Here is a 144179-nt window from a genome sequence, read left to right as displayed (position 1 = left end):
TTCACTGTAAATGAGCTAAGTATAGAGAGACATTTCATTGTATAGACAGCTAAACAAAAACAATATATATATATATATATATATATATATATATATATATATATATATATATATATATATTTAAAGGTATCTTGACTTCAAAATTTAAGTCTAAGGATATGCAGCATTGGAAAAGAAGTTCTGCTTTTGTTTCCACATAGGATGAGAACGTGTGAATTACTTTCAGACTATTGTGGTTTGATGTACCAAGATCCCTTCAAAAGTCTCTGTGAATCACGAAATTCTTCACCCAACAAAAAGTAGAAAACAGTTTGGAGAGAACTATGCCCAAATTACAAAATATTGTTTATAAATGTTTGTTTACATGTTCATTTGCATTTAAAGAGGAATATGATATAGAGATGAATAATTTGCATTGTTATGAATCTTGGTTTATTGATACAAATTTAAGGTCAATTTTATTATGTGTATATTTCTGCTTTTGATTAAGGTATTGTGTTTGTGCAGTTCGTCTAAAAATGTAAAGCATGTTTAAGAAATACAGGTTAATAGATCTATAGTAGTCAAGCTTGTAGTCCTTTAGTTCGGTTTCTAGATGTAGAGAGATATATTTCTGATGGATAAGTATTCTTCAAACCTTTCAAAGGCATTTTAAATGTTTTAAGAACTTAAGACTTTTCATGACCTTGAGACACATCTGCTCCTGGAAGCAACAATCTACTTCAAGAGGATGATGGGCATCCAATAATCTTTTATGAAATTGGTTAGCTATTTGGGCAAAAAAAAAAAAACTGCTCTTGTGTATACTGCTTGATGGTATCCTTTATGAACTGGACTTACAGGACCCATAGAAAAATGACTGCAGAAGTTGCCTAAAGAAGGTGAAACAATCCTTCAGGGTTTCTGTTTTATGAAAGAATCTGTCAGACATTCTGTAGGACACAGAAGAAAGTGACTGAAAACGTGCCAATATAGGCAGAACTGAAATTTTCTGCTTCATGGAAAAGTCTGCAGAGACTATGGGCCAGTACGTTAAAGATGGATTCTCCAATGTTACAGAAGAACTTTGGGTGACTGTCTGGGCAGTGAGATGTCTCTGTCAATTTTAGAGTTTTGGAAGTTTCTTGCAATGCAGTTCCTTTTTTAAATGTATTTATTAAAAATTTCCACTTGCTCCCATCCTCCCATTTCTCTCCTACTGCCCCCACTCCCCCTCCCACTCCCACTCCTCCCACTCCCCTTCCCCCTCCCTCTCCAGTCCTAAGAGAAGTCAGGGTGCCCTGCCCTGTGGGAAGTCCAAGGCCCTCTCCCCTTCATCCAGGTCTGGGAAGCTGAGCATCCAAACAGGCTAGCCCCCCCAAAACCAGTATGTGAAGTAGGATCAAAACCCGGGATCATTATCTTTGGCTTCTCAGTCCGCCCTTATTGTCAGCCACATTCAGAAAGTCCAGTCTGATCATTCTCGTTCAGTCCCAGTCCAGCTGGCCTTGGTGAGCTCCCATTAGATCAGTCCCATCGTCTCCGTGGGTGGATGCACCCCTCATGGTCCTGACTTCCTTGCTCATATTCTCCCTCCTTCTGCCCTTCATCTGGGCCTTGGGAGCTCAGTCCAATGTTCCAATGTGGGTCTCTGTCTCTATCTCTATCCATCGTCAGATGAAGGTTCTATGGTGATATGCAAATATTCATCAGTGTGGCTATGGGGTAAGGCCAGTTCAGGCACCCTCTCCTCAGCTGCCCAAGGACCTAGCTGGGGAAATCCCCTTGGACACCTGGGAACCCCTCTAGAGCCAAGTCTCTTGCCAACCCTAAAATTGTTCCCCTAGTTAAGATATCTTCTTCCCTGCTCCCATATCCACATTTCCTCTATCTCAACCATCCCATTCCCCCAAGCTCTCCTCAATCCTCCCCTTCTCCCTTCTCTCTCCCCACCTCCCCTTCCTCCCACCCCACCTCCACCCCCGTGCTCCCAATTTTTGCCTGGCAATGTTGTCTACTTCCAATATCCAGGTGGATAAATTTATGTTTTTCTTTGGGTTTACCTTCTTATTTAGCTTCTCTAAGATCATGAATTATAGGCTCAATGTCCTTTGTATGGCTAGAATGCATTTCCTTTCAACTTAAATAATAGTATATCCTTCTGGGGTCTTGAAGGACATGAAGAATAGATAATTATAGTTTTTCTTAGTTCTGATAAAAGATAAAATAGATATAAATATTATAACTCTAATTCTTGCTTGATACCTATTTTGTTATATGTAATCTGGCTATGTTAAAGTTAAAACCTTTCTTTTTATATAAATAGAAAAGATAAGGCTATATGGGATTTCTCTCTATATACTGTAAATATTATTGGTTAATAATGAAACTGCTTTGGGCCTATGGTGGGGCAAAAAAGGGCAAGGCAGGAAATCCAAACAGACAGAGGAGGAGCGAGTAGGCAGAGTCAAAGAGACACCATGTAGCTGCCAAAGGAAACAGATGCTGTACAGCCACATGGTGGTACACAGATAAATGCGCTAATTTAAGGTATGAGTTAGCCAGGAATATGCGTAAGCTGATTGGCCAAGCTGTGTTTTAATTAATTCATCTTTCATGTGAATATTTCTGGTCTGGGCAGCCAGAAAATAAACAAAGAACTTCTGGCAACAAGATGTATATGCCAGAAAATAATAAAATTAGGGGTTGAAATCAATAAATATAAATAAGGAGAACAAAATAATGACTCAATGAAACAAAGAGATGGTTCTTTGAGAAAGTCAACAAGATAGACAAACCCTTACCCAAACTAACAAAAGGGAAAGCGTGACTATCTAAATTAACAAAATCAGAAATAAAAAGGGAGATATAACCACAGACACTATGGAAATTCAGGCAATCTTCAGTTTATATTTCATAAACTTATCCTCACAAAATTGGTAAATTTAATAAAAATGGACAACTTTCTTGATATTTTACATATACCAAAATTAAATCAAGACCAGATGAACAATTTAAATAGACCTATAACCCTTAAGGCAATAGAAAGCAGTGATTAAAATTGTGGCAACCAAAAGAAAAAGAAAAAGCCCAAAGACTGATGGTTTCAATGCAGAATTCTACCAGAAATCAAAGAACAGCTAGTTCCAATTCTTCTAAAATTGTTCCACAGAATAAACAAGAAGGAAAATTGACAAATTCTTTTTATGAGGCTACATTTACCCTTACACAAATATGTAAAAAAGAACTACAGAACAATCTCCCTTATAAACATTAATGCTGAAATACTAAATAGAATACTGTCAAACGAAATCCAAGAACACTTTTAAAAAATCATTCAACATGAGAAAGAGATGCAGGGGATTCATCCCTGAGATGCAGGGATTGTTGAACATATGATAATTTGTCAATGTAATACAAATACTCTGAAAGAAAAAAAATCACATGATCTTCTCATTAGATGCCAAAAAAGCCTTTGACAAAAATCTAAAACCCCTTCATATTAAATTCTTGGAGAAATTAGGGATAAAAGGAACATATCTAAACATGATTTAAAAATACAACTTACAACAAGCCAACAACCAGCATAACATTAAATGGAGAGGAACTCAAAGTGATTCCACTAAAATAAACAAAAAAGCTGTCCATCTTTTCAATATAGTACTTTAAGTTCTAGATCAAGCAATAAGATAGCAAAAGGATATCAAGGTGAAACAAGTTGTAAAGGAAGAAGTCAAGCTATTGCTCTTTGCAGATAGTATACATAAGTGACCCTAAAAATTCAACCAGGGAACTCCTACCACTTATAAACACCTTCAGTAATGTGGTAGGATACAAGATTACCTAAAATAAATCAGTATCCCTACTGTATACAAATGATAAATGTACAAGAAAGAAATCATAGAAACATCAACTCTTACAATAGCCACATTTATCTTGGAATATCACTAACCAAACAAATGAAAGGCCAATATAACTAGAACTTTAAGTCTTGCAAGAAAGAAACTGGAATAGATTTTAGACAATAAAAAGAACTTCCATGCTCATAGATAGGTAGAATCAACCTAATAAAAAATACAATCTTGCCAAAAGCAATCTATAAATTCAGTGCAATCCACATTAAAATCCACATTAAAATTGCAACACTATTCTTCACAGAGCTTGAAAGAACAATATTAATTTCATATGGAAAATAATAAACCAGAATAGCTAAAACAATCTTGTTCAATAAAGGAATTTCTGTAGGCATCATCATCTCTGACTTCAAACTCTACTATGGAGCTATAGTTTAAAAAAAATTGTATTGACATAAAAATAGACACATGGACTAATGAAATCAAATCACAGACCCAGACATTAATCTTCACATCATGAACACCTTATTTTTGAGAAAGAAGCCAAAGTTCCAAAATAGAAAAAGGAAAACATCTTTAATCAGTGGTGCTGGTGTAACTGGATGTCAACATGCAGAAGATTGCAAACATATCTGTATCTATTGCCATGCACAAAACTGAAGTCCACATAGCTCAAGGACCGCAATATAAATCCAGTTACATTGAACCTGATAAAAGAAAAACAGCAAAACAACATTGTAAACATTGGTAGATGAGATGGCTTCCTAAATAAAACACTAGTAGCATGGACACTGAGAGAAAGAATCAGTAAATGGGACTCCCTGAAACTGAAAAGCTTCTGTAAGGCAAAGATGTAGTGTGGAGCTGCGGGCCGGCTTTTCGTCATGCCTGAATCCCACATGGTTAGCTTATGCCCCAAAATAACAACACACAAATTGTATTCTTTTAAACACTGCCTGGCCCTTAGTTTCAGCCTCTTACTCACATCTTGACTAACCCATATCTAATAATCTGTGTAGCACCACAAAGTGGTGCCTTACCAGGTAGATTCTAGCGTGCGTCCATCTTGGGCTGGAGCTTCATCGCATCTGGCATCTCTCTGAGGAGAGGCACGGTGGTCTGCCTAACTTAAGAGAGGCGTGGCATCTGACTGAGCCATCTACCTCACTTCCTTCTTCCTGTTCTGTCTACTCCACCTACCTAAGGGCCGGTCTATCAGATGGGCCAGGCAGTTTCTTTATTAATTATCCAATGAAATCATCGGATAGATAGAAGACACACCTACATCACAAAGATATAGGAAATAAGACAAAATGACAGCCTAAAGAGTGGGAAAAGATCTTCACAAACCACACATCTGATAGAGGGCTGATTTCCAAAATATATAAAGAACTCAAAAACCTAGATATTAAAATACAAAATAATACAAGTAAAAACAGGGATAAAGAGCTAAACAATAAGTTCTCAGCAGAAGAATCCCAAATGGTTGAAAGGTATTTAAGGAACTGCTCAGCAATCTTAATTATTGGGAAAACACAACTCAAAGCAAATCTGAGATGCCATCTTTCACCTGTCAGTATGGCTAATATCAAAAATATTGAGGACTCCTTATGTTGGAGAAGATGTGGAATTCAGGAGAACACTCCTCCTCTGCTAGTAAGAGTGCAAATTTTTACAGTCAATTTGAAAATTAGTGTGGCAGTTTTTCAGAAAATTTTGAATCAGTCTACCTCATGACACAGCAATGCCATGTCTGGTCATATGTCTGAAGGATACTCAATTATACCACAAAAATATTTGCTCAAGAATGTTCACAAAAGCATTATTCATAATAGCCAGAACCTGGAAACAACCTTGAGGCCACTCAACTGAAGAATGGATAAAGAAAATGTGGTACATTTATACAATGAAATATTACTCAGCAGTAAAAGGCAATGACATAATGAAATTTTCAGGCAAATGGGTGGAACTAGAAAAAATCCTCAGTGAGGTAACACAACTCATAAAAACCAGTATGGTATGTACTTACTCATATGTATTTATTAACATAAAGCAAATAATAACCAGACTACAATCCACAGCTCCAGAGAATGTAGGTAGCAATGAGGACCCTAAGAGGGACACATGGATCTCCCTGGATAGAGGATTAGATTAGATCTCTTGGGTAAACTGAGGGTGATTGTGGCAGTAAATGGGATGGGATGGGAGATCAGAACATGAGGGAATGAGATGGTAGAGGAAGGGGATGGGAAGATTGGGTTAGCAATGAAAGAGAGATCTTAATAGAGAAGCCCCTATAGGTTTAGGCAGGAACTTAGTGCTTGGGCAACACTGAAGAATCCACAAGGATAACTCCATCTAAGACTGCCAACAATAATGGAGAGGGTGCCTGAATGGCCTTGCACAATAGTCATATTGGTGAATACACCAACTCTCATTATAGCATAAAACCTTCATTCAATAACTGATGGACCTGGATGCAGAGATTCACAACCAAGCTCTAGGCCAAGTTCTGGGAATCCAATAAACTAGAGGGAGGAGGAAATATTTGTGCAAGGGATGTCAAGATCATGGTGGAGAGATTACAGAGACAGCTGAACCAAGCTCATGGAAACTCATGAACTCAAGACCAAAAGCTGTGAATCCTCCAAAGGACTGATCTATGACTTCAATATTTGGGAGAGAGTAATGAAGACTGGGCTATCTGAAAGGCCACTGCCAATAGGACCAGAATCTATCACTAGGGTGGGAAGTCCTTCTGTATATTTGTTGCTTTTATTGGTTAATGAATAAAGATGTTTCAGCCAGTGGCTTAGCAGAATAGAGCTATGCAGTAAAGCTAAGCTGAATGTTGGGAGAAAGAAGACAGAGACAAAGAGAAGCCATGGAGCTGCTGCTGTAGACAGACATGCTGGATGGAACCTTGATGGTAGACTGCGAGCCTCGTGGCAAAATATAAAATAATGGAAATGAGTTAATTTAGATAAAAGCGCAAGCTAACAATACACTAAAGCTCTTGGCCAAACAGTATTACAAATAATGTATTTTCTGAGTGATTATTTTGTGGTCTGGGTAGCTGGGAATGAATAGGCAGCCTCCAACAACAATTGGTAGACAGGCATGGGGCAAGAAAAAAAGGTTTCTAGACCCACAAAATATGGGATCCAAGCACAGCTTATTGGCAACAACATTTTTTCAGATAGGCTCTGTTTACAAGGGAGGTTCAGTAAAAAACTGTGTGGCTTCTTTAAAAAATGGTGACTTCCTGGTTCACCAGGATAAACAGCTCTGACTCTTTTGGGAGGTCTGGCTACAGAACATTTAAATATGGTCTGTGCATAGTATAGCGTGTTAAAATTGCTTAATGGTGAAACTGACCCATTTTGACCTGAAATCTGGGGTGGAATGAAAGGCTGTCAGCAGAAGCAAACATGGCTCTGCCATGTAGGACTGGGAAGAGAAAGCAGACTGGACTGCAGAATTAGTCACACCTGGTTAGCATTTAAAGAAAAAAAGTGGTTCTGGTCATAGAAGGATTACAGATACACAACAAAGATAGATTCAGATGAAAAAGACCTCTAAATGAATAACACTGTTAGATAAATGTATGTAGCTTTGAGAGAGAGAGAAGAAAAAGAATAAAAATAAATGGTTTTTAAAAATTAAAATAAAGTCTTTAAAGAGACAGAGTACAGGCAATCATAGATTAATACAGTAAAAACAGACCACATAAAGTTGGAACATACACAGAGAGTATACATTATGTATGTTATTGTATTTTCTTTAAATTTTTACTGTGAAGGAGCTAAGAACAGAAAGACATTTCATTGTATGGGCTGCTAAGCTAAATCAACACACACACACACACACACACACACATATATATATATACATATATATATATACATATTAAATGTATCTTGATTTCAAAATTTGGGTCTAAGGATTAGTTGCTTTGGAAAAGAGGTTCTTCTTTTGCTTCCACATAGATGGGAACCTGTAGATTCCTTTCAGACTAATGTGGTTTGATAAACCAACAGTCCCCTGAAATATCAACATAACACCCCCCAAAATAACTTCACTCAGTAAACAGCAGGAAGCAGTTTGGAGAGAACTATGCCTTAATTCTAAAATATTGTTTATAAATGTTTGTTTACATTTAAATGGTGATATGCTATAGATATGAATAATTTGCATTGGTACAGATCTTGTTTTATTGATACAAATTTAAGGTCAATTTTGTTATATGTATAATTCTGCTCTTGATTAAGGCATTATGTTTGTACAACTCATCTATAAATGTAAACCATGGTTAAGAAATGCAGATTATAATCATCTATAATAGTCAAGCTTCTAGTCAAACTAGTTAGGTTTTCAATATGTACAGATATATTTCAGATGGACACTTATTCTTCTAACCTTTCAAAGAGTAACAGAATATGGCATTTAAAATGTGTTGAGAACTTAGGACTTTTCATGACAATGAGACACATCTACTTCTGTCAGCATCAGTCTATTTCAAGAGGATAATGGGCATCAAAGAGGCTCCTCATGGAGTTTGTTAGCCTTTTGGATCAGAAACTGCTCTTGTGTGAACTGTTTGACTGGACACATTTTCACAGAAAAATCACTGCTGAATTTGCTTAAAGAAGGTAAGACAGTTCTTCATGGTTCCTGCTTCATGAAAAAGACTGACAGATGTTTTGACAATGAAAGCAATTGATGAACTTTGTAATTTTAAGGCATGAGAGGTCTTCAGATTTCCTGCTTCATGAAATGACAGATACTATGGAACTGTAGGCTAAATATGGTTGCAGCAATGTTACAGAAGAACTGTGGGTGACTGTTCAGGTAGCAAGGTGTCTCTCTCAATTCTAGAGGATTGGAAGTTGCTTACAATGAACTTCCTATTTACTTAGGTAATATCTTTCTGGAGTCTTCGATGAAGTTGAAAAATGGATAGTTATAGTTTTCCTTAGTTATGATAAAAAATAAAGTAGATATAAATATTGTAACTGTAACTCTTGCTTGATACCTGTTTTATTATATGAAATTTTACTATGTTAAAGTTAAAACCTTCCTTTTATTTAAACAGAAAAGTTGAAATGTTGTTGGAAATACCTCTGTATATGTGATGCTTTTATTGGTTAATGAATAAAACTGTTTCAGCCAGTGGCATAGCAGAATAGAGCTAGGCATAAAAAGTAAACTAAATGCTGGAAGAAAAAAGGTGAAGTTGAAGAGAAGCTGTGTAGCCACTGCCAGAGACAAATGTACTGGAACCCTGTTGGTAGGCCTTGAGCCTCATGGTAAAATATAAAATAATGGAAGTTGGTTAATTTAAGATATAAGAGCTAGCTAGCAATACATTTAAGCTATTGGCCAAACAGTATTGCAAATAACATATTTTCTGAGTGACTATTTCATAGTCTGGATACCTGGGAACCAACAATAAGCCTCCAACAACATGAGCTACCCTGTTGGAGTTCATACTCAGTCTTATTCTAGAGGGAAGGGGCTTGGTCCTAACCTAACATAATATGCCAGACAATTTTCACACACAATGGAAGACTTCACCCATTGGATAGTGTTAGTCTGTGTAGAAGATGTATGGGAACAGAAATGTGGATGAGAAAAAGACTGTGGTTAAAATGTAAAATAAAATTTAAAAAATAAAAAAATTAAAACATTAAAAAAACAAAAAGTATACTCAGAAATCTAAACACTTATCCCACCATTCCTATACTATATTCCCCCTTTTACTTTCAGAAAGATATCCCTGAATTTGATCTCCTTTGTTTATATTTTTGTCAGACCATGAACAATAACAATTTGTAGCCAATTCCCATATATAAATGATAAACATCTATTTAATGATGAAAAGTTATCCACTATGCCTCTTGGGGATGTTGGTGTCATGTTTTCTAATGTACTTCCTGTTTAGGAGGACAGTGACATCCTTAGGGAACCGTGAGTAAAGTAAGATAACAGACAAGTCATGGCGGTGCTAGCTATTGCCCACTCTGGGTGCGACAAGATAATTCAAGGCTTCTCTGATGTTTAGTCTGTGAGACTAAACCATCTTAGCACAAGTGAACTTAAAGCTGTTCTGGATGAAGAACTCTGAAGAAAATGGAACAGAGGCACTTTGAGGGGCTGGATCATGTGGGTGGGCCAACCATTTTCACTGGTCCCCTTGCTCTGAAAATACACAAACATTTAAAAGTAGGGGACATATGCATATTAACAGAAGTATGGAATGCATGGTGTACACAAGTCAGTTAAAGATGAATTTTTGGTTCTAAGTTTGAGTAGGTTAAAGAGATATGTTAACTTTATAAGTTTGATTGGACTGTATAAACAAACTATAATATAAATCTCTATCCATGCCATATCAAAGTGTCACACATAATAATAAGTCATGAGGACTCTGTAGCCAACAAGATTTATCATCTTTCATCTCTAAGATTTTCCCATGGAGAGGGATCAGCTTACACATCACCTCTACTGTAGTCTTTCTTGGCTTTCTCTCTCACGTCTGTAGCCAAGATCTTCAGGGGGTCAAATAGGATCTCTATTAACCCAGAAGGAATCTACAATCTTTGGCTTTCTTCAAAAAACAAATGTATAACCTTTTCCCTACTCCACTTTTAAACTTCCATCTTAAAGTTACGATATTCCTAAATTAAAAAGGTTGGTTTAATTCAGTAGTCTCTTCCATAGTTCAACATCTTTCAGCAGTTGTCTGCTCATGAGCATACAAAAATTCAGAATTAACAAAGCACCATATAAGATCACAACCCCCTTTGTTGTATTACTTCCCTTCCTTTTATGGCTTACTTTTTTAGTTACTTCTCTCTTTAAATACTTTAATATTATTAAACTATTTTTATGTTTAATATATTAAATTTAATCTCTGTCTGAAAGTATCATATCCCATTTCTTTTTTTTAAATTTCTGACTCCTCCCCACCTCCCATTTACCTCTCCCTCCCCACCTCTACTCCCCCTCCCTCTCTGGTCCAAAGAGCAGTAAGTGTTCCTTGCCAAGGTCCTCCCCGCTCCATCCAGGTCTAGGAAGGTGATCATGAAAACAGGCTAGGCCTCCCCAAAGCCAGTATATGTAGTAGGATCAAAATCCAGTGCCATTGTCCTTGGCTTCTCAGCTGCCCTCAATGTCCGCCATGTTCAGGGAGTCTGGTTTTATCCTGTGCTTTTTCTTTTTAACTGTTTGCACCCTTTCGTCTTGTTTTCTTAATCCTTTGCACGTTGTTAAATACATGATATCCTGCTTAGAGTTTTTTTCCACTCTGAACATTCTTTTTTTTCACCCTGAACATTCTTTATTGACTATCTGCCACTTTTTCTGGCTGCATGAACAAAACCTTAAACCACCTCCCTGTTTACTTTATGGGCACTTCAAGCCTGCAGGCAGTGACCAAGAGACATATTTCTATACCACACCCTACGTGAGAGACTGTGGTACTAGGAAGCCATGTTTGGTTTTGTTTATCTGTGTTTGGAACCTTTTTTAATGCCTTTTCAAGTCTCGTGTTCAAATACATGTCTCCATGTTGGATATCATTTGTTTTTGGACATTTTGGTCAAAGTCATTAGCTTACCAATAATGACATGAAAATATTAATTATAAAATCTCAGCTAATAGTTCACCTTTATTTTTCACTAGGTCTTATAACTTAAATTAATACATTTCTATTAATTTACTTTCTGCTTCATGACTTTATTGTCTCATCTCCATAGTGTCCATCCTGCTTGCTATGCATCCCATGACATCTCCCCTTCTTCTTTCCAGTATCCTCTCTGCCTGGAAATTCTGCCCAGTTATTGGCTAGACAGCTTCTTAATTAAACAATTAGAGTGACACATTTTGACAATATCCAAAAGATTAATCCATAACAACTCTATATATCCATAACCAGCTTCTGTTCCTTCAAATAAGGGAAGATAACCTGAAATGCATGTTACTTATATAATGATTCTATGAGGCAAAGAGGTCTTGTCTCCTTTATAATGGTGGTTTGAACCTCTATTTTTTTTCCTTGGGATCTTTTAAAAATGTATCCTAGATAACTAGACTATGCCAAACAGGACATCAATCTCTAACCTACATAACATTAAACAGAGAACATAATACTAGCCATCTAAGTAACTCAGAATGTAGTAGAAATGAAAGAAAGAGTATCGAGGTTGGTGGGACATAAACAAAGGCAGACCACAAGAACAAAGCAAAGGACTGGAGATTCAGTAGCAAAAACATGAATCCTTTTTACTCCAGTATGTTTTTCTGTGTCTTTTAATTGGAGAATGAAACATTATTCAAGCACATATGCTTAATTTTTGTCTTTTGTTAATCTCAGGGCATTTCCTTTTTTCTTTCTATTTTTTGTTTATTTTTTTGTTTTTGTTTTGTTTTGTTTTTGTTTTTAGTTTTTTGAGAAAGTGTTTCTTTGACCGGGCTGACCTCAAACTTACAAAGACCCATAGGCCTCTGACTCCCAAGTCCTGGAATTAAAAGTATGAATCACCACCACTCATCATAAGTTATTTTCTTAGACCTCTTTTATTCATCTGCTCTGATATTAGTAATTACTTATTTGTGGCAATTTATTTAGGTATGTTTATGCTTCTCTTCACACATAGAATGTGAAAACACATTCTTTTAATCTGTTTGTATCATGAAATGTTCTTATTTATTTTTCAATTTTGATACATATATTATTTTTGTGTAATTTGAGTTGAAAGTACAACCTTTCAGAACTTTGAATATATCTTTAAAGGCCCTTCTGGCTTTAATTTTTTTCTGTTGGGGGAGTCAGAAGTTATTCTCATGAAACTACCTTTATAGGTGGCTTAATCTTTTCCTCTTGCAGTTTTAAGTACCATTCCTTTATTCTGTGTTTTTATATTTTAAATTTAGTATGCGCTTGGACTTTAAAAGAAGTGTAATCTACAAGATTGCTTTCATGAATAAAAACCATTCCCTTATATATTTAATGGCACAGCAATTATTACAGTGAGAAGTAATGAAGAATTTCTATCTTAATCAGTCTTTTACTGGAGTCTCATATACAAGAAAATTGTTTTACTGGCCCTCCTTCTCAGAACAGCATATGAAGCCACAATAAATATATAACCAAAGATTTATTTTTATTTTGTGACAAGATTGCTAATTTCAAAGCCTTGGTATTGCCAGTAAATGGTTTTAGATATCCTTACCACATTTCACAGACAAATAAATTGTACTTTGTCAGGTGCATGAGTTACAAGGAAACAAAAGAGATATTGTACAATCAAAGTAGTGCATTAATGTTGAGTCAGTAGTAACTAAATGAATTGGAAGTTCAAAGCATAATGGGATGGCATAAAATATTCCTCTAAAGGTCAGCTAACTCTGAACAAGTTATAGATACCATATATACGCAGAATGAGAGCACAGTATAAATGTTATCAAAACACCCTATTAACTTGCTTACAGGTTTTATAAAACTTTGATTTGTAAAGGAAAATTTTAAACATTTCTCAAAAATCTAATTCCTATAATCTGCTTTGTCATTCTTCCTTGATACCCTAATTTCTATATAATCCATTCTACTGGTGAAGCTTTCCATACATAGAAACTTTGCAGTGTGTTGTATATTAACTTCTTTATATGAATCAGCTATTTATTCTCTTTGAGTATATTTATATCTTCTTGAGTGGTTTGAATTAGTTATTAATCACTTTTTAATTATTTGGAAGTCCTTCATGGTGAATTTTAATATAAAACATTCTTATCAGATTTGTAATTTTGTAAGGGACATGGTGGCTTGGATTTTCATGTTGTTTCTGATTTTGCAATGGAACTTATTTATCTCAGGTTAGTTAGCTAAATAGGAATGTGGACCTGAGGCTGGTGATCTGATATTTGCTCTTCTGTCAGTACATCAGCTGTAATAATTGAGGAAGTGTGGGCTGGAATTCTTAACTGTTGATATAAGTAGATAAGAAGATAGGATAAGCTTGTGGCACATTGCACATGTTGGGGCCTGGGCACCCCTTTCTGTTTTACTGAGAGTTGGACAGAGGGCTGGAGTTAGGCTGAATTTTGGGACCCAGAGACTCCTTACCTTTCAGCATAAGAAGCTTGGTGAGTAGAGAAATTTTGGGATCAAAGAGTTCTTAAATTCTTAACTAGAATAATAAGAGAAGAGGACATCAAAGTGATGTCAGTAGTACAGAAAGAAGTCAGATTATCTCTATTTCCCTGACATAGTGCTCTACTTAGAAGGTTCTGGAGAAGTCACCAGAAAATGATAATTAACAAGACACAAATCAACACTCCAAAGCCATTATCATTTATATACATCAAAATGAACTCACCAGAAAAGAAATCAAGGTGGAGGTGGGAAATTCTAGTACTAATGGCTTAAAAACATAATTTGGAGTAAACATAACAAAGTGCATGAAAGAATTCTACAATTAAATTTTAAGAGACTTGAATAAAGAGATTAAAAATTCAGAAAGTAGATATATGTGCAACTTAGAAGGATTAATATAATCAATACTAGAAAAATGCCTGCATTTCTGAAAGAAATCTACTAATTCAATATAATGCTCATTACCAAACCCAGTCTATGCATAACTGAAAAACAAAATAAAACTGAAATTCATATAGAAGTGCAGAAGCCTACAAATACAAAAATGAGTTTAATAGAAAAAAAAACAATGCTAAATACATTTTTGTAATATCCGATGTCAAAAGATATTACAAAGTAATAGTAATCTGGAATAGGTCTTTAAATTTGTCAGTGCTACCTTCATTGGAGCTTCTCCTGGAAGGTTGGAAAGTATTGAAAGCCAATGGTATAAACTATATGGAATACTTAAAATGAGAACTTCATTTCGTTATACTTATTCAATAGTTCTAAGCAGCAAATGATTTGGTGAACATGCATATAAAAATTTTTAGTTTGAGAGAAAATAAGGCAAATGATGTTTTTCATAGTATCTCTGAAGTAATCTACAAAGGATAGGCATAAGCTCCATGATTAAAATTGACTAAGTTCTAGCATCTGAGTACATAGTGAACAACACAACATTATTTAGTGAATAAAAAATCTAAAGGTTTCTAAATGTGCCCTGGGAAAGATTGCTCTTCCCAGTGTCTACAGATCTCAAGTTGCAGAAAATCAGACTGAAACCCTAGTTATAATGTTGACTGAATTATAGCAAAAGTCTAAGTCATTGCCTGAGAGAGTGTTTGAAGGGGAAGCCTAGCCAATTACCTTGTTTGTAAGGCGTGTCCCCCTTAGGCTAATATTTACTTATAAAATTTTGTGGTCATGCAGCCCGCCTTCTCTTTGTGTTCCTGCGCTCCTTGCTGGAACCTTGGATTTGTAAGTTCCCTTTTCTTTCCTTTATTAAAGCTGAATATTATATATTAAAGCTAGTCTGGTTAATCATAACTGCCGATCAACTACACCCCTTCATTTTGGCGTCAAACTCGGGGCATTTGGGAGACTTTAGCTCCTGTTCTCAGGCTGTGCTGCTTGGCAGGGATTCGGCCTTGGGCTCTTGATTGCTTCAGCGGGTTGCCTCACGCTTAATTTTGTGCCTCAGCCACCTGCGCGCTCCTGCACTCAATCTCAGCGCAGTTTCCCAGACTAGCCCATCCCAGCCCTGCTTGTACAAAGCACAGGACATGCGCACATGACTCAGCCCAAGCACACTAACCCCTCAGGCAGCGCCAGTCCCTGCTGAGTTGGGCCTTGGCCCTGACCTGCCGGAGACAAGCAGTTACTGCCTCCATCCCGGTGTTCGAGCTTGTGCAGCTGCCACTGAATGAGCTCTACACTGCTGCCATTACAGCACATGCCCAACCGGCTTCCCGGCTTCTTCCCTGGTACTGCAGACTCAGTTTGGCACTCCCGCTGAGTGGTTACCGCCCGCGCCACCATAGCGGAAGTAAGGCATGAGCAACCAAGCCTGCAAACTGACAGCAGGGCATGTGACTCGACCCGAGCGCACTCCCATGGCCACTCTATCCCTTCAGGGGGTGCCCTCCCCCGCCCAGCTATAACCCACACAGTACATGGTAGGTGAGTTTCTATTTTTTAAAATTTCCTTTCCGGTTCTGACTTTTTCGGCCACGTGTTCCAGGTGCACCCTGCCACCTACTGGCAGGCAACAGTCATTACAGGTAAAATTTCTTTCGATTAAAAAAAAAAGTCTAACCATATCACCATTGAAGGCTTCTGCAGCCTATTTAATTATACTATAGTAGAGATATTGCAGGATACATATGATATTCCCATAACATGGATATTTATAGGGCTTGCAATTTTTCTCGTACTTGGTTTCTTCCTTACATGGTTTGATAATAGAGAAATGATAAATAGAGAATGAAACCAGGATTCTTAGGGCAGAGGATGAATGCTTAAGAGCAGAGGTTGAATGATTAAGAAAGGGCACAACTGTTTTGAGTGACAACTTTAAGCTGGTTGAAGTATTTGCAAAAACAATTCAGACTGACACCAACCTCCTCAAGACAGAGTTTGAAGTTCTCAAGGAAGGGAATAGGTCTATGTCTGATATGACTCTGTCAAATGAGCAAAATTTAGAAAAGGTACAATCTAATATTAATGAGAGATTCATTGCTGTAGAGGAGGGAACAGCTGATTTGTATCATAAACTTCAGTCCCTCTCTGTAGGAACTGAAACATTATCAGAGAGAATTAAAACTGCTGAATGTGACAATTGGACTTTGTCTAAAGGATATGACAGATTGGCTGACAGATTGTCAATACAAGAAGGCACAATTCATGCCGTGAAAATTCTATCCAAGGATGAGATATTAACTCTACTGGAAAAACTTCATACTTTAGAATCCTCCATGAAGGCCTTGGAGCATAATTCTGGACAGGAGATTCAGAAACTACAGAAAGTAATGATAAGCAGATTTGAAAAGTTTGAGGAAATTATAGACTCTGATGAACAGGAGCAAACGGTAGAAAGGTGAAATTTAACTCCGTCAATGAGTAAAACTCTCCGGGATAATTTCCATAAAGTTCTACCTGCCTTTCCAATAATAACATCAAAAAAGGTGACTGGTTCCAAAAACCCTAGGGTCATCAAGGAATATACATGGGAACCCGCCTATATGAATGATCTCAAAGAAATTAAACAAGCCGTTATGAATTTTGGGCTACATTCATCCTTTGTTAGACAGATGCTCAAAACTTGGTCTATAAGCAACAAGGAATGCCCCACGATTGCATACAATTAGTATCAGCTGTTCTAGAGAGCAGATCACAATTAAATTGGAAATGCATGTTCAGACAATAAGCTAGACTTATAGAACAGCAGGAAAAAGCGAAGGGAATTGAGATTTCCCTAGATCAAATTCTAGGTAAAGGACTTTTCTCCGATCCACTAGAACAAGCTAATTACGATGAACACACCTTATCCATATGTACTACAGCAGCCCTAATAGCTTGGGACAAGGTTTAAGACCCAGGGCAGAGAATGGAATCATATATCAGAGTGAAACAGGGTCAGAGAGAACCCTTTAGTGACTTTTTACAAAGACTAACTAAAGCTGTACAAATAGGGATATCTGACCCAGAAGCAAGACCTATAATAATTGAGTCTTTGGCTTATGAGAATGCCACTGTGGAGTACAAAAGGATCCTGGGGCCTTTAAAGATCAGGTCAGGGCTCTTGGACGAATGGGTCTTTCATTCAATGAATGTTGATACATTTGACTATGGCACTGAAGCATGGGTAGAAGAAGCAATTTCTAATGCTGAAAGAAGGCATCAAGTTACAAAATGTTTTAATTGTGGCAAAATGGGACATATGAAAAGGAATTGCAGACAACAGACTTCCAGAAATAATAATAATAATAATAATAATAATAATAATAATAATAATAATAATAATAATAATATAATGCCTCTTCTAGAAATAACAGACGTAGGAGGACTCAGCCTTCAGGTTTATGTAGGAGATGTGGAAAAGGCAGACACTGGAAGAATGAGTGCAGGTCAACAAGAGATAGACAAAGCAACCCGTTGCCATTGGGAAACGCAACGGGTGTCTCTCGCATGCCCCCATGGTGAATGTGGTCCAGTCATTTCTGGTTACTACAGAGAATATGCCTCGTCAGGAAAATTAGAAAGCCCCATGCCTGCTGTTAAAGGCAAAAACAGCCTGAAAGATGAGTTACGTGTATTTTGGCAGACTTCTATAAATGAACAAAGACCAAAGTTAAGAGTATTTGTAAATGGCATTTTTATTACTGGTCTACTGGACACAGGTACAGATGTAAGTATCATTACTCCAATATCCTGGCATCCATATTGGCCTCTTCAGGACGTAAATGTTCAGTTCCTGGGAATTGGAACCCTATCTCGAGTAAGGCAAAGCATGAGATGGGTTGAATGCATAGGGACAGAAGGACAAATAGGAAAATTAAGGTCATATGTAGCCAATATTGCAGTGAATTTATGGGGCCATGACCGATTGCAGCAATGGAATACCCAAATTAACATTCCTGCTGCTTCTAGACCCTATATTACTGAGGAAAATATTAAAAGATAATATTACAGAAGGTGGAAACTGGCCGTTTGGGCTGTACAAGAATGCAAAGCAATTGATGGCCCTTCAGAGATACGAACAGCACTGCCTCTAAAATGGTTGACTGAGAAACCAATATGGACAAAGCAATGGCCTTTAGCTGAGGAAAAGTTGCAGGCTTTAGAACAGCTGGTAGAAGAGCAATTGGATGCTCAACATATAGAAGAATCTACCAGCCCTTAGATTTCTCCTGTATTTGTGGTTAATAAAAAATCTGGTAAATGGAGAATGGTGGCAGATCTCAGGGCTATCAACAAGGTTATTCAATGGGCTCTCTGCAATCTGGAATTCCTCTGCCCTCTATATTACCAAAAGGATGGCCTCTCATAGTTATTGATTTAAAGGATTGTTTCTTCACTATACCTTTACAAGAAAAAGACAGAGAAAAGTTTGTCTTCACAGTGCCTACTTATAATAACTTTCAACCTACAAGGAGATACCAGTGGACCATTCTCCCACAGGGCATGTTGAACAGTCCCTCCCTGTGCCAATACTTTGTAAATCAACCATTGCAAATAATACGCAAGCAATTTCCCAAGTCTATAATTTATCATTACATGGATGATATTCTGTTTTCTGATTCAAACATGGATACCTTAGAAAGACTGTTTGAAGAAGTAAAAATACATTTTCCTAAATGGGGATTGCAGATTGCTCCTGAAAAAAAATTCAGAGAGGAGATTGTGTTGATTATCTAGGTTATAAAATAGGTTTGCAAGAAATTAAGACACAAAAGGCACAAATTAGGAGAGATGGGCTATGGACTCTCAATGACTTTCAAAGGTTATTAGGAGACATTTCCAGCCTACGACCGGCTGTTGGGATAACACTTGATATGATAATTCATTGAAATAAAACCTTGGATGGTGAAAAAGACTTAAGCAGTCCCAGAGAATTAACAGCTGAAGCAGAAAAGGAACTGACAATGATTGAGGAGAAATTACAAGAGGCACATGTGGACAGGGTGAATCCACAGCTCAGTTGTATTCTTCTCATATTGCCTTCCAAAATTTCTCCTATAGGAATTTTAATGCAGAGAGATGATATTATCTTAGAATGGATCTTTTTACCACATAAACCAAGTAAGAAAATAAAAACTTATGTGAAAAAAGTCTCTGAATTAATTATAAAAGGCAAATTGAGACTTAGTCAACTGGCAGGCATAAACCCAGCAGAAATTTTAGTGCCTTTTACTGCTGATGAACTTAAAAAAACTTGTGGGAAGATAATGAAACATGGCAAAGAGCTTGTGCTAATTTTTTGGGAGAAATCAACAACAACTATCCAAAAAGCAACAGGCTTAACTTTATAAAGAGAACTTCTTGGATTCTTCCTCGAATCATCCATGATGCTCCAATAACCGGAGCCCATACATTTTATGCTAATGCTAATAAATCAGGGAAGGTAGGTTACAAATCAGAAGATTTGATTAAGGTGGAATAAAGTCATTATGATTCCATGCAGAAGGCAGAATTATATGCCATTCTTATGGTGGTAAGGGATTTTAAAGAATCTCTTAATATAGTTACTGACTCACTATATGCAGAAAGAGTTATCTTACATATTGAAACTGCTGAATTTATACCTGATGATACAGAACTAACCTCATTGTTTATCCAGGTACAAGACATGATCAGGAACAGGCTTTGCCCTATGTATATAACACACATCCAATCCCATATGGCTCTGCCTGGTCTTCTAGCACAAGGTAATGCAGAAATTGATCAATTGTTGATTGGTAGTGTGCTACAGGCCTCTGAATTTCATAAGAAAACATCATGTTAATAGCAAAGGCTTGAAGAAGAGTTTTCAATTACATGGCAACAAGCTAAGGAGATTGTAAAGAAATGCCCTACTTGCTCTTTCTATAACCAAACACCATTGCCTGCATGGGCTAATCCAAAGGGCACTCAAATGAAATCTGGCAGGTGGATGTGTTCCACTTTGCAGAATTTGGCAAATTAAAATATGTACACCATACCATTGACACTTATTCAGGTTTTCAATGGGAAACTGCTTTAAGCTCAGAAAAAGCTGATTCAGTAATCACTCATTTATTAGAAGTTATGGCCATCATGGGTATACCTACACAAATAAAGATGGATAATGGTACAGTTTATGTCTCTATTATTACAATATTAAGCATGTTACAGGTATACCATACAATCCTACAGGTCAAGCAGTCATATAAAGGATATGTTAAACAAACAGAAAGGGGTGTAAAATACCCCTAGAAATAGGTTACATAATGCTTTATTAACCTTGAATTTTCTCAACATTAATGAGAAGGGAACAATGGCTGCAGAAAGACATTGGATAATGGAAAAGTCTGCTGAATTAAATCAACCAGTTTATTTCAAGGAAGTGCTGAACTCACAATGGAAGCCAGGAGATGTGCTGCGTTGAGGAAGGGGTTTTGCTTTTGTCTCCACAGGAGAGAAAAAAATGTGGATACAGTCAAAATTAATAAAGGTTCTGTTTGAAGTGGAGAAGCCCCTTGGAAAAGAAAAATAATTCATTCACAAGGATGATGATCATACTGCTGATAAGAAAAACATATAGGTTGGGGGCAGGGTTCTTTTCTTATCTCCACAGGAAACCACTCATCTTCAAAGAATTTAAGTGATTCTGGATATTTAAATACTGATGGATGGACACTAGTTACAACCCAATATGGATCAACATGGAACCTGAATAGGTTTAGTAAGTATAAAACATTATTTACATGTAAATATGCATTAGTGTGCTTTTATTTATATGTATGTAAAGCTGGTTTTGGAGTTGGACTATGGCTCAGTCCCTCTTCAATTCTAAGCCTGTTGATAAGAGATATCTCAGAATTTCTGTCTCAGGTCAGGAGCCATGATATAGGACAGAATAATAATAATAATAATAATAATAATAATAATAATAATAATGATGATGATGATGATAATGATGATGATTGATGATGATGATACTTGATAAACTTTCTTTGCCTTTCCTCATATCTGTGTCTGTCTTTATTACACCTTTCATTGAATATATATATATATATATATATATGTCTATATATGTCTTTGTAGATAATATTTACCTTTTCTGTAACAAACAACAAATTTTCCTTCAGCAATCTGAAATTTCCAGGATGAAGATGGGGCCCCATGACATCAATTTCACCTGGTTACTATGACATCATGTTTTTAATAGCACTAAAATTAGACCTGTTTTTTTTGGCACCAACTGCACAAGACAGTTTCAAATGGTGCACAATTTTGACAACACTCTGGCTGGACCTCCTCAAAACACTCAGAAGCTAGTTACAATTTTCTCGACCAAATGTTAATCTTGGAATTTTACCATCATTTGCTTTCACAGGACCCCCTGAGAAGAACATTGCCCCCATGTCAGCTGGAAGCAGTCTTAGAGGATGATGCACCCTCTCCCAACAGAGTTTGCCCTCAGGTTTAGGGACATCATTTAGTAGTTGGTATAGGCTTGAGGGGATGGAGGAGGTATTATATGGACTCGTGGGTATTTATTGAAAAAAAGGGGGAATTAACTGGTTTGATGTGATGATTGGTATTTGTGAATTATTGTTTTTAGAAAATTGCATTGGTGTTGATTCTTGTATATTGAACATTGTATGTGAGTATGCTTCTACCTCTATTTATTGTTTGAGAGTATGCTTCTACCTCTGTTTAAAACAATTGTTATATTGAGATATTTACCATATTGCAATGTACATTTCTACCTCTGATATTATTTATGTAATGACATTGTTTACATTTGGAGATCATTGTCTTCATTTATTGCACAGTTGTTTATTCTCTTAGTCTCCAAGTTAAATAGGTATCGAGAATTATATATCAATAGTCATATATGTTTGTCATATTTATATTTAGGATATTCAGGTTTTTCGATACATAGAGATTATATTTAGTATAATCTTTGACCTCTTTGAAGAGCTGTAGAAAATGGCCTTTAATCTAACCTAGAGTTTTGTACTTATGAGACACAATCACTACTGGCAACACTGCTCTACTCCCAAGAGAACATTGAGCACCAAAGGCATTCCACTGGGAGCTTGTCTTTTTCTTGGCAGAACTGGCCTTTGGGCAAAGAAAAGTGCATGCTTCGACTACTGACAAAGATACAGAATATCCATAAAGCAGGATTGTCTCATCTTGCCAAGACAGGGTAGGATAATTCTACAAAAAGTTCCTTGCCTTTGACAAATGTTATGTCAGTTGTGTTAGGCCTTAGCCAAAGTTGGTTGCCTCAGCATTGCAAAATGAGACTTTGGGTGATTGCCCAGGTAGTCAGTTGTCTCTGTCATTTGTTGCACATTTTGGAAGTTTCTCGTTTGTACTTCCTGGTTGCTTAAGTAATATTACTTCCCTTCTCAGATCTTTGATGGGGTTGAAGATTAGATAATTGTAGTTACCCTCTACATTATTTAAACTCCTTGAAATAGAATGTTTAGTAAAATTTTTGTTACATGTTTCTTTCTTAATATTGTTTGTTGTTTATAATTTTATATTTATTATTTGTTCCTGTTGTATAAAATTGTATTTGGTTTGGTTCTGTTTTATTTAGACAAAAGGGAGAGATGAAGGGGAAGCCCAGCCAATCACCTTGTTTGTAAGGCATGTCCCCCTTAGGTTAATATTTACTTATAAAATCTTGCAGGTATGCAGCCCGCCTTCTCTTGCTTTCCCGTTCTCCTTGCTGGAACCTAGGATTTGTAAGTTCCCCTTTCTTTCCTTTATTAAAGCTGAATATTATATATTAAAACTAGTCTGGTTAATCATAACTGCTGATCAACAATGCCCCTTCAAGTGTTAATGGTTAAAGTAAGGGAATTAATTAGTAAAGAATATGATCCTATAACTTTAAAAGAGGATATATGGAAGGATTCTATTGAAGTTGGGTGTAACTTGAGATGGATAAGATTCAGTGCAAAATCAGGAACAGCATGAAAATCCAAGGCACAATGTCTCTTCCAAAATTAAAAGCCTCATAATAAATCTCAAATTTGCAAGAATTTATCTTACTTGAGTAAATAGTACCCTCTGTCCACATCTTGAAATACTGCCTTTTTTAACCTTGACTAGAGAAATTAATCATTCATTGTCTGCTCAACCAGAAGTAACATTTCTCTCAGAAATATCAAATAAGACAATAGCAAGCACCTTCACAGTCTGCCAATAGTCACCTCTAAACATATAATGAGACATTAACAAAAGCAGATTCCTAAATGAAAAGTAGAAAGTTTAGTTCATGAGGTGCAGTACACTGCTAAAACGTTTAATGAGTTTGTTAACTTACCTAAAAGGAAGTCTGGGAAATATGTGTACAAATGGTTTACAAGGTTATAGAACAATTGTGGAAAAAAATATAAAATTGAATCATACAGAGTTTATTGATATGGCCTCTGTGGTGGTTTGAAAGAAAATGTTAACAATAGGTTCATAGACTACCAGAAAGTGTATCCTGGTTGAAATATGTATGGACTTGTTAGAGGAAGTTTATCACTGGGGACTGGTATAGAGGTTTCACATGATCAATTCAGGCCGTTTCATTTCTCTCTTTGAACTGCCTCATGATCCAGATGTAGAAATCAATTTTTAATTAGAAAAAGTTTGGTAGTCACTACAAACACATTAAAAGTTCATTCCCTTTTATCTATTTATTCATTTATTTTAAAAAGAAAACAGACATTTTTTAAATTTTACCTACCAATCCCAGTTGCTACTCCCTCCCTTTCTCCCTTCTCTCAACCTAAAACCACCACCCACTCCCATCCACTTCTCAGAGAGGGTAAGGCACATTGCTTTGGGGATGATCGAAGGACCTCCTTACCATATCTAGGTTGAGCAAGGTATCCAACCAAAGAATAGGTTCCCAAAAGCCAGTACAAGCAGTAGAGATAAATCCTGGTGCCACTGCCTGTGGCCTTGCAGTCTTCCCCAGGCATACAACTGACACCAACATTCAGAGGGACTAGTTTGGATCTATGCTGTTTTTTCCCTGTTTGGCTGGAGTTGGTGAGCTCCCATTATCTCAGGTAAACTATTTCAGTGGGTGAATCCATCATGGACTTGACCTCTTGGCTCATATTCTTACTCCTTTTACTCTTCAACTAGATTTTGGGAACTAGTCTCTGCCTCTGTTTCCATCAGTTTCAGGATCAAGGTTTTATGGTAATATTTCAGATATTCATCAGTCTTACTATAGGGCAAGGCCATTCTCTTTAAATCAAAGGAAAGCAAAAACAAATTTCAATAGCTCAATGTCCAATATCTGGAATCCACTCACAGTCTTTGGGGTTCCTCGAAGTGTCACTCATCTTTGGTCACTTTCCTGACTCTCTTTTTATTAAGTGAAAATCTAGCAGGAATTTTATAATTCCTTTTTTTCCTCTTGAGTCTAGTTATTGCCATTCTTTAGACAAATTGTTTTCTGTAAGTTAAACATTACAACAATTTAGTGATTGTGTTAGATAATGTGCAAAGCATTCAGGTTTGGAGAATTAAACATTACAATGTCATATGAAAATTAGCAAATGTTCTAGGTTTTGTATATATAAGGTTATGTAAGAAATTATCATCTTAATCATTCATGAATGTCTTTGCTTACATAAAGGAATGCCATCTACATTGGACAAAAGATCTAAAGAACCCACACTAGATCTGACTTGAAAGTCTCATCCCTGAGAACTAGACTGTAGTCTGTAAGATTCCAAAGGAGGAAAGTAGCCAATAGTTTTTCTCACCTGTAATTTTTATGAACCAGTATTGATGACAAGTACAGCACATTAAGACATCAAAACAGGAAAGCCTCAATCATAGCACACACATAGCTGCATGGTTTCTTGATCCCTCTCAATTCAGTAAATTGATTCTGGGTTTATTTGAAACATTTTAAATTGAGTGTTGAAGAAATAAAAAATATACTATTTAAGTTTTAGTAAAACTGAATAACCAGAGAATTAACACATTCATTCCTCTCCACATACTGACAGCAAGGTCCATTACTGAAGACAACAAATATACAACAACTGAAAATTAAGAAATTAAATTGTTGCCTTCAGAAGGCCTTCACACCTAGCTTCTGGCATCATTGGTACTAAAAGGTACTTGATGTGTTATCAAAAGAGAAACATAGATGTTAATCTGACCACAAACCCTCTTCCTGTGAGCCATGTGATAGGAGCAGCAAGAAGTTTTAGAACTTACAGAAAACAGCTCACTGGTCAGCATAACCACAGTGCATATGTCTAAGACAGATGGAGCTTTAAGGTTCTCATAATGTTATTGAAGACAGTTCTGCTTGTTGCCCTCATAATCACCATGTCCCTCATAAACTATGAGTTGTATAAAAACTCTAAGGGGATTTTTGAGTCCCTTACTCGGGAATGGCAATGGTAATTACAATAACTGATTGACTTTTTCCAAGCATTTCTGCTAAAGCAAGTTAAGGATTCAATCAATGACTACCCTCAACCCAATAGCCACATCAAACTAAATGGAGATAAACTCAAAGCAATACCATTGAAATCAGTCACAAACAAGGTTGTCTACTCTCTCCATATCTATTCAATATAACACTTAAGGTTCTAACTAGAACAATAAGACTAAAAGTATATAAAGGGAATACAAATAAGAAAATTAAAAAGTTAAATCCTCATTATTTGCTGATGATATAATAGTTTACATAAGTGATCCCAAAATTTTTACCAAGAAACATATACAACTCATAAACTCCTTCAGTAATGTATCATGATACAAGATTAATTTAAAAAATTTAGTAGCCCTCCTATACACAGATAATAAATAGGCTGAGAAAGAAATCAGAGAAACCTCATTCTTCACAATAGCCACAAATATCATAAAATATCTTGGAGTAACTCTAACCAAACAAGTGGAAGACTTGTGTGACAAGAACTTTAAATCTTTGAAGAAAGAAATTGAAGAAGACAACAGAAAATGGAAAGATCTCCTATGCTCTTGGGTAGGCAGAATTAATAAACCCAAAATAACCTACAGATTCAATAAATGCCCACCAAAGTCCTAGCAAAATTCTTAACAAACCTCAAAAGAACAATACTCAACTTCATATGGAATAGCAAAAATATACAGGATAGCCAAAACAATTCTCTACAATAAAGGAACTCCTGGAAGCATCACAATCTCTAACTTCAAATGCTACTACAGAACCACAGTACTGAAAACAGCCTGATATTAGCATAAAAACAGAGAGCTGGACCAATGGAACTGAATCTAAGATCCAAATATCAATCCACACACCTATGAACACCTGATTTTTGACAAAGAAGAAAAACTTGTAAAACAGATAAAAAAGCATGTTCAACAAATGGTGCTGGCATAATGGGTTATCAACATGTAGGAGAATGAACATAGATCCATATCTATCACCATGTACAAAACTCAAGTCCAAATGAATCAAAGACCTCAACATGAAACTAACCACACTGAACCTTTTGAAGAGAAAGTGGAAAGTACACAGGAGATGACTTCCTAAATATAACCTAAGTGGCACAAACACTGAGAGAAACAATTAAAAAATGGGACCTCCTGAAACTGAGAAGCTTCTGTAAAGCAAAGGACATGGTCAACAAGATAAAACAGAAACCTACAGAATGGGAATAGATCTTTACCAACCCACATCAGAAAGAGTGCTGATCTCCAAAATATACAAAGAACTCAAGAAATTGATCAAAAAAAGAATAAACAATCCAATGGAATACAGACCTAAATAGAGAGCTCTCAACAGATGAATCTAAAATGGCTAAAATACACTTAAGGAAATGCTCAACATCTTTAGACATTGGAGAAATACAAATCAAAACAACTCTGAGATTCCATCATACACCTATCAGACTGGCCAACATCAAAAACCCTGATGACAACTTATGTTAGAGAGAATGTGAGGTTAAAAGAACTCTCCTCCATTGCTGGTGGTAGTTCAAACTGGTATGGCCACTTTGGAAATCAGTATGTTGTCTTCTCAGAAAATTAGGAAACAACCTACGTCAAGACCTAGCAATAGCACTTCTGAGTGTATATTGAAAGGATGCTCAATCATACAGCAAGGGCATGTGCTCATATATGTTCAAAGCAGCATTGCTTGTCATTGTCAGAACTGGAAACAACCTAAATGTCCCTTGACTGAAGAATGGATAAGGAGAATATGGTACATTTACACAATGGAGTACTACACAGCAGAAAAAATAACAGCACGATGATATGTTTGCAGTCAAGTAGATGGATCTAGAAAACATAATATTGAGTAAGGTACCCAAGACCCAGAAAGCAAAATATAATATGAACTCACTTGTAAGTGGCTTTTAGATATAAAGCAAGGAAAAACCAGCCTACAATTCACAATCCCAGAGAACCTAGACAACAAAGAGGACCCTAAAAGAGACATACATGGATCTAATATACATGGGAAGTAGAAAAAGACAAGATCTCCTGAGTAAGTTGGGAGCATAGGCATTATGGGAGAGCTTAAAAGGGGAGGAGAGAGGAAAGCAGGGGAGTAGAGAAAAATGTACAGCTCAATAAAAACAATTAAAATAAAGTAAGTAAAAAAGACAAATAAAAAATTTAAAAATGTAGGCTGTTAGTAAAGATACATTAAGACATTTTTCTTGATGTCAAAAAATCTTCTGGAACAATTTAAAGTTTAAGAAGGCACAGTTTTCATACTTGAGTAAGGGACTGATTGAGGTCAAGGAACAACAACAAAGGCAGTTCAACTACTACTAGTTGATGTGACTTTCTTGTTAAGATGTGTTGTTGACCCAAGAATTTTTTGTACCCATTTTTGCCCTTGGATTCATGGAATGAATTAATTTAAAAAATGTTGATGTTTCTGCACTTTAAGGACTTAAACTAGAAATGAGTGATGTTTCTTCATATATACATGTTTAGACTTATGGTTCTTTTAAGATGTTTTATAAGATTACCTTTTGAGATAAATAATAAAATTATGGATTTTGGGAACCTCAAAATGAATTCTGTCAATAAAAGAACTGGCTGAGAAGAATACCTTGCTTGATTACACTTTGTTAATCAATTATAAAGGAATCATTGCTTTGTACTGGAGATGTGATGGTAGGTAAATTAATACAAAGAAAAATGTTTAACTACTTCTAAGATTCTAAGCAAAACATGTAACTTTTGATTATTTTGTGATTTCTTTAACTTTGATTAATTTGTTTTTGGAATATATAACCTGGTTGTGAGGTAATCTTTTCCTGCATAGAAATTTTTGTCTTAAGTGTAAAAGGGATAGTAGAAATATAAGAGAAGAATACGGAAAGATGATGTCCAAAAAAAACCTTAGGAAGGATATAGAAAGAAAATAAAGAAAACAAATGGAAGTAGAGCAACAGAAAAGATATAGAAGAGAAGAAATAAAAGGAATTCTTTGGTGGAGTTTTTGGGGTTGCTTATGTACACTATCATATCATCTACAAATAACAAAAGTTTAACTTCTTCCTTTCCAAATCGAATCCCCTTGATTCCCTTATTCTTATTTCTATTGCTAGAACTTCAAGCACTATATTGAAGAGATAAGGAGAGAGTGGACAGCCTTGTCGTGTTCCTGAATTTAGTGGGATGGCCTTGAGTTTCTCTCTGTTTAATTTGATGTTAGCTGTCGGCTTGCTGTAAATAGCCTTTATTATATTTAGGAATGACCCTTGTATCCCTAATCTCTCCAGGACCTTTATCATAAAGGGGTGCTCAATTTTGTCAAATGCTTTTTCAGCATCTAATGAGATGATCATATGGTTTTTTTTCCTTCAGTTTATATGATGGATTACATTGATAGATTTTCATATGTTGAACCAGCCCTGCATCTCTGGGATGAAGCCTACTTGATCATAATGGATAATTTTTCTAATGTGTTCTTGGATTCGGTTTAGCCATACTGATGAATTTCTTGCATATCACCATAGAACCTCCACCTGGCGATAGATGAAGAAAACGACTGAGCCCCACATTGGAGCACCGGACTGAGCTCCCAAGGTCCTGATGAGGAGCAGAAGGAGAGAGAACATGAGAAAGAAAGTCAGGACCGTGAGGGGTGCACTCACCCATGGAGACTGTGGGACAGAACTAACGGGAGATCACCAATTCCAGTTGGAATGGGACTGATGGAACATGAGACCAAACCAGACTCTCTGAATGTGGCCGACAGTGGAGTCTGACTGAGAAGCCAAGGACAAAGGTGCTGGGCTTTGATTCTTCTGCACAGATGGGCTCTGTGGGAGCCTTCTCAGCTTGGTTGATCACCTTCCTGGACCTGGGGGGAGTTGGGAGGACCTTGGTCTTAACATAGAGTAGGGAACCCCGATGGCTCCTTGGCCTGGAGAGGGAGGGTGTGGGGGTGTGGGTGGAGGGGAGGGGAAGGAAGGGGGAGGAGAAGGGAAGGAGATGGAGATTTTTAAGTATAAAAAAATTAATCATATAAAAAAAATTTTAAAAATTTTAAAAAAAGAAATAAAAGGAAAACACAGGGTAGAACAGAACAAAGAAATAACAGGATCAAGCAAGAGAAAGAGAAAGAGAAAAATAAAATGATGAATTAAGCTTTGGCCCTCACAAATGTTTCCTCTATGTGTATACAATCATCCCAACCCTACACTTCCTCTTCAGTTACTTTTATATGGTGAAGGCAGGTCCCTTAACACCTTTGATCTGTAATCTGTCCTACTGGCAATGGTGGCACAAAACTTGTGGGAGTAACCAACCAATATCTGATTTGCTTTAAGACCCACTCCATGATATGGAAATCACAACCAACACTTCTTTGGTGACCAATAATTTAAAACTAAATAGTCCAGTATCATAGGGTAAAGCAAAATACTATTATTTTTCTTAAAAGAAAAAATATAGCAATAAAATGACTCCTATAATATTCTGCTGTACTCATACTTCATTTTCTGGCTCAGTCATCATCAGAAAAGTTTCCAACAGGAGCAGATGAGATCAAAGACAGAGACCACAGAAGGATATTATTCAGAGAATGACAGACCTTGAAAGACTCAGTCTAAAAAGGATGTCACCATCACACCTTGAAGAATAGGAGCAGAAAAGAGTGTAAGAGCCTGAGGGGATGGGGACACGAAGGAATTAAGGCCCTGGAAATCAAAATGATTGAAACACATATGAACTCACAAACACTGAGACAGATACTTTTGTAGTATGATTGGGCATCTCTTGGGTATATTCCCAAGAGTAGAATTGCTGGGTCCTATGGTAGGTTGACTCCCCCTGAGAAACCACCACACTGATTTCCAAAGTGGTTGCACAAGTTTCCATTCCCACCAACAATGGATCAGTGTTCCCCTTACTCCATATCCTCTCCAGCATAGGCTATCATTGGTGTATTTGATTTTAGCCATTCTGACAGGTGTAAGATGGTATCTTAGAGTTGTTTTTATTTACATGTCCCTATCACTAAGGAGGTTGAGCATGACCTTAAGTGTCTTTTGGCCATTTGAACTTCTATTGAGAATTCTCTGTTCAGTTCAATGCCCCATTTCTTAATTGGATTAATTAGCATTATAAAGTCTAGTTTCTTGAGTTCTTTATATATTTTGGAGATCAGACCTTTGTCTGATGTGGGGTTGGTGAAGATCTTCTCCCAGTCAGTAGATTGCCTTTTTGTCTTAATGACACTGTCCTTTGCTTTACAGAAACTTCTCAGCTTCAGGAGGTCCCATTTATTCATTGTTGCTCTTATTGTCTGTGCTACTGGGGTTCTATGTAGGAAGTGGTCTCCTGTGCCCATGTGTTGTAGAATACTTCCCACTTTCTCTTCTATCAGAGTCAGTGTGTTCAGATTAATATTGAGGTCTTTAATCCATTTGGACTTGAGTTTTGTGCATGGTGATAGAAATGGATCTACTTTCATTCTTCTACATGTTGACATCCAGTTATGCCAGCACCATTTGTTAAAGATGCTTTCTTTCTTCCATTGTATACTTTTAATTCCTTTGTCGAAAATCGGGTGTTCATAGATTTGTGGATCAACTATGTTTATAGCAGCATTATTTGTAATAGCCAGAACCTGGAAACAACCTAGGTGCCCCTCAATAGAAGAATGGATAAAGAAGGTGTGGCACATATACACTCTAGAGTACTACTCAGCAGTAAAAAACAATGACATCTTGAATTTTGCATGCAAATGGATGGAAATAGAAAACACCATCCTGAGTGAGATAACCCAGACCTGAAAAGAGGAATATGGTATGTACTCACTCAGAAGTGGATTCTAGCCATAAATAAAGGACATAGAGCCTAAAATCCATGATCCTAGAGAAGCTAAAAAAGAAGGTGAACCCAAAGAAAAACATATTGTTATCTTCCTGGATATTGGAAATTGACAAAATTGCTGGGAAGGGGTTGGGGAGCACGTGGGTGGGGGTGAAGTGGGGACAAGGGGAGATAGGGGGAGAGAAAGGAGAGAGAGAAGATGGGGAGAGCTTGAGGGAATGGGATGGTTGGGTTGGAGGAGGGGGGAATATGGGAGCAGGGAAGTATATATCTTAATTACGGGAGCCATGTTAGGGTTGGCAAGAGACTTGACTCTAGAGGGGTTCCCAGGTGTTCAAGGAGATGTTCCCAGCTTGTTCCTTGGGCAGTAGAGGAAAGGGTACCTGAACTGGCCTTGTCCTATAGCCACACTGATGATTATCTTGCATATCACCATAGAACCTTCATCTGGTGATGGATGCAGATAAAGATGTGTAGTGAGGAGCTTTAGGCTGCATTCCCGCCTGGCTCCCTGCTGCCTAGCTAGCTTAAGCCCTGAAATAACAACACACAAACTGTATTCATTTAAACACTGCCTGGCCCATTAGTTTCAACCTTTTACTTACATCTTGATTAACCCATATCTAATAATCTGTGTAGCACCACAAAGTGGTGCCTTACCGGGAAGATTCTAGCGTAGGTCCATCTTGGGCCGGAGATTCATCGCATCTGACACAGAGAGCAGAGGCATGGCAATTTATTAACTTCCCTTTTCAGCATTCTATTCTGTCTACTCCACCCACCTAAGGGCTGGCCAATCAAATGGACCAGGCAGTTTCTTTATTAACCAATGAAATCAATTCAAACAGAAGACCCTCCCACATCAGAGACAGAGACCCACATTGGAGCACTGGACTGAGTTCCCAAGGTTCTAATGAGGAGCAGAATGAGGGAGAACATGAGCAAGGAAGTTAGGACCATGAGGTGTGTGTTTACCCACTGAGACAGTGGGACAGATCTAATTGGAGATCACCAAGGCCAGTTGGGACTGATGGAACATGTGATCAAACCAGACTCTTTGAATGTGGCTGACAGTGGAGGCTGACTGATAAGCCAAGGACAATGGCATGGGACTTTGATTCTACTGCATGGACGGGCTCTGTGGGAACCTTGTCAGTTTGGATGCTCACCTTCCTGGACCTGGGGAGAATTAGGAGGACCTTGTACTTCCCATAGTGTAGGGAACCCTGACTGCTCTTTGGCCCAGAGAGGGAGGGTGTGGGGGTGTGGGTGGAGGGGAGGGGAGGGAAGTGGGAAGAGAGGAGGAGATGAAAATTTTTAATAATAAATAAATAAATAAATAAATAAATAAATAAATAAATAAAAACAAAGACTGAGACACCTCCACTGGGCCTTTATGCCTATGCACAAGATGGGATCTTAGAGCTGAAAGCAGAAGGAGATACCTTCCAACATCTTTTATCCAGAAACCACCTCCAACATATAATCACTGCCAATGAAATTTTTGTTTTATTCAAGGGAGTCTTGCTGTGGGAAAAAAAAAAACTACTGTTTTGCTGTCCTTAAACTTGCTTTATTGATCAGGCTATCCTCAAACTCACAGAGATCTACCTGCCACTACTTCGAAAGTGCTAGAACTAAAAGCATGCTCCATCAGGCCTTGCAAAACAATCTACTTTTATAGGTAGGCTGCGTGCCCAGCAGTAGATGACAAACAGAAAATAAACTTAATGAGGTTTCTTGTCTCATAATGTCTTCTAAATGCTTTCCCCTTTTGTCTTTTAAAAATTTATTGAATTATATTATATTTTATTTCCTTAGGCAGGACTCTCTGTTCTTCCCACAGAACCTTTGCACATATATTAATGCTTCCAGTTTAATATTTTTATGGATTCCTGAGTATGCAGATGAGTGGGTCTCTGTTTCTTTTGTCTTCTCTTGGGCTTTTGATTTTGCTTATTCTGTCCAATTCCAATGTGTTAATTTCTCATTATTTTATTAATTATATTATATTAATTTTGTATTATATTTTATATCCTGATTATCCCATAGCAGCCTGTTTGTTTTCTAATGAGACACAGAGATGGAGTGGATCTTCATGGTATGGAGAGAGCTGGAATAAGTAGAGAGAGGGAAAATTGTAATCAGGAAATATGGTGGTTTGAATGAAAAGGGAACCCATAGGCTAATAAGGAGTGACATTATTAGAAGGTTGGCCTTTTTGAAGTAGGTATGACCTTCTTGGAAGGAATGTGCCACAGGATTGGATGGTCTTTGAGGTTTCATAAGCTCAAGCTAGGCTCAAAGTGGCTCTCTCTTCCTGCTGCCTTTCTATCTGGTTATATAACTCTGAGCTACCTCTCCAATACCAAGCCTGCCTGTGGCCATGCTTCCCACAATGATAATAATGGACTAAATCTCTGGACTATAAGCTACCCAGTTAAATGTTTTCTTTTAAAATAGTTTCTGTGGCCATGGTATCTCTCAGTAATATTACTCCTAACTAAGAAAGGATATACTTATTATGTGATGAAAAGAGTCCGTTTCCCATAAGAGGAAAAAAACCTTTTAATAATATCATGATTAAAAAAACTGTGGCCTTTCTGAGAGTTTCACATAACATGTTTGCCCAAATTCACTTCTATACCACAGCTCTTCTTGGTCCACTTCCCCTCCCATACTCATCCATCTTTCTAACCTTATTTTTATTTCAAGACCACTTTGAGCTATTCAGATATTCTTGGATATTCTTTGGAGTGTTGTCAACATAACCAAACATAACCAAAGATTACACTCTTAAAATAAAACTGTCTTCTCTTTCTCAACAGTTAACAAAGCTCCTATCTCCAATTGTGAATATAAGTGGTCTGGCTTGAATTTCATAGGTTTCGACAAGCTATTGCAATCTCTGTGAGTTTCTATGTACAACTTTCCTGCTATTACAGAAAACAATGTTTTCTTTTAGTCTTCAATAGACTCTGGCTCTTGTACTCTATCCACATTTTCTTCTACAATGATCCTACATTGTTTGGGTAGAGGGCAGGATGTATGTTCTGTTAAAGTTTGGGCATTCTCAGTTCTCCTGTTCTCTGTACTTAGGCTAGTTGTGGGTCACTGAATTAATTACTATCTGCTGCAAATAGAATTTTCTCCAATGAGGGGTTGAGAAATGAATTGATTTATGGGTATAACTATAAATAATAAGAAGTTGCTTTTGTTAATTCTTTGCCCATCTAGCAAAATATTAGTAGTAAGTTTTTCCCTGGGGCCTATGGCCATGATAGCCAAATGTTCTTAGGCTAATAATAGTTCTAGGAATTAGTATAATTTAATGTAGATTATGACTTATATCCAATCAGGAAAAGGCCAGCATTTTTAGATTACATAATTAATACTTGAGTATAATTAATGATGAGTTTTCTCCCTTCACTGTGTGCATAGCATCTTCCAGCACTATGAAGTAGGGATGAAGCTTTCTAATCAGTAGCAGATGAAATTCTCTATGTTCAGTGACTAATGTCTTCAACAATTATATCTTACCCTCAGTTTCAGAAGGAAAACCAAGACCATTATCATTAATCTATAATCTTTGGAGATTTGTGGGAACTCACAAAATAAGTAACCCATTCCAGGCACTTAGCTTTTTATTTATTTGCCTCCATTGTCTACAAGGGTCATTGACATTCTTCTATAGGGTACTCTATTTAAATTTTCAAATTATTTTTATTGAAATTAAAATTTTATTAAAATTTTATTTTAGTTTTCTCTTCTCCCTTTCCTTCCTCTCCTGTGACCCTCTATGCTCCCAATTTACTCACAAGATCTTGTCTTTTTCTCCTTACTATGTATATCCATGTATGTCTCTCTTAGGATCCTCTTTGTTGTCTAGGTTCTCTGAGGTTGTAGATGGTAGACTGCTTTTACTTTGCTTTATGTCCAAAAGCCACATATGAGTGATGAATACATATATTTGTTTTTCTGGGTCGGTGTTTTCTCACTCAATATGCTTTTCTATAGATGCATCCCTTTGCCTGCAATATTCAAGATGTTATTTTTTTAATTTATTTATTTTTAATTAAAATTTCCACCTCCTCCCCCTCCCATCATCCCCTTCCCCTCATTCCCTTCCCCTCATCCCCCTGCCCTCATCCCCCTGCCCTCATCCCCTCCCCTCATCCCCTCCCCCTCATCCCCTCCCCCTCATCCCCCTCCCCTCTTCCTCATCCCCCCCTCCCCTCATCCCCCTCCCTCTCCAGTCCAAAGAGCAGTCAAGGTTTCTTGCCCTGTGGGAAGTCCAAGGTCCTCCCCACTCCATCCAGGTCTAGGAAGGTGAGCATCCAAACAGACTAGACTCCCACAAAGCCAGTACATGCAGTAGGATCAAAACCCATTTTTTTCTGATAGGCCACAAGAGGGCGTGAGACCTCAGGACAGATGGCCATGAGCCGCTGTGTTGCTGCCAGGAATCGAACTCTGGACCTCTGGATATGCAGGCAGGCTCTTAACTGCTGAGCTGTCTCTCAACTCGTTAAGATGTTATTATTTAAAGCTGTGTAGGACTCCATTGTGCAAATGTGTGGCATATTTTCTTTATCCATTCTTTGGATGAAAGGCATATAGGGGCTTCCAAAGTAATAGGTAACCATATGTCTTTAAATCTTTGGTGTTATTTAGTCTCTTCCCTTTAATCACTGTTCTACCTTCCCTCTGCTCCCCTGCTCTAATTTAACTCTTACTGTACTATGAATTTCATTTTAACCCCCATATCAGTACATTTTATCTCTATTTCAGTCAAAATGTCTTCGCTGTACCTCCTCAGTAACTTCCTGAAATCTGTCAAAATTTCAAATTAAATGCATAGACCTAAAAATTCAAAGCTTGCAGTCACAAGTTACATAAAATCTGGCATTCGTTTTTCCTGTGTCTGAGTTACCTCTGAAGAATTGTTTCCGACACCATTCATTTACCTACAATTTTAATAATTTCACATTTCTTAATAGTGGAATAGTGTTTCACTGTGTAAATAAAACACAATTTTCATTATCACACATTAGTTGATGAACATATAGGCTATTTTCTAACCTTTCCTATCATGAATAGAGCATCAGAGTTTACTGATAAGCAGGTAGACTTGGGCTACTCTGGGAAAACACAGCTGAATTATATGATTGATTGATTTTTAGCTCTTAAAGAAATCTCCATACTGATTGCCATAGTGACAATAACTGCTTGCACTCCCACCAACAGTAATAAGTGTCTCCCTGTCCTCAGATCACATCAACATTTCTCATTATTTGATTTTTTCCTACTTAGCCATTTTAACTGGAAATAGACAAAAATGCAAAGAATGTCTTATTTTCATTTTCCTAATGATTAAAAGTTTTGAATATGTTGTTTCTCAATCATTTGTATCTATTCTTTTGAAAACTTTCTATTTAGTTCCATGCATCATTTTTAGTTTTGTTTCCTTCTTTTTTTAGTATATGTATGTATATATTACTAACCTGACAGATTTATAACTGGTAAAATATGTTTTTCTCATTCTATAATCAGCTTCTTCACTCAAATGATGGTTTCCTGTGATATACTTTTTTTTTTAGTTTCATGGGTCCTTCTTATTAGTTGTTGGTCTTCCCGCCTGTATTTTGTACTTTTTTAGAAAATTATTTCCTGTGACAATGAATATAAGCATATTCTCTACTTTCTCCATCAAATTCGGAGTATTGGATGTTAAGATATGGTTTGGGGTTTCTGTTGCTGTGATGAAACACCATGGCCAAAAGCATCTTGAGAAAGACAAGATTTATTTCTTTTCTTATCATTCTAGGTAGTAGTCTTTCCCTGAGGTAAATCAGAGTAGGAGTTCAAGCAGTGCAGAAATCTGGATGATGAACTGAGGCAGATGCAATAGATAAGTGATTGTTGCTGGATTTTTCCTATTTGTTTATTCACTTTATTTTCTAAAATACACCAGGGACACCTGCCTTGGGGTAGAACAAAACACAATGGCTTAGGCCTGTATATTTCAATCAGCATAACCAATAGGGACTACAAGCCAATCTAGGAGGATTTTTTTTCAATTGATATTGCCTCCTCTCAGATGACTCTACATTGACTCAACATTTGCTCAAACAAAACTGTTGATTCATGTGAAATTGAATTGTATACAAGCTGAAGAATAAGGACTGAACTTTATTATTCATTATGTAGCTATCCAGTTTGACCAGTATAACTTGCTGAAGATGCTGTATTTTTCCCCCAATGTATTGTCTTTATTGTCAAAACGCAGGTGACTCTAAGAGTGTGAGCTTAGATGTAGATCATCAAAACTACTCCATTCTTAAATTTTTATGTTGTTCAGTGGTGTTTTCATCATCTGTATTATAACTTGGAATCTAGTGTAGTAAATAAACCTCTAGTTGAGGTTTATTTTTTAAATTTTTTAAATAAGAAAAAAACTATCATTTTTCATTCTACATAACAATTCAAGTTCCCAAGTTCCCAATCCATCCCCTCCATCCATTCCTTACAGTCACCCCCACCCCACCCCCAGCCACTCCTCAGATAGGGGAAGGTGCATTGCTTTGATGAAAGACCAAGCCCCCGACACTATATCTAGGACAAGCAAGGTATCCATCCAAAGAGAATAGGTTCCCCCCAAAAAGTAGTCCAAGTAGTAGTGATAAATCTTGGTGCCACTTCCAGTGATTCCTCAGTGTTCTCTAGCTATGCAACTGTCAACCACATTCAGAGAGACTAGTTTGGTCCTATCCTTGTTCCTTCCCAGTATGGTTGGTGTTGGTGAGCTCCCATTAGCTCAGGCAGACTGTTTTGTTGGGTATACCCATCATGGTCTTGAACTCTTTGCTCATATTCTCACTCCTTCCAATCTTCAACTGGATTTAGGGAGCTCAGTCCAATTCTGGCACACTCTCATCTATTGCTTAGGGTCTTAGATGGTGTCATCTTTGTGGATTCCTGAGAATTTCCTTAGAGCCAGGTTTCTTCTTAACTCCACAATGACTCCCTCAGTCAAGCTATCTCTTACCTTGCTATTATTGGTGCTTTGATATTAGGCATTCTGACAGGTGTAAGATCATATCTCAGAGTTGTTTTGATTGTGTTTCCTTGATGGCTAAAGATGTTGACTATTTCTTTAAGTGTGTTTCACCCATTTGATATTCTTCTTTAGCAAATTCTGTTTTCTTCTGTACCCCATTTTTAATTGGAATTTTTAAATTGGAATTTTATGTCTAATTTCTTGAGTTCCTTATATATTTTGGAGATCACTCCTTTGTCTGATGTAGGGTTAGTGAAGATCACTTTTCCATTCAGTAGGCTGCTTTTTGTCTTAATGACTGTGTCTTATTCTTTGCAGAAGCTTATCAGTTTCACGAGGTCCTATTTATTTATTTTTGCTCTTAGTGTCTGTGCTACTGGGGTTATATTAAGGAAGTAGTCTCCTGTGCCAATGCACGAAGGCTATTTCCCATTTTCTCTTCTATCAGGTTGGATTTATATTGAAGCCTTTGATCTATTTGGACTTGAGTTTTGTGCATGGGGATAGATATGGATCTATTTTCATTCTTCTACATGTTGACATCCAGTTATGCCAGCACCATTTGTTGAAAATGTTTTCTTTTTTCCATTGTATAATTTTAGTTTCTTTGATAAAAATCAGGTGTTTATAGGTGTTTGGATTAATATCCAGGTCTTCTATTTAATTACATTGCTCAGCATCTCTGTTTTTATGCCAATACCAAGCTGTTTTCATTACTCTAGCTCTGTAATAGAGCTTGATGTCAGGGATGGTGATGCCTCTGGAAGTTCCTTTATTGTAATGGATTGTTATGGCCATCTTAGGTTTTTTGTTTTTCCGTATGTAGTTCAGCACTGGTCTTTCAAGGTCTATGAAGAATTGTGTTGGGATATTGGTGGAGATTGCATTGAATCTATAGATTGCTTTCGGTAAAATTGCCATTTCTGTTATGTTGATGCTACTATCCAAGAGCATGGGAGATCTTTCCATTTTCTGGTAAAGAGTCTTTTAATGACAGCTTCTATTTCCTTGCCATTTACAGGTCTATTTAAATTGTTCACCTGGTCTTGATTTGATTTTGGTATATGGTATCTATCCAGAAAATTGTTCATTTCTTTTGCTTTCTAATTTTGTGGAGCACACATTTTGGTTCTCTGTATTTTCCTCAGTGTCTGTTGTTATGTCTCCATTTTCATTTCTGAATGTCTTAATTTGGATGGTCTCTCTCTGCCTTTTCAATAGCTTGGATAAGAATTTGTCTTTATTGTTGATTTTCTTAAAGAACCAGCTCTTTGTCTCATTGATTCTTTGTATTGTTTTCTTTTTATCTTATTGATTTTAGGCCTCAATTTGATTATTTCCTGTCTTCTACTCCTCCTGGGTGCATCTGCTTTTTTTTCTAGAACTTTCGGGTGTGCTCTTAAGTCACTAGTGTGAGCTTTCTCCACTTTCTTTATGTGGACACTTACTGCTATGAACTTTCCACTTAGCACTGCTATCATAGTGTTCCATAGGTTTGAGTACATTATGCCTTCATTTTCATTGAATTCAAGGAAGTCCTTTAATTTCTTTCTTTATTTCTTCCTTGACTCAGGGGTGGTTCAACAGTCCACTGATCAATTTCCATAAGTTTGTAGGCTTTATGGGAGTGGTATTGATGTTAAATTCTAACTTCTTAATATGGTGATCTGATAAGATGCAGGGGGTTACTTCAATTATTTTTTGTATCTGTGGAGGTTTGCTTTGGTACTGAGCATGTGGTCAATTATAGAGAAGGTTCCACAAGGTGTTGAAAAGAATGTATATTCTTAAGGTGGAGGGGAGGGGAGGGAAGGGGGAGAAGGAGGGGAGAGAAGGGGGAGAAGGAGGGGAGGGAGGGGGGAGGAGGAGGGAAGGAGATGGAAATTTTTAAATATAAAAAAAATAAACCATGAGAAAAAGGAAAAAAAAAAGAATGTATATTCTTTTGTGTTTGGGTGGAATGTTGTATAGATGTCTGTTAAGTCCATTTGCATCATGACATCTGCTAGTTATCTTATTTTTTCTGTTAAGTTTCTGTCTGGTTTACTTGTCCATTGGCGAGAGTGGGGTGTTTAAGTCTCCTACTATTAGTGCATGGAGTTTGATGTTGGTTTGACCTTTAGTAATAGTTCTTTTATAAATGTGTGTGCTGTTGTATCAGGGGCATTTGTGTTTAAGATTGAGACTTTATCTTGATGGATTGTTCCTGTTTTGAGAATAAAGGGTCTTTCTCCATCTCTTCAGATTGATTTTAGTTTGAAATATATTTTGTTAGATATTAGGATAGGTACACCTGCTTGTTTCTTAGATCATTTGGTTAGAAAACCTTTTCCCAAACCTTTACTCTGAAGTAATATCTGTCTTTGAGGTTGAGGTGTGTTTTTCATATATAGCAGAAGGCTGGATTCTGTTTTCATTTCTGTTCTCTTAGCCTGTGTCTTTTTATAGGTGAATTAAATCTATTGATAATAAGAGATATTGATGAAGAGTGGTTGTTAATTCTTGTTATTTTTAGGGGGTAGTAGTTCTTTATTTATGCTTTGCCTTATGGTCAAATGTTTATTAACATGGCAAGTTTATCTCCTTCTTCTGCTGTGTCTAACTGGCATCTCCTATGATGCCACCCTTCTTCCTCCCAGTATTTTCAGTTTTGTTTTCTGTCTAACATTATTCATTTCAGCTATTGGTCTGTCATATTGTTTATTAAACCAATCACAGTCACATATATTCACACAGTATGCAAGAATATTGCACAGCATCTATATATGTGAAAACATCCATTTCTTTTAGGTTTTCCAGCTTGGTGAGATATAGACTTTTAAGGTATGTCCTCTGAATTTCCTTTGTGCCTGATGTAATTCTCTTTCATCTCTAAATTTATTAATTTAGACCACCTGTGTCTTTTGGTTAATTTGAGTACTATATTGTCAAACTTGTTGGTTGTTTCAGAAAACCAACTATATTTCATTAATTCTTTTTTTTTGATTTTTTGAATGAGGCTTTCTCTATGTAACAGTTCTGGCTGTCCTGGAAATAGCTCTTGTAGAACACGCTGGTCTCAACTTCATAGACATCTGCTTGCCTCTGCCTCCCAAGTACTGAGATTAAAAGCGTGCACCACCTCTGCTCAATTTCATTGACTTATTGTACTATTTTGTTTGTTTCTATTCTATTTATTTCAGCATTGAGTTTGATTATTTCTTTTTATTTACACTGGGAGATGTTGCTTCTCCTATTTTTTCTAGAGCATTCACATGTACTAATGAGTTATTATTATGGAATCTCTTCAGATTTGTTTTATGAGCCTGGCCTCTTAGAACTATCTTTATTGTGCCACATAGAAATGGTATGTACTCTTTTTTAATTTTAACTTTACTTTCAAAAGATTTCAAATTCCCTCTCAACTTCTGTCTTGACCCAGTTTCAACGAGTAGTTAATTGACTGGCTTCCATGAATTTTTATACTTTCTGTCATTTCTAATATTGCCAATATCCAGCTTTAACTCACAGTAGTCAGGAAAGATACAGGATGTTATTTACATGTTCCTATATTTTTAGGACATGTTTTGTCTTCTAGTATATGGTAACTTTTAGAGAAAGTTCCAAGGGCTCATGAGAAAAAAAATATGCCCTTTAATGTTTGTGCCAAGTGTTCTGCAGATGTTTGTTAGGTTTATTTGCATTACAATATCTAATTCAATTTTATCTCTTTATTTTTGTCTAGATTACCTGTCAATCAAAAAATAAATAAAATACTGAAGTCATCCACTGTTATAGTTTTAATGTCAATATGTAATTTTAGCTGTAGAAATGTTCATTTATGTACTGTGATACCCTTGCATTTGTTACCTATATGCTTAGAATTTTAGCATCCTCTTAGATTTTTTCCACTAAAGAATCTGTGATGTTTTCCCCTATCTCTTCTAAATAGGTTTTGTTTGGACTATCATGAGATTTTAAAATAGATATTCTTGTTTGTTTCTTGGTTCCATTTTCTTGAAATACCTTTTTCCATCCTTTTACCCTGGTGTGTTCATCCATGTTGGTGAAGTGTGTTTCTTGGTAGCAGTAATGAGATAGAGCAGCTTTTTTTAACCAAGTCTGTTAGTTAATACCTTTATATTTAGAAAATGAGACTGCTGAAATTATTGCTGAGTAAGTACTGAGCAATATTTTATCAATTTTTCTTACTTCATTGTGAAATAATTATGGTTTGTGGTTCTTAGAACTTTTCAAGACCTCTTTTTCTTTTTTTAATTAATTAATTTATTTATTTTTTCCATTAAAAAATTTACACTTTCTCCCTTTCTCCCATTTCCTTCCTACTCTCCTACTCACCCTCCTCCCTTCCCCTCCGTCCTTAAGAGAGGGAAGGGAACCCTGCCCTGTGGGAAGTCCAAGGCCCTCTCCCCTACATCCAGGCCTAGGAAGCTTTGCATCCAAATAGACTAGGGTCCCAAAAAGCCAGTACATGCAGGAGAAACTAGTCCCAGTGCCTTTATCAATGGCTTCTCAGTCAGCCCCCATTGTCAGCCACATTCAGAGAGTCCAGTTTGATCGCATGCTCATTAGTCCCAGTCCAGCTGGATTTGGTGCACTCCCATTAGAAAAGGAACACTGCCTCAGTGGGTAGACCAACCCCTCATGGTCCAGACTTCCTTGCTTATCTTCTCCCTCCTTCTGCTCTTCAACTGGACCTTGGGAGCTCAGTTCATTGCTCTGATGAGGGTCTCTGTATCTATCTCCATCCGTAGCCAGATGAAGATTCTATAGTGATATTAGAGATAAACATCAGTGTGATAGTGGGCAAGGCCAGTTCAGGCACCCTCTGCTCTGCTGCCCAAGGACCTAGCTGGGGACATCCCCATGGACACCTGGGATCCTGTCAAGAGCCAAGTCTCTTGTCAACCCTAAAAAGTCTCCCTTAATGTAGACATCTTCCTCCCTGCTTTTATATCCACCCTTCCTCAATCTCCACCCTCCCACTCCCCCAATGAAGGGGAGAGAAGGAGACAGAAGGGAGAAAGGAAAGATTTTCAAAACCTCTTTAACTCTTCTGGAACTACTTATTCCTTGTAACCTCTTAAGTGTAGTTTTAATTCTCCTTATATTGAAATCTTCCTTTAAGAATCTTCTGTAAAGCTGAGCTGGTGGGCAGAAATTGCTTAATTTTTTTTATGAAACATTCTTTTCTTTCTCCTTCAAATGTGATTAAAAGTTCTGCTGGATATGCTAGTCCAGGATGGCATCTGTGGTTTTTACAAGGTTGTGGAATACCCATCATGGTTTTATGGAATTCTGAGGTTAGACTGAAAAGTCAGATGTTAATGAAATATGTTTTGGACATATTTGGACTAGAATAAGAGGATTAAATGGGGAAGAAAAAGAGAAAAGGGTAAAGGAGTGAATATTAGGAGGAATAAGTCACTAAAGGATGTTTGAAATTATATCAAAGTCTACTACTATAGATACTTCTTAAAATATACATATATATGAGAAGAATCTAAAAGTAGTCATAAACTACTAGGTGAGAGAATTTCCCAATTAGAAATATTGCACAACCAAATAAAATCTCCTTTGCCAGGGTTGGTATTCATATTGTTAAGTTGTTGTCCAAATGAACATATCTTTGAAGCTTCTTACTGTATTATATAGAAATTAATAGAGAAACAGACAACAGGACAATGTACAGAGAGTAAGACTTTGGAGCATTCAGCCCAATATGGGATATTTTTATTAAATTCCTCTTCTGAAAGCACATATAACTATGAGAAAGATGGGGGAAAGATTATAATGCCAGAGAGGATGGGTGATATTCTGTGGTGTGGGAAGACCTTCTGTATAAGTGTTGCTTATTTTGGTTAATAAATAAAGTTATTTTGGCCAGTGGCTTAGCAGAATAGAGGAAGGAACGAATTCCAAAAAGACAGAGGAAAGAAGGCAGAGTCGGTGAGATGCCATGTAGCTGCCAAAAAAGAAAGACACCCACACTCTAGTACTTGTAAACCACAAGCCTCATGGTAAAATAAAAAATAATAGAAATGGGTTAATTGAGATTTAAGGTCTATCTAGAAATACACTTAATCTATTGACCAAACAGTATTGAAATTAATATAGTTTCTCCGTGATTATTTCAGATCTGTGTGGTGGGAAACAAATGAGCAGCCCCCAACAACAATTTGGCACCCAACATAGGGTGATTACATCCATATAAAATATAAGAGTTTGGAAAGGAATTCTAGGCACAAAAGAACAGAGTTGAGTGCAGTTTCTTGGTAGCCACACTTTTTCAGATAGACTGATGGTGGCTTGCAGGGGTGCCATGGCTCCTTTAAGGAAAGGCTTACTGACTCAGCATGAGAAACAGAGCCTTCCTGGCTCAAGGAGTACAAACTCTGGTTCTTCCAGAAGGCCAAACACTTAAATGGGGTCTGTGAGTAGCTTGATACAAATTGCTGAATGGTGAAATAGACATACTATGACCCTGGAGCTGAGGCAATGTGAATGGCTCTCAGCAGCAGTAACCTTGCCTCCACTATGTTGGACTGGATGGAACCAACAGGCATGACCAAGGAGTTGGTCCTAGCCTTGCCTGCTTAGCATTTCAAAGAAAAAAATGTTATCCTGGTTGCTGTGGGACAATGATCTGTATGCTGTCACTTGTATTTTAAATAAATGCTGATTGGCCAGTGGCTAGGCAGAAAGTATAGGCAGGGTGACCAGGGAGGAAGTAGAGGTGGAGCAATGAGAATTCTGGGAAGAGAAGAGATTCAGTCAGCAATTGTGACCCAGCTGCAGATGAAGCAAGATAGCAAGATGTGACGACTGCCTTGCTGAAAAGGGTACCAAACCATGTGGCTTACAAAGACTAGAATTATGGGCTAATATAAGTTTTAAGAGTTAATAAATAGCCTATGATAAAATCAGTTTATTATTAATGCAGACCTGTGGGGGGGTTGTGTGTGTGGGGGGGTGTTTGTGTCTGTTTGGGGTGACTAAAGAACTATAAAATCAGATGGGACAGAAACCTTGACCCCCTTATCTTTCTGGTCCTTGTGCAGGGGCTTCTCCCCACAGCTACTGCCCTTCTCTTCCTATCCCATCCCAGTGTTCATAAGGCACCCCTCCCCTCCTTTGGGGCCACAAGACCCACTCAGCTTGGCCCGTATTGGAGCTGGGACCCAGTTCTGACTGGTGGAAGTTCCTTTGTTTCAATCAGCTTGCTGGTGGCAAGCTAGACCTTTTGTCTGTGAGATACCTGCCAAGCAAGGAGCCCTTATCCTGTAACAGAAGACCCATTGGAGGGGTACGTGCCCAAAAAGAAGCCCTTATCCTGTAACAGAAGATCCACCAGAGGGGTCCCTGGCCAACAAGGGGCTATATTCCTGTACCAGAAGAACTATCAGAGAACAATTGAAGGAAGAGATGGGCAGTCACCAAGGCAAGAATTCCTCCAACAATCTGAAAAACAACATGAAAGCACCAGAACCCAGCAAACTAACGATAGAAGGACTTGAACACCCTAATCTAGAAAAGGTGCGAATTACATTATGAAAGTGATAGAGACCCTTAAACTGGATATGAAAAACTCCATTAAAGAAATGGATGAGAAGTATAACAAAAAGTTCAAAGAAATGAGTAAATCCATAAATGATACCCTGGAAAACCAAGAAAACAATCAAACAGGTAATGGAAACAGTTTAAGACTTGAAAACTGAAATGGAGGCAATGAAGAAAACACAAACTGAGGGCTGGCTGGATATGGAAAATCTATGTAAACAAACAGAGACTACAGAAACAAGCATAACCAATAGAATACAATAGATAGAAGAACCTCAGATTCTGAAGACACCATAGAGAAAATAAATGCACTGATCAAAGAAAACAGCAAATCCAACAAATTCTCAGCACAAAACATTCAGGAAATCTGGGACACAAGAAACAGACCAAACCTAAGAATAATAGGGGTAGAAGAAGGAGAAGAATTACAGATTGAAGTCCCAGAAAATATATTCAACAAAATTATAGAAGAAAACTTTCCCAACCGAAAGAAAGATATTCCTATGAAGGTTCAAGAAGCATACAGAACACCGAATAGACTAGATCAAAAAAATCCCCTCACCATATAATAAACAAAACACAAAACATAACGATTGAAGAAAGAATATTAAGAGCTGCAAAGGAAAAAGGTCAAGTAATTTATAAACGTAAACCTATCAGACTTACACTGGACTTCTCTATGGAAACCAAAGCCAGAAGGTCCTGCATAGAGGTACTGAAGCAACTAAGAGACCATGGATGCAAGCCCAGACTACTATATTGAGCCAAGCTATCATTCACTATCAATGGAGAAAACAAAATATTCCAGGATAAAAACAAATTTAAACAATAGGTAGCCACAAATCCAGCCTTACAGAAAGTAATAGAAGGAAAATCACAACCCAAGGAATCCAACATTGCCAACACTGCCTAAAATAATTCAGACATCTAGCAACCCTTCACAAGCACAACTCAAAGAGGAGAAACAGATAACTCTACTACCCGCCCCCCCCCAAAAAAAGTAAAAAAATAACTAGAGTAGATTGCTGTGGAGTTCCATCTAGACGGGTGAGTGTATGCTAAACTGGGGCAACCTGCCCTGGAAGAGAGCACAGCCCCTGTCCCCCAGCTTCTGGTCCAGGAGTGTTTTTGTTACACACATTCCTGCCTCTCCCAAGACTTCCATAGTGTATTCAAGTGTCCTGTTCCTGCACCAAGGCCATCCACCCAAAGGGGTGAGAGGCTGCCCTCTAGGCAGGTCTGAGGATTCCAGCAGTGGAGTGCAGGCTCCTTCAGATTGTGCTGCAAGGTTTGCTGTGTGATACTTCACCTGTCCCTGCCCCCACTTTTGCTCATTGTCCCTGCGGCATCCCTGGGCTACCAGGAATCCCTGATTCAGTGCTGTGGCATTCCATCTGGACGGGTGAGTGTGTGCTATCCTGGGGCAACCTGCCCTGGAAAAGAGCACAGCCCCCCTCACCCAGCTCCTGATCCAGGGGTGTCTTTGTTACACACGTCCCTGCCTCTCCCAAGACTTCTTGAGTGTATTCAAGGTCCTGGGCTCAGGAACAGTGTCCTGTTCTTGCACCAAGGCCATCCAGCCAAAGCAGTGAGAGGCTGCACTCCAGGAAGGTCTGAGGATTCCAGCAAGGGAGTGTGGGTACCTTCAGCTTGTGCTGCAAGGTTCGCTGTGTGATACTAAAACCTGCCCTGCCCCCACCTTTGCTCTTTTGTCCCTGCAGTGTCCCTGGGCTATGATAAATCCCTGATTCAGTGCTGTGGAGTTCCATCTGGACAGGTGAGTGTGTGCTAACCTGGGGCAACCTGTCCTGGAAGAGAGCACAGTGGCCATCTCCCAGCTCCTGGTAGAGGGGTGTCTTTGTTAAACATGGCCCTGCCTCTCCCAAGCCTTCCCTAGTGTATTCAAGGTCCTTGGCTCAGGAACAGTGTCCTGTTCCTGCACCAAGGCCATCCACCCAGAGGAGTGAGAGGCTACCCTCCAGGCAGGTCTGAGGATTCCAGCAAGGGAGTGCGGGTACCTTCAGCTTTGTGCTGCAAGTTTCCTGTGTGATACTCGACCCGCCATGCCACCAAGTTCGCCTTCTTGTCAGCGGTGTCCTGGGGCTACCAGCATCTCTGATTCAGTGCTGAGGAGTTCCATCAAGTCAGGAATAGCTCCTGATCCTGCACTGAAGAGATCCACTCAGATTCAGTCAGAGCAAAGATTGAACAAAAACACCAAGTCTCTCCTGGCCCCATTGGAAGGAAGAGATGGGCAGGCACCAATGGAAGAACTCCTCCAACAACATGAAAGGCAACATGACATCACCAGAATCCAGGTATCCCAAAACAACAAGAATTGAACACCCTACTCGAGAAGAAATAGAAGAAATCAACCTTAAACAGTATTTTATGAAAATGATAGAGGACCTTAAACAGGAGGTAAAGAACTGCCATAAAAAAATGGAGATGTCAAATAAAAAGGTAGATGAAATAAATAAATCCCTCAAACATACCCAAGAAAAAAAGAAAAACAAGAAAAAGCAATCAAACAGGTAAGAGAAACAGTACAAGACATGGAAAATGAAATGGAGGTAATGAAGAAAACACAATCCGAGGGAAGACTGTAAATGGAAATTTTGAGTAAACGAACAGAAACTACAGAGACAAGTATTACCAACAGAATACAAGAAATGGAAGAATCTTTGTCTCTGAAGATACTATAGAGGAAATAAACTAACAGATTAAAGAACAAAACAAATCCAAGAAATTCTTAACACAAAACGTCCAGGAAATCTGGGACACCATGAAAAGACAAAACCTAATAATAATTGGGGTAGATGAAGGAGAAGAATTACAACTCAAAGGCCCAAGAAATATATTCAACAAAATTATAGAAGAAAACTTCCCCAACCTAAAGAAGGATATTCCTATGAAGGTACAAGAAGCCTACAGAACACCAAATAGACTGGATCAAAAGAAAGTATCCCCATTCCATATAATAATCAAAACACAAAACATACAGAAAGAAGAACAGATATTAAGAGCTGCAAAGGAAAAAGGTCAACTAACATATAAAGGAAAACCTATCAGAATTACACCTGACTTCTCAATGGAAACCATGAAAGCCAGAAGGTCTGTGCTACAGATACTAAGGGAAAATGGATGCAAGCCCAGACTACTACACGCAGCAAAGCTTGCATTCACCATCAATGTTAGTCGCGAAATATTAGAAACTGTTATCGAAAACCTCCCTACCAAAAAAAGCCCAGGGCCAAATGGTTTCAATGCACAATTCTACCAGAACTTCCAAGAAGACCGAATATCTATGCTCCTTAAGGTATTTCATAATATAGAAACAGCACAGTCATTGCCAAATGCCTTTTATGAAGCTACAGTTACTCTGATACCTAAACCACACAAAGATTCAACCAAGAAACAGAATTACAGACCAATCTCACTCATGAAAATTGATGCAAAAATTCTCAATAAAATACTGGCAAACCGAATCCAAGAACACATTAGAAAAATTATCCACTACAATCAAGTAGGCTTCATCCCAGAGATGCAGGTCTGGTTCCACATATGAAAATCTATCAATATAATCCATCATATAAATTAACTGAAGGAAAAAAAATATGATCATCTCATTAGATGCTGAAAAAGCATTTGACAAAATTCAATACCCATTTATGATAAAGGTCTTGGAGACATTAGGATAAAATGATCATTGCTAAATGTAATAAAGGCTATTTACAGCAAGCTGACAGCTAACATGAAATTAAATGGAGAGAAACACAAGGCCATCCCACTAAATTTAGGAACACAACAAGGCTGTCCACTCTTGCCTTATCTCTTCAATATAGTGCTTGAAGTACTAGCAATAGCAATAAGACAACATAAGGGGGTCAAGGGGATATGAATTGGAAAGGGAAAAGTTAAACTTTCATTATTTGCAGATTATATGATAGTGTACATGAGCGACCCCGAAAACTCCACCAAAGAACTCCTACAGCTGATAAACTCCTTCAGTACCGTGGCAGGATACAAGATCAACTCCAAAAAGTCAGTTGCCCTCCTATACACAAAGGATAAGGAAGCAGAGAGGGAAATCAGAGAAGTATCACCTTTCATGATAGCCACAAATAGCATAAAATATCTTGGGGTAACTCTAACCAAGGAAGTGAAAGATCTGTTTGACAAGAACTTTAAGTCTTTGAAGAAAGAAATTGAAGAGGATACCAGAAAATGGAAGAATCTCCCTTGCTCGTGGATTGGGAGGATCAACATAGTAAAAATGGGAATTCTACCAAAAGTAATCTACAGATTCAATGCAATCCCCATCAAGGTCCCTTCAAAATTCTTCACAGATCTTGAGAGGACAAAAATCAACTTTATATGGAAAAACAAGAAACCCAGGATAGCCAAAACAATTTTATACAATAAAGGAACTTCTGGAGGCATTACCATCCCTGACTTCAAACTCTATTACAGAGCTACAGTATTGAAAACAGCTTGGTATTGGCATAAAAACAGAGAAGTCGACCAATGGAATTGAATAGAAGGCCCGGATAGTAATTCACAAACCTATGAACACCCAATTTTTGATAAAGGAGCCAAAAGTACACAATGGAATAAAGAAAGCATCTTCAACAAATGATTCTGGCATAACTGGATGTCAATCAGTAGAAGAATGAAGGTAGATCCCTGTCTATCACCATGCACAAAACTCAAGTCCAAATGGATTAAAGACCTCAATATTAATCTGAGCCAGATAGAGGAGAAAATGGGAAGTACTCTACAACATATGGGCACAAGAGACTGTTTCCTACGTATAACCCCAGCAGCACAGACATTAAGGGCAACATTGAATAAATGGGATCTCCTGAATCTGAGCAGCTTCTGTAAAGCAAAGGACACTGTCACTAAGACACAAAGGCAGCCTACTGACTGGGAAAAGATCTTCACCAACCCTGCAACTGACAGAGGTCTGATCTCTAAAATATATAAGGAACTCAAGAGTCTAGAATTTAAAATGCTAATTAACCCATTTAAAAAATGGGGCTCTGAAATGAACAGAGAATTCTCAATAGAAGAATTTCGAATGGCCAAAAGACACTTAAGGTCATGCTCAACCTCCTTAGCTATCAGGGAAATGCAAATCAAAACAGCTTTGAGGTACCATCTTACACCTGTCAGATTAGCTATAATCAAAAACACCAATGATAGCCTTTGCTGGAGAGGTTGTGGAGTAAGGGGTACACTCATCCATTGCTGGTGGGAATCCAAACTTGTGCAACCACTTTGGAAAAACAGTGTGGTGGTTTCTCAGGAAATTCGGAATCAACCTATCCCAGATTCCAGCAATACCACTCTTGGGAATATACCCAAATGATGCCCTATCATATTATAAAAGCATTTGTTCAACTATGTTCATAGCAGCATTATTTGTAATAGCCAGAACCTGGAAACATCCTAGATGCCCTTCAATTGAAGAATGGATAAAGAAAGTGTGGAATATATACACATTAGAGTACTACTCAGCCGTAAAAAAACAATGACATCTTGAATTTTGCATGCAAATGGATGGAAATAGAAAACAGTATTCTGAGTAAGGTAACCCATACCCAAAAAATGAGTTTGGTATGTTCTTACTTATAAATGGATTCTAGACAGAAATAAAGGTCAGTGAGCCTATAATTCCTGGTCCTAGAGAAGCTAATAAGAAGGTGAATCCAAAGAAAAACATATAGTTATCCTCCTGGATATTGGAAGTAGACTAGATGCCAGGCCAAAATTGGGATCTTGGGTGTGGGGGTGGGGTGGCAGTAAAGGGTGATGGGGAAATGTGGATAAAAAAGTGAGGAGGGGAGGATGGGGAGACCCTGGGGGAATCGGATGGTTGGGATGGAGGAAGGGTGGATAGGGAGGCAGGGAAGAAGATATTTTAATTAAGGGAGCCATTTTAGGGTTAGCAAGAGACTTCATTCTAGAGGGGGGTCCCAGGTATCCATGGAGACGTCCACAGCTAGTTCCTTGGGCAGCTGAGGAGAGAGAGCCTGAAATGGCCCTTTCCTATAGCTATACTGATGAATATCTTGCATATCACCATAGAAGCTTCATCTGGTGATAGATGGAGATAGAGACAGAGACCCACATTGGAGTGCAGGACTGAGCTCCCAAGGCCCAAATGAGGAGCTGAAGGAGGGAGAACATGAGCAAGGAAGTCAGAACCGCAGGGCTGGTCTAGTGGGAGCTCACCAAGGCCAGCTCAACTGGGACTGAAAAAGCATGGGATCAAACCGAATTCTCTGGACGTGGCAGACAATGAAGGCTGACTGAGAAGCCAAGAACAATGGCACTGGGTTTTGATCCTACTGCATGTACTGGCTTTATGGGGAACCTAGTCTGTTTCCATGCACACAATCCTGGACCTAGATGGAGTGGGTTGGACTTTGGACTTCCTGCAGGGCAGGGAACCCTGACTGCTCCTTGGACTGGAAAGGGAGAGGGAGGGGAGTTACAGGAGAGGGGAGGGAAATGGAAGGTGGGGAAGAGGTGGAAAATTTTAATAATAATAAAAAAGATTCAAAAAAAAAAAGAACGCTATTGGCCTACCTAGGTCCACACCAAATGTGGTCACTGTAGTGTCCATGGGAGGGAGCAGGTTTTCACTCAACAAAGAGATAGGGGTGGCCTAGAAAAAATGACTAAAGATGCCAGTGGAGAAAGAACTCTGGTCATCTTTAGTTTTCATAAGGAGTTTTGCAAGAGTCAAAAGGATATGAAGAGGGGCAGAAGGACCATCTAAGGATACCTTGTTTTATTTTCTATAAAAATCTCACTCATATTCATTAATTCCCAAGTAATATTCCTTGGAGAGTTGATATATATAGAAAAGAAGATAAAATTTGGTTTAATATTTCAGGGTGTTTTCCTTTCATAAGCCTGATATTTTTCTTACTGAGTCTCCTAAATTTTGTTGATGTTGGAGCATCAAACAAATGAACTTTAGCCTGGAACAGCACTACTCCTCTCCAAAGGAAATTTCTCTATCCAGAATGGCTAAAATCTTACATTTTAAATTAGGGGTTACTAATTTAACGAATGGCATCTCTGTCTTTAATATTTTTTAACAGGGTTGAAGGTGCAGTTCAGTGATAAAATGCTTACTTAACATGGTTGAGGACCTGAGTTCAATCTCCTGCACCACAAAAAATAATTATTAACATAAAATAGATTAACTGTGGATATAGGAAGAAGCCATGAAAAGTAAGGACAATTCACAGACTAATTATTTCAAACTCAAAAGTAAATGTCTTGTGAAAGAGATAATATGGATCAGTCAAGAAAATATCCTACTTTAGGGAGCTTTGCATGAGTTGGGAGGAAGGGTGACAGTTTTATTCTACATGAAGTGTTTGAAATCTGCGTTGGAGAATTTTCTTAAAAAAATGAAACAGAAAAACATGAGATTCTTGAGGGTGGTATGATTTTTTTCCATGAAAGCATGTTCTTATCTAGTGTCATGGTGAGGGTGGGAATCTACATGTCTTTTAAAAGTCTCATCACGGGGCTGGAGAGATGGCTCGGAGGTTAAGAGCACTGACTGCTCTTCCAGAGGTCCTGAGTTCAAGTCCCAGCAACCACATGGTGGCTCACAACCATCTATACTGAGATCTGGCGCCCTCCTCTGGCGTGCAGGCATACATCGAGGCAGAATGTTGTATACATAATAAATAAATAAATCTAAAAAAAAAAAAAATAAAAATAAAATAAAAGTCTCATCACTGAACATCTCTGATTTCCTGTTTATGTGGGTAACTTCTGCCCTGCTAAAAATGATGAATTCTCTCTGTCTTTCAGAGTAGGAGACCACCACCCTTGAAAGTGCAGCACTTTGTTATTTCCTGAAAATATCCATTGAACCCTCTGTTGCTTTTCTGGGTCTTTCGATTAATATATTTGCTTATTCCCTAGGCCTAAGTGCTCAAGACTTACTAATAGCAAGTTGTCTAATCCAACCTTTCCACGATGAATGACCAGGGCCAGAGCTATAAAACATGTCTTTCTTTGGCTTTTTTGTGTTCACTTGGAAGCCTCAAAGCTCAGGGAATGATTATATAATGTCTTGATTTAAAACTAACAAGAATTTTATGAAAATGGCTTTTCTCCAAGGTCCTCCCGAAGGGAACCCTGATGGCTCTTTGGCTTGGAGAGGGAGGGAGTGGGGGTATGGATGGAAGGGAGGGGAGGGAAGGGGAAGGAGGAGGGGAGGAGATGGAAATTTTTAATAAAAAAATGAGGAAAAAAAAGAAAATGGCTTTTCTCTGTCTCATTATTCTAGCTAGGTTGTGTGGTTGATTGAGAAATAGAAGAATGTGTCCAGGTTTGAGAATGATTTAACACCGAACTTGCTGAAACCTCAAAGACTGCAAAAGCCATTCTCCAAGGGTCTTATGCATATTCAAAGTTATCACTCCTGATCAACATAGCATGTAAATCCATTCATAAAAGTATCTGGAAGCATGTATAATGGTTTGTTCAGAATTTATCTGGAATAATAAAAGTGATTAGTTCACACTTTGCAATTAAAATTAATTTTTCTGTACTTTAATGTTCATCATTAAACCTTCTTGTATAATTCAGGCAAATGTCATAGAATTATATGCTTCTCAGCTTTGCCTCTTACATTAACATTGAGAATTTTGTTTTGTAAAAAGTAAATTAATGTTTTAGGCATTCCGAGTTTTGTAGCATTACATTTCAGCATTTTTAGGTATTTTTCAAGGAATAAATTGTATAAGAAGTACACATTCATTTTCTAAGGAAAAAAAGTGAGCCACCTTGAATTGAAAACTTTAGCTTCATTTTACTATTCCTAAAAAAACTAAACTTTATATAGACTTTGGCAAATATCAATGAAAATTACCTCTACTGATTCTTTTTATTTGTATTTTTTTTACCAAATTTTTGTCCTTACTAAATTCAGTGTTTCATATTGAAATTTAAAGATATCCTTTATTTATTTATTGTTTTTACATGCCAATGACAGTTTCTCCACCATCCTCTTCTCCCAGTCACTCTTGCTCATATCCTCTCTGCCTCCCCTGTTCACTTGTCCTCAGTCTCTATTCATGAATGGCAGGCCTCCCACACAAGTCAACATAGCACATCAAGTTGCATTAAGACTAAGTACCTTCCCACCTATTACAGTTGGACCAGGCAACATAGTATGAAGAGTAGTGTGCCATAAACCAACAGAGTCAGAAACTGCTTCCACTGTTAGGAGAACTACAAGAAAACCAGGCCCAACAAATGTAATGTATTCACAGGGCATAGGTCAGTCACATGCATATGACCTAGCTGTTAGTTCAGTCTCTGCAAGCTTCCATGAGTGAAGTTTAGCTAATACTGTGAAATTTCTTGTGGTGTTCTTGATCACGCTGGCTCATACAATCTGTCCTCCCTCTCTCCTGTAGGACTCTATGAACTCTGCTTACTGTTAGGCTGTGGATCTCTGCATTTTCCATCAGTTTCTGGATGAAGCCTCTCTAATGACAAATTCGGGTAGGCAACAATCCTAGCACATCCCACAGTTTGGACAGACTGTAGGCTGGAGGCTATGTGGCTCAGTTGGTGTTCAAATTCATCAACTGGAAGCCTTGCTTGTTCACAGAAGATGACCAATTTTAGAGTACATATCCTTTATTGAAAGTGGTCTTAGCTGGGGTCAACTTTACAGATTCCTAGGAGTTACCATTACACTAAATAGATTTCTATGTCACTTCAAAATTCCCCATTCTCAGTAATTCCTTTCAGTACTCTCCCTCATGTTTCCATCCCCACCAGTTAACTATAAAATAATCAATAGCCCTCCTATATACAAATATTAAATGGACAGAGAAAGAAATCAGAAAAGCAACACCCTTCACAAAGTCACAACTAATATAAAATAGGTAGGCATAACTCTAACCAAGCAAGGGAAAAACCTGTAAGACAACAACTTCAGGTCTTTGAAGAAAGAAACAAGAAAAGATATCAGAAGATAGAAAGATCTCCCATGCTCATGGATCAGCAGGATTAATAGTAAAAATTATTATTTAAACAAAAGCAAACTACAGATTCAATGCAATTTCCATTAAAATTCCAAACATTTTTATAGACCTTGAAAAAACAATACTCATCTTTATAAGGAAAAACAAAAACCCAGGATAGCTAAAAATAACCCTGTACAGTAAAACACTTCTGAAGGTATCATCATCCTTGGTTTTAAACCCTACTACAAAGCTTTGTAATAAAAACCAACAGACCCTGGCATAAAAACAGGCATGTGAATAAGTGGAATCAAATTGAAGACTCTGATGTAAAGACTCTCTTTTATCTTGAAATTATTTTTCAATTCTTTCACAATTCCATCTCATGCTTGTAGTACCATTGAGATAAAAATGTTCCATGTACTTCAGAACACATAGTTCTTTCCTTCATCTGTTCATTTACCCTAAACCTCTGTGCTACTCTCAAAAATATTCCAGTATAGGAACATTACTCAATAGTTGACAATTTTCTAAGTTAACTTATTGTTCTCTGCTGGTCACTTAAGTGTGAAGTATTTGAAGTATTTTAAAATGTTGGGATGCCATTGTTTGTAATTGATTTCTTTTATGTTGAACCATGTCCTATTTTGTCAAACTAAGGGATTAACAGTTTTCTAGCACTCCAGTTTTCTTATGTATTAATTCTAGATTTTCTGGTTTATTGTAGAGTCTATAGTAAGATTATGACATTCAGTTAATTATAACTCATTAATCACATTCAGTGAGAGACTGTTATGTACCATCATGTCATTAATCTAAACAGTTGAAATACAGCAATGAATAATCTCCTGTCATCCTGGACTTTAGACTCCAATGTGTAGTTGTGAATCATTTGTCTTCTCTCTATTGAGATTGAAAATCCTTGGAAGATTTCCTGCACTCTGCTTCAGTATTGTGTTTTTGTTATTGTTCTTCCATTCTGCATGGTCACTGTGACTTTTGTACTCTTTTCATAAGTGTTACCTCACTCAATGTTTTTTTTCTAGTTCCATCTATTTGCCTGCAAATTTCATGATGTTATTTTTCTTTACAGGTGAGTTCTTATGTTCTTATTTTAAAACAGTTCTTTGTTGCTATATGGTAAAAAAAACAACTTTTATATTCATCATTTTCCTAATATTTAATGTAATATGTTACTTAAAAGTAGTTGTGTATACTTACTTATCAAAATCCATTAAGATTTGTGGCTATAAAGATGATACAGCAGTTGAAAGCACTGACTGTTCTTCCAAAGGACCCATGTTCAATATCCAGTTTCCACATGGTATATCACAGATGACTGTAATTTTAATTCCAAAGAGTCTGACACCCTCTTCTGTACTCCACAGGCACTGGATATGCTATGTATATAGGCAAAGCACTGGCACACATAAAATTAAAATAAACCTAAAAAATTTTCAACATATTAAAACTTATGGTTCCATTCTTCTGTTAATCACAGAAAACACATCCCTAACCCAATACAATAAATATTATATGCTTTGCTTAGAATATTTATGCTTTCATTTTATGAAATTTTGCTTAGAACATTTTTATACGTTCATTTTATAACGCTGTGGGACAATGGTCTGTGCCCTGTCACTTGTATTTTAACATTTTAATAAAACATTGATTGGCCAGTAACCAGGAACAAAGTGTAGGCAGGGTGACCAGGCTTGAAGTAGAGGTGGGGCTACAAGAACAGGAGAATTCTGGGAAGACGAAAGTTCAGTCTGCAGCCATCCCCCAGACACAGAGGAAGCAAGATTCCAGGACTGCTTTGTTGATAAAGGTACCAAGCCATATGACTAACACAGACAAGAATTATGCATTAATATGTAAGATACAAGAGTTAATAAGGAGCATGAGCTACTAGGCCAACTAGTTTATAGTTAATATAGAACTCTGTGTATTTCTTTGTGACTGAACAGCTGTGGGCCTGAGCATGACAGAAACCTCAGGCAACAAGTGGTACCAATGTGAACAACTAAATCTACTTAAAACCTGAGTTTGAGAAAGAATTCTAAACACAAAAAGAACAGAGTCATGCACAGCTTCTTGGTAGCTTTCACTCAGGTTGGATCTGTTTGCTAGAGGCAAGTGCACCTCATTTAAGAGAGATTTCCTGACTCAGTTTTAACTGCAAAAGTCTTGTAGCTCTTTTAAGAGGCCCTGCCATAAAACACTTAAATGGTGTTGATGAATAACTTACTGCATGCTTTTTGATGGTGACAGGGACCTTGATACTCTATGTAGTTCTGGCAATAAACATGGCTCCAGCCAGTACTTCTGCCATGAGCCTAGAATCTCAGAAAGCTAAGGAATGGGATGGATACAGACATCAAAGCCATGGCTGTATTACTAGCCATATCACTTAGCAAATTAAATACTCATGTCATCAGAAAAAGCAGGATATACAGTAAAGATAGTTTCAAATGAAGAAAACTTCTAAGTGGTTTAGAGTGTGTTTAAAAATCTATGTAGGCTTGGGGGAGAAAAGAAAAAGTATAAAGTCCTTGAAATAAAAAAGAAAGAAAGAGAGTAGTTGGGTGTGGTGGCACACATCTTTAATCCCAAAACTTGAGAGGCAGAGGCAAGCAGATCTTTGTGGGTTCAATGACAACCTAGTCTATAGAGAGAGTGACAGGACTTAGTCCCAAAAAAGCCAAAAATTAAAAATAAAATGAAAAGAAATAAAGTTTAAAATAAAGCCACATAAGGATGAAAAACACAGAGTATGAATACAGTATGTTATTGTGTTGTCTTTAAATTGTTTGATGGCTGAGGAAGGAGCAAAATCTGCTTAAAGATATTTGATTCTAAATGCTGCTGGATTAATATAACATATATTTTGAAAATGTCTTGACTTCAAAATTTAAGTCAAAAGTATATTACTTTGGAGAAGAGGTTTTGCTTTTGTTTCTATGGGAAATAAGAGGCTGTGAATTCATTCTGGGGTAAGAAAAATCAGGTTTGATCAAGGAAGGCCCCAGAAGAATGGAGCAGATGGTTCTAATGATCCAATATTTTAGAGGACCTTTATTGGAGTTTCCTCAGAGTTCTGTATCCAGAACAGTTTTACAACTGCTGGATAAGATAATCAAGCCTCACAGACTTCATTCAGGACTTGACCATAATTCAAATATTTTTTAGGTCCCCATAAGATGATCAGTACCCCCATCAGCAAGAAGTATTCTGGAAAACTATGCTCACATTCCCAAAATATGGATTATGGGTGTTTGCCTTTGTATAGAATGTTTATTACAAGTTGTTATGGATAATAGTCAGAAGAAAAGCTAAACAAGGGAGATTCAATTCAGAGTTTTTGTTTTGAAAAAAGGGAACTGCTGTGGGACAATGGTATGTACCCTGTCACTTGTATTTTAATAAAACACTTGATTGGCCAATAGCCATGCAGGAAGTAGAAGCAGGGTGAGTAGAACAGGAGAATTCTAGGAAGAGAAAAGTTCAATCTGCAGCATCACTCAAACACAGAGGAAGCAAGATGGAAATGCATTGCTGATAAAGGTACCAAACCATGTGGCTAACACAAGCAAGAATTATGAGTTAATATGTAAGATATAAGAGTTAATAAGCCTGAGCTAATAGGACAACCAGTTTATAATTAATGTAGACCTCTATGTGTTTCTTTGGGACTCAACAGCTGCAGGACTGGGTGGGACAGAAGCCTCAGTTAACATAGTTATATTTCCTTTAATTTTGGGGAGTGCAGTTTCCATTGTCATTCTCCAACATATGACCTTGCTCTGACAAGAGTTTAAGACTTTCAGTAGATGAACAGAAAAGTCTGCTACATTTTCTGAAAAGGTACTTTAGTTTACAAGTGATCTGTAAGAAGCAGATATCTTCATGAAATTAAACAGCACCATTCTTCTAGCAGCAATAAAGAAAAGAATTGGTCAGTATGTTAGTTAATACTGTCAACTGGTAGAATATAGACTCATCTAGGAGGCAAGCCTCTGGACACAGCTGTAAAGACTCATACAGATTAGGTTAATCAAATGGGAAGATTCACCTTCACTGTAGATGGCATCATCCAAAAGGTTAGGGACCTTGTATAAATAAAACAGGGAAAAGAAACTAAGCACTGGAATTCATACTGATGGGAAATACAGAAAGATTTAGCATTTTACAGTATTTTTGGTTGAGAATAGTGCATCCTGTGTTCTTCATCTGTATATCCCCCATAAGCTAAAGCCTATCTTCTCCTTGTCAGGAGAAACACACAAAAAAATATTTCTCATCTCATCAATACCACTTCTGTAACAATGCTTCCTTATGGTCTGTAGTGTGCTCTTCAAACATCCCAACAACTAACCGTCCAATAACAGAAGAGAGGAAAATGTTCCTGTTCAGGAAGTTAAGAAATTCCAGCACTCGGGAGGCAGAGGCAGGCGGATCTCTGTGAGTTCGAGACCAGCCTGGTCTACAAGAGCTAGTTCCAGGACAGGCTCCAAAGCTACAGAGAAACCCTGTCTCGAAAAACCAAAAAAAAAAAAAAAAGAAAGAAAAAAGAAATTGCACCTAGACCCAGGTTCTGAGAGCATTATCTTGTTAGGTCTGCCAGCTTGACCAATGACAATGTTTTGACTGACTCTTTTATTTATTTATTTATTTTTCTTAAAAATTTTTGCCTCCTCCCTGCCTCCCATTTACCTCCCCCCCACACACACACACTCCCCTTCCCTCTCCTGTCCGAAGAGCAGTAAGGGATCCCTGCCCTATGGGAAGTCCAAGTTCCTGCCCCCTCCATCCAGGTCTAGGAAGGTAAGCATCCAAAGAGGCTAGCCCCCCCCCAAAGCCAGTATGTGTAGGATCCAAATCCAGTGCCATTATCCTTGGCTTCTCAGCAGGCCTCATTGTCGGCCATGTTCAGGGAGTCCAGGTTTATCATGTGCTTTTTCAGTCCCAGTCCAGCTGGCCTTGGTGAGCTCCGATTAGATCAGTCCCAACATCTCAGTGGGTAGGAGCACACTTAGCAATCCTGACTTCCTTGCTCGTGATCTCCCGCCATCTGCTCCTCATTTCGACCTTGGGTGCTCAGTCCAGTGCACCAGTGTGTGGCTCTGTCTCTATTTCCATCCATCGCAAGATGAAGGTTCTATGGTGATATGCAAGATATTCATCAGAATGACTATAGGATCTGGCCTTTTCCTGCTCCCTCTCCTCAGCTGTCCAAGGAACTAGCTGGGGATAGCTCCCTGGATACCTGGGAACACCTCTAGAGACAAGTCTTTTGCCAACCCTAAAATGGATCCCTTAATTAAGATATATACCTCCCTGCTCCCGTATCCACCCTTCCTATATCCCAACCATCCCACTCACCCAAGCTCTCCCTATTCTTTCCTTCAAACATTTCTCTCCCCATCTCCTCTTACCCACATCCCACCCCGCCCCCAAGTTCCCAATTTTTGCCTGGCAATCTTGACTACTTCCAATATGCAGGAGGATAACTATCTGTTTTGCTTTGGGTTCACCTTCTTATTTAGCTTCTCTGGGATCAGGAAATATAAGCTCAATGTCCTTTATTTATGGCTAGAAATGAATTGTGAGTGAGTACATCCCATGTTCATCTTTTTGGGTCTGGGTTACCTCACTCAGAATAGTGTTTTCTGTTTCCATCCATTTGCATGCAAAGTTCAAGATGTCATTGTTTTTGATGGCTGAGTAGTGCTCTAATGTGTATATATTCCACAGTTTCTTCATCCATTCTTCCACTGAAGGGCATCTATGTACTGGCTATTACAAATAATGCTGCTATGAACATAGTTGAACAAATGCTTTTGTAATATGATAGGGCATCACTTGGGTATATTCCCAAGAGTGGTATTGGTGGGTCCAGGGTAGGATGATCCCGAATTTCCTGAGAAACCACCACACTGCTTTCTAAAGTGGTTGCACAAGTTTGCAATCCCACCAGCAATGGATGAGTGTACCCCTTACTCCACAACCTCTCCAGCAAAGACTATCATTGGTGTTTTTGATTTTAGCCAATCTGACAGGTATAAGATGGTATCTCAAAGTTGTTTTGATTTGCATTTCCCTGATTGCTAAGGAGGTTGAGCATGACCTTAAGTGTCTTTAGGCCATTTGAAATTCTTCTGTTGAGAATTCTCTGTTCAATTCAGAGCCCCATTTTTTAATTGGGTTAATTAGCATTTTAAATTCTAGACTCTTGAGTTCCTTATATATTTTGGAGATCAGACCTTTGTCAGTTGCAGGGTTGGTGAAGATCTTTTCCCAGTCAGTAGGCTGACGTTTTGTCTTAGTGAGAGTGTCCTTTGCTTTACAGAAGCTGCTCAGCTTCAGTAAGCCCCATTTATTCAATGTTGCCCTTAATGTCAGTGCTGCTGGGGTTATACATAGGAAACAGTCTCCTGTGCCCATATGTTGTAGAGTACTTCCCATTTTCTCCTCTATCAGGTTCAGTGTATTCAGATTAATATTGAGGTCTTTAATCCATTTGGACTTGAGTTTTGTGCATGGTGATAGATATGGATCTAATTTCATTCTTCTACAGGTTGACATCCAGTTATGCCAACTGGATTTGTTGGAGATGCTTTCTTTCTTCCATTGTGTACTTTTAGCTACTTTATAAAAAATCAGGTGTTCATAGGTTTGTGGGTTAATATCTGGGTCTTTTATTTGATTTCATTGGTCGACTTTTCTGTTTTTATGCCAATACCAAGCTGTTTTCAATACTGTAGCTCTGTAATAGAGTTTGAAGTCAGGGATGGTAATGCCTCCAGAAGTTCCTTTATTATATAAGATTGTTTTGGCTATCCTGGGTTTCTTGTTTTTCCATATAAAGTTGATTTTTGTCCTCTCAAGATCTGTGAAGAATTTTGAAGGGACCTTGATGGGGATTGCATTGAATCTATAGATTGCTTTTGGTAGATTTCCCATTTTTACTATGTTGATCTTCCCAATCCACGAGCAAGGGAGATCCTTCCATTTTCTGGTATCCTCTTCAATTTCTTTCTTCAAAGACTTAAAGTTCTTGTCAAACAGATCTTTCACTTCCTTTTTAGAGTTACCCCAAGATATTTTATGCTATTTGTGGCTATCATGAAAGGTGATACTTCTCTGATTTCCCTCTCTGCTTCCTTATCCTTTGTGTATAGGAGGGCAACTGATCTTTTGGAGTTGATCTTGCATCCTGCCATGTTACTGAAGGAGTTTATCAGCTGTAGGAGTTCTTTGGTGGAGTTTTTGGGTCGCTTATGTACACTATTTTATCATCTGCAAATAATGAAAGTTTAACTTCTCCCTTTCCTATTCAAATCACCTTGATCCCCTTATGTTGTCTTATTGCTATTTCTAGAATTTCAAGGACTATATTGAAGAGTTAAAGAGAGAGTTGACAGCCTTGATGTGTTCCTGAATTTAGTGGGATGGCCTTGTGTTTCTCTCCATTTAATTTCATGTTAGCTGTCAGCTTGCTGTAAATAGCCTTTATTATATTTAGGAATGATCCTTGTATCCTAATATCTCCAAGACCTTTATCATAAAGGGGTATTGAATTTTGTGAAATGCTTTTTCAGCATCTAATGAGATGATCATACTTTTTCCTTCAGTTAATTTATATGATGGATTACATTGATAGATTTTCATATGTTGAACCAGCCCTGCATCTCTGGCATGAAGCCTACTTGATCATAGTTGATAATTTTTCTAATGTGTTCTTGGATTCAGTTTGCCAGTATGTTATTGAGAATTTTTACGTCGATGTTCATGAGTGAGACTGACCTATAATTTTCTTTCTTTGTTGAGTCTTTGTGTGGTTTAGGTATCAGGGTAACTGTAGCTTCATAAAAGGAATTTGGCAATGACTCTTCAGATTCTATGTTATGAAATACCTAAAGGAGTATTGGTATTAGGTCTTCCTGGAAGTTCTGGTAGAATTCTGCATTGAAACCATCTGGTCCTGGGCTCTTTTTGGTAGAGAGGTTTTTGATAACAGTTTCTAATTCTTTGTGATTAACAGGACAATTTAGATTGTTCACCTGGTCCTGGTTTAACTTTAGTATATGGTACTTATCTAAAAAATGTCCATTTCTTTTACATTTTCCAATTTTGTGGCATACAGGTTTTTGTAGTAAGATCTAATGATTCTCTGAATTTCCTCTGTGTCTGTGGTTTTGTCCCCCTTTTCATTTCTAATCTTATTAATTTGCTTGTTCTCTCTCTGCCATTTGATTAGCTTCGATAGGGGTTTGTCAATCTTGTTGATTTTCTCCAAGAATCAGCTTTTTGTTTCATTGATTCTTTGGATTGTTTTCTGTATTTCTATTTTGTTGATTTCTGCACTCAGTTTGATTATTTCCAGTCTTGCATCCATGTTCCCTTAGTGTCTGTAGCACATCTATCCAAGACCTTCTGGCTTTCATGGTTTCCAGTGAGAAGTGAGGTGTAATTCTGATAGATTTCCCTTTGTATGTTACTTGACCTTTTTCCTTTGCAGCTCTTAATGTCTGTTCTTTATTCTGTATGTTTTGTGTTTTGATTATTATATGGCGTGGGAATGCTTTCTTTTGATCTAGTCTATTTGGTGTTCTGTAGGCTTCTTGTACCTTCATAGGAATATCCTTCTTTAGGTTGAGGAAATTTTCTTTGAAAATTGTGTTGAATATATTTCCTGGGCCTTTGAGTTGTAATTCTTCTCCATCTTCTACCCCAATTATTATTAGGTTTTGTCTTTTCATGGTGTCCCAGATTTCCTGGATGTTTTGTGTTAAGAATTTGTTGGATTTGGTTTTTTCTTTAATCTGTGAGTTTATTTCCTCTATAGTATCTTCAGAGTCTGAGATTCCTCCATTTCTTGTATTCTGTTGATAATACTTGTCTCTGTTGTTTCTGTTCGTTTACTCAGAATTTCCATTTCCAGTCTTCCCTCGGATTGTGTTTTCTTCATTACCTCCATTTCATTTTTCAGGTCTTGTACTGTTTCTCTTACCTGTTTGATTGCTTTTTCTTGTTTTTCTGGTTTTTCTTGGGTATCTTTGAGGTATTTATTTATTTCGTCTACCTTTTTCTCTGTCATCTCCATTTCTTTATGGCAGTTTTTTTACCTCCTGTTTAAGGTCCTCTATTATTTTCATAAAGTACTGTTTAAGGTTGATTTCTTCTATTTCTTCTCGAGTAGGTTGTTCAATTCTTGTTGTTTAGGGATACCTGGATTCTGGTGATGTCATGTTGCCTTTCATGTTGGAGGAGTTCTTGCATTGGCGACTGCCCATCTCTTCCTTCCAACGGAGCCAGGAGAGACCGGGTGTCTTTGTCCAAGCTTTTTGTGACTGAATCTGGGTGGATCTCCTCAGTGCAGGATCAGGAGCTATTCCTGACTGGATGGAATGCCTCAGCACTGAAACAGGGATGCTGGTAGCCCCAGGACACCGCAGACAAAAGGGTGAACCTTGTGGCATGGCAAGGTCTAGTATTACACAGCGAACCTTGCAGCACAAGCTGAAGGTACCCGCACTCGTTGCTGGAGTCCTCAGACATGCCTGGATGACAGCATCTCACCCCTCTGCCTGGTTGGCCTTGATGCAGGAGCAGGACACTGGTCCTGAGCTAAGGACCTTGAATACACTAGGGAAGGCTTGGGAGAGGCAGGGATATGTGTACCAAAGAGACCCCTGCACCAGGAGCTGGGGGAGGGGGCCTATGCTCTCTTCCAGGGCAGGTTGCCCCAGGATAGCACACACTCACCTGTCTGGATTGAACTCCACAGCATTGAATCAGGGATTCCTGGTAACCCAGGGACGCCTCAGGGACAATAGGGCAAAGGTGGAGGCAGGGCGGTGTGGAGTATCACACAGCAAATCGTGCAGCACAATCTGAAGGAGCCCACACTCCCTTGCAGGAAACCTCAGACCTTCCTGGCGGGCAGCCTGTCACTCCTCTGGGTGGATGGCCTTGGTGCAGGAGCAGGACACTGGTCCTGAGCCAAGGACCTTGAATACACTAGGGAAGCCTTGGGAGAGGCAAGGACGTGTGTAACAAAGACACCCCTGCACCAGGAGCTGGGTGAGGGGGGGGGGCTGTGCTCTCTTCCAGGGCAGGTTGCCCCAGGATAGCACACACTCACCCGTCCAGATGGAACTCCACAGCACTGAATCCTTCCCTGATTCTAAAGTGCTACTTGACTCTTCATCTTCTATCACAAGTACTCTGCTTCCTCAGGGTAGATGCAATGTGACAAGCAGTCTCAAATTCCTGCCTCCATCAAAATCTAACTGTATCTTTAAATTGTGACTCAAAATAAACCCCACCTTTTTAAAATTGATTTTTTTATATTTATTATTGTCACAATAAAAAGCTAATAAAATCATTATGTACCTGAAAGCTTCCCAGATTTTCTACAAGAACATGGACTCTTAGCCATGAAGCTATCATAGTGATACACTCTTTAATCTTAATACTTGAGAGTCAGAGAATGACATATCTCTGTGAGTTTGAGGCCCACCTAATCTACAGAGTAAGTTCTGGAACAGGGAGGATATAAAGAAAAACAGGGAGTCTAAAAACAGGTAAGTAAAATAGAATGTGTATTCCTCTAATCCAGAAAATTTCAGTATAACTTTCCAACAAAAACAACTTTTTAATCAGCTTGGGAGGCCTGCTTCACAAGACCATCTTCCAGAATCCTCCACATTCAGGTCTCCCTTCAATCTCTGGAATCCAGTCTCCCACATCCCAGCTCACACGTGCCACAACATCCAGAATGTCTCCATCTGAGAGGTCTGGTTTAGGATGCCTTCAGTGACAGCATCAACAAGATCCACATCACGTTCTGTCATTGGAAGGGGATTGCTTTCTGGACCTTGATCCCCATGAGAGGAGTTAACATGATTGTGCTGGAAGGGTCATCGGAAATAAACAGGCAACACTTTTCTCTAGGGCCAGTCTCCCTTGGGCAGTGGTTATATTTCTTTTCTTGTATTTGAGTTTAAGGGTTGTCCACCGTAATTGCTTCCTTTTTTATTGGTCATCTTGGTCTTCCCTATTGTCCTGAGGGAAGGGGGAAATTTTAAATTATGAGCCAGTGGCCAAATAGGCATTTGCCTTCTGTTTGGGAATATACATCCATATCCTGGGCCCTGTGTCAACTAGGGATCTGGGCTCCTACAATGGTTAGTGAGAGGTTCCTTCCATCTAACCTTTATGTTGAAGGATGCTTAAAAGAATTTCCACACTAGCTCAGAATTAAGAAATAAATGGTTATTTATTTAGGGGTAAACTCACAAATCAGAATCTTCTGCTTGAACGGAGAAAAGAAACCAAATCCAGCAATCAGAAAGAGAGCAGACACATGCTCTAAGTTGGCTTATATAGTATAAGAGGCCATACCTCAGTGGGCAGGTAACAACTGGCTGTAAGACTTCCTACAGCACCTCCCTCTTTTGTTTAAATAGAGAGTTCTAAGCCTAATACAAAATTATATACAATAAGAACAAATATATTCAATAATTATCCTATCTTAACCAGTTTAAGTCTTGTATAAATAACTTGGCCAGGTCATGAGAAGAAAGTAACTACAACTATTTAGTTTTCAACCCCATCGAAGATCCAAGAAGGTTTGAAATACTATTACTTGAGTAGGCAGGAAGTGCAATCAAGCAACTTTTGAAACTCTGTAATTGACAGAGACATCTGGACAGTTACCCAAAGTTTTTTCTGTATCCAATGTTTCTGAAATATATTTTGTTCATCTTATTTTTGAAAATTTAAAATACTGATGGTCAATAATGCCTTTTGCAGTTGTAGACGGGGGAAGACTTCTCCCCCTTTTGTTTGATAAAGACCTTTTTGAGATATTGGTGATGTCTTTCAACAATCACTTTACCCTGAGGGTTGTATGGGATTCCAGTGGTATGGAATATATCCATCTCTGGAGGAACTCTTTTGATGTTTTACTTATAAAACAGTTAATGTTGTCAGTCTTGACCTGTTGTGGTGTTCCCAACATAGCAAAGCATTGTAAGAAGTTGCTTTTGGCATGGGTTGCCTTTTTCCCTGAGTGGGCAATAGCCCAACATGCCTTAGAGTATGTGTCTATGGTCACAAACATATATTTTGATTTGCCAAATGGAGGGTAATATGTTATATCTGTTTGCGACATAATATTGGGTACTAACCCTCTTGGGTTCACCCCCAGCCCATGTAAATGGAGAGGGTGCAGAGAAATTGTTGGCATGTCTTACATATGTGAACAATTTTATTTAATTCTGTTGTGGGGATCTGGGGGTATAGGTATTTGAGTCCTCTCTAGTTGACTTGAGTTAAGTCATGCATTTCAGTAGCATTTTGTATGACTCAAATTGGGACCTCTATGAGACAGGCCCCTGAAGCTGCAGCATCCACAGCAGCACACTCCCTTGAGAAATGAGGCCAGGAATATTTGGGTGTCCTCTGAGATGTTGAATATATATGGGTTTTTTTTTCTATCTTCTAAGAGTGGTTCAAGTTGTATCATCAAGGCAGAAATAGGGTTAGCATCCAATCTGATATAGGCATATGGTAAGTGTGGCAGTAGATTTACCACATAAGAGGTGTCTGAATAGAGGTTGTAGTGTTATGGGACCTCTTGTAAGGCAATATGTATGGCCATCATTTCCTTATATTGAGCAGATTTTCCATAAGGTAGAATTTTGGTAATCTTTGTCTTGGGAAAACTACAAAGGCAGCCCCATTCTTCCCACCATCTGTACAATCAGTGAATGCTTGAGGCAGAAAAGACTAAGGAGATTCTCCAGTGTAGTTCTTGATATAGCTTCACTAACTGGACTCCCCAGTTAGTGGGTGTCTAAGGTCCCCAGAAATCCCTCTAGGGTGAGGCTCAATTGAGAACAATGTCTGGCCACCTTAATTTTGAATGGAATTGTTAATTTAGAGGGATCTTTCCCATAATGTTGAAGGGACATGTTCCTGATTTTTATGATAATATAAGCTATTTGATCAACCAGAGAATACACTCTGGGAGTGCCCCCCAGTGTGGTGTGTACCCATTCTAGTGGTTGTGACTGCTGAAAACTGACAGCCAGCATGATCTTTTTACCTAACAATATCCAGCCTTGGATTGGAATGTTAGGATTGTATCTCACCAAAAAAGCCCAATGAAGCTCATTGACAAATTCAGTGAGTACCTGGTTGTCTATAGGCAACCAGGGCGTTAATCAGATTTCTGGTGATTCCTTTGAGCATCTTAAGTTTAAGTTTAGGAAATGGCTACTGCTCCACCCATACCAGCTTATCAGGTGCCCACCTAATGGAGGGGACCCTGGGGGAAGTGGCCTCTATGTTGGGGGTGAAATTAGTGTCAGAGGTCTGATGATGACACCTTTCTCAGTTTTATCATCATAAAAGTCTAGGTGATCAGTGATAATAACAGCATCCATTTGTCCTAACAAATCTTGTCCCAGGAAATTTGCAGACAACCCCAGGAGGATCTGAGTCCTGAACTTTCTTTTGTTTCCATCTGGCCCCACCCAAGTATATATTCATTTCCTGCTGGCAAGGATGGAGCCTCCATATTTGCCCCCCTTTCCTCTCTCATTTTATCCTTTCCAGGGTGGCTGCGGACATGAGGCAACAATTCCTCATCACAGGCAGTATCTACTTTCCTTTTACTCTTTGCCTCTGCCTATTTTATTCCTTCCCCCTGGAACTACTCTTCAGTAAATTGCACCCATTTTTTTATCTTGCCACTTGTCTGTCTCCTTTTCTGCCATTCAGTTACTTTTGGATTCTTCAGACCTCTCCCAATCATTTACCATTTCCTGCCTTTCTCCCTCTCCCCTGTCTTCTAGGAAGTTGGTTATTTATGGATTCTTTAGACCTCTCCCAGTCTCTGACCTTTTCCTTAGCCACCATTGGGGGAAGCTAAGCAGTGGGGTGAAAACATGCCATAAGGGCCATGATGGTTGTATAGAATCCTAGTAGTGGAGGTATATCAAAGTGTTTTTCTTTTTCTCTGCCCAGAGTCACCACCTAGTTCCATATGTTCCATAAGAAAAGATTCCTAGTGGGTTCCCAAGGAGCCAGAGTAATTACATCCTTTTGTGACTTGATTGCATTTGGTCTGACAGTTCCAGGCCTCAGGAGATTAACGAATATCTCAATGCCTTAAGCACTGGGTCATTTTTGTGTGAAGTTGTGTTACCCATTATGGGGTCCCACTCACCTTTACAACTGTTTTGCCCTGTGTGTAATTACTTGGTGCGAGCAAGAAGGAAATATGGAATATGCAACAAACCCGCTTAGGAGTTTATTACAGGAAATGCATACAGGCCTGGGGAATCAGTGTGCAGAGAAAGAAAAGATGATTTGTCCAACATTGTAAAAGCTGCCTAGCACATGCACATAGGGGATAGCTTGACTACGTCATATGCAGATAACACACTCATGCATGCATGCAGGGGCTTAGCTGAGTCATTGTGAATGTAACAATGCATGTGTGCATGTGGGTCATGTGGGGCCCTTTAACATTCAGATACTTGCCTGAGGGCTTGTCTGCATGTGCATGGCTCTAGAACCTGGAGGTGTGCCATGCCAGCATCGCAACTCTCATTCTGAGTGATGGACGTTGGGATTAACACACAGCAAAACTTCAGGTTCTGCAGATAAGCCTTTATTCCACTTTCTCACACAGTATATATAGCCCTCAGCAGTGGAGGCCAAGCCAGCAAAAGCATCATCACCATAACTCAATGGCTTATGGGTAAACATCCTTAGAAACATTGCTGAAAACAACAGATTGTTCCTGTTTTTGTTCCTGTTTTCAACCAACCACAAGAGTGCAAAACAGAACAAGTGGGGGTGCAAAGGCCTGTCCTCTAGGGACCTAACAATTCCCCCCTTTTTATTTTAAAAGCATGAGAGCCCCTGTCTTAGGACTCCCCCAGAGTCCTACTCTTACTTGTCTACAGGAGGCCTTAACCCCTGTCTTAGGTGAGCTCACTATACCAGGACAGTTGCCCATCGTAAGGATCTCTCATGACTTCTGCAGCATCTTCAGCCAGACTTGGGGCACTTCCTGATTACTGGAAGACAGCCTGAGCAACACTTATCAAGTTACAGTGCGCTGTATGTGGGATTGCCGCATAAAGCAGCACAGAACCCAAAAACAGATAACCCCAAATAGCAATATCAGTACAAGTGAGCATTCCACACAATCGCTGGACCCAGCCCCCAAGCGGGGCCATGGCCTTCTACTGACAACAGAAACAGCAGAGACCCACGTACTATTAATACTAACAATATGATGAGCTGTCTGCAGGGTGAAATTCAAAAAGGAGGAATTCCAAGGGTTGTCCAAACATGCATTCAACTGTTCAGCCACATCAGAAGCATTTACATCATTAGCAGATGTAACGTACAAGACATTTGTTGCAGGAGTCAAAGGGATTCTACCTATTCTTCCAAAAGCACAGTTTGTTGGTTTAAATTTAAAAGTCCAAGTCCAATATGAGAGTCCAGAGCACTCCATATCTGCAGGGACTCGCTAACCCTTATAGACAGCTAATCCACAGTCTCTGTAGTCAAAGCTGTCTGTGAAATGGCAACCCCTGCAACCATAGCCACAGTGGCAGTGACAGCAATAGCTGCAACAATTGCAGCTGTTCGCCCACTTCGATAGAGGATGATCTCCTGATGTTCTTGAGACACCAGCATTGGCAGAGGAATCACAGCAGGCACTCGAACAATCAAAGCTCCATCAGATCCATCCCAGCAATTACTCAGCTTCCAGATCCTGGAAGAACAATTAAGAATATCGCCCTCCAAAGTGCCATTCCACATACAAAGAAAAATGGGACAGGAATGCAACCAGAGGATTAAATAGTCATATTGTGTATAACAAATCAGGCTCTTGAGTGATACATTCTCCCCATACAACTGTGGGGTGGAGATTAAAATCTCTATCAGCATCCCAACACCAAGGAGCAGGTTTGGTACCATAGGTATTATATAATACTAACTGGTATTAAAAGTGGGGGGTTTCTCACAAGACTCCCCATCACTCATAATTCTGTTACTATTACCAGAATCATCATCTGAAGAAGATAGAGTATGGCAGTCTTCATCCTGGGTCACCGACCTTATTCCCTGCTCTGGCACCCAAATTGAATTATCAACTCCTGGAGGAAAAACATATACATCCCCCCTCACCTTTGCAACAAGGGGGTTGGTTCCATCCATCTTCATGTTTGCAGATCTTTCCAATGAACCCATCCTAGGCCCTGAGCCCTAACTTGTGTATAGTGCTCCATAGGCAAGTGCCCTTCAGCATCTACAGTCAAGAAATTTAAAATAAAGAGAATGGTGGATAATTGAGTTACTGGGGAGAATATGAACTCCCCCTTTTTATTTTTTGAAAATATTGCTTTAGAGTCTGATTGACTCTTTCCTTCCACAATTGCTTGACCCATTGGGTTATATGGGCTGCCTGTTTTAAGGGAAATTTCGTAGAATGAACAAAAGGATAAAAAAAATTGCTGATATATGCTGGGCCATTATCTGTCTTAATAACCTCAGGTTTGCCCATATAGGCGAAAGCAGATAGGCAGTGTGCAATGACATCCTTTGCTCATTCTACTGAATGCAAGGATGTGAAAATTACTCCTGAAAAGGTGTCTACTGATACATGAACAAACTTACATTTCCCTGTGGCAGCCAGGTGTCTAACATCCATCTGCCATAACTGATTTGGTTATAACCCTTGGGGGTTAACTCCTAAATTGGGGTTGCTTAGGAAAGGAGCACACTGAAGACAAGAAGATGTAATGGCTTGTGCTACTTCTCATGTGCATCAAGTATGATGCCAAAGGGAGCACGCATTAAGGTGAAATTTATCATGTATTTCTTGGGCATGATCAGAAGTAAAGCAAACATGTATATATTTATCAGCTAAATCATTACTTGCTGACAATGACCCAGGCAGCCGGGTATGACTGCAGATATGTCCAACAAACAAAGGCTCAGTCCACTGCCAAATCAAATGCTGAACACAGCTAAGCAAATGATGGACCTTACAGGTAGGTGATATATATGCAGATGTCTTCAATGGCTTAAAGATGTGGGCCATATACACACTATCAGTATACAAATTTAAAGGTTTCCCAGGGAAGAAGTGGAGTGCAATGAGGCAAGCTATTACCTCTGCAGCTTGAGCTGATACATCCCTCACAGGACATTTCCATACTTTTCTTCCAGAAACCACTACTGCATTACATTTAGGAGAAGTATCTGTAAAGACAGCACAAGATGAGGGTATGGGACATCCTCTAATCACTCTGGCAAATATAACAGGATGATTTTTGAATAGGACCATTAATGGATGCTGAGGATAATGAGAATCAAAACTTCCAGAAAAGGAGGTGAGAAAAAGGGTCCACTCATCATGGTACTGCTGTTAATGTACTAGCTGATCTTTAGTATAAGGTGTTACAATCTTGTCGGGGTACTTCCCAAACATCTGGGCAGCAACTTTCTTAGCTTTCCAAAGTAATTGTAATATAGCTTCATAGTATGGGGTGACTACCCTCACTGGAGAGGCAGGCATGTGTACCCATAAAATAGGTCCATCCTGTCAAAAGACTCCCATGGGGCAAAATTGGAAGCAAGAACTACAAATTTAATGGTTGATAATAATTAATTTGCTAGAGATGGACCCTTTCAATGTTGTCCAGAAGAAGCCTTAAAGGCCTGCCTGGCCGCAGGTGTCAATATTTGGGGGAGAGTTTGGGTTGGGATTCCCCAAGAGCATATCATACAATTGTCTTAAGTCACCTGTTTAGATTGCTAGGGAGGGGTGTATCCACTGTACATCTCCCAGTAACTGTGGCCAATCATGTAAGGTTTTAAGATGAGAGGTGTCAATAGTTAATTTTTTGGTTTAATTCCATCCATGGCCAATCGGTACCCAAGGTAGGAATATGGGGCTTGCATTTGGACCTTCTCTGGAGCCATTGTCAGCCCCAGCTTCTCTAAATCCTGTTGCATTTGAGTATAAGCCTTGAGCAGTTGATCTTGATCAGGCCCTGCTATCAATAAATCATTCCTATAATGAACAATATATAACTGTGGAAACTGACAGCAGACAGGCTCCAAGGCAGCAGCAACATAAGCTTGACATATGGTAGGACTATTTGCCATGCCCTGTGGGAATACAATCCAATGGAATGGCAAAGCTGATTCCTTAAAATTAACTGAAGAGAGGCTAAAAGCAAAACGAGGGCAATTCTGTTTGGCTAGAGGAATAGTTAAAAGGCAATCCTTTAAATCCACTATAATTATATGCCAGCCCCAGGGTATGGCTGAAGGGAAGAGCAATCCCTACAGAAGAGGACCCATAGACTGCATTACGTCATTGGCAGCCCTGAGGTCCTGTAATAGTCTCCATTTTCCAGATTTCTTTTTAATGATAAATATGGGTGTATTCCAAGGGGAAGTACAAGGACAATGTGCCCAGCCTGCAGATGATCTTGGATCAGGGCATGAGCAGCCTGCAATTTCTCTTGAGTTAAGTGCCACTGCTTTACCCAAACTGAATCGTCAGATTTCCAAGTTATAGGAATTAGGGCAGGCTTGGGAACAGTGACCCTAACTAAAAATGGCCTAGACCACTTTGGTCCCCCAGCAGTCTGGTAATTTGTTTATCTGGTGTCACTGGCTGCAACTGGCTCTGCAGATTTTTCCTGGCCCCTGTCCTGGTCTCCATCCCAATTGCTGCATAATTTGGGATACTGGTGGTGGTGGTGGTATGGGCTGAGTAGTCAAGACAGTTTCCATCTCACTCAGGACATTTCTTCCCCAGAGATTAACAGGTAGTCCTGGGGGGACATATGGCTGAAAGTAACCCTCATGGCTTTCATTATCCTGCCATTTTAATATTTTTGCACTCTTCTTGGGACTTGCTTGTCCTATTTCTTGTTGGGTGACAGTACTACTTTCTAATGGCCACTTCTTAGGCCAGAATTCTAAGGACAGGACAGAGATGTCAGCTCCAGAGTCTAAAATCCCATTAAATTACTTCCCATCAATAATCAATTCCAATCATGGCTTTTCTTTCATATGAGCTACCCAAAAGGCTGCAGTGACAGATGACCCAAAACCCTGAGCACCCTGACTGGACCTGGCCACAAGGTTGGAGTTGTTACTAAAGGTACCAAGACCAATTAGGCAATACGATCCCCCTGAGGAATTACTGTAACTCCTTGAGTAACTGATGCCATAATTTTTATTTCTCCTTGATAATCTGCATCGACTCTAGCATGAATTTGAATTCCCCTCAAGATGGTACTGCTTCTTCCTAAGATAAGTCCCAAGGTCCCTCTAGGGAGCAGCCCAAAAACATTAGTGGGTAAAGCTTGAACCCCCATTTGGGCTGTCAAGACTGCTCAGGCAGAGGTACTGAGGTCCAGTCCTACACTTCCTGGGGTGGCGTGGGCAAGGTGTGAAACATAAAAGGCCCTGGAAACAAACTGGATACAGCCACTGCCAGGGTGGGAACCCCTGACTCCTGATGTCATTGCTTCATACAATGAGGTTCTGGGGCCCTAGAGTGGGGCCCTCTGTCAGTTTCCCTGCTGTTGGCCTTGAACAGGCAGAGGCATTCCATCTATATCAGTCTTATATCTGTAATCATTTGCCCAATGAGCCCCCCTTTTACATCGTGGGCACTTTGCTGGTCTGGCAGTAGTTCCTAAAGAGAGTTGTGGACATTCCTTTTTAAAATGTCCAGGGGAACCACAGTTAAAACAAGTTTTATCCCCAGTTGTCCAGGATCCTTGCCCAGGCCTGATGGCAGTGGAAATCACCTGGCCCTGAATGAAACGCCCATCAATATCCTGGCAGATCGGATGTATTCATTTAAGGTTTTTGCCTTGTGTAGCTGCAAGGCTTCCTTACAGTATCTTGAGCTGGAAGAGAAAACGGTTTAAGATGGGACAGTTGAATCCAATGAGGAATTCCCTCAAGCTTGGTAACTGTGGGAGTTAAAAGAATTATTTTAAAGGGGTCCTGCCATTTAGGGAAAAGGGGCGAGGGGTACTAGTCTAGGGAAGAGAATAGTACCTGATTTTAATCAGCAGTGGGTATGAATTACCACATGGTTGAGGTAATGAGTATTCAGTAAAAACCAATAATAGAGCAAGCTGAAAAGGGAGTGTTTGGGGAGAGCCCTAAGCTTTAGAAGGGCCAGAGGCAAAAGTTTTACCAAGTTGAGGTGAAGCTCCTGTGACCTTTTAACAATAACACTTTTTAAGGAATAGTTAGCTCATTCTATCTTCCCTGAAGTCTGAGGGTGGTATGGGATATGAAAATATTTGGGAATGTTAAGAGCCTTAAACAAAATTTTGAAAACCTGAGAAGTAAACTTTGGGGCATTATCTGACTGAAGAGAGGTTGAAATTCAAAACCAGGGAATTTCTCAGAGAAGAACATTGGAAACTGTCTGGGCCCTCTTATTTTTTTATTTTTATTTTTATTAAAAATTTCCACCTCTTCCCCTCCTCCCATTTCTCTCACTCCCCCGCTCCCCCTACCCCTTTCTCTCCAGTCCAAAGAGCAGTCAGGGTTCCCTGCCCTGTGGGAAGCTCAAGGTCCTCCCCCCTCCATCCAGATCTAGGAAGGTGAGCATCCAAACAGACTAGGCTCACACAAAACAAGTACATGCAGTAGAATCAAAACCCAGTGCAACTGTTCTTGGATTCTCAGTCAGCCATCATTGTCAGCCACATTCAGAGAGTGTGGTTTGATCACATGTTCCATCAGTCCCAGTCCAGCTGGCCTTGATGATCTCCCATTAGATCTGCTCCACCGTCTCAGTGGGTGGGTGCACCCCTTGCAGTCCTGACTTCCTTGCTCATGTTCTCTCTCCTTCTCTCCTCATTTGGACCTTGTGAGCTCAGTCCAGTGATCCAGTGTGGTTCTCTGTCTCTTTCTCCATCCATCGCCAGATGAAGGTTCTATGGTGATATGCAAGATATTCATCAGTGTGGCTATAGGATAGGGGCAGTTCATGTACCCTTTCCTCAGCTAGAACAAGCTGGGGACATCTCCTTGGACACCTGGAAACCCCTCTAGAGTCAAGTCTCTTGCTAACCCTAAAATGGCTCCCTTAATAAAGATATATACTTCCCTGCTCCCGTATCCAAACTACATCCATCCCACCATCCCATTCCCCCAAGCTCTCCCCCATCTTTCCCTTCTCACTTCTCTCTCCCCCTCTCCCTTTACCCCATCCCACCCCCAAGTTCCCAATTTTTGCCCGGCAATCTTGTCTACTTCCAATATCCAGGAGGATAACTATATGTTTTTCTTTGGCTTCACCTTCTTATTTATCTTCTCTTGATGAGGTAGCTGACCAATCCCTTGTCTGAGGGGCGTGACCCCTCCAGGGCACAAAATACCTTTAAAAGATCCATGTTTTGGTGGTTTGCTCTCTTGGTTCCCTGCTCTTCACTGGAACTCTGGCTCTGTAAGTTTCTCCCATTTTCTCCTTTTATTAAAGCTGAGTATTTCATATAAAGCTAGTTTGGTTATTTCCCATTGCTGGCCGACCACGCTCGCTACATTTTGGTGTCCAACTGGGGCATTTGGGAGCCTTCAGCTCCAGATCCCAATGCCTTTGGGCTTTTGATTGATTCAGCGGTCACCCCAGCCCTGCTCCTACAGAGCATAGGATGCGCGTGTGACTGCCTGCGTCCTGCGTTTGAGCTTGGGCAGCCACCATCATTTAACGACTCCTGACTATGTTTACCTCTCCCTTACTTGGGGCTAGCGGCTTCCCCCCCTCCCTGCCCTCGTGGGAGAACTACCACCTGCGCAGCAGCTTTTGCGCTGTGAGGATTCAGCATTTATTTTAATTCAGCGGGTTGCCCATGTGCAGTTTTTTTTTTTTTTTTTTTTTTTTTCCAGGAGCTGCTTGCGTCTCAGCTGCCTCCATGTGCACATGCTAAGGACAGAGCTCAGGCTCCAGCCACACCTGATCTGAGCAGTGCCCGGTCCCATGGTCCCACAGAGCACCTGCCCAGAGCTTCGGGCCACCCCCCCCCCTCGCCAGCCACGCAGATTGCAGATTACACCCTCTCAGTGCAGTTCCCTCCCCAGCCAGTCTCAGCAGTGGCCCGATCACCGCCCCAGTTCCTGGTGCTTGAGAGCAAGTTAGCAAACACATGACTTGGCCAGAGGGCACTAACCCCTCAGGTCAGCTGAATCCGACCTTGGTCTCACCTGGTTCCCTTTCCTGGCCACCACCTTTTACCCAGTGCCTGCGTTCCACAACCATAACCTCCAGTTTTGAGCATTCGTGTTAGGACCCAGTCCTGACTTTTTCGGCCATGTTGATCCAGGTGCACCCTGCGACCTACTGGTCATTACAGGTAAAATTTCTTTCGAATAAAAATAAATAAATATATACATACATACATACATACATACATAAATGCATAAATGCATAAATACATAAATACATAAATACATAAGTACATAAATACATAAAAATAAATACAGATCTGATTGAAAATGTCTGATAATATCACCGTTGAAAAATTTTATAGATTGTTTGATTGCACAATGACTGAGTTATGGCAGGAAGTAAATGAGGTTTTCTTTGGTTGGATATTTAGAGGGCTTGGTATTTTTATTATTTTTATTTTTTTTCGTTATAACGTGGTTGGACAATAGGAAAATGATAGATTCCTTACAGGATGAGAAGTTAAAAAATTAAGGAAGGGCACGACTGTTTTGAGAGACAACTTCCAAATGATTGAGGTAATTTCAAAAACAATTCAGATTGACAATAACCACGTCAAGGAACAGTTTGAAGTTCTCGAGGAAAGGAATAGATCTTTGTCTGATATGACTGTCAACTGAGCAAAATTTACAACAGGTTCAGTCTGCTATTGAGAAAAAAATTCATTGCTGTGGAGGAGGGAACAGCTGATTTGAATCATAAATTTCAGTCCCTGTCTGTAGGAACTGAAACATTATCTGAGAAGATTCGAACCATTGAATGTATTAATAAGTCTTTATCAAAAAGCTATGAAAGATTAATGGACAGAATTTCAATACAAGACAGCACAATTCATGCAATGAAAATTCTATCCAAGGATGAGATATTATCTGTATTGGACAGACTTCATATCTTAGAATCCTCTATGAAGGCCTTGGAACATAATTCTGAACAAGAGATTCAGGCCTTGCAGAAGGCAATGATAAACAGATTTGAAAAGATTGAGGAAATTATAGACTCAGATGAACAAGAGCAAATGGTAGAAAGGAAAATCTTAACCCCATCAGTGAATAAAACTCTCCGGGATAATTTCCATAAAGCTCTACCTGCCTTTCCAGTAATATCAACAGACAAGGTGACTGGTTCTAAAAACAGAAAGAGATGAAAAATAGCTCCAGAAAGATTGCCTAATGCTTTATTTACCTTGAATTTTTTTAACACTAATGAGAAAGAAACAACAGCAGAGAGACATTGGATAATGAAAAAAATAACTTCTGAATTAAACCAGCTGGTGTATTTCAAGAATGTGTTGACCTCACAATGGAAACCAGGAGATGTGCTACATTGGGGAAGGGGTTTCACTCTTGTTTCCACAGGAGAAGAAATCTATGGATACCATCAAAATTAATAAAGACTCTGTTTAAAATAAGAGAAACCTCTTGGGAAAAAGAAATGACAGCTCATCCACATAGGTGACAACCTTACAGATCATAAAAAACCTTATAAGGGTTGGGATATGATTCTGTTCTTGTTTTTGCAGGAAACTATTCATCTTCAAAAAACTCAAAAGACCCTGGACGTTTGAATGCATAAAAAGGAAAAGATAACTATACAGAAAGGATCACCGAACAAAGGGGAATATAACTTATGAGGACAGATTATCTGCAGGGTAATATTTCATATGTATATTTTCTGTACATTTATACAAATATCTAATACCCATCAGTAATATAAAGTCACTTAAAAATCAAAGCTGGAAAATGGCTCTATCCTTATCTAAAACCAAACATGTTAAAAGAAAAATTCAGAGTTTCTGTCTCATGTCAGAAGTCATCTGGTATGCGACAGAAAGAAGAAAGAATTTAGGGGAAATTTTATTTTTCTCCATACCTATTTTTGTCTCTATAGTACCTTTTGTTGAATATATGTCTATTTAAATAATTTTTAAGTTTTCCACAATAAACAATGAATTTTTTTGCAGTAATCTTTGAAGTTTTCAGGAAGAAGATTGGTCCCTACAACAACGAATCCATCTGGTTGATATGATGTCATGAAGCTGATAGCACTACTATAGGACTGGTTGTGGGAACTGGCTGTTCAAGATGCTTCCAACTTGGTGAGTTGAAATGGTACAGCTTTTTTACAATGTTCTGGCCAGAACTCAAAATAAGAACCTCAAAAAAAAACTAACAAATACTTGTAGTGATGAGGCGAGCAGGCCTGCTTTTCATCCTGCCCTGCTCCTGCATGGCTAGCTTAATACCCGAAATAACAACACACAAATTGTCTTCATTTAAACACTGCCTGGCCCATTATCTCCAATCCCTTATTGGCTAACTATCACATATTGATCTAACCCATTTCTAATATCTATATTGCCACTTGACTGTGGCTTACTGGCATGAGTCTCACCACCGTCTGTCTTGGGTAGAAGAAGCATGGCATCTGTCTGACTCTGCTTCTTTCTCCCAGCATTCTGTTCTGTCTACTCTGCCTACCTAATTTTCTGTCCTATCAAAAAGCCAAGGCAGTTTCTTTATTTAACCAATGAAATCAACACAAAGCAGAAGACACTCCTACATCAAATACTCAGACTATTTGCAATTATGCCAGACAGCAATCTTGAAACTTATCCATCATTTTACTTTCACAGTATCCCATAAAAAACATCACCCCATGACAACTCAATGTAATTCTAGAAGACAACATTCTCTCTCACAACAAGTTTGCCCTCAGGATTAGGGACATCAATTAGGGGTTGATTGTAATTGGTATATGGTTAGGGGTTTCAATGGAAATTATGTAGGCTCAGGATCTCTTTTTTAAAAAGAGAGAAAAATTAGATAAGTTAATAGGTAAATTAGTGTGAGCTTACTCACACTAATAATAATAGTAAGTAATAGAGCGAATACTTGTGAGCTATTATTTATAGGCAATTTACATTGGTATAGATTCTTGTATATTGATAAAAATTCAAAATATATTCAATATGTTCCTATTTCTGTTTACAATATTTGTACACCTAGGCAAAGTTATTTTATCATATTGTATGCATGCATGCTTCTACCTCTAACATTTTGTATATTGACACAATTTTAGGATATATTTATCATATTGTACCATACATTTCCACCTCTGATAAAGATACTTAAAAATTGTTTACATTTTGAGGTCATTGTCCTCATATGTTGCACAGTTGTTTAAAGATTGTGTAATATTCTAATATAAAGAGGTCTTTGTCTTTAAGCTATATAAGTATTAAGAATTATAGGTCAATAATTATCCATGTGTGTCATACTTACTGTTAGACTAATCAGGTTTTTTAGCTACATAGACATTGTATTCTATATAGATAGGTAATTTTCAACGTCTGTAGAATATGACATTTAAATAACTTAGGGTTCTATTAATGTGAGATATGATTGCTCCTGGCAGCAACAATCTATTCCCAAAAGAATGTTGACCACTCAATACTTGGAGCTTGTTTTCTTCTTGGAAAAACTGGCCTTTGGACAAGGAACTGCCCATGCATTGATCACTGACAATATGCATGGTGTCCTGACTGGAAAAGCAGGATACAAGTAAAAAAGACTGTCAAATCTTGCCATGACATGGTAAGATGGTTTTGAAAAAATCTCCTGCCTCTGAAAATGGTCTCTCAGTTACCCTACACCTTAGCCAAAGTTGGTTGCTCTAATATTGGAAATAAGACTTTGCCCAGTAGCCAGTTGTCTCTATCATTTGTTACACATTTTAGAAGTTGCTTGATTGTACTTGCTGTTTATTCAAGAAATGTTATTTGCCTTCTCAGGTTTTGGTGGGGATGAAGACAACATAGTCATAGTTACTTTCCTCTCATGACTTTACCAAGTTATTTCTAATACAAGACTTAGACTCCTTCGGACAGGATAACTATTAAAACATTTATCATATGTTTCTTGCTTGATATTGTTTATACTTGTTATAATTCTAATTTTTTATACTTGAGATTTGTTCTTATTACATATTATTTTGTATTATGCTTAGAACTCTCTTATTTAAACAAAAGTCTTCAAGTTAACAGCCCATTTGAGCATGTAAAGCAATGTAAAGTGCTTTCCACAATGCTGATGTAAAACGTGAGCTCACTCTCTTTAGGCTGCTGGATACAGTTCCTGTTTCTCCGTTTGTGCAGAGGACTGTGATCTGTGAGTCTACCCCTTAAAAAATAGCCCTTTATAATACTCAATTTTAAGCTAGTATGAGATTTCATTTTAGCATCTGTCTTCACATTATCATTAGGACAATTTTATTTACTCTTCATTTAGGAGTACCAAAGCTTCTTCTGTTTCCCTGATATAACTAGGGGTGACTTTAACAAATTTATATACTTTTATTTTTAGTACAGAATTTTAGAAAACACAAAATTTCAGAAAAAAAAATATGTAGAACAATTTTTTCAAAGAACTATTCAATTCTGTATAACATGGTCATGGGGCCATATTAGAAATAAAAGTTTTGGAATTGTTTCAGCAGAATTTTTTATTTCTCCTAAAAATCATATTCAGTAGTAGTTTTAAATTTCTCCTTACTTCAAATGAATAACATTGCTTTGGCTATGTAGGTGCTTCTAACCAATTGTAATGCCAATCATCAAAACATCTACTACGAGCCTCCAGTTTGTGGATACAGTCCATTCTGCTTCTTTGTATTATCTAAAAGCTCAACACTACTTCTTTATTTGAAGATAAATGTCATTTTTCCATCTTGACTGTACTATGCAATAATTAGAGGGTAGTAAATACTGGTCCTACTTAACATTATCTCCTTAGCTAACAACCAAATATAAAGTATATATTCATATCATTATTTTATATCTTTAACATAGTATCTAGCTATGAGACATAAATAAAAGCATCAGTTTAATGATTTTAAACATTTTTAATTGAAAATATGATGAAATCACTACTATTAACTATTATAATATTACTGCATGAAATTTTTAATATCAATGCTACAGACTGAATGTCAAGCACAGTGATTTACCTGAAAGAAACACAAGAAATATTCTCCAAAGTTCCCTATTACTATTGAGTTACATTCACAAAATGAGGCAATTCCTAGTGAGCAGAACAGTGATAGATATCCATTTATATTTGCCACATAATAAATGAAAAAGTGTGAGGTCAATTATGCAAGCTATCAAATGCCACCAAATTAAGTTCTTTTTTAAAAAAAAAAAAAAAAAAAAAAAAGACTCTGCTGACAACAGAGTATCCAGTAAACAGGAAGCAGGCATGAACTGATGCAGACCAAAGAGCTGCCAGGTGCTCTTTAATAACCTTCCATACAAAATTATTGTAGGCCCAACACTAAGCAAGCTATCAAAATGGTGCAGGAACAATATATTCATTTATTTAAGTGATAATTTTATTTTTAGAGAACAAATTGTAGAAGTGATTTATTTTCTTTTTTCTAATCTTGGCATAGAAATACTTGGGTATGTACAATACTTTTACTGTCTGCTTTTGGAAACCTCAGAGATGGATGTCATATATTTTTATGAACCAAATATATTTCTTATCTGTATTTCTTTATTTACTTCATTTCCCTTTCTTCTTCCCACAAATCTTATCCTAGAATAACACAAACCATATCATGCTATACTATGAATCCAATGAGTTCTGATACATAGCCAGAATTAACAATACATGTTATAAGAATAGTCAAGGTGAGAGTTTCATCTGGACGGGTAAGTGTGTGTGACTCTGGGGCGACCTGCCCTGGAAGAGAGCACAGCCCTCCTCCCCCAGCTCCTGGTGCAGGGGTGTCTATGGTTCTCAGGTCCCTGCCTCTGCCAAGCCTTCCCTAGTGTATTCAAGTGTCCTGCACCTGTACTAAGGCCATCCACCCAAAGGGGTGAGAGGCTGCCCTCCAGGCAGGTCTGAGGATTTCTGCAAGGGAATGCAAGCTCCTTCAGATTGTGCTGCCAGGTTCACTGTGTGATAACCCATCCTGCCCTGCCCCCACCTAGGCCCTTTGTCCCTGCGGTGTCCCTGGGTTAATAGGAATCCCTGATCCAGTACGGTGGAGTTCCATCTGGATGGGTGAGTGTGTGTGACCCTGGGGTGACCTGCCCTGGAAGAGAACACAGCCCCTCTCCACCAGCTCCTGGTGCAGGAGTGTCTTTGGTTCTCGCATCCCTGCCTCTGCCAAGCCTTCCCTAGTGTATTCAAGTGTCCTGCTCCTGTACTAAGGCCATCCACCCAAAGGGGTGAGAGGCGGCCCTCCAGAAAGGTCTGAGGATTCCTGCAAGGGAGTTTGGGCTCCCTCAGATTGTGCTGCAAGGAACAGCTCCTTCTCCACCACTGAGGAGATCTAACCAGATTCAGTCATAGTAAAAATTGGTATAAGACACCAAGTCCCTCCTAGCTCCATTTGAAGGAAGAGATGGGCAGGTGTCAATGCAAGAACTCCTTGAACAACATGAAAGGCAACATGACATCACCAGAATTCAGACATCCAGAAAAAACAAGAATTTAACACCCTACACCAGAAGAAATAGAAGAAATCGACCTTAAACAGTACTTTATGAAAATAATAGAGGACCTTAAACAGGAGATAAAAAACTGCCATAAAGAAATGGAGAGGACAAACAAAAAGGTACACAAAATAAATAAATCTCTCAAAGATACCAAAGAAAAACCAGAAAAACAAGAAAAAGCAATCAAACAGGTAAGGGAAACAGTACAAGACCTGAAAAATGAAATTAAGGTAATGAAGAAAACACAATCCAAGGGAAGACTAGAAATGGAAATTCTGAATAAATGAACAGAAACTACAGAGACATATTTCCAACTGAATACAAGAGATGGAAGAAAGAATCTTGGTCTCTGAAGATACTATAGAGGAAATAAACTCACAAATTAAGGAACAAAACAAATCCAACAAATTCTTAACACAAAACATCCAGGAAATCTGGGACACCATGAAAAGACCAAACCTAAGAATAATTGGGGTAGAAGAAGGAGAATAATTACAACTCAATGGCCCAGAAAATATATTCAACAAAATTATAGAAGAAAACTTCCCCAAACTAAAGAAGGATATTCCTATAAAGGTACAAGAATCCTACAGAGCACCAAATAGACTGGATCAAAAGAAAGCATCCCCATTCCATATAATAATCAAAAGACAAAACATAGAGAATAAAGAACAGACATTAACAGCTGCAAAGGAAAAAGGTCAAGTAACATATAAAGGGAAACCTATCAGATTTACACCTGACTTCTCACTGGAAACCATGAAAGCCAGGTCTTGGAGAGATGTGCTACAGACACTAAGGGAACATGGATGCAAGCCTAGACTACTATACCCAGCAAAGCTTGCATTCACCATCGATGGAGAAAACAAGATATTCCAGGACAAAAACAGATTTAAACAATATATAGCCATAAATCTAGCTTAGCAGAAAGTAATAAAAGGAAAATCACAAACCAAGGAGTCCAACAATGCCCACAATAACTCAAACATCTAGTGACCCTTCACCAGCACAACTAGAAGAAGGGAAACACACAAACTCTACTACTAGAAAAAAAAATGACAGGAGTTAACAACCACTGGTCATTAACATCACTGAATATCAATGGAATCAATTCACCTATAAAAAGGCACAGGATAAGAGATTGGATATGAAAACAGGATCCAACATTCTGCTGTTTACAAGAAACATACCTCAACCACAAAGACAGACAACTACTCAGAGTAAAGTGTTGGGAAAAGGTTTCTCAAGCAAATGGACCTAAGAAACAAGCAGGTGTGGCAATACTAATTTCTAACAAAGTTGACTTCAAACTAAAATCAATCAGAAGAGATGGGAAGGGACACTTTATACTCATAACAGGAAAAAACCATCAAAATGAAGTCTCAATCCTGAATATCTATGCCCCTAATATAAAAGCACCCACTTATGTAAAAGAAACATTACTAGAACTCAAGGCAGCCATCAAACCTATGTGCAGGAGACTTCAACACTCCTCTCTTACCAATGGACAGGTCAATCGGACAGAAACCTAACAGAGAATTAAAAGACTTAATGGAGATCATGAAACAAATGGACTTAACAGACATCTATAGAACATTCCATCCAAATAGGAAAGAATATACTTTCTTCTCTGTGGCTCATGGAACCTTTTCGAAAATTGACCACATACTCGGTAACAAAGCAAACTTCCACAGTTACAAAAAAATAGTAGTAACCACCTGTGTCTTATCGGATCACCATGAACTACAATTAGAATTCAACAACAATGCTAACCCCAGAAAGCCTACAAACTCATGGAAACTGAACAGTCAACTACTGAACCACACATGGGTAAAGGAAGAAATAAAGAAAGAAATTAAAGTCGTTCTTGAACTTAATGAATATAAAGACACAACATACTCAAACCTATGGGACACAATGAAAGCAGTGCTAAGAGGAAAGTTCATAGCACTAAGTGCCCACTTGAAGAAAAGGGAGAAAGCACTCATTGGAGACTTAACAGCACGCCTGCAAGCTGTAGAAAAAAAAAAAAAGAAGCAGACTCACCTAAGAGGAGTAGAAGACTGGAAATAATCAACCTGAGGGCAGAAATCAACAAAATAGAAACACAGAAAATAATCCAAAGAATCAATGAAACAAAAAGCTGATTCTTGGAGAAAATCAACAAGATTGACAAACCCCTAGCCAAACTAATCAAACGGCAGAGAGAGAACAAGCAAATTAATAAGATTAGAAATGAAAAGGGGGACATAACCACAGACACAGAGGAAATTCAGAGAATCATTAGATCTTACTACAAAAACCTGTATGCCACAAAATTGGAAAATGTAAAAGAAATGGACATTTTTTAGATAAGTACCATATACTAAAGTTAAACCAGGACCAGGTGAACAATCTAAATTGTCCTGTTAGTCACAAAGAATTAGAAACTGTTATCAAAAACATCCCTACCAAAAAGAGCCCAAGACCAGATGGTTTCAATGCAGAATTCTACCAGAACTTCCAAGAAGACCTAATACCTATACTTCTAAAGGTATTTCATAATATAGAAACAGAAGAGTCATTGCCAAATTTCTTTTATGAAGCTACAGTTACCCTGATACCTAAACCACACAAAGACTCAACTATGATCAAGTAGGCTTCATGCCAGAGATCCAGGGCTGGTTCAACATATGAAAATCTATCAATGTAATCCATCATATAAATTAACTGAAGGAAAAAGTATGATCATCTCATTAGATGCTGAAAAAGCATTTCACAAAATTCAATACCCCTTTATGATAAAGGTCTTGGAGATATTAGGATACAAGGATCATTCCTAAATATAATAAAGGCTATTTACAGCAAGCTGACAGCTAACATGAAATTAAATGGAGAGAAACACAAGGCCATCCCACTAAATTCAGGAACACATCAAGGCTGTCAACTCTCTCTTTAACTCTTCAATATAGTCCTTGAAATTCTAGAAATAGCAATAAGACAACATAAGGGGATCAAGGTGATTTGAATAGGAAAGGGAGAAGTTAAACTTTCATTATTTGCAGATGATAAAATAGTGTACATAAGCGACCCAAAAACTCCACCAAAGAACTCCTACAGCTGATAAACTCCTTCAGTAACATGGCAGGATGCAAGATCAACTCCAAAAGATCAGTTGCCCTCCTATACACAAAGGATAAGGAAGCAGAGAGGGAAATCAGAGAAGTATCACCTTTCATGATAGCCACAAATAGCATAAAATATCTTGGGGTAACTCTAAAAAGGAAGTGAAAGATCTGTTTGACAAGAACTTTAAGTCTTTGAAGAAAGAAATTGAAGAGGATACCAAAAAATGGAAGGATCTCCCTTGCTCATGGATTGGGAGGATCAACATAGTAAAAATGGGAATTCTACCAAAAGCAATCTATAGATTCAATGCAATCCCCATCAAGGTCCCTTCAAAATTCTTCACAGATCTTGAGAGGACAAAAATCAACTTTATATGGAAAAACAAGAAACCCAGGATAGCCAAAACAATCTTATACAATAAAGTAGGAACTTCTGGAGGCATTGCCATCCCTGACTTCAAACTCTATTACAGAGCTACAGTATTGAAAACAGCTTGGTATTGGCATAAAAACAGAAAAGTCGACCAATGGAATCAAATAGAAGACCCGGATAGTAATCCACAAACCTATGAACACCCGATTTTTGATAAAGGATCCAAAAGTACACAATGGAAGAAAGAGGGCATCTTCAACAAATGGTGCTGGAATAACTGGATGTCAATCAGTAGAAGAAAGAAGGTAGATCCCTATCTATCACCATGCACAAAACTCAAGTCTAAATGGATTAAAGACCTCAATATTAATCTGAATACACTGAGCCAGATAGAGGAGAAAATGGGAAGTACTCTACAACATATGGGCACAGGAGACTGTTTCCTATGTACAGACAGCAGCACTGACATTAAGGGCAACATTGAAAAAATGGGACCTGCTGAATCTGAGCAGCTTCTGTAAAGCAAAGGACACTGTCACTAAGACACAAAGGCAGCTTACTGACTGGGAAAAGATCTTCACCAACCCTGTAACTGACAGAGGTCTTATCTCTAAAATATATAAGAAACTCAAGAGACTAGACTTTGAACTGGTAATTAACCCATTTAAAAAAATGGGGCTCTGAATTGAACAGAGAATTCTCAACAGAAGAAGTTCAAATGGCCAAAAGACACTTAAGGTCATGCTCAATCTCTTTAGCTATCAGGGAAATGCAAATCAAAACAACTTTGAGATACCATCTTACACCTGTCAGATTGACTAAAATCAAAAACACCATTGACAGCCTTTGCTGGAGAGGTTGTGGGGTAAGGGGTACACTCATCCATTGCTGGTGGGAATGCAAACTTGTGCAACCACTTTGTAAAGCAGTGTGGTGGTTTCTCAGGAAATTCGGGATCAACCTACTCCAGGACCCATCGATTCCACTCTTGGGAATATACCCAAGAGATGCCCAATCATACTACAAAAGCATTTGTTCAACTATGTTTATAGCAGCATTATTTGTAATAGCCAGAACCTGGAAACAACCTAGATGCCCTTCAGTGGAAGAATGGATGAAGAAAGTGTGGAATATATACATATTAGAATACTACTCAGCGATAAGAAAACAATGACATCTTGAATTTTACATGCAAATGGATGGAAATAGAAAACACTATTCTAAGTGAGGTAACCCAGACCCAAAAAGATGAACATGGGATGTACTCACTCATAATCGGTTTCTAGCCATATATAAAAGACATCGAGCCTACAATTCGTGATCCTAGAGAAGATAAATAAGAAAGTGAACCCAAAGCAAAACAGATCTTCCTGCATATTGGAAGTAGTCAAGATTGCCAGGCAAAAAATGGGAACTTGGGGGGTGGGGTGGGATGGGGGCAAGGGAAAATGGGGAGAGAAAAGTGTGAAGGGGAGGATGGAGAGTTCTTGGGAGAATGGGATGGTTGGGATATAGGAAGGGTGGCTATGGGAGCAGGGAAGCATATATCTTAATTAAGGGAGTCATTTTAGGGTTGTCAAGAGACATGACTCTAGAGGGGTTCCCAGGTATCCAGGGAGATGCCCCCAGCTACTTCCTTGGGCAGCTGAGGAGAGGGAGCCTGAAAAGGCCAGTTCCTATAGCCATACTGATGAATTTCTTGCTTATCACCATAGAACCTCTGCTCTTGTCCCTGGGGCTCATCTTGAGGACAGTTTCTGGTCAGATGACTAAGCATTCTGTTTGTTCCTGTGCTCCCTCTGCCCAGCCTGGTGATTTGCTGTAGGGCATTGTTGACTCTATTGTTGGTATGGTAATTTCCCACCTGCCTAGGTGGAAGTTCTTGTGCAGCAGTTAGATATGGTAATTTCCCACCTGCCTAGGTGGAAGTCCTTGTGCAGCAGTTAGATATGGTAATTTCCCACCTGACTAGGGGGAAGTCCTTGTGCAGCAGTTAGATATGGTAATTTCCCACCTGCCTTGATGGAATTCCTTGGGCAGGAGTGGGGTATATAAGATTTTCCCCAAGGCTAAATAAACAGCTTTAGGCTGATCGAATGACCCAGGTCTCTTAGTGTGTTCTTTCAATCTCCAGGCCCTTGCTCGACTAGTGTATGGTACAGTGGCGCGCGAACTGTACCGAGGTGGTAACACAGAATCAGGTGTTACAAGATCCTATAGCCATACTGATGAATTTCTTGCATATCACCATAGAACCTTCACCTGGCGATGGATGGAGATAGAGACAGAGCCCCACATTGGAGCACCAGACTGAGCTCCCAAGGCCCTGATTAGGAGTAGAAGGAGGGAGAACATGAGAAAGAAAGTCAGGACCATGAGGGGTGCATTCACCCACTGAGACTGTGGGTCAGAACTAAGGGGAGATCACCAAGACCAGTTGGAATGGAACTGATGGAACATGCGATCAAACCGAACTCTCTGAATGTGTCTGATGGTGGAGGCTGACTGAGAAGCCAAGGACAATGGCGATAGGCTTTGATTCTAAGGCATGGACAGGCTCTGTGTGAGCCTTGTCAGTTTGGTGGCTCACCTTCCTGGACCTGGGGGGAGTTGGGAGGACCTTGGACTTAACATAGTGTAGGGACCCCTGATGGCTCTTTGGCCTGGAGAGGTAGGGAGTGGGAGTATGGGTGGAGGGGAGGGAAGAGGGGGGAGATGGAAATTTTTAATAAAAAAATGAGGAGAAGAAAGAAAAGATCTTATTAAAAGAAAACTTCACATAGGACACAAGAGCAAGGAAAAAGAATTAGCAACTTGAAAAGGGTACAACAAATTGAAGAAATGTTATAAAAGAATTAAAATCCAGATACATGATTTTAAAAGCATTATTAAGTTTTAACATTCCCATATACAATAAATAATATAAGTAAAAAGTTATAAAAAGAATAGTCAAAGTGAATAATTTTAGATACTCCTTTATGTGAAGATGCCATAAACAAACAATCCAATTCAATGATATTCACTTGAATTTTCTTCCTGGAATTTAAATTCCCAGACTGACCCATGGGAATACAAACTCATTTGATCTCTAGTCTACTATATACATATTAATTATTATGTGATACTTGTATAGATTGGTACACTGGACATACTATAAGAAATGTTAATCTATTCTATGCTCCACATTCTTTTCTTCCTAAAATATCTTTCTTTGTAACCAGTACCCATGTTGAAAATATGAAATGGTGATATCTCTTACTTTAGTCATGAATTTATTAAAAAAAATAAGAGTTAGTGGTTATCTTTTTTGTTTCATGCATTAAACATCTGGGTGATTCAGAGATATGAGGACCAATCTTACATCACATCTTAATCATAGTAGACTGAGAATTGAAATATAAATTATTGTGGAGCACACTGTCCTGAAGTATACTAATATGAACATCATAATGATTTTAGAGATTGCCATTATGACTGAAGGAGTCACTAAATGTCCCAAGATATTGATCATTTACTTCCTTAACAGCACACATTTTTTGTGCCCTAAATAAGTAGCACCATAGCGCCATATAAGTGTTATTCAATGAATAATTCTAGAAGGGATAAAGGACTAAGAACACTTGTGTGTTCAAACCAGATTTCTATGACTCCTGTATTTCTCATACTTTTACTATTTAATGATGATCATTTAGGATAAATTAGTCTGCACCATTTTAAAGATGGATTATGAATAAATAACCTGTTATGAAAATTAATTCCTAATTCTCAAAAACAGTAATCTCAATAGATAATACTAGAATAATCAGGCTAAATTTGTTCCTAAGGATTATGTCTTTTAAATTGTGCCCCAGATCTATGCCTGTAAAATATGACTGATTTCTTTAGTGGATGAATGTCAAAGTTTGGTGGAACAAGAAATTTGTAAAATCTGTAATGTAAATAGAGTTATTTACAACTGTTTAAAATTGCTGTGTCTGCAAGCAAACTTCTTTCATATGCTGTAAAGCTGAGGCTGTTATGTCATGACATGATTGGAGCAATCTCCTTTTACTTCTAGAGGAATTCATGAGTGTTCATGAATCATATAAAGAAGTTTTGAAAATGCTTTCTCTCTCTCTCTTTCTCTCTCTCTCTCTCTGCCTTTTGGTTAGTTTGGATAAAGACTTGTATATTTTGTTGATTTTCTCAAAGAACTAACTTTTTGTCTCATTGATTTTTTGTATTATTATTTTTTATTTCTATTTGGTTGATTTCAGCTCTCAATTTGATTATTCCCTATTGTCTAGTCATTCTGGGTGAGTTTACTTCATTTTGTTCTAGAGTTTCAGGTATTCTGTTAACTCAATAGTGTGGATTTTTCAAGAATCTTTATGTATGTGTTTAGCGCAATAAACTTTCCTCTTAACACTGCTTTCATTATGTCCTATAAATTTTGGTATAGCGCTCCTTTATACAGCCGATAAATAGTCTGAGAAAGAAATCAGAGAAACATCACCCTTCACAATAGCCACAAATAACATAAAATACCTTGGAGTAACTCTAATCACACAAGTGGAAGACCTGTATGACAAGAACTTTAAATCTTTGAAAAAAGATATTGAAGAAGACTACAGAAAATGGAAAAATATCCCATGCTCTTGGATAGGCATAATTAACATAATAAAAGTAGAAAAGTTACCAAAAGTTTTCTACAGATTCAATGCAATACCCACCAAAATCCCAGCAAAATTCTTCAAAGATCTCAAAAGGAATATTCAACTTCATATGGAAAAGAAAAAAAAAAAGGATAGCCAAAACAATACTGTACAATCAAGGAACTTCTGGAAGCATCACAATTCCTGACCCCAAACTCTACTATGGAGCTACAGTACTGAAAACAGCCTGGTATTGACATAAAAACAGACAGGAAGAACAATGAAACTGAATCTAAGACCTAGATATCAATCTGCATACCTATAAACAGCTGATTTTTGATAAAGAAGCAAAAAATATAAAATGGAAAAAAGAAAGCATATTCAGCAAATGATGCTGGCATAACTGAACACAATATGTAGAAAAATGAAAATAGATCCATATCTATCACCATTCATAAAACTCATATCCAAATGTTTCAAAAACCTCAACATAAAACCAACAACATTGTACTCATAGAAGAGAAAGTGGGAAGTATACTTGAACACATTGTCACAGGAGACCATGTCCTAAATATATCCCCAGTAGCACAGACACCGGGAACAAAGTTAATGAATGGGACTGAGTGAAACTGAGAAGCTTCTGTAAAGCAAAGGACATGGTCAATAAGACAAAATGGCAGCCTATGGAATAAGAAAATATCTTCACCAAACCCACATCAGACAGAGGACTGGTCTCCAAAATATACAAAGAACTCAAGAAATTGCTCAACAAAAGAACAAGTAATCCAATAAAAAATGGGGTACAAACCTAAACCGAAAACTCTCAACAGATAAATCAAAAATGACTGAAAGACACTTAAGAGAATGCTCAACATCCTTTACCACCAGAGAAATGCACATCAAAACAACCCTCAGAGTCTGTCTGACACCTATAAGAATGGCTAAGATCAAAAACATTGATAACAGCTCATGCTGGAGAGGATGTGATGTAAAGAAAACACTCCTCCATTGCTGGTGGGGGTGTAAACTTGTACATCACTTTGCAAATCAGGGTGGTGATTTTTCAGAAAATTAGGAAATAACTTCCCAAGACCCAGCAATACCACTTTTGGCTATATACCCAAAAGATATTCAATCGTACCAAAAGGACATGTTCTCAACTATGTTCATAGCAGCATTGCTTCTGATAGGCAGAACCTAGAAACAACCTAAATACCCCACAATGAAAGAATACATAGAGAAGAAGTGGTACATTTAGACAATGGAGTATTACACAGCAGAAAAATCTAACATATTGAAATTTGTAGGCAAATAGATGTATCAAAAAGCATCATATTGAGTGGGGTAACCCAGATGCAGAAAGAGAAATATCATATGTACTCACTCATAAGTGGCTTTAGGGACATAAAACAAAGAAAAATCAGCCTACAATTCACAACTTCAGAAAACCTAGACAACATAGAGGACCCTAAGAGAGACATAGATAGATCTAATCCTCATGGGAAGTAGAAAAAGACAAGATCTCCTTAGTAAATTGAGAGCATGGGGATCACAAGAAAGGGTAGAAGGGGAGAGAGGATGAAGGTAGGGAAGAGGAGAAAATATATAACTCAACAAAAAGAAAAGAGAGCTGAAAAAATTGCAAATAAATTTATCACTAATGTTAATTTACTTTTTGCTTTTAGGTGTGGTCACTAGTTCTGTTAGGATTGCTGTCTTCTTCTTTGTTTCTTTTGTCTTACCAATGATTAAGTCTACCACAATGGAACTCATTTGCCAGGCCATCTTTCTTTTAGATATTACTGACTTCATATTTACCATAAACAGCATTCTAGGCTTTGTGATAAAATCACCTGTTGTTTGCAATTGTCATTTTCCCCATCTGAAGGTAGTGATAGCATTTTTTATGCATTAGGAGGAAAATATTACAAAAAGTAATTCTCAGAATACTAAAAGAATATGCAATTTTGTGAATTAGTATATTTTATCTAATTATTTATTATACAAACATTTGTCTCCCACCCACCACAAAATTATGTGACATGAAATTAGTCTCTGTAGTACATAGATTTGTCTGTTTTTGGTTGGCTGGTTTGATTGAGACAGGGTTTCTCTGTGTATCTCTGGCTATGTTTGAATTCACACTGTTGACCAGGCTGGCTTTGAACTCACAGATTTCTGCTTTCCTCTGCCTCCCTGAGTGCTGGGATTAAACTCAGACTTAGATAGACAAACATTTTATGTACTCACGCATAAGTGGATATTACATGTAAAGCAAAGGAAAACCAGACTATAGTCACAATCCCAGAAAAACTGGTAACAAGGAGAACACTAAGAGACACATACATGGATCCCCCTTGGAAGGGAAAATAGACAAGACCTTCAAGAAAATTAGGAGTTGGGGAGAAGGGATGATGAAAGGTGTGGAGTAGGGGAGAATGGGGGAGAAAGAGAACATGAGGGAAAGAAATGTTCAAGAAGAGGGAAGGACAGTGTGGGAGAGAAAGGAACGTGCTGTCTTAATAGAGGAAGCCTTATCACACTTTTGTTTAAGAGTTCTCATCAATGCCTTTCTGCTTAGGCCATTATGGGGTGGGGGGGTCTTGGGGTAGATCTAGGGGTTGTCACGGAAGGCTTCCATCTCCCTATTTCTCAAGTGTATATCTTCAGTTATTTATATTGCTGCAAAAGAGCTTTCTTTCCTCTTTTACAGTGTGCATGAGCACAGGTCATGGGTTTCCACATGGTTTCCAGTGACATAACAAATCACAAACATGACCTCCTGTTGCAGTAGGACCACAGGCACAGACAAGACTCTCAGAACCATATACATCAACTTGGAATCAGACTGCAACACAGGACACAGACATGTGCTTGACCTTCAGTAGTGAACATGTGCCACAGACATCAACACAAACAGAAACCACAGTAGGACTGTGGTTCAAGACATGGTCGTAGGTGGCAGCATAGTCCCAGACATCAGCATGGCCTCAGGAGGCAGTGCAGGCCACTCACATCAATATGGCTCCCAGCAGCAATATTGGCCATGAACATCAATACAACAGAATCATTTTGACCCTCAGTGGCAGCATGGAACTTGAACATCAATATGAACACAGGTGGCTGCACTGTTTCATGGGCATCAGTGTGATCACATATTTACACGTGGCCTTAGGTGGAAACACAGGCCATAGACATTAATCTGGCCAATGGTCATGATCTGGCCACTGGTCACATCATGATCAATGACTCACTTATGACTCTCAATGGCAGCACAGATCTGAGATATTGGTATAACCCCAGAGAGCCGCATGGGTTACTTACTTCAACATGGCCTGTGACATGGCCCATGTACATCAGCATGACTTCAGAAAGTGAGAGAGACCATGGATATCCACATTGTCTTGGGTGATAACATGGGCCACAGACATGAACACATTGTATAAGAACCATGGACCCTATCATGGCTCTCAGTAGCAGCAAGGGTCACAGGCTTCAAAAACACCTCAGGTGACTATAGAGGCATCTCATACCATTTTGCAACCCTGCATAGCAGTGAAGCCCAAGGACATTACCAAGGCTTCAGTAAGACATACAGAATACATACATCCATATGGATCTTCTTAGGCTTCATTGAGGCTGGGGACAGCAGCATGAACCACAGACATTATCATGGCCTCTAGTAGCACTACAGTTCATAGTAATACTACAAGGAGGTCCAATCTAGAAGGAAGCCATTCCTCATTTCAGGCCTCCATCACTGCCCAGAGCCAGAAAAATTCTCCAGTTAGGTAGTTGTGTTTGAAGACTGAATTTGCATTTGCAGAAATTCTAAGCTCTTGCACACTATACCACTTACCTGTCTGGGTAATAATATGCTCCACTATTGACCTCAGCCCTCTCCACTTCTGTCTTTCTTCACAACTCATGCACCACTTGATAGTCTATCTTTTCCACCATTCTATCACATATTTCATCATTTTATTCATGCCTGTCTGGCTGGCTTCCACTGCTGCTTCATGAAGTTGGGTGGCCTGATTGACTTCCACCATGTGCCTCTAGAGGCAAGGTGGTCTGACTTTACATTTGCCCTGCTACTTTATAGTTAAAAGTATGATTTGTTTTGAGATCCAAGATCTGATTAGCTATTTCTCATTCTTAAAGGCTTATTATTGCCCAAAAATTTAAGTTCTCAATGAGGAATGGATACATCTCTTAGCAGTATGCTCCTGGCATTTTTCCTTGGCTTATTTCATTCTCTTGGCCAAAATTTTAAAATATTCTTTACCCTCTGCCTTATATTTCTTAGTGTTCTGTTTTTCAGAGCAATTTGTCACCATTTGTATTATAGGTCATATGGAGTAAGATGCTAAATCTTGGGTGCATTCATCCTGAGCTTTTTTGTTTAAAGGCCTTTTCACATCATATTGGTTTACATTATTTTCATTAGAGACATTGTAAAACTTTTGGCTCCTTTGAGCTCATTTTGGTCCCATGTTGTTGGCATAACAGTTTCTGTCAGTTCAGTGAGTGACAGGCTCTCACTATCTTTATCTCTATTTTTATTTATCTCTCTCACTCTCTTTTACATATACATTCACATGCATGCAAACATACAGTAATTAATTTGAAAACACTCAGATTAGCATTCACAGTGTATTCCAAAATCGACTTGTCCAATTCTATATTATGTCTGTCCAATTCTATATTATGAATATGCTTTACTCAAAGCAAGCATTCTCATGGATCAAGACATCTTTCTTCATGAGTCAACCTTGTTTGTCATTACAACCACTGACTCAGACCACATAATTCTTCCACTCTTCACCCAGAGCAGAATCATGGTCAGGTACTTCTAATAAAAGTATAAAGTCTGTGCATATTGTCCGCATCAGTAAACTTCTGACAATAAGTGCCTGGGAAGGAAATAGTCACCTTTATATCTACATAGCTAAATGCCTAGGGGCACCATGAAAAAGAGCTAGTCAATTTTCTGACTTGGTATAATACTATATTTTTATAACTCAGGAACTTTTGCTATGTTTGGTGATTTCTTTCAACTTTTTATCACCACTTTCTTCCAGGTAATAAAAGTTATAATATATATGCATACGTAAATCCATGCTGATTAAAAATGTGTGTTTTGACTATTTAATCACTGCTCAACTTTGTATGTAATGTAGAACTTATTAATATACTAATATTATTAAAATTCTAAAAGTTAATAAATAACTTCTTACTCTTCAAATTCTTTATTATGATGCTTAACAAAATAATACATTTTACTTTCAAGCTTGTATTTAAATTCCAAATATGTAATGGGATCATTAATGGACCTCAAAAATAATTTCACACCTTAAATCATGGAATCTGTGAATATTTCTTTGTGTTGAGAAAGACTACTGCAGATGGGGATAAGTATGTTTAGGTAAAAAAATTTAATTAAAATAAATAAAAACTGAAAGCAGGAACCTGAAGGTATGAACTGAAGCAGAGACCATAGAGGGATTCTTTTATATCTACAATCTATGTAGTTAAGTTCTAAATACAATCACAGGTGATCTTATCAGAAAGTTTCAGAAATAGAGAGAGACATCAAATACAGAAAAAAGAAAACAATAGGGATATAAAGGGTGCCATTGTATTAGAGTGACTACAAGCCAGGTGTGGTAGTTTGGGTGTGATTTGCTCCTTGAAACTCATTAGAAGTGGCAAAATTAGAAGGAATAGCTTTGTTGGATTGGGTATGGCCTTGTTGGAGAAAGTATGTCACTGTGGAGGCAGGATTTGAGGTCTCCTACGCTCAAGATATTCCCATTGTCTCAGACCATATCCTTCTGCCTGAGAGATCAAGATGTAGCTTCTTCTCCACTTGCAACTCCTTCTCCAGCACCATCTCTGCCTATGTGCTGCCATATCTTACCATGTTGTTAATGGACTAAATGCTGAAACTATAAGCCATAAATTAAGTGCTTTCCTTTATAAGAGTTGACTTGTTCCTAATGTCTAATCAGATCAATAGAAACCTAATCCCCAATTGAGATACAAAAGAAAGTCAATATTCATGGACCATTGTCAGAAACAGGCAGTGGATTCTCCTCAAGAACCTCTAAAGGAAGGATGATCCTTCTCATCTGTGATTTTACCACAATAAAATTTGTTTTGATCTACTGGCCTCCAGAAAAGGAAAAATGAATGTTCACTCAAGCTGGTGAGATTCTTTACAACCACCTAAGAAAACTAATACACAAATTAGTTACCAAAATGCTCTTTGCTGTGGGAGTACAATCTGCTCCTTCAGTCAATAGCTTTGGGCATGGTCTCTTATATTGTAAAAGCAGCTGTAAAGCCTGAGCCCCCATCATGCATCTGGCTCTCACTTGTAGCTGCTACACCGTGTTCCTATTTCTGCAGAGGACTGTTATTTAGAACAGAAACCTGTAAGTTTTTCCTTAAATAAATAACTCTTTAATAGTCATAATTCTGAACTAGTGTGGGATTATTTTGCAACTTCTGTCATCATCTGGAACCCAGAATTTGGTTTTAGAACCCCTGACTCTGACTGCACGCTGCTGGGCTCATAGTATACCTAGCTCAGTGCAAGCTCCCTCCACCTGCCTTGGCTGTGGCCAGTGTGCAGAACCAGCAGTTCATATAGAATTCTTGCACAGAGGCTTTTCTTGCTATGGATCAGCCCATGTTCTTTATATTTTCTCTTTACACACCTCGGTCCCCATGCACCCTACCATTTGCCTCTCACCAGCAAGCACTGCAAAAACTCAGGTGAGACTTGGGCTTTCCCAGTCTGAACCACCTGTTCCACAGTGCTCTAACAATTTGTTTGCATTTGCTATTCCATTGCTTTAGAGACATCTGTGGAGCACAAAGTCTGTGATTTATCTTCCAGCACTTCACTCTAGAATCAGATTCAGACAAGCCATGTGACTCTAAGTGCACCATTAGGCCCATCTGTGTTTGTTTTGTAGGTTGCCCATGACACCTAATGGCAGGTAATGGTTATTACCCATGCTCCAGCTCAAAATCAATCATAGGTAAGATTTAAATATGAATTATAACTTCATAATTTAAAAGGGCAAAATGTCAGGCAACCTAACTGTCTAAGGTTTCAATAGCCTCTTTACTTACTCCTATGTATAAGGTTTTATAAGACTTATAAGATTTTCCTCCTACATCACTATTTTTGATTCTAGGAATTAGTCTTGTTCTCAATATTTTTTTCTTTAAAATATGGTTGAAAATAGGGCTAAGAATGAAGTCCTTTTAGAAATGGTACAGTCTTTACGGACTGATACAAAGCTTCTCAAAAAAGAGGTCAGAACTTTGAAGGAGGATATGAACATTTAACTAACAAAACTTAGTCAACAGAGGTACATTTAGAAATGTTACAGACTGATAGTAATTTATTTAAAGGAAAATTTAGCACTCTGAAGAAGGACACAGCCAATTTAGTACATAAAGCCAAATCAATTATAATGGGTGCTGAAATATTATTTGAGAGAATTCATACTTTTAATGTTTTAATCAGACTCTGTTGAAGGTGTATGACAGATTGACTGATAGAAAGTCTCTCCAGGAAGGTAATATGCATGCTATGAAGATTATGTCCAAGGATGAGACATTATCTCTATTGGAATGACTTCATAACTTGGAATTCTCAATGAAGGCATTAAAAAAGAACATTGGACAAGAGATCCAGACTTTATAAAAAGCAGTGGTAAATAGATTTTAAAAGATTGAGGAACTTATCAAATTTGATGACCAAGGACAAAAATAAAATTTAGCCTTTTCAGTATGCAAAAAACTTCAGGATTGCTTCCCAGAGTTCTGCCTGCCTTTCCAATAATAACATCAGAAAGAATATCTGGCCCCAAGTACCCTAAGGTTGCCTAAGAATATTCAGGGGAGCCCATTCATATAAATGATCTAAAGGAAATTAAACAAGCAACTGTAACTATGGATTACATTCGTTCTTTGTTAGGGAACTAGTCAAAATGTGGACTTCCAGTAACAAAGCAATGCCATAAGACTGGACTCAGTTAACCTCAGCTGTCCTAGAACATGGACCACAGTTACTTTGGAAGTTCTATTTTAAAGAAGAGGCTAAAATTTTAGAGCAACAGGAAAGAGCAAAAAGACTTCAGATTTTCCTAGATCAAATTCTAAGTGAGGGACTTTACTCTGATCCTCAGGATAAAACTCTTTTTATATAATATAATACAGTATAATGTTATAATATAATATGACATGATAAAACAAAATGTAACAAATTAGATTTGGAAGGGAAAAACCAACAGAGAGAAAAGAGCCCAAGAGGAGACACAAGAATGAGGGGTTCACTCATCCCCATGCTCAAGAAACCCACAAAACACTAAACTAGAAGCCATAACATAACATAGAGGACTTAGTGCAAACCTGCACAGGCCCTGTGGGTGCTGCTTCAGTCTCTGTAGATTCATGTGAGCTTTAATCATTTTTTTGTTTTCTTTTTTATTTTTTTATTAAAAATTTCCATCTCCTCCCCTCCTCCCACTTCTCTTCCCTTCCCTCCACCCACACCCCCACTCCTTCCCTCTCCAGACCAAAGAGCAGTCAGGGTTCCCTACACTATGGGAAATCCAAGGTCCTCCCAATTCCCCCCAGGTCCAGGAAGGTGAGCATCTAAACTGGCAAGGCTCCCACATGCCCGTCCATGCAGTAGAATCAAAGCCCAGCGCCATTGTCCGTGGCTTCTCAGTCAGCCTCCACTATCAACCACATTCAAAGAGTCCAGTTTTATCACTTGCTCCATCAGTCCCATTCCAACTGGCCTTGGTGATCTCCCAGTAGATCTGTCCCACCGTCTCAGTGGGTGAACACACCCCTTACGGTCCTGACTTCCTTGTTCATGTTCTCTCTCCTTCTGCTCCTCATTAGGACCTTAGGAGCTCAATCCAGTGCTCCAATGTGGGTCTCTGTCTCTATCTCCATCCATCACCAGATGAACGTTCTATGGTAATATGCAAGATAATCACCAGTGTGGCTATAGGACAAGGTCAGTTCAGGCACCCTTTCCTCTGCTGCCCAAGGAACAAGCTCTAGGGACATCTCCTTGGACACCGGGGAACCCCTCTAGAGTCAAGTCTCTTGCCAACCCTAAAATGGCTCCAGTAATTAAGATATATACTTCCCTGCTCCCATATCTACCCCTCCTCCATCCCAACCATCCCATTCCCTCAAGCTCTTCCCATTCTCTCTTTCTCCCTTCTCTCCCCCATCTCCTCTTATCCCCACCTCACCCCCACCCCCGTGCTCCCAATATCTGCCCAACAATTTTGTCAATTTTCAATATCCAGGATGCATTGAACTGAACAGAGAATTCTCAATAGAAGAAGTTCAAATGACCAAAAGACACTTAAGGTCATGCTCAACTTCCTTAACAATTAGGGAAATGCAAATCAAAACAACTTAGAGATACAATCTTACACCTGTCAGAATGGCTAAAATCAAAAACACCAATGATAGCCTATGCTGGAGAGGATGTGGAGTAAGGGGTACACACATCCATTGTTGGTGGGAATGCAAACTTGTGCAACCACTTTGGAAATCAGTGTGGTGGTTTCTCAGGAAACTGGGAGTCAACCCACCTCAGGACCCAGCAATTCTACTCTTGGGAATATACTCAAGAGATGCCCTATTATATTACAAAAGCATTTGTTCAACTATGTTCATAGCAGCACTATTTGTAATAGTCAGAACCTGGAAATAACCTAGGTTCCCCTCAATAGAAGAATGGATAAAGAAGGTGTGGCACATATATACACTTTAGAGTACTACTCAGTGTTAAAAAAACAATGACATCTTGAATTTTGCATGCAATTGGATGGAAATAAAAAACACTTTACTGAGTGAGGTAACCCAGACTCAAAGAGAGGAATATGGTATGTACTCACTCATTAGTGGATTCTAGCCATAAATAAAGGACATAGAGCTTAAAATTTGTGATCCTAGAGAAGCTAAATAAGAAGGTGAACCTAAAGAAAAACATATTGTTTTTTTTTTTTTTTTTTTTTCCATTAACACTTTTATTTTCTTTTTTTTTTTTTTTTTTCATGGTTTATTTTTTTTATATTTAAAAATTTCCATCTCCTTCCCTCCTCCTCCCCCCTCCCTCCCCTCCTCCTCCCCATTCCCTCCCCTCCTTCTCCCCCTTCCCTCCCCTCCCCTCCACCCATACTTCCCCTCCCTCCTTTTCAAGGCCAAGGAGCCATCAGGGTTCCCCAGTCTATGCTAAGACCAATGTCCTCCCAACTCCCCCCAGGTTCAGGAAGGTGATCGATCAAGCTGAGAAGGCTCCCACAGAGCCCGTCCATGCAGAAGAATCAGAGCCCAGAGCCATTGTCCTTTGCTTCTCAGTCAGCCCCCGCTGTTGGCCACATTCAGAGAGACGGGTTTGGTCGCATGATCCATCAGACCCATTCCAACTGGAGTTGGTGATCTCCCATTAGTTCTGTCCCACCGTCTCCATGAGTGAACGCACCCCTCTCGTTCCTGACTTTCTCCCTCAAGTTCTCGCTCCTTCTGCTCCTCATCAGGACCTTGGGCGCTCAGTCCAGTGCTCCAATGTGGGGCTCAGTCACCTTCCCCATCTGTCGCCAGCTGGAGGTTCCCTCACGGTCCTGACTTTCTTTCTCATGTTCTCTCTCCTTCTGCTCCTCATCAGGACCTTGGGAGCTCAGTCCGGTGCTCCAATGTGGGGCTCTGTCATTTTCTTCATCTATCGTCGGGTGGAGGTTCTATGGTGATATGCAAAAAATTCATCAGTATGGCTATAAGAACTGGCCTTTTCAGGCTCCCTCTCCTCAGCTGCCCAAGGAACTAACTGGGGGCATCTCCCTGGAAACCTGGGAACCCCTCTAGGGTCAAGTCTCTTGACAACCCTCAGGTAGCTCCTTAAATTAAGATATATGCTTCCCTGCTCCCATATCCACCCTTCCTATATCCCAAGCACCCCATTCCTCCGAGCTCCCCCCGTTCTCCCCTTCACACTTTTCTCTCCCCATCTTCCCTTGGCCCAGTCTTGCCCAACCCTCAAGTTCCCAATTTTGCCTGGCGATCGTGTCTACTTCCAATATCCAGGAGGATTACTATATCTTTTTTTGGGAGTTCACCTTCTTATTATCTTCTCAAGGATCCCAAATTTATAGGCTCGATGTCCTTTAAATATGGCTAGAAACCAAATATGAGTGAGTACATCCCATGTTCATCTTCATGGGTCTGGGTTACCTCACTCAGAATAGTGTTTTCTATTTCCATCCATTTGCCTGCAAAATTCAAGATGTCATTGTTTTTTACCGCTGAGTAGTATTCTAGCATGTATATATTCCACAGTTTCTTCATCCATTCTTCCACTGAAGGGCATCTAGGTTGTTTCCAGGATCTGGCTATTACAAATAATGCTGCTATGAACATAGATGAGCATATGCTTTTGTTGTATGATTGGGCATCTCTTGGGTAGATTCCCAATAGTGGAATTGCTGGGTCCTGGGGTAGGTTGATCCCGAATTTCCTGAGAAACCGCCACACTGCTTTCCAAAGTGGTTGCACTAGTTTGCATTCCCACCAGCAATGGATGAGTGTACCCCTTATCCCACAACCTCTCCAGCAAAGGTTATTATTGGTGTTTTGGATTTTAGCCAATCTGACAGGTGTAAGATGATATCTCAAAGTTGTTTTGATTTGCATTTCCCTGATAGCTAGGGAGGTTGAGCATGACCTTAAGTGTCTTTTGGCCATTCGAACTTCTTCTGTTGAGAATTCTCTGTCCAGTTCAGTGCCCCATTTTTTAATTGGGTTAATTGGCATTTTACCGTCTAGTCTCTTGAGTTCCTTATATATTTTAGAGATCAGACCTTTGTCAGTTGCAGGGTTGGTGAAGATCTTTTCCCAGTCAGTAGGCTGCCTTTGTGTCTTAGTGACAATGTCCTTTGCTTTACAGAAGCTGCTCAACTTCAGGAGGTCCCATTTATTCAATGTTGCCCTTAAAGTCTGTGCAGCTGGGGTTATGCGTAGGAAACGGTTCCCTGTGCCCATTTGTTGTAGAGTACTTCCCACTTTCTCCTCTATCAAGCTCAATGTGTTCAAATTAATATTGAGGTCTTTAATCCATTTGGACTTGAGTTTTGTGCATGGTGATAGATATGGATCTACTTTCATTCTTCTACAGGTTGACATCCAGTTATGCCAGCACCATTTGTTGAAGATGCCCTCTTTCTTCCATTGTGTACTTTTGGCTCCTTTATCAAAAATCAGGTGTTCATAGGTTTGTGGTTTAAGATCCGGGTCTTCTATACGATTCCATTGGTCAACCTCTCTGTTTTTATGCCAATACCAAGCCGTTTTCAATACTGTAGCTTTGTAATAGAGTTTGAAGTCAGGGATGGTAATGCCTCCAGAAGAACCTTTATTGTATAAGATTTTTTTGGCTATCCTGGGTTTCTTGTTTTTCCATATAAAGTTGATTATTGTCCTCTCAATCTCTGTGAAGAATTTTAATGGGACCTTGATTGGGATTGCATTGAATCTATAGATTGCTTTTGGTAGAATTGCCATTTTTACTATGTTGATCCTCCCAATCCATGAGCAGGGGAGATCCTTCCATTTTCTGGTATCCTCTTCAATTTCTTTCTTCAAAGACTTAAAGTTCTTGTCAAATAAATCCTTCACTTCCTTGGTTAGAGATACTCCCAGATATCTTATGCTATTTGTGGCTATTGTGAAAGGTGATACTTCTCTGATTTCCCTCTCTGCTTCCTTATCCTTTGTGTATAGGAGGGCGACTGATTTTTTGGAGTTGATCTTGTAACCTGCCACGTTACTGAAGGAGTTTATCAGCTGTAGGAGTTCTTTGGTGGAGTTTTTGGGGTCGCTTATGTATACTATCATATCATCTGCAAATAATGAAAGTTTAACTTCTTCCTTTCCAAATTGAATCCCCTTGATTCCCTTATGTTGTCTTATTGCTATTGCTAGAACTTCAAGCACTATATTGAAGAGATAAGGAGAGAGTGGACAGCCTTGTCGTGTTCCTGAATTTAGTGGGATAGCCTTGAGTTTCTCTCCGTTTAATTTGATGTTAGCTGTCGGCTTGCTGTAAATAGCTTTTATTATATTTAGGAATGACCCTTGTATCCCTAATCTCTCCAAGACCTTTATCATAAAAGGGTGCTGAATTTTGTCAAATGCTTTTTCAGCATCTAATGAGATGACCATATGGTTTTTTTCCTTCAGTTTATTTATATGATGGATTACATTGATAGATTTTCCTATGTTGAACCAGCCCTGCATCTCTGGGATGAAGCCTACTTGATCGTAATGGATAATTTTTCTAATGTGTTCTTGGATTCGGTTTGCCAGTATTTTATTGAGAATTTTTGCGTCAATGTTCATGAGTGAGATTGGCCTGTAATTCTCTTTCTTGGTTGAGTCTTTGTGTGGTTTAGGTATCAGGGTAACTGTAGCTTCATAGAAGGAATTTGGCAGTGACTCTTGTGTTTCTATATTATGAAATACCTTAAGGAGTATAGGTATTAGGTCTTCTTGGAAGTTCTGGTAGAATTCCGCATTGAAACCATCTGGTCCTGGGCTCTTTTTGGTAGGGAGGTTTCTGATAACAGTTTCTAATTCTTCGCGACTAACAGGACGATTTAGAGCATTTACCTGGTCCTGGTTTAACTTTGGTATATGGTATTTATCTAAAAAACTGTCCATTTCTTTTACATTTTCCAATTTTGTGGCATACAGGCTTTTGTAGTAAGATCTAATGATTCTCTGAATTTCCTCTGTGTCTGTGGTTATGTCCCCCTTTTCATTTCTGATCTTATTAATTTGCGTGTTCTCCCTCTGCCGTTTGATTAGTTTGGCTAAGGGTTTGTCAATCTTGTTGATTTTCTCCAAGAACCAGCTTCTTGTTTCATTGATTCTTTGGATTGTTTTCTGTGTTTCTATTTTGTTGATTTCTGCCCTCAGTTTGATTATTTCCAGTCTTCTACTTCTCCTAGGTGTGTCTGCTTCTTTTTTTTCCAGAGCTTTCAGGTGTGTTGTTAGGTCTCCAATGAGTGCTTTCTCCGTTTTCTTTAAGTGGGCACTTAGTGCTATGAACTTTCCTCTTAGCACTGCTTTCATTGTGTCCCATAGGTTTGAGTATGTTGTGTCTTTGTTTTCATTAAATTCAAGAAAGACTTTAATTTCTTTCTTTATTTCTTCCTTGACCCAGGTGTGGGTCAGTAGTTGACTGTTCAGTTTCCATGAGTTTGTGGGCTTTCTGGGGGTAGCATTGTTGTTGAATTCTAATTTTAATCCATGGTGATCCGATAAGACACAGGTGGTTACTAATATTTTTTTGTAACTGTGGAAGTTTGCTTTGTTACCAAGTATATGGTCAATTTTCGAAAAGGTTCCATGAGCTGCAGAGAAGAAGGTATATTCTTTCCTATTTGGGTGGAATGTTCTATAGATGTCTGTTAAGTCCATTTGGTTCATTACCTCCATTAAGTCTTTCAATTCTCTGTTAGGTTTCTGTCTGATTGACCTGTCCATTGGTGAGAGAGGAGTGTTGAAGTCTCCAACTATTAGTGTGTGTGGTTTGATGGCTGCCTTGAGTTCTAGAAGTGTTTCTTTTACAAAAGTGGGAGCTTTTATATTAGGGGCATAGATATTCAGGATTGAGACTTCATTCTGATGGATTGTTCCTGTTATGAGTATAAAGTGTCCCTTTCCATCTCTTCTGATTGATTTTAGTTTGAAGTCAACTTTGTTGGAAATTAGTATGGCCACACCCGCTTGTTTCTTAGGGCCATTTGCTTGATAAACCTTTTCCCAACCCTTTACTCTGAGTAGGTGTCTGTCTTTGTGTTTGAGGTGTGTTTCTTGTAAACAGCAAAATGTTGGATTCTGTTTTCGTATCCAGTCTCTTAGCCTGTGCCTTTTTATAGGTGAATTGAGTCCATTGATATTGAGTGATATTAATGACCAGTGGTTGTTAACTTCAGTCATTTTTAGTAGTAGAGTTTGTGTGTTTCCCTTCTTCTAGTTGTGCTGGTGAAGGGTCGCTAGATGCCTGAGTTATTGTGGGCGTTGTTGGACTCCTTGGTTTGTGATTTTCCTTCTATTACTTTCTGCAAGGCTGGATTTGTGGCTGCGTATTGTTTAAATCTGTTTTTGTCCTGGAATATCTTGTTTTCTCCATCAATGGTGAATGCAAGCTTTGCTGGGTATAATAGTCTAGGCTTGAATCCATGTTCCCTTAGTGTCTGTAGCACATCTATCCAAGCTCTTCTGGCTTTCATGGTTTCCATTGAGAAATCAGGTGTAATTCTGATAGGTTTCCCTTTATATGTTACTTGACCTTTTTCCTTTGCAGCTCTTAATATCTGTTCTTTATTCTGTATGTTTTGTGTTTTGATTATTATATGGCGTGGGGATGCTTTCTTTTGATCCAGTCTATTTGGTGTTCTGTAGGCTTCTTGTACCTTCATAGGAACATCCTTCTTTAGGTTGGGGAAGTTTTCTTCTATAATTTTGTTGAATATGTTTTCTGGGCCTTTGAGTTGTAATTCTTCTCCTTCTTCTACCCCAATTATTCTTAGGTTTGGTCTTTTTATGGTGTCCCAGATTTCCTGAATGTTTTGTGTTAAGAATTTGTTAGATTTGTTTAGTTCTTTAATCTGTGAGTTTATGTCCTCTATTGTATCTTCAGAGTCCGAGATTCTTTCTTCCATCTCTTGTATTCGGTTGGAAATACTTGTCTCTGAAGTTTCTGTTCGTTTACTCAGAGTTTCCATTTCCAGTCGTCCCTCAGATTGTGTTTTCTTCAATACCTCCATTTCATTTATCAGGTCTTGTACTGTTTCCCTTACCTGCTTGATTGCTTTTTCTTGTTTTTCTTGTTTTTCTTGGGTATCTTTGAGAGATTTATTTATTTCCTCTACCTTTTTGTTTGTCATCTCCATTTCTTTATGGCAGTTTTTTACCTCCTGTTTAAGGTCCTCTATTATTTTCATAAAGTACTGTTTAAGGTCGGTTTCTTCTATATCTTCTGGGGTAGGGTGTTCAATTCTTGTTGTTTCGGGATGTCTGGCTTGTGGTGATGTCATGTTGCCTTTCATGTTGTTGGAGGAGCTCCTGCATTGGCGCCTGCCCATCTCTTCCTTCAAAAGAGCCCGGAGGCGTTTGGTTTCCTAGACCAATCTTTGCTGTGACTGAAACTGGTTGGATCTCCCCAGTGCCAGAGGAGGACCTATTCCTTGCGTCACAATCTGAAGAAGCCCACACTCCCTTGCAGGAATCCTCAGACCTGCCTGGAGGCCAGAGTCTGACCCCTCTGGGTGGATGGCCTTAGAACAGGAGCAGGACACCTGAGAACACTAGGGAAATCTTGGGAGACACAAGCCTGCAGAGGGAAGTGGGGGTAGGGGGTCTGTGCTCTCTTCCAGGGCAGGTTGCCCCAGGGTCCGCATTCACTCACCAGTTCAGATGGAATGTCAGGGCACAGGATCAGGGATTCCAGGCAGCCCAGGGTCGCAGCCCAGACAAAAGGGCCAAGGTGGGGGCAGGGCGGGATGGAATACCACACAGCGAACCTGGCAGCACAATCTGAAGGAGCCAGCACCCCTCCGCAGGAATCCTCAGACCTGCCTGGAGGCCAGAGTCTGACCCCTTTGGGTGGATGGCCTTAGAACAGGAGCAGGACACCTGAGAACACTAGGGAAAGCTTGGGAGACACAAGCCTGCAGAGGGAAGTGGGTGTAGGGGGTCTGTGCTCTCTTCCAGGGCAGGTTGCCCCAGGGTCCGCATTCACTCACCAGTTCAGATGGAATGTCAGGGCACAGGATCAGGGATTCCAGGCAGCCCAGGGTCGCAGCCCAGACAAAAGGGCCAAGGTGGGGGCAGGGCGGGATGGAATACCACACAGCGAACCTGGCAGCACAATCTGAAGGAGCCAGCACCCCTCCGCAGGAATCCTCAGACCTGCCTGGAGGCCTGAGTCTGACCCCTTTGGGTGGATGGCCTTAGAACAGGAGCAGGACACCTGAGAACACTAGGGAAAGCTTGGGAGACACAAGCCTGCAGAGGGAAGTGGGTGTAGGGGGTCTGTGCTCTCTTCCAGGGCAGGTCGCCCCAGGGTCCGCATTCACTCACCAGTTCAGACGGAATGTCAGGGCACAGGATCAGGGATTCCAGGCAGCCCAGGGTCGCAGCCCAGACAAAAGGGCCAAGGTGGGGGCAGGGCGGGATGGAATACCACACAGCGAACCTGGCAGCACAATCTGAAGGAGCCAGCACCCCTCCGCAGGAATCCTCAGACCTGCCTGGAGGCCAGAGTCTGACCCCTTTGGGTGGATGGCCTTAGAACAGGAGCAGGACACCTGAGAACACTAGGGAAAGCTTGGGAGACACAAGCCTGCAGAGGGAAGTGGGTGTAGGGGGTCTGTGCTCTCTTCCAGGGCAGGTCGCCCCAGGGTCCGCATTCACTCACCAGTTCAGATGGAATGTCAGGGCACAGGATCAGGGATTCCAGGCAGCCCAGGGTCGCAGCCCAGACAAAAGGGCCAAGGTGGGGGCAGGGCGGGATGGAATACCACACAGCGAACCTGGCAGCACAATCTGAAGGAGCCAGCACCCCTCCGCAGGAATCCTCAGACCTGCCTGGAGGCCAGAGTCTGACCCCTTTGGGTGGATGGCCTTAGAACAGGAGCAGGACACCTGAGAACACTAGGGAAAGCTTGGGAGACACAAGCCTGCAGAGGGAAGTGGGTGTAGGGGGTCTGTGCTCTCTTCCAGGGCAGGTCGCCCCAGGGTCCGCATTCACTCACCAGTTCAGATGGAATGTCAGGGCACAGGATCAGGGATTCCAGGCAGCCCAGGGTCGCAGCCCAGACAAAAGGGCCAAGGTGGGGGCAGGGCGGGATGGAATACCACACAGCGAACCTGGCAGCACAATCTGAAGGAGCCAGCACCCCTCCGCAGGAATCCTCAGACCTGCCTGGAGGCCAGAGTCTGACCCCTTTGGGTGGATGGCCTTAGAACAGGAGCAGGACACCTGAGAACACTAGGGAAAGCTTGGGAGACACAAGCCTGCAGAGGGAAGTGGGTGTAGGGGGTCTGTGCTCTCTTCCAGGGCAGGTTGCCCCAGGGTCCGCATTCACTCACCAGTTCAGATGGAATGTCAGGGCACAGGATCAGGGATTCCAGGCAGCCCAGGGTCGCAGCCCAGACAAAAGGGCCAAGGTGGGGGCAGGGCGGGATGGAATACCACACAGCGAACCTGGCAGCACAATCTGAAGGAGCCAGCACCCCTCCACAGGAATCCTCAGACCTGCCTGGAGGCCAGAGTCTGACCCCTTTGGGTGGATGGCCTTAGAACAGGAGCAGGACACCTGAGAACACTAGGGAAAGCTTGGGAGACACGAGAAAAACATATTGTTATCATCCTAGGATCAAATTCTTTATGATGAACACAACTTGTCCTTATGTAGCACAGCAGCTTTAAAGACTTGGGACAGAATTCAGGAACCAGAAAAAAGAGCTGAATTGTATCTCAGGGTTAAACAGGATCAGAGAGAACCTATTAGTGACAACGACTAACTATGGCTATACAAATAGGGGTGACTGATCCAGAAGCTAGACATATAATAATTGAATCTTTGGCTTATGAAAATGCAAACAGCCAATGCAAAGGGATCGTTAAGCCTTTAAAGATCAGATCATCAACTTCACTTCTTTGGGGACATTACATCCCCCAGCTCAGGCTGTTTGGGTACTGGGATGGGGTGGTGAGCGCAACCGGGTGGGAGTTCTTTTGTTTCAATAGCCTGCCTGCAGCAAGGTAGGCCTTTTTTCTGTGAGGTTTCTAGACAGCTAGGGGCCCTGATCCTGTCTCAGAAGATCCATCAGAGTTCCTGACCCATGGCAGAAGCCTGGGAGATAGAGCACAGACATTCTTCAACTCCCTATACTTCCTGGTCATTCTGCAGGGGCTACTCTCCCTGGCTACTGCCTCTCTCTTCCTATCACATCCCCACTTTCACCCAGGCATATCCCTCCATTCTTCCTCCCTTCTTTGGGGCCATAACATCCCTCAGTCAGCCTGTTTGGGTGCTGGGACAGGGTGGTGAGCACAAACAGGTGGGAGTTCCTTTGTTGCAATAGCTTGCCTGCAGCAAGGTAGGTGTTTTGTCTGTGAGGGCCCTGGTCAGCAAGGGGGCCTGATCCTGTACCTGAAGATCCATCAGGGAACATTTGTAGGAAGAGATGGGAAGGCACCAATGCAAGAATTCCTCCAACACTATGAAAAACATGAAGACGCCAGAACCCAACAAACTTACAACAGGAGGACTTGAACACCCTAATAAAGAAGAAGTAGAAAAAATTGACTTTATGAAAGTGATAGAGTCCCTTAAACAGGAGGTGGAAAACTCACTTAAAGAAATGGATAAGAAGAATAACAAAAAGTTTGAAAAAATGAGTAAATCCATAAATGATACCCTAGGAAACCAAGAAGAAACAATCAAAAAGATAATGAAAACAGTTCAAGACTTGAAAACTGAAATGGAGGCAATGAAGAAAACAAAACCAAGGGCCAGCTGGATATAGAAAATCTAGGTAAATGAACAGAGACTAGAGAGATAAGCATAACCAACAAAATACAAGAAATAGAAAAAAGAATCTCAGATGCTGAAAACACTATAGAGAAAATAAATGCACTGATCAAAGAAAACAGCAAATCTAACAAATTCTAATCACAAAACATTTAGGAACTCTGGGACACAATAAAAAGACCAAACCTGAGAATAATAGGGGTAGAAGAAGAAGAATTACAGCTCAACGGCCCAGAAAATATGTTCAACAAAATTATAGAAGAAAACTTTCCTAACCTAAAGAAAGATATTCCTATGAAGGTTCAAGAAGCATACAGAATACTGAATAGACTGGATAAAAAAAATCCCCTCACCATATAATAATCAAAACAAAAAACCATACAGAATAAACAAAGAATATTAAGAGCTGCAAAGGAAAAATGTCAAGTAAGTTATAAAGGTAAACCAAACAGATATACACCTGAAATCTCTATGAAAATCATGAAATCCAGAAGGTCCTGGAAAGAGGTACTGCAGCAATTAAGAGACCACAGATGTAAGCAAAGAATGCTATACCCAGCCAAGCTCTCATTCATTATCAATTGAGAAAACAAAATATTCCAGGATAAAAACAAATTTAAACAATATGTAGCCACAAATTCAGCCTTACATAAATTAATAGAAGGAAAATCACAAACCAAAGAATCCAACAATGCCCATAATAACTCAGACATCTAGCAACCTTTAACTAGCTCAGCTCAAAGAAGGGAAACACACAAATTCTACCAGCAAAAAAAATTAAATAACTGGAGTTAACAATCACTGTTCATTAATATCACTTAATATCAATGGACTCAATTCACCTATAAAAAGGCACAGGATAAGAGATTGGATATGAAAACAGGATCCAACATTCTGCTGTTTACAAGAAACATACCTCAACCAAAAAGACAGACATCTACTCAGAGTAAAGGGTTGGGGAGAGGTTTATCAAGCAAATGGACCTAAGAAACAAGCAGGTGTGGCTATACTAATTTCTAACAAAATTGACTTCAAAGTAAAATCAACCAGAAGAGAAGAAGAGGGACTTTTATACTCATAACAGGAACAATTAATCAGTATAAAGTCTCAATCCTGAATATCTATGCCCCTTATATAAAAGCACCCATTTTATGTAAAAGAAACATTACTAGAACTCAAGGCAGCCATCAAACCAAACACACTAATAGCAGGAGACTTTAACACTCCTCTCTCACCAATGGACAGGTCAATCAGACAGAAACTTAACAGAGAAATAAGAGAACTAACAGATGTAATGAATCAAATGGACTTAACAGACATCTATAGAACATTCTACCCAAATAAAAAAGAATATACCTTCTTCTCTGCAGCTCATGGAACCTTCTCAAAAATTAACCACATACTTGGTAACAAATCAAACTTCCACAGACACAAAAAAATAGTAGTAACCACCCATGTCTTATCAGATCACCATGGAATAAAGTTATAATTTAACAATAATTCTACCTCCAGAAGCCTACACACTCTTGGAAGCTGAACAGTCAACTAATGAACCACCCCTGGGTCGGGGAAGAAATAAAGAAAGAAATTAAAATCTTCCTTGAATAAAATGAAAATAAAGTCACAACATACCCAAACCTATGGGACACTATGAAAGCAGTGTTAAGAGGAAAGTTTATAGATCTAAGTGCCCACATTTAAAAAACAGAGAAAGCTCACATTAGAGACTCAACTGCACAGCTGAAAGTTCTGAAAAAGAAAGAAGCAGACTCACCCAGGAGGAATACAAGCCTGGAAATAATCAAACTAAGGTATGAAATCAACAAAATAGAAACAGAAAACGATCCAAAGAATCAATGAAACAAAGAGCTGGTTCTTTGAGAAAGTCAACAAGATTGAAAACCTTTATCCAAACTAATCAAAAGGCAGAGAGAAAACATGCAAATTAACAAGATCAGAAATAAAAAGGGGGACATAACAACAGACACAGAGGAAATTCAGAGAATCATTAGGTCTTACTACAAAAGCTTATATGCCACAAAGTTGGAAAATGTAAAAGAAATGGACTTGTTTTTAGATAAGTACCATTTACCAAAATTAAATCAAGACCAGGTAAACAATTTAAATAGACCTATAAGTCGTGAGGAAATAGAAGCTGTCATAAAAACCTCCCAACCAAAAAAAGCTGAGGACCTGATGGTTTTAATGCAGTATTTTATCAGAACTTCCAAGAGGAGCTGATGCCTATACTCCTTAATGTGTTTCACATAATAGAAACAGAAGAGTCATTGCCAAACTCTTTTTATGAAGCTACAGTCACCCTGATTCTAAAACCACACAAAGACCCAACCAAGAAAGAGAATTACAGACCAATCTCACTCATGAACATTGATGCAAAAATTCTCAATAAAATTCTGGCAAACAGAATCCAAGAACACAATAAAAAATTATCCATTACAATCAAGTAGGCTTCATCCCTGAGATGCAGGGCTGGTTCAACATATGAAAATCTATCAATGTAATCCATCATATAAATAAACTGAAAGAAAAAACCATATGATCACTTCATTAGATGCAGAAAAAGCATATGACAAAATTTAACACCCCTTTATCATGAAGGTTTTGGAGAGGTTAGGGATACAAGGATCATACCTAAATATAATAAAAGCAATATATAGCAAGCCAACAGCTAATATCAAATTAGATGGAGAGAAACTCAAAGCCATTCCACTAAATTCAGGAACAAGACAAGGCTGTCTACTCTCACCATATCTCTTCAACATAGTTCTTAAAGTTATTGCAATAGCAATAAGACAACATCAGGAGATGGAGTGGATACAAATCATAAAGGAAGAAGTCAAACTTTTGTTATTTGAAGATGATATAATAGTGTACATTAGTGACACCCAAACCTCTACCAAAGAACTCCTATAGCTGACAAACAACTTCAGTGAAGTGGCAGGTCACAAGACCAACTCAAAAAAGAAAGTCAGTAGCCCTCCTATACACAAATGATAGAGAAGCAGAGAGGGAATTCAGAGAAACTTCACCTTTTACGATAGCCACAAAAGCATAAAGTATCTTGTGATAACTCTAACAGAGGAAGTGAAAGATCTATTTGACAAGAACTTTAAGGCATTGAAGAAAGAAATTGAAGAGGACACCAGAAAATGGAAGGATCTCCCATGCTCTTGGATGAGTAGGACCAACATAGTAAAAATGGCAATTCTACCAAAGGCAATCTATAAATTCAACGCAATCCCCATTAAAATCCCAACAAAATTGTTCACAGACCATGAGAGAACAATAATCAACTTTGTATGGGAAAACAGAAAACTCAGGATAGCCAAAACAATCTTATACAATAAATTAGGAACTTCTGGAGGCATTACCATCCCTGACTTCAAACTCTATTACAGAGCCACAGTAATGAAAACAGCTTGGTATTGGCATAAAAACAGAGAAGTTGACCAATGGAATTGAATAGAAGAACTGTATATTAACCCACAAACCTATGAACACCTGATTTTTGACAAAGGAGCTAAAAGTATATAATGGAAGAAAGAAAGCATCTTCAACAAATGGTGCTGGCAGAACTGGATGTCAACCTGTAGAAGAATGAAAGTAGATCCTTAACTATCACCAAGCACAAAATTCAAGTCCAAATGGATTGAAGATCTCAATATTAATCTGAGCACCCTGAACCTGGTAGAAGAGAAAGTAGGAAATATTCTACAACATATGAGCACAGGAGACCACTTCCTTCGTATAACCCCAGCAGCACAGACAATAAGGGGAACATTGAATAAATGGGACCTCCTAAAACTGAGAAGCTTCTGTAAAGCAAAGGACACTGTCATTAGACAAAAAGGCAACCTATTAATTGGGAAAAAAATCTTTACCAACCCTGCAACAGACAAAGGTCTGATCTCAAAAATATATAAAGAACTCAAGAAACTAGACTTTAAAAATCTAATTAACCCAATTTAAAAATGGGGTACTGATCTGAGCAGAGAATTCTCAACAGAAGAAGTTCAAATGGCCAAAAGACACTTAAGGTCATGCTCATCCTCCTTAGCAATCAGGGAAATGCAAATCAAAACAACTTTGAGATACCATCTTAAACCTGTCAGATTGGCTAAAATCAAAAACACCAATGATAGCCTATGCTGGAGAGGATGTGGAGTAAGGGGTACACACATCCATTGTTGGTGGGAATGCAAACTTGTGCAACCACTTTGGAAATCAGTGTGGTGGCTTCTCAGGAAATTTGGGATCAACCAACCCCAGGATCCATCAATACCACTCCTGGGAATATACCCAAGAGATACCCTATTATATTACAAAAGCATTTGTTCAACTATGTTCATAGCATCATTATTTGTAATAGCCAGAACCTGGAAACAACCTAGATGCCCCTCAATGGAAGCATGGATAAAGAAAGTGTGAAGTTTATACACATTAGAATACTACTCAGCGGTAAAAAACAATGACATCTTGAATTTTGCATGCAAATGGATGGAAATAGAAAACACTATCCTGAGTGAGGTAACCCAGACCCAACAAGATGAATATGGTATGTACTCACTCATTAGTGGATTCTGGCCATAAATAAAAGACATTGAGCCTATAATTCGGGATCCTAGAGAAGCTAAATAGGAAGGTGAACCCAAAGAAAAACATGTAGTTATCCTCCTGGATATTGGAAGTAGACAAGATTGCCAGGCAAAAATTAGGAGCTTGGCAGTGGTGGTTGAATGGGGTAAGGGGAGATGGGGAGAGAAAAGTGAGAAGGGGAGAATGGTGAGAACGTGGGGGTTTGGGACAGATGGGATGGAGGAAGAGTGGATATGGGAGCAGGTAATTATATATCTTAATTATGAGAGCCATTTGAGGGTTTGCAAGAGACTGGACTCTGGAGGGGTTCCCAGTTGTCCAAGGAGATGTCCCCAGCTTGTTCTTTGAGCAGCTGAGGAGAGGGCACCTGAACTGGCCCTATACTATAACCACACTGATGAATATCTTGCATATCACCATAGAACCTTCATCTGACGATAGATGGAGATAGCGACAGAGACCCACATTGGAGCATTGGATTGAGCTCCCAAGGTCCAAATGAGGAGCAGAAGGAGAGAGAACATGAGCAAGGAATTCAGGGCCACGAGGGGTGTGCCCACCCATTGTGACAGTGGGGCTGATCTAATGGGAGATCACCAAGGCCAGCTGGACTGGGACTGATGGAACATGTGATCAAACCGGACTCTCTGAAAGTGGATGACAATGATGGCTGACCCAGAAGCCAAGGACAATGGCACTGGGTTTTGATTTTACTGCATGTACTGGCTTTGTGGCAACCTAGTCTGTTTGGATCCTCACCTTCCTAGACCTGGATGGAGGGGGGAGGACCTTGGACTTCCCAAAGTCAGGGAACCCTGACTGCTCTTTGGACTGGAGAGGGAGGGAGAGCGGGAATGGGGAAAGGGGGAGGGAAATGGGAAGAGGGTAGGAGGTGAAAATTGTAATAATAATAATAATAATAATAATAATAATAATAATAAAAAATATCAGACCATCACCCATGGATGAACAGGTATTTAATAGGTCTTGCATATAATGAATGTGGAGGCACTTGACTATGGTACTAAAGTGTGGGTATGTGAAACAATTTTCACTGTTAAGAGAAGTCATCAACATACCAAATGTTTTAATTGTGGTAGAATGAGACATCTGAGAAAGGATTGTAGGCAAGGGATTGCTAGGAATAATGTCTCCTCTTGGAATGACAGAAATAGGAGGATTCAGCCTTCAGGTATATGTGGGAGGTGTGGCAAAGGCCAACATCGGACCAATGAATGTAGGTCAACAAAAGATAGACAAGGCAACCCAATACTATTGGGAAATGCTGTGGGGGGCCACATGCAGGTCCACATGGTGAACGTGGCCAGTCATTCTGAGTTACTGGGGAAAACATGTCTCACCAGGAAATTAAAAAATTCAATGCCTGCTGTAAAAAGCAATACTGGCCTGAATTATGGGATAAATGTGGAGAATGAGTCAAAAACTCCAGTAGGACATAGGAAATATATATTCTGTCAGCCTTCTATAAAAGATCAAAGACCAAAGCTAAGAGTGTGCATAAACGGCATTTTTATTGAAGGCTCGCTAGACACAGATGTGGATGTAAGTATCATTACTCCAGAATGTTGATATCTGAATTGGCCTCTTCAAGAGGTAGATGTTCTGTTCCTAAGAACTGGAATCCTATCTCATGTAAAAACAAAGCATGATATGGGTTGGATGCATAGGGCCTGAAGGGCAAATAGGAAGACTGAGGCCTTATACTGCCAATTTTGGAGTGAATTTGTAGGGTTGTGACCTATTTCAGCAATGGAATACCCAGGTTAAAATTCCTGCAGTTCCAAAAACTTATGTTTCTGAAGAAAATATTCAATCTTTAAAATGGTTAACTGAGAAACCAATATGGGTTAAGCAGTGGCCTCTAGCTGAGGAAGAGTTGCAGGCTTTAGAACAGCTGGTACAAGAGCAACTAGATGCCTGACATATAGAAGAATCTACCAGCCCTTGGAATTGTCCTGTTTTGTTGTTAAAAAGAAATCTGTAAAATGGAGAATGGTGACAGATCATCAACAAGGTTATTCAACCTATCGTCCCTCTAAAACTGAGAATACCTCTGCCTTCTCTATTACCAAAGAGATGGCCTCTCATAGTTATTATTTAAAGGATTGTTTCTTTGCTATACCTTTGAAATAAAAGGAAAGAGAAAAGTTTTCCTTCACAGTGCCTACTTATAATAATTCTCAGCCTATTAGGAGATATCAATGGACCATCCTCTCACAGGGAGTGCTCAATAGCCCCACCCTATGCCAATACTTTGTCAGTCAGCCATTGGAAATAATTCATAAGCAATTTCCTAAGTCTATAATCTACCATTAAATGGATGACATTTTGTTTTCTGATTCAAATATAGATACTTTAGAAAAGATGTTTTAAGAAGTAAAGAAAGTTTTGCCTAAAAAGAGTCAAAGAGGAGATTCTGTTAATTACCTAGGTTACAGAATAGGCTTAAGAAAATTAGAACACAAAAGGCACAAATTAGGAGCGACTGATTGTAGACTATTAATGACTGTCAAGCATTTTTAGGAGACATTATCAGTTTACAACGCTGTTGGAATAACACCTGATCTAATAATTCATTTAAACAAAACCCCAGATGGTAATAAAGACTTGACTAGTCCCAGAGAATTAACAGATGAAGTGGAAAAGAAATTGATAATTGTTGAGGAAAAATTACAGGAAGCACATGTTGATAGGGTGAATCCAAATCTTAATTGTATTCTAGTCATATTGTCTTCTAAAATTTCTCCTACAGGAATTTTATTGCAGAGGGACAATATTATCTTAGAATGGATCTTTTTTTACCACATAAACCAACTGAAAAATTAAAATCTTATTTGGAAAAGGTCTCTGAATTAATTATAAATGGTAAATTGAGACTTTGTCAATTAGTAGGTATAGACCCAGCAGAGATTATATCTTTTACTGCTGAAGAAATAAAAAAGTTATGGAAAGACAATGAACCCTGGCAAAGGGTTTGTGACAACTTTTTGGGAAAAATTAATAGCAATTATCCCAAAAGTGATAAACTTAACCTTATAAAGGGAACTTCTTGGATTGTACATGATGCACCAATAACTGGAACATGTACATTTTGTACTGATGCAAATAAGTAGGGAAGGCAGGATACAAATCAGAAGAATTAAGTAAGGTGGAACAAAGCCCTTATAATTCTGTTCAGAAGGCAGAATTATATGCTATTCTTATAATACTAAGGAATTTTAAAGAATCTCTCAATATAGTTACTTATTCACAATATGCAGAAAAAGTTCTCTTGCATAAAAACTGCTGAATTTGTACCAGATGATTTAGAATTAACTTCATTGTTTATCCAGGTGTAAGACATAATCAGAAATAGGCTTTGTCCTATATACATAACACACATTCAATCCCATATGAGTCTGCCAGATTCTCTAGTAAAAGGTAATACACAAATTGATCAAATATTGATTGGAAATGTGTTGCAGGCCTCAGAGTTTCATAAAAAAATCATGTCAATAGCAAATGTTTAAAGAAAGAGTTTTCTATTACATGGCAACAAGCTAAGGAGATTATAAAGAAGTGTCCTAATTGTTTTTTCTATAATCAAACACCATTGCCTGCAGGGAGTAACCCAAAGGGTACTCAGAGGAATGAGATCTGGCAGATGAATGTGTTCCACCACACCATGATACACATTCAGGTTTTCAATGGGCAACTGCCTTGAGCTCAGAAAAGGCTGATTCGGTAATCACACATTTATTGGAAGTTATGGCCATCATGGGTATATCTGCACAAATAAAGAGAGACAATGGCCCAGCATATGTATCTAAGAAAATGAAGCAATTATTTTGCTTATTATAATATAAAGTGCATTACAGGTATACCAAATCATCCTACAGGTCAGACAGTTATAGAAAGGTAAAATCATACTATAAAGGATATGCTAAACAAACAGAAAGGGATGGAAAATACCCCCAGAAATAGATTGCATAATGCTTTATTAACCTTGAATTTTCTTAACACTAATGAGAAAGGAACAACAGCAGCAGAGGGGCATTAAATAATGAAAAAAATCTTCTGGATTAAATCAACCAGTATATTTCAAGGATGTGTTGACCTCACAATGGAAACCAGGAGATGTACTACACTGGGGAAGGAGTTTTGCTTTTGTTTCCATAGGAGAGGAAAAATTATGGCTACCATCAAAAATAATAAAGATTCACTTTGAAAAGGAGAAACCTCTTGAAAAAGAGAAATGACAACTCATCCACAATGGTGACAATCATACAGGTGTTAAGAAAAGCTCTTAAGGGTTAGGGAAGGGGTCTGCTCTTATCTTTGCAGGAAAATAAACATCATCAACAATTCAAGAGACCCTGGATATTTGAATGCTGACAGAAGGAAAAATAATTATCCAATAAGGGAGCATCTAGAAAACAGAATGTGGATTATGAATCCAGGTACTGGTTATACATTTACACACACACACACACACACACACACACACACGCACACCTATGTGTATATTCAGCTGATTTTGGAGTTGAACAATGGCTCTGTACTTCTCTATATCCAAGCAAGTTGTTTAAAGGAACATCAGAGTTTCTATCTCATATCAGGAGCCATCTGGTATGGGACAGAAGGAAGACTTTAGGAAAAATTTTACTTTCTCCATGCCTATTTTATCTATATCATATTCTTCATTGAATGTGTTTATATAAATAATGTTTAAGTTTTCCACAATGAACAATAGATTTTCTTACAGATCCTTTTTCTGCAGTAATCTTTGAAGTTTCCAGGAAGAAGATGGGGTCCCACAGCAACAACTCCTCCTGGTTGAGGTGACATCATGATGCTGACAGCGCTACTATAAGACTGCTTTTTTTGATACCAAAATGAGGCATTGTTTTTAAATAATATGATAACCAAAGGGCTATTTCTTTGGGGATCTCAACTTCACAGATGAATACCGTTTTTTGTGGAATACTTTCAGCATCAGGAATACTCTGCAAATGAAGGATAACTTCTTTTCACCTTCTAAATGCTTAATGACCATCACTTTTCAGTTTTAGCTGTAATCTAAGTTTTCATTTTATCTTCTGTTCTGATAATTACTTTAAATTTAGTCAATTTAATGAAATACATGGGGTTAGTAGTGTGGAATATAAATTTGCTGGATGCAATAGAGGTTTGCTTAAGTAAGAAAGTTGGTCTACCAAAACAATATAAGGTAAGCCAATATGTAAATACTAATGTTGAATGTCATCTTGTTCAAACTCATTGAGATTCTTCTTATTACTTGCAAACACAGTGTATGAAGCATTGCTTTTATAGTGCCTTCCAGTTTTTAGGGTACAGGCTATTTGAAAATTCCTGTTTAATGTGTGAAAGATAAACACTGATACACTGCAAGGAAAGTAGATGTCATCATTATCTGTCCAGTATTAAACAATACTACTCAGAAAAAAAGTAGATTCTATGTTCAAATGAACTTGTACACCTTATAATTCTAAAGAGAAGACGTACTTTCCTTTTCTTGCTAATTTCATTAATTGACATTTTATTTAGTACAAAATTTAAGTAAAGAATATTTTGAATGATATTCATTTATATTGTCTTCCGCATTTGTAAAACACACTCAGCTTATTAGCCATGTCGGACTTTTCTGGCATGGGTTCCATCTCATGGAGTACGTCACAAATCCAAACAGATAGTCGTTGGGTAATCCTGTAATATTTGTACCACCATTGCACCCATGTAAACTGCGAGTGGGTCACCATTATAGATTCAAGAGTTGTAGATGGCACTGAGATTGTTTCCAGGTTCTGAATATTACAATACAGCTTCTATGAACATAGTTCAGCAAGTGGCTGTGTGGTTTAATATCTTCTAGATATATGCCCAAAGGTAGTATCTCTGAGTCTTGTAGTAGATTGATTCTCAGTTTTCTGAGAAACTGCTACATTGATTTTCAAAGTGGCTGCACAAGTTTTCACACCCATCAGTTGTAGAGGTGCATGAGCTGCCACTTGTATTTTTTTATCTAAGATATTCTGACAGGTATAAGATGGAATTTCAGAGTCTTTTTGTCTGTGCTACTGGTTTTCTACTTTGATGTGATGCCTATGTTTACATCAATATTGTTTTGTCTTCTCTGTGTCAAACTTTCTGCTAATCCACTTATAAAGGTTTCCCTATTAAAGTTCAGATCTTCCATGGATTGTGTAGTAAAATCACTTCTCTCTTAAGATATGCAATCACTGAAAGTTTCTTTTGTAACATCAGAAATGCTCATAATATCCATTAATCATAATGTAGATATATAAATATTAATTATGGTGTAGGTATGCTAGAGGTCTGTTGTAGTACAATTGTTAGATTATGGGCCTGTTCCTCAAGATGCTTATCACTCTAGAGTACATATTTAATGGCTTGAGAAATTTAGGCTAAACCCCTATTCATCTGTCCCCTTGTGAAAGACAGTGGAGAAGCTGTTGTGTGGTATGGTTTTTATAGCATTTAATTTATGGTCCTGCTACATAACTGTTTTTTCCATCCTTTTCAAATAGACTATTTCAAACTAGATAACATAGTTTAACTTTAACCAGCCTCCCCAATTTCTTTCCTGTGGGGTTACCTCCCCAATTTCTTAAAAGTTAAGTATTTTAACTTTTATTTAAAATTTTATTAGGGGGAGATTTCTTTAAATGTTCTCTTCTCTGTTCCCCTCTTTTACCCCATATTTCATCATGATTTCTCTGTCTCTCTCTCTCTGTCTCTCTCTGTTTCTCTGTCTCTCTGTCTCTGTCTCTCTCTCTCTCTCCATACTCTCCATATATTATTCTGCAGAGATGCAATATTTGTTCCCATCTGTTGCAGGAGGAAGCCTCTCTTATGATAGATGAATATGGCACAAATCTATGATTATACCAGAATAACATTAGAAGTCATTTCCTTGTTATCTTTGTTTTAGACAGTTACTATTCAGATTTATTCCAGATATCTGGATTTTGGTCAACCAAGCAGTGAGAAAAAAATGTCTTCGTTCTCATGGAGTGAGCCTTAAGTCCAATCAGACATGGGTTTGCGATTCCCAAAAGGTCTGAGTCACCATTATCTTAACATATGTTAAAGACAGGACATGTTTCATTTCAAAGGTTTTATGATTGAATTGTTGTTTATGCTACTCTTTTAGAAGCCTAAAAAGTACCATCCCACAAAAGACACTAGAATGTAGGGGTAAAATGTGGAATATTTGTTTATTGTAACACCTGCATTACTCTCTACAGTACATTCATGCTACTGTACCATTCATGACCAGGAAAGGACCTGGAGATTAATGGAACACACAAGAGATGTGGGTCATCCGTGAAAAAAAATGCTGAATGCTGTTTATTCAAGTTTAGGAAAAAAACTTATATACCTAGCTGTTTTACAATGGAAATGCCCCTAGGCAGGTGGAAAATTACCAGGCCCAAGATTAAGTAAACAACAGCCTATAGCTAACCACCAGGGGGGCAAAAGGAGCACAGGAACAAACAAGATGTTTAGCCAGAAACTACAAGATGTTTGGCCAGAAACTGTCCTCAAGATGAACCCAGGGATAAGGGGTAGACCCATGGGACCTACAGTTTATACCAAGCCAAGGTTGGCATCTGACAAAGGTGACTTCTGATTGGTTTAATAAAGGGATGAATGACCAACAGCTAGGAAAAGGTAATAGGCAGGATTTCTGAGAAAAATGAGGTCTCTGTGAAGAGGAGAGATAGCAAAATGCAAGCAAGACATTGAAGAAGTCAGACATACAGTATTTCTGCAGGACACAAAAAAAGTGACTGACAAACTGCCAGTATAGGCGGAATGTACTTTTTTGGTGGGAGAGATAAAAATCTCCATAAATGGTATTGTGTTTAATGTATCATGCCCTGATTGTATTTTGACTAGTTGTTTTTCTCAAGTAAAAGATCATGTCTGTGTATTGGTGTTAAAACAACCTTCTTTTATAGTATTACAAGTGCATGTAAATGATCCATGGTTTGATGACAAAGGATTACAGGTTAATGAAGAAATTAAGGAAGCTTTAAGTAGCTATTGAATTAGTAATAGCAGGAATTTTGGCTCTTGTTGTTATGTTTATTACTATTACAGTTGCTTCAGTGCCTTTATCTCTGTCTACTCAAAATGCAGGGTTTGTTAACCAGTTTTTTAAGAATGTTTCTATAACATTGGAGACATAAGAAGATAAAGATGTAAAAATGGAACATAAATTGAATACCTTGTATGATATGGTACAATATTTGGGAGATGAGCTCCAAAGTCTGAAAACCAGGGTACAATTGAAATGTCATGCTAATTATGAATGGATTTGTATTATATCTTGTGTATAATGAAAGTGCCGTTAGATGGGAAAGAGTTAAAGCACATATATAGAGAATTTGTCATGATTCTAGTGAATCTTATATCAAGAGATCACAGAAATGAAAAGTCTAAATTAGATTTTGATATCCCAAATACAGCTGAAGATATTTTGGAACAATTGTAAAATGCTGTTCTTTCATGAACAGCATTTATCTCACTTCTTAGAGGTATTACAGTTATTGGAGCTCATGTTCTTTGGGCAAAATCTGCTTACCTATAATTTTCAAGATGTTTGTGAACTCCCAATTGTTCTTGGAACTTCACAGAATCAAACTTCATACATTTCTCTAAACTTGATACCACACACTTGCATTCAGAGATGGGTAAGCTTTCTTTGCCTCCTTTCAACCTAAGACAGACCATGAATCTTTGGGATTCATGCACCCATGATGTATAACTGGAGAAAGGAATCCCCAAGATAGATGCAGTCTTCTGAGGAGTCTTTAAAATAAATAAATAAATAAATAAGCAAGTAAAATAAATAAATGAATGAATGAATAAATAAATAAATAAATAAATAAATAAATAAATAAATAAATAAATAATAAAAAGAGTCTGTGGTGGGAGCCCATGTGTGACTCAGGTTCTATCTGGAGTCCATTCTGACTTTAAAAGTCATTTAAATCCAAGTTTGCCTGCTCCATTTTTCACAATAATCTTGAGGTCTGTGAGAAACTCCTGATTTAGCCCATGTAAAGAAAACACTCTATCTAGTAGAAAGTATACTACTGATGACAATCCTCAGGAACATCAAGATAGAAAGTAAGTCTGCCTCCAAGAAGCAAGTACATGTTGGATAGGCAGCTGCTCACTCATGGACAGGAATGGTCTTCTGGTTAGATAATGACTGACCATCTGTTCTGTGCTTTGCTGTGTTTTGTATATAAGCATGTTATGAAATAAACTCTGGGCTGTTTGACTGTTTTGCCATGACCAGACATGTAGTGAGGAGGCGAGCAAACCTGCTTTTCATTCCTGCCCAGCTCCCGGTTGCCTGGCTAGCATATGCCTCAAAATAACAACACACAAACTGTATTCATTTAAACACTACATGGCCCATTAGTTTCAGCCTCTTATTAACTAGTTCTCACATCTTGCTTTAACCCATATTTAGTAATCTGTGTAGCACTACAAGGGGTGGCTTACCAGGAGAGATCTTAACCTGTGTCCGTCTCGGAGAGGAGAGGCATGGTGACTGCCCGATGTATCTGCCTCACTCCCTTCTTCCCAGCATTCTGTTCTGTCTACTCCACCCACCTAAGGGCTGACCTATCAAATGGGCCACGGCAGTTTCTTTATTAACCAATGAGAGTCCTCCATCACAGACAGACCTCCCAATTCTATCCTGTCTTCTGTCTCAGCTTCTTTTATCTGACTTTCCTTTGGCCTTGAGGATCCCCACTCTAGGAACCCTAGCTGACTGTAGGAGCAGGTGCCTACAATGGAAGCTCAGAAGACCATAAATACCCAAATGGACTTTAACAGAAAGAACAATGCTACATACATTTTTTTGCAATATCTGATTTTGGATGATATTACATAGTTACAGTTATGTGGAATAAGGCTTTCATTTTACCAATGCCTACTTTTACTGGAGCCTGTGTTGGAAGCATGGAGAGTACTGAAAGCCCATGATGATATTCCATACTTAAGGTGATAATTTCATTGGATTATACTGATTTACCTATTGTGAGCAACAGGGGAGGGGATTTGGTGAACCTGCTTATAAAAATGTTGAGATAAAATAAAGCAAATGATGTTGCTGTTTTATTGTACATAGGATCTCTAAAAGAGTTTACAAAGGATAGGGATAAGCTCCATGATAAAATCCACAAACTTCTAGCATCTCATAATAGGGTAAAGGACAAGAAAGTATTTAGTAATATAATTGACAAGTTTTAGATATGCACAGTCTAAAGTTTTCTAAGAGTGCTGTGGAACAGGGCAAGGTATCCTGCTCTCTCTTAGGACTGGAGGGGTAGGAGGGAGGGTGAGTGGGGAAGTAGGAGGGAAATGGGAAGAGGGGAGGAAGTGGAAATTTTGATTCTTATTATTTATAAAGTAATAAAAAAAAGTTATTAGAGGAAAAAAAAGAAAAAAAGAGTGCTGTTGAAGAGAATCCTTTTTTCGGAATCTACAAAGGTCAAATTGCAGAAAATCAGACTGAAGCATTCATTATGTTGGCTTAATTGCAGCAAGAAGTAAGTTCTAGCCTCAGAGGGTGTGATGGTTTAAGTAAGGGAATTAATTGGTAAAGAATGGTATCCTGTAACTTCAAATGGGGATATGTAGGAAGACCCTACTGAAGCTGAACACTCTGACACTACTGAACACTCAAATTCTCAAGGTTTATCTTACATGACGAAGCAGTACCCTTGGTCTCACACCTTGAAATATTGCCATTTTCACCTTTGACTTGAGAAATTAATCCTTCACTGTCTGCTAAACCAGGAGTGACTTTTTCTGAAATAAATGTCAAATAAGACAATACTGATGTTCTTCAAGGAACACCAATAAACAGACTTAAGCAAAAACAGGGTCCTAAAAGGAAAGTAGAATGTTTAGTTCATAAGGTGCACATGCTACTGAGGACATTAATTAGTTTTCTAATTTATCTAAGCAGAAGTCTAGGGACTATATGTAGTAATAGATTTGTAAGGATATGAAGTAACTGTAGAAAGAACACAAAATTGAATCATGCTGAACTTATTGATGAGGGCTTTGTGGTGGTTTTCTTGAAAATGGCCACAATGAGCCCATAGAGTGGCACCTAGAGAGGTGTCCTTAGTGAAATATGCATGACCATGTTGGATGAAGTTTGTCACTGGGGCTGGCTTTGGGATTTAAGATGCTCAGGCCAAGCCCATTGTCATTTCTCTCTTCCTATTGTCTTGTGAGCCAGATGTAGAATTCTTAGTGCCTTCTCCAGCCTTCAGACTGGCTCAAACCGATTTAAACTGGATCAAACCGGTTCTGACCGGTTTTAACCGGTTCAGACTGGCTCAAACCGGCTCAAACCGGTTCTGACCGGTTTAAACCGGTTCAGACCGGCTCAAACCAGATCAAACCGGTTCCAACTGGCTCAAACCGGCTCAAACCGGTTCTGACCGGATCAAACCGGATCCGACCGGTTGAAACCGGATCAAACCAGTTCTGACCGGTTCAAACCGGCTCAAACCGGTTCTGCATGCTGCCATGCTTTCTGCCATGATGACAAAGGACTAAACTTCTGAACTGTAAGCCAGCTCCAATTAAATGGTTTCCTTTATAGGAGTTGCCTTAGGGATGGTGTCTTTTCACAGCAATAGAAGCCCTAAGACAGAACTTGGTACCAAGTATTGAGTATTGTTATGATAGGCCTGACTATGCTTTTGATTGAAGGACTATGCACTTTGGGACTTTGGATTAGAAAAACATTTGAACACTTTAAGTCAAACTTAATGAGCCAAATTAGTAGGAGCATAGAAGATTGTGCTATTGTGGGTGATTTGAACTGTTGGGGGCAAGTTCAAAATGTTTCAGAGGAGAAGAATTTTAGTATATGACCTAAAGACTAGTCTGGTGATATTTTGGTGAAGAAACTGGGTGCTTTCGACCCTTCTCTCATAAATCTGCCTGAGGCTATATTAGAGAATCATGGATTCAAAGCTTTGGTAGTGGTTTAAATAGAAATAGCTCACATAAGCTCATAGGGAGTCATACTATTAAGAGGTATGTGCTTGTTGGAGTAGCTATATTATAGTTGATAGAAGTATATCACTAGGGGTAGATTTTAAGATTTCAGATACTCAAGTCAGGTCCAGTGTCATTTCTTTCTTCTTACTGCCTGCTCATTCAAATGTATAACTCTCAGCTCATTCACCAATGTTATGTCTGCCTGCATGTCACCATGATGGCTGAATAAGGTACTAGCCTATGAGTATAGCAGAATATTATTAGGGGTCATTTTATCACTACCTGTTTTTTTTTTAAGAACTGTAATATTTGGTTTTACAACTTCAATGTGATGGTTTTTTGTCTTATATTAATTTGGTATGTTTTGTTCTTAATTGTAGAGAGCTGCTGTGGGCATATACAGCAAGTGACAATTAGTGTTCAGCAGGTCAACCCATCAAACGCATGATTCCCTGGTGTGGAACTCCACATGGCAAAGCTGTAGCATCTCTGACTGTGGAAACCAGTTGCTCCAGTTTGTAATTTGTCATGAGTCACTTCATTTCTTCCCTAAGAACTTCATTTCTTCCATAATAATGTCTTTGAGTGTATTCTCACTGCTGTGTATTTATCTGAAGTATACATTCCATCTATTGGGCACAAAATTAGCTGTAGACAATCTAGAGGATGATTCTACTTAAGTTATATAATATTAATGAGCAGAAATAATACTAGCATATGTTTCATAACTCAGATTGACGTAGATTTCTCAACTACTCAAACAATCTTTTACGCATTTAGCCAAGACCGCAGCACATTCAAAGCAGGCTGATTGCCCCTTGAAACACATAAACAAGGTCATTTCCCCATGTTGTTGATTTAGGTGTGTCTTCTATCTATCTGATTATTTCATTGGTTAATTAATAAAGAAACTGCTTAGTCTGATAGGTCAGAACATAGGTGGGTGGAGTAGACAGAACAGAATGCTGGGAAGGAGGGAAGTTAGTCAGATACCTGAAGCAGTCGCCATGACTCTCGTCTCCGAGATGGATGCAGGCTAGAATCTTCCCGGTAAGCCATTCCTTGTGGTGCTACACAGATTACTAAAACTGGGTTAATCAAGTTGGGAGAATTAGACAATAAGAGGCTGGAACTAATGGGCCAGGCAGTGTTTAAATGAATACAATTTGTGTGTTGTTATTTCGCGTGTAAAGCTAGCCGTGTGGGATCTGGGCGGGATGAAAAGCAGGCCTGCTCGCATCCTCACTACATGTTGTTTACTGATTCAAAGTCAGAGTTTGAAGAAAATTTAGTCTGAATGCATTCCTTACCACTCAAGGTCCAGCTAACTAATTGTTATTGTTGAGCCTGGATTTCTAATGTCATTTTCTGTCTGGGAACTGTCATCAACTTAGAGGTATGTGCATGGATCATTGTGACATTCCTAGCCTGAGAGAAATGACATGAATTAGTTAACTTATGTTTTGTGTTTGGGTAGGGCCCAATAAAACAACCTATAGTTGTACCAAGTTTGGCTGTGGAGGGGAGATGACAGAGAGGAGAAGGTAGCAAATCAGAGAGCAAAAAGGCAGAGACTGCAAAGGGAAAAGACTTAGGGAAGCAGAGAGCAAAGGGAGAGGGACAGCAGAGTGTGGTAGAGGAAGGGCAGAGAAGAAAAACTAGACAGAGAAGAAATGAACTGGGCAGAGCTGTAAACAGTAAAGGCTATGTATTGCTAATTAGAAAGCTGCAAAAATTATGTAGCAATATGGTGACAGAGAGATTCTCAGAAAGAATTAAGTTTAAGTAAAAGAGAATTTGCCATCAGAAAGTGTTTGTGTTTCTTTATTTTTCCCCTCAGATAAAATGGTCTAATTATTAGATAAATAAGAAGTTTTTCTAAGCTTTTACCTCATTCATGGATTTTTCTCACTTATCCTGGTGTTACCTTCTGGGGGCTACCACCCCAATAGTTAGCAATAGTTAATCTCTTAGAATCCAATTCTTTTCTAATGAGAAACAGAAAGGAAGTAGATCTAGATGGGAGATGAAGTAGTGAGGAACTGAGGAAAAGAAGGGGAAATTGTAATCAGAATATTGTATTATAAAATAATCAATTTCCAATAAATAGGGAACAAAAGACATTAAAAAATAGGAAAGGAACATACAATAAATTTAGGACACAATTTAAAAACCTAGTGTTTGATTTACAGCCATACATAAGGGAAACAAATCTCAAATCATTTGCATAGATCATTCTTGGACAAGATCACAGAAAAAAAATATTTCTCAATAAAGGAAAGGCATACCTGTACAGATACAAATAATCCCCACAGAGGTAACCAAATGAAGTAAATCAGAAAAGAAAATACCAACAACATATATAGCTTTAAAAGAAAAATGCAATTCATATGTTTAAAAAAAATGCAAAAAGCAGAATAATAGCTGATTTCTCAATAAACTCTTTGAAAGCCAGAAGAACCTTGATTCATAGTAATAAATAGTAATATGATACTAGCCCAAGACATGCATGGACACCAATGGAACAAAGTCAAGGCAAACCCACAGGTGCTGTAATTTCATCCATATAACATTTAACAAATATTCCAAAAGCATAAAATAGAGGAGGCAAAAAGAAAATCATATTAAACAAATGGTTTGGGAAAAACTAGATGCCCACAAACAGAAAATGAAATCAGACGTGTGTCTATCACCTTGCACAAAATCTGTTTCTAAATGGATAAAGGACCTAAAAGTGAAATCTTAAGCACTGACACTGCTACAAGAAAACAAATGGTACCTTATGTAACATAGACATAATATAAAGGTCTTTCTAAATAAGACTCCAATGACCAAGAATCAAAGACAATGTCTGACAAAAGGGATTTCATAAAACTTAAAAAAATGTTTGTGTGGCTAAGGACACAATCAATAAGGTGAATAGGAAGCCCATGGAATGGGAGATTAAATTCCATCATCCTTAGCAATTAAATAAATGAAATTCAAAACAACCTTGAGATTGCAATTTACCTCAGTTAGAATGGCAAAGACCAATAATGCTGGAGCATATGTGTGGAAGACAAAGCTCTCATTCACTGTTCCCTCCCACTTAGGACTGACAACTCCTTTTATTATTAAGTATTTTGATTGAAATATAACTACATCATTTTTCCTTTCCCTCTTCTACATCTAATCCCTCCAATATACCTCTCTTTACCACCTTTCAAAAGTATGCTGTTTTTCTATGATTATGGGTGTGTGTTTATGTGTGTTTGCATGTGAGTTATGTGTGCAAATATAGAACACAACACGCTTAGTGCATTTAGTGTTACTTGTATGTATATGATTCAAAGACTAATTGGTATTTAATAACCAATTGGTGGTCTCATTTCTATTATGTCTCTTACTTTCAGCATCCCTTAGTTATTTATAGTTCTTTGTGTAGAGATTAGACTCCATAAGATTTCAGCTTTGTGTGTTAGCATGTCTATTGGTGGTGTACTTGTTCAGGCATTGTTTAGACAACCATATGTTTTATGTAACATGTGTGAAGTTCCTCTATCATTTCCAGAAGCAACAATCTCACAGCAGATTTCCTGGTCTTCTGGTTCTCATAGTCTGTTTGCTCTTTTGTGTTATTCCCTGAGCCTCAGGTGATGCATCACTGTTGTACACTTATTCATTGTTTTTAGCTTACATAGCTAATACCTGAGTATTATTGATGATGACTTTTCTCCTCTGACTGTGTGCATAGCACTTTCCAATGCTATAATAGGGATGAAGCTCTCTAATCAGTGGCAGATTGATTTGTCTATTTTTAGTGACATAAAGTATGTGATTTTTCAGCAATTGTATCTTACCATCAGCTTCAGAAGAAAGACGAAGACCATTGTGGGACTTGTCAACAATTGCAAAAGAAGCAACCCACTCCTGGCACTTCATTTTATAATTGTTTTCCTCTAGAAGGGTCATTGTTTCCCTTTACAGTGTGCTTTATATTTACAGATACTCTATTTCAACTTTTTATGAATGAGGCTTATAAAAGTGGCAGTATATGTCTGTATACTGTATACTGTATATATATATATATATATTTCAATTTCCCTCTTTCTGTTAAAACCTGCTTTATATATATATATATATATATAAATATAAATATATTTCAATTTCCCAATTTCTGTTAAAACCTGCTTTGTTTCCTAATATATATTATATATAGCATATATAATATATATATATACAGTATACAGATACATATTATATATTTATATATATACATATATATAGTAGTTCCCATATGACTGTTTGAAAAGATCATTGGTGTTATTTAGCCTTCCCTAAACCCATGGCTCTTCCTTTCCCTCTGATCCCCTGCCCCAGTTTAACTGTTTCTATTCTATTTTAACCCCTATAATGATACATTCTAACTTCTGTTCAGTCAAAATGTCTTCCCTGTGGTTCCTGAGTAGCTTCCTGACCTCTGTGGAAATTCCAAATGAAACACATATATCTAAAAAGTCAAAGTTAACAGCCACAAATGACATAAAATAGGAGATTTGTTTATCTCCGAGTTACAATGAAAAATGGTTTGCAGCTCCATCCACTTACCTACAGCTTTCATAATATTATTTTTCTTAATAGTTGAATAGTGTTTCACTGTGTAAATAAAACATAACTTTCATTACACACTCATTAGTTGATGGACATATAGGCTATTTCCTAACCTTTCCTACTGCAAATAGAGCATCAAAGGACATGTGTGATGCCTTTCTGTACACTGCAAATATGTGTTGTTGATGAATAAAGCTACTTTGGCAGAGATAGAAGGGGAAAAAGAGGCAGAGTCAAGAGAGATGCCAGCAAACACAGGAGAAACAAGAAAGGTAACAAGTCACAAGACTCGTGGTAAAATATAAATTCATAGAAATGAGTTAATTTAAATTTAATAGCTAGCCAGTAATAAGCCTGAGCCATCAACCAATAGATTATAATTAAAAATAAGCCTCTGGATGATTATTTTACAATTGGCTGACAGACCAAGCATGACACAGAAAAGCTTCTGACTATAGATGAGTGTCTCTAGAGCAGAACTTAGGCTGTTTTGTGAATATACTCAGAAACATAGCTATGGTTGATTTATTTTTAGCTTTTAAGGAAATCCCCATACTGGATTCCATAGTGACAATAAGTGTTTGCACTCCCACCAACAGTAATAAGTGTTACCCTCCCCCATTCCCCACATCTCATTGTTTGTTTTTTCTTTTTTTATTTTCAAATAAATGAATATACACACAAACACACACACGCACACATATATATATATATACACACATATAATGTTTATAACAAAACTAACTAATGAAAGAGCCAATGTAAGTACAACTAAAGGAATATACATGGTTATTTTGGCATATCCCAATCATTTTGCAGCATTAATTTTCCTAAATATAGAAAGAATTCTAAAGAAATATTTTTGGTGAGAATTCTTTGCCTTGGTAGAATATTTCTTCTACTCCCATCATCTTTTATTTTTTTTTACATTTTTATTGCTTTTTTCTACTTAGAGAAATTAAACCTGAGGCAATATAAACTCTCAAAGAATGTTTAATTTTCATTTTCCTAATGATTAAAAATATTAAGAATTTTAAGTCTTTCTTAGCCATTTACATTTATTTTGAGAACTTTCTGCTTAATTCCATGCTTCATTTTTATACCATTTTTATTGATTTTATTGATCTATACAATTTTTTTCTGGTCTTCTTCCTGCCCCTTCCTTCCCCTTCAGCCCTCTCCCATGGTCCCATGGTCTCCATGCTCCCAATATACTCAGGAGATCTTGTCTTTTACAACTTTCCATGTAGATTAGATCTATGTATGTCTCTCTTAGGGTCCTCATTTTTGTTGAGGTTCTCTGGGATTGTGATTTGTAGGATGGTTTTCTTTGTTTTATGTTCAAAAACCACTTATGAGTGGGTAAATATAATAGTTGTCTTTCTGGGTCTGGGTTACCTCACTCAGTATGATGTTTTCTAGCCCCATCCATTTGCCTGCAAATTTCAAGATGTCGTTATTTTTTTCTACTGTGTAAATCTCCCACATTTTCCTCATCCATTCTTCAGTCAAGGGGCATTTAGGTTGTTTCCAGGTTCTGGCTATGGCAAATAATACTGCTATGAACCTAGTTGAGCACATGTCCCAATATATACCCAAAAATGGTATTGTTGGATCTTGAGGAAGGTTGTTTCCTAATTTTCTGAGAAATCACCATACTGATATCCAAAGAGGCTATACCAGCTTGCACTTCCACCAGCAATGCAGGAGTGTTCCCTTTACGCCACAGCCTCTCCTGCATAAGTTGTCATCAGTTTTTATGATCTTGGCCATTCTCACAGGAGTAAGATGGAATCTCAGAGTTGTTTTGATTTGCATTTCTCTGATGACTAAAGATGTTGAGAATTTCCTTATGTGTCTTTTAGCCATTTTAGATTCCTCTGCTGAGAGTTCTCTGTTTAGATCTACACTCCAATTTTTATTGGATTATTTGTTCCTTTGATAACCAATTTTTAATTTCTTTATATATTTTGGATATCACATCTCTGTCTGATGTGGAATTGGTGAAGATCTTTTCCCATTACCTAAGCTGTCATTTTGTCTTGTTGACCATGTCCTTTGCTTTACAGAGTGTTTCAGTTTCAGGAGGTCCCATTTATTAATTATTTCTTTCAGAGTCTGTGCTACTGGGGTTATATTTAGGAAGTAGTCTCCTGTGCCAATGCATTCAAGTATACTTCCCACTTTCTCGTCTATAAAGGTCAGTGTGGCTGGCTTTATGTTGAGGTTTTTGATCCATTTGGACTTGAGTTTTGTGCATGTGATAGATATGGATCTATTTTTATTCTTGTACATATTTATATCTAGTAATGCCAGCACTATTTGTTAAATATGCTTTCTTTTTTCCATTTGATTTTTTTTTTGCTTCTTTGTCAAAAATCAAGTGTTTGAAGATGTGGGGATTAATATCCGAGTCTTTGATTTGGTTCCATTTGTCCTCCTGTCTGTTTTTATGCCAATACCAGGCTGTTGTTTCATTCTTCTCTTACACGTCTAATTAACAGTCCTTCACTGAAGTAAATCAGAATAGGAGCTCAAGCAGAGCAGAAACCTGGAAGCAGGAACTGAATCAGATACCATGGATGCATGATGCTTGCTTAATTTATCCTTGCCATTCATTTACTTTGGATACCTGCCCTGGAGTAACCAAGCACAGTAGATTAGGCCTGTCTTCATCAATCAACATAACCAATAGGCTTGCCCACAAGCCAATTTAAAAGGAAATTTCTCAATTGATGCTTCCTCTTCTCAAATGACTCTATACTGACTACGCATTAGCCCAAACAAAGCTACTGCTCATTTTAAGTTCTTTCTTTTCTATAATTCGGGTATATTCTATACAAAATCCATTTGCTACCAGTTTTTTTATTTAGGAGAGGGGATTTTTAGTTATTGCTTCTATTTCACTGGGTTTTATAGGTTGATTTAAATTATTTAATTTTTCTTGATTTAACTTTGATAGTCTATATCTATACTACCTATTTGTAGTCAGATATTTCTCTCTCATCCACCAGTTTCCAAATAACTGTACAGAGGCTTATATTAATTGTAAATGTTCAGTCAATAGCTCTGGTTTATTACTAAAGCACTTAACATTTTAAGTTAACTCATAATCTTTATTTTTGTTCTTCCGTGTGGTGGGTACCTATATTAGCATGGCACATTCAACTCCTGTTCCCTCTATGTCTGGCTAGCAACTCCTGTGACTCCACCTTTCTTACTCTCAGCATTTTCAGTTTGGCTTTCCTGCCTAATTTTATCCTGTTCAGTTATTGGCCAGTCAACTGGCTTATTAAACCAATCATGGTGACATATATCTACACAGTGTAAAAAAAAATATTCCACATCATTGGAATACCTGGAAACCAATCCATTTCTTTTGGGTTCTTTTGTTTGGTGGGATGTATATTTTTAAGGTATGTCCTCATGATTTTCTGAATTTCCTTGGTACCTGTTGTAATGTTTCTGTTTCACCTCTAATTTTATTAATTAGGACCATCTGTGTCTTTTGGGATAATTTAGATAAAGTTTTGTCAAACTGGTTGGTTATCTCAGATAATCAACTGTTTCATTGATTCTTTGTATTGTTTTATTTGCTTGTTCCTGTTTTATTCATTTCTGCCCTGAGTTTGAGCATTTCTTTTCATATACACTATGGGTTATTGTTTCTTTATGTTTTTCCTAGGGCTTTCAAATGTGTTTATAAGTTATTACTGTGAGATCTCTTCATATTGCCTCTTAAAACTGCCTTCATTGCATAGAACATTGCCTCTTAAAACTACCTTCATTGTTCCACATAGGTTTGGTATGATCTGTTTTTATTTTAATTCTGCTTTCAAAAGTTTTCAATTTCCTTCTCAACTTCTCTCTTGACCCAATTTCAAAAAGTGCACAGCTTGCATTACTTTGTACATTTCTGTCATTTCTATTGTTGGTGATATCCAGCTTTAAGTCATTGTAGTCGGACAATATGCATGGTGTTATTTCAATTTCCCTATTTCTGTTAAAACCTGCTTTGTCTCCTAATATGTTGTGAATTTTGGAGAAAGTTCCAGGGGCTCATAAGAAAAAAGAATTCTCTTTAGTGTTTGGGCAGAATGTTCTGTAGATGTCTGTTAGTTCCATTTGAGTTATGAAGTTCTATAACTCCAGTTTCTTGTTTAGTTTTTTTGTCTGGCAAGAGTAGAATATTAAAGTCCCACACTATCACAGCTTTAGGATGAATATGAGATTTTGACTGTAATATTCTCTTTTATGAACTTGGGTACCCTTGCATTTGATACATAAATGCTTAGAATTTTAACAACCTCTTGGTGGATTTCTTTCCTTTAATGAATTTGAAGTGTTTTCCCCTATATTATTAGTTTTTGTTTGAATATCTTGAGGTATTAAAATAGCTATTCCTGTATGTTTCTTGGTTCCATTTTCTTAGAATACCTTTTTTCACTCTGGTGTATCTATGGTTGCTGGTGAAGTGTGCTTCTTAAAAGCAGTAAAGAGATGGAGCCTCTTTTTAAATCTAGTCCATTAGTTCATGCCCTTATGTTTAGAAATTGAGACTGCTAATATTGAGAGCTAGTACTGAGCAATACTTTATCAATTCTTATTATTTTTTGTGGTATAATTGTTGTTTTGTGTTTCTTAGTACTTTTCAAGTCCTCTTCAACTCTTCCTAAATTATTTATTCCTTGTGCCCTCTTAAGTGTAGTTTACCGTCTTTTCATGTTGAAGTTTTCCTTTAAGAGTCTTCCGTAGAACTGAAATGGTGGACAGAAATTATTTAAATTCATCTTTATCATTAAATTTTTTTTCTTCAATTGTGGTTATTAGTTCTGCTGGATATACTAGTCTAAGATGGCATCTGTGGTCTATAAAAATTTGTGAAGCACACATACATGCCTTTCTGGAATTAAAATGTCATATGTTAATGAAATATCATTTGGCAGTTAAGAAAAATGAAATTATGAAATTCACAAGTAGATATATTGATCTAGAAATCATTCTGTATAAGGTAACCAAGACCCTAAAAGACAAATAATGTATTTTTCTCTTATATTAGGATGCTACCTTTTAAACCATCAATAGGTATGCAAAAATCCATATAAGCACAGAGGTTAGACATAGATTAATGGATCAAGGTGACAGTAGAATCTTCCAAGGAAGTGAAAATGAAGTATATAGCTGTAGAAAGACTAACAAGAAACTAGAATAAGAGGATTAAATAGGATGGGATAAGACAGATGGGTAAATAAGGGAATATGAGAAGAAATAAGAAACATTAAAGGACTCTAAAACTATATAAAATCTACTACTGTAGATACTTCTTAAAATATACAAATATACAAGAGGACTCTAAATACAGTTACGAACTACTAGGGGAAAGAATTTCCCAACTGAATATATTACGTCACCAAGTAAAACATCCTGTGTCCGGAACTATATTCATCTTATCGTGTTGTTGTACAAATGGACACCTTGAAAACTTCCAAGTATCATAGACTATTCCAAAGGTTATTGGTTACTCTCAACAACCTGACAGTATGGCCCTATTGGTGAAAAGAACACTTAATGTGTATCATAACATGGGAAAGCTGAGCTCATGACTAACTAGATGTTTCTCCCCTACTGATTATTGATCATGGTACTGGAAGGTACTATATATGCTAAAAGAGGGAAAAGTAATCATTGATGTCACTTCAATAAACCCTGTAAGATACAGCAGTTACAGGCAGGCAAGATATATTGACTCGATTGTGACACAACATACTGAAACAACCAACCACATTCTGATTTAAGTGGACTTAAAGCTCACTCCATGAGATAGAAGCCATATCTAAAACTGCTTAAGTGGCCAAGAAATCTGAGACTATGCTTGCCACAGGCCTAAGAGAAAAGCTACTACTACTATTCTGCTGAAGATGCATAGAAATACAATAACTTATAATGATTTACTGCTATACCCACAGATCAGTGCCACAAACAACTCATATCTGAAAAGGTTCTTACTGTATTATATACAGATTAATACAGAAAGAGACCATGGAACAATGTACAGAGAATGAGACTTTAGTACAATCAATTCTAAATGGGATATGCTCATTAAACTCCTCCTTTTGAAGCACATATATCTATAAAGAAGAGGAGGCAGAAAGATTGTAAGTAGCAGAGGAAATTAATGATGTGCTGGCTGGTACATGGCACACAACTTTGTGTCAAGTTGTCATAGTACTTTTGAGTTATCTGAAAGGAGGGCAATTCAATGATGAAAATGCCTCAATAAGATTCAGCTATATGACTTTTTTAAAATACTGATTGATGGGTGAGGGCCCATCCCATCGTGAATGGGGCTATCCCCAGGCTAACAAAGCCACAAGAAGCATGCCAGTAAACAGCACCCCTCCACAGCCTCTACACTAGCTCCTGCCTCCAGGTTTTTGACTTGTTTGGGTTCCTATCCTGACTTCCTTCAATGATGAGCAGCCATATTGAAGTGTAAAAGAAATAAACATTTTTCTTCCCAACTTGCTTTTTGTTCATAGTGTTTCATGACAGCAATAGAAATCCTAATTAAGAAAGCTGAATTCTTATGGTAAGGAGATAAGAAGCATCTGAAAATTGGGGGAGGGGAAAATATAATCAAAATGTGTATTGTATGATAAAATTTTTCAATAAAAAATAGAAAAGCTGGTCGGTAACAGCATGTGCCTTTAATTCCAGAACTTGAGAGGCAGAAACTGGAGGGTTTCTATAAGATCAAGGATAGCCTGGTCTATAAAAAGAGCTCCAGAACCATTAAGACTGTTATATAGAAAAAGAAACCATGTCTCAATCAAACAAACAAACAAATAAATAAAAGTATTTTAAGAATCAGTTGTTTTTCTAATAGGCTTGTCTTTCTATATGATTTGGCCTTTTCTCTTGTAACTTTTAATATCTTTTCTCTGTTCTGTACATTTAGGGTACTGATTATTGTCCATCCTTGGCAGCGTTTTTCCTGGTCCTGTCTATTTGTGATTTTGTATGCTTTTGACACTTTGATAGGCATTTCTTTCTTTAAATATTAGAATTTTCTTCTATGATTTTTGTTAAAAATATTTTCTGTCCCTTTGGCCTGGGTTTTTCTTATTACCCATACATTTCAGCCTTTCATAGTGTCCCAAATTCCCTGGATGTTTTGTATCTAGTGGCTCTTGTTTATGTTTCCTTGTTTTAATATTTTATTGAACTGAAACTATCTTTTTCTTCTACCTTTTCTTCAGCACCTGAAAATTTGTCTTCCAATTCATTCAATATGTTGGTGACACTTTCCTCTGAGCTTTTTGTTTGAATTTCATTTCAAATTTATTTCAGTTCAATGATTATTTATTGATTCTATTTCTTTGTTAAATCCAACTTCAATGTCTTGAAGTATTTTCATTATTTCATTCAATTGCTTGTGTTTTCATAGTCTTTATTTAGAGTATTTATTAAAACCTCTTTAAAGTCTGTGAACATATTCATTACTAGAGCAACACTGAGTCACTGCCACATGTGGTGGCAAGTCCCAAGTGATGGTGTTGGCTGGGAAGATGGACTCAACTGGGAGATAACAGCAGACCTAGGAGTACCCTATGGATGTCAGATAGGGAGAGGGCACTAGTGTCCTACCTAGGTCCCCACCAAGTGTGGTTACTGTGAAGTTCCTGGAAGAAAGCAGGCTTGCAGTCAGTAGAGAGTCACAAGAAATGGGGGTAGGCTAGAAGAAATGGCTGACGATGCCCATGGAGAAAGAACTCGGGGCATCATGAGTTTGTATCAGGAATGTTGACTGAATCCCAAGGTGATGAAGATAGGATAGAAGGACCACCTAAGGCCTCTGCAATTTTGATTAATTCTCTATAAAAATCTCACTCACATTCATTAATTCCCTAAGAAATGCATATGCATGTATACATATACATCATATACATGTACATATGAATGGGATAAAAGTTTGCTCAGTATTTCAGGATTTTGGTCCTTAACTAAACTTGGTTCTTACTGACTCTCCTCAACTCTGATAGTGTTTAAGCAACAAGCAGATGAGCTTTAGCCTGGAACAGTACTACCCCTCCCCAAAGGAAATTTCTCTATCCAAAATGGATTGAATCTTATATGTTAAATTGGGAGTTGCTAATTTAACTAATAGAATCCAAGTCTTTAAAAAATATTAACAGAGCTGGAGGTAAAGTTCAGTGACAAAATGCTTGCCAAGCATGGGTAAGGACCTGGGTTCAATCACTAGCATGACCCCCAAATAATTATTAACCTAAAATGCATTAACTTTGGATGTAGGGAAAAGTCATGAAAAGAAGGGCAACTTACAGGCTAATTATTTCCAACTCAAGTTCTAAATAACCATCTTGTGTAACAGATGTTTTGTTCAGTCAAAAGACTATTCCACTTTAGGGAGTCTGGCATGAGTTTGGAAGAAACTGTGTCAGTAGTATGAAATTTGAAATCTGTTATGGAGAATTTGAAAAATAGAAAATAGAAAAACATGGAACTCTTGAGGACCATAGAATTTTTCCCTGGAAACATGTTCCAATTCAGTGTCATGGTGAAAGCAGTAATATTCATATCTCTTAAAGTGGTATTAAAAGTTGCATCACTGCACACCCCTGATTTCCTGTTTATTTGGGCAACTGCTGCCCTTGTAAAAATGTTGAATGCTTTGTCTTTCAGAGTGGAGACAGACTTCCCTGTGAATTCAGTACCTTATTATTTATTGAGAAAGCCTGTTGAATCCTCTGTTGCCTGCCTGGGACTCTGGATTAATATATTTGCTATTCCTTAGGTCTAGGGCCTCTTACTAATGGCAAGTTTTCAAATCCAACCTTTTTATGCTGGGAGATCATGTCCATGGCTACCAAAGAAATGTCTTGATTTGGCTGTTTGTGTTCCCTTGCACTTCTCAATACTAAAGGAGTAACTAAAGCGTCTTGGTTTTATACTATCAGCAGTTTCATGAAGATGAGTCTTCTTTGCCTCCTTTCTCTAACTGAAGTTGGGAAATAGGAGAATGTGTCCAAGTGAGAAAATGCTTTGAACACTGAGCTTCCGTGAAACCTCACAGATTGTAGAAGCCATTCTCCAAGAGAATGGTGCATATGCAAGATCTTTTATCACTCCTGCTTATCATAGCAGGTAAATGCATTCATAAAAATATCTGGCAGTGGGCAGGACAGTGGTGACACATGACTTTAATCACCACACGTGGGAGGCAGAGGCAAGTGGATCTCTGTGAGTTCAAGGCCAGTCAGGTGTAGAGAGCAATTTCCAGGACCGGCTCCAAATATACACAGTAAAACCACATCTTGAAAAACTAATATTTAGGTGAATCTGGAGCATCTGAGGGAGTAGGAAGGAACCAGATATCTCTGCATGGCCAGGCATAAGTCTGGGATGTCAGAGGGAGTAGGCCTGAGCCAGAACCTCTGTGGGTCCAGGCATTGGTCTGGGACATCAAAGGAAATAGGTAGGAACCTGGAACATCGGTGGGTCCAAGTGTGAGTCTGGAACTTCAGAAGGAGTAAGCCTGAGCCAGGTCATCTGTGGTTCTGGGTGAACCCAAGCATGGAAACTCCAAGGCAGTAGACCAGAGCCAGAAACCTTTGCGGAACCAACTCCAAGCCAAGGACTTCTGCAGGAGGGGATCCAGACCAAGATTTACAGAAACAAGTCAAAGCTAGTAACCTAGGCCAAAGTAGACCTGAGACAGCAAACTCCAAGCGAGCAGAGCAAAGCACAGGAACATTGAGCTATCTCCAGGAACACGAAGAAACCAACATAGTAATTAGAACTATGGCATTGACTGTACAATGAGGAACAACCATCTGAGCTTTTTATTCACTGGCACCTATAATATTTAT

This window comes from Arvicola amphibius, chromosome 11 (genome assembly GCF_903992535.2).
Source record: "Arvicola amphibius chromosome 11, mArvAmp1.2, whole genome shotgun sequence".
Lineage (NCBI taxonomy): Eukaryota > Metazoa > Chordata > Mammalia > Rodentia > Cricetidae > Arvicola > Arvicola amphibius.
Note: the sequence above shows the minus strand (reverse complement) of the source record.